This window comes from Ascidiella aspersa, chromosome 1 (genome assembly GCF_963924565.1).
Source record: "Ascidiella aspersa chromosome 1, kaAscAspe10.2, whole genome shotgun sequence".
Classification (NCBI taxonomy): Eukaryota; Metazoa; Chordata; class Ascidiacea; order Phlebobranchia; family Ascidiidae; genus Ascidiella; species Ascidiella aspersa.
Genome location: NC_139447.1, coordinates 33102210 through 33222090, shown reverse-complemented (window position 1 = coordinate 33222090; position 119881 = coordinate 33102210). Strand labels below are relative to the sequence as shown.

Sequence of the window (119881 nt, the reverse complement as noted above, 5' to 3'; positions counted from 1 at the left end):
GGAATTGTTCAATAGGGTTTTAGCTTAGCGATTGTTCAAAAGTGTTTTTGCATTCCGAAATTGCTCTAACAACTTAAATTTTCTGCATTTGTGAACATTGTTACCGGGTTTTTTTTGTCACGAAGACTTTGCATTTTTCGTGATTGTTTGTACTGCTGAGTAATGGCGTATCCTATCAAAACAGTGTTTGTCGCTTGACAATAAATTGCAAAGCCAAAAAGTTCGAGTGGATCGACATTATCTTGATTATTAGGACGTTTCGATACGAGCTTGTATAATCTTCACTTAACGACATTAAATTAAGATGATGTCGATCCACTCGACCTTTTTGGCTTTGCAGTTTATTAACAAGCTATAACATATCCGTGCATAGTGTACCCAAATGTTTGTCGCATTCTGTCAAAACAGAGTTGGATAAGAATAATCGGCTTAGCGTTCTGGCTTTGCGTGCTTGGGCGTGGCGAAAAAATGTTGATTTCAGCCAGACAAACTTGAACGTAATATTGTGCTGTGGATGTCAGTTTTACTTCGTGTTTTGCAGTAGCAGGTTATGTAGGCCTACCATATGTCCTCTTTTAGGAGGATTTGTCCTCTTTTTTCAAGAAAAGTAAATGATCCTCCGAGGACGCTCAAAAATGCCCAAATGTCCTCTTTTTTCGCATTTCGAGTTTGTTGCTTATACTTTTAACAAGACGTTTAGGCTAGACGTTGTTTTTTTTTCAAAAAATACTGTAGCCATGAAACATGATGAATTGCTGGTTGAAAAAAATTTTTCTTACAAATTGCCTTACCTTCTGATTGTTGTTGCAAACATTGCGCCAGAAAAGTGCAACCGAACCTTACATTTGAAAAGGCCCATTAATAAAGCAAAGGTGGTGATTATTCACTTTAAAACGTAGGATTTTAAATCGTCACTTATAACTCATTTCGTCGCCGTCAACAGCAAGACCATCGCGCGCGTTTCAAGTAAATCAATATCTGGCTAGAGTCGGTCAGCAACACCAAATTTCCTATCAAAACTTAATCTGAGAATCCTATAACAACCCAACGTCCCGAAAATCAGCATATAACATCAGTAAACTCAAACGTACCAATTCTACTTTCGTTTTACTTGCCGGCAAAAAAATGTCCTCTTTTTAGGTGCTGAAAATATGGTAGCCCAAATTATGGTTTGATAAAAATATTGTAAGTGGAATTCTATTATGCCAATAATAACACCTCTTGTTTGGTGTTAGTTAATAGCGCTCATCTATAACATACAACCCAAAATATTCTGAATTCGTACAAATTTATGGTAATTAATTTTTCTAAGGACAGAATAGGATTTATTTACTCGAATGTTGAACTCAATACATAAAGAATAGTTGGGAAAATGAAATAAGTAAAAATGCTTGGGTCAGTGAAATATATGGGAGGGAAGCGTCAGTACTAATATAAATACGTGTTATAAAAAAAATAATATGACTAAATAAACGACTTCCCGTACTTAAACGAGAAAACGACCTTTTTACCGAAACGAGAAACGATCTTTTCCGCTTCTAAAATGCATTATGTTATTACGCCTTTCAAAAATAGTCTCTACCGTCAGGCAATAAGTGACGAATCTAGCAAGCATTCATGTGTTGTAATCATTGTGTGGCGCTTTTTTGTAGACACTTCAAGGTAGAGGTTTTAAAATCTAAACCCAAACGAGATTTCTGTAAGAGACAGTACTTTTGTGCTGTATTATCACGAGTGTTTGTATTAAGGTCGCAAAAACACTTTTTTGGGCGGTTTAATATTTTATTACAGAAAGTGACATCCTAGGCGCTTTCATATTATGTTGTTTCACTGTGACTTTAAGCTAAACTAAAGTACTGTTCAGCTGTTAGGACAATGCTCTTACAACTCGTTTGAAATTATCTTAAAGTTTTGCCCAAACATTCTATTATTTCGAGCATATGGCTAACCTTTCTCCCACTGGGTCATGGACCTCCTAAATCAGTAAACCGAAATGTACGCAACCATACAATGTAACCGGAAAATACTGTTTACCTTGTGCTTTTGAGAGGTAGAAGAATTGATTTTAATGCATCAGGGTGCAGCTGTAACTAGATTGTATACAATAATAGCAATATAAACCAAATAAAGCACATATCAGTGAGGGCTGAAATTTGCCTACATATTAATTTTGAAGCAATTTTTGAGCAGAGCTGACCTCAAAACCTAAACAATATAAATGTTTGGCAAAAAAGACAAAACCTATGACAGAAAGGATCGTTATTATTCATCACAGTGCGCTACTACACAATGCACTGATACCATCCATGCATATTCTTTTCTTTAAAATGTCATTTAGCAGGTTGATTATAAATAATTAAGTACTAAAATCTAGCGACTTGCAATTTTAAAGAGGCTTTTCTGTCTTTTATATTGACATTTTTATATGTATATTTACAGTTGCTGTTTTTCCTAAAGGGGGAATTGAGTTTGATTAACGGTTTAAGTTGTCCACGCGATAAAAAGCATGCAGCTCTTTCGTTCATGTTGTATTTCGTATTGCTTCTAGATCAGGGGTTCTTAACCAGGGGTGCGTGTACCCCTTGGGGGTACGAAGAACCATAGCAGGGGGTACGGCATGCAGTGTGAAATTATGCGCTTATTAGGCATATTTGTGAAGAATACGTAATTTACGAAAAGCAACAACAAAAAATCCATTAGTGAATTCAGTGATGGTTTATGTGTTGTAAATATTGTTGAACTTACAAGACTGTTTTTAATGCATGCATTCAACACGTAATTTATAAATAAACTGAGTTTTATTCCTATTATGACAATTTTATTTACTTCCGTCGACCATCGTAGAAAGTGGGGTACGAGAAATTTTCATGAAAGCTCAAAGGGTACGAGCGCTTAAAAGGTTAAAAAACACTGTTCTGGATTGTAAGGCAACTTCGGTTAACTTGACGCCAATTTACTTAGTCACTGCATTTTGAAAGCCTGCCTCTGAAGAATAATATTAGGTCTACTAATATCGGAAGCTCTTCAGTCAACAGCTGGATTGCGTTGCATTTCGTTTAACAAAGCCCCCATTGTTAGTAACAAATGGCGTTTGTCTAATTATCGCGAAACATTTTTGTTTACTTTAAGTTCAGTTAGACTCGTTTAAAACTCTGCTTAAATAGGCAACAAAATGTAAGCTTAGTCATTACCAACACGTTTTAAAAAGTCTCGTTTTTAAACTCCTTGCCCCGTTGGTATCAGACGAGGCTGTGGCACAGTTAAAATAAATTGATCTTCGTAAGAAGGGACATCTGAAACCTATTTTTAAGCAAGGAGGGCAGGTATCTGTTGGGAACATGTGAAATTTTAAAAAATTCATAAGGGCTGCGCTTAACATTCTTTTCATGTTTGGGTCCAGCCTTATACAGTACGTTTGTAAGCCTGTATTTTCCACCCGGAAAAAACGTTAAATGAAAGCGCCGATTAGTTATGACTGACACAGTCTACAGCAGTGGTTCTCAACCTTTTTTAGAGCCAGAGCCGCATTTCAAACCTAAGGTTTGCAAGGAGCCGCATAAAAACAACAGTAGGCATATAATTAAAAAAACATTAAAATAGCAACAAGAAAACAACAAATATACATCACGCTAGCCTAGGCTAACTAATTAACAGTGTTTGCCATAGCTTTGCCTATTGCCATAGCTTGTCAATCAGGACTAAATATATTGTGACGTAACAAACCACAAAATTATTTTAAAGAGCCGGACCGAAGTACCCGATAACATTAGTACTTCGTATTCGGGATTCTTGCTGATCAAATTCATTAATTCTTGATTCCTCTTACTTCCTTTGTTGCAGTTCTGCTGCTGCTAACTAATTTTTACTCCATTAGTGAGAGCCGCAACATGTACAGTTGAGAGCCGCATGCGGCTCTGAGAGCCGCGGTTGAGAATCACTGGTCTACAGGAAACGAATTGCTTAGATTGACAACAACGGAAAACAAACCGGATTTGAAGGCGAATGCTTAAGACAAGGATAGTCAAAAGTTTTGCTAAGTACTGCAACACACATGAGAGTATAGTGTCTTTTAAATTTTCCATTTTTTAAGTTGGTGCGTAACTTAAAATAAATCAGGTTGAGCAAAGATACAGTGTCTCTATATGTAAAACTGCGTTTTTTATAGTGATTTATTCCCATGTGTAAGGTGTGGCTCTTTGCGTTTACCAAAGCAAAATGTGGCCCTTGGTCGCTCACTGGTTGGCCAGTCCTGTTCTACTGTAAATAATTCTTTATTCGTTTTCAACTGCTATACTACGTAAAGTAAATACAGCATATTTAAATACAGCAACCTTAGGTATAGGGCAGTGGTATACTTAACCGAAGCTGTTATGCTCACTGTGATAAAAAACACGTGATGCGTGGACTACTTATGACGCATGGGCTGGCAAAGACTGTCTGTTCATATAGGTATACATTGGCTAGTACAGACTACGCTTCTTAACCGTTGCGCCATAGAAGTTTGCCAGGTGCGCCGCGGGCAAATGAGGAAAAAATAATATAAAAACATATCTTTTTTGCTTTTCTATAAGCTTATAGCTCATTAATTCCACAGTACTTTCAAGGGAAAAACACAATAAGACCTACAAAGCCACAATATCTTAATCAGAATAATCTACTATAATAGTATTAAGACCACCGACATTATCGTTCGAATAAGGTAAAGTTAGGTGTACCGGGATTAGTAAAAGTTTATATGAAGGCCTTATTCTGTCCAATTGGGTCTTATTCCGATTAAGAAGTTATAACACGGCAATTGATTTATATTCCAAACTGTGTTTTATTTCGTCGTTGATGTCGTTCTACATTCAGTCTTGAGGGAGTTCCTTTTAAGATATATAACTAAGAAGTCTATGTAATCAAAAAATTGCAAGCAATTTGAGAGAAGTATATTCAAATGTTTTTGCGATCGCTTAACTCGCCAGGTGCGCCGCCACGTTTCTCAAAAATGTCTCTATAGGTGTGGCCTAAGTAAAGAATGTTAAGAAACAGTTGCCACGCTGTAGTAGCCCAAAGTGCGCAATGCAGCACAGTTAAAGAATGCCAACCTTTTTTTCACTATCGCTTTCGACATGCTTTAAATTTAGTTAGTGGAAAATTACTGGCAACGTTTTTGAAGCGTCTCTAAGTGATGAAGGAGTTACTTAGTTTCGAAACTAAGCGGCTGGCTTAGGGGTAAAATCTTACACGCCTAATTGTTCAGTTTTCTGAAATCTACCATTTGTTTGTTCACACCGTTTACTACCGCTGTTTTAAAAGTTTGAATTGTATTACAAATTAATGCCGATTTGTATTAAATTCTTTATGTAGCTTTTAATACACTTTTTAACAACAAAGAGGTTATTTTTGTTTAGTTTTGGTAGACTTTGGAAAAAGAAATATATCTTTAGGTAGTAAAAAAAATATATTTAAGTAAATTGCGCTGTACATTCACCAATAAAATGTCCGTTTGGGGCGCTACGGTTAACAGGTTTACGTTTATACAACGGGTTAGGAAGAGGCAGAGAAATCGTTGCACGGTTTTGTCGAGTGAAAATATTAATATTATGGCTTTTGTATTGGTTTGAGGCGGTAGCTAGAACTCCAATTGGAATTCTGCTTTTGTGATTTTGTATTTTTTTCATTCAAAGATGTTCTAAGCAAAAAACGCCCTACGTCATTTATTTAAACCGTTAATAATTACGACATTAGTAAAAACAAACAGACTTGAATTGTTTGGCTGCGGTTTGAAGTCTTGCAACAACTGATTTAGCGCATGTAAATCGTAAGGTTTTTTTATCGCATAGTGTTAAAAAATAGTTTTCCATTTGTCCGCGGCATTAGATTGAAATTAGGTAAAATCTTGCAACTTACGTAGTTATGTGTTTTGTACTATATACACGGTCAGGCCTAAGTCATCACAGCTATGCAGTGTTTCGTGGTAGAATGCATATACGACAGTAAGCTATTATTATGTTATACAGCCTTGTAATTTTATTTTAACTTGGAGCCAACGAAGCTATAAAAAGAAGATGATCGCCTCACCAAACAGGTACACCAAGTTCGTTATTTTTTTTAATTTAAAAAAAAATTGAAATTTTTTTTTTTAATATGGCTTGCTAAAAAGCAAACACTTTCGGACATTCTTAAAAACAATTTTGCTGTTTACCGAATTCACTATACTCACATTTATCGATCGGTATGCAAGCATGAAAGGTTGCACACCCTATAAAGAAGTGTTTTTCGAACGTTTATGCGTCGAATAAGGCTCACTATATAAAACATGTAGGCTATTCGTTTCCCTCGTATCACATTTTCCCCAAGTGGTTTACTATACTATCAAAATAAACCGAAAAAACTGCGAGCAATGTGCAAAAACATTCTTGATTTTTTCCATTTTAATCCTACACAAAAAAATTAACAGGGAGCTTAATAAAAAGCAAAGAATGAACCACTGACCTATAGTATTTCAACGTGTCATTTCGGGAAAATTCTAACTTTTCTTTTCTAAATTTCTTATTCATTAAACATTAAGAATCTAATCAACATGTAAAGGCGTTGAAGAAGCGTTTTTTGTAACTTTTTTCATAACGTCGCAGCCATGTATCCCACCCATTTACGTAACTAACATATAGGGTAAGCAATATACATACAGAAATCAACTTATATAGTGGTGTCGTTAACTCATTCACCTACAATTAAACTTTACGATAATCTTACTCGACACTACCGCTTGGCAGTTTTGTAAACAAGTCATTTTAAAATGACTTATGTCCCAGTCAAGTTAGTCCAAGTCAAGTCTTTTCTAATAATTAACAAGTCAGGTCCCAGTCCAAGTCATCGGTTGCCCAAGTCAAATCCCAGTCAAGTCATATTAGGAGCAAATCAACTTCAAGTCATCTCCTTGTCATAAAAATAAAACGTTAAGCTATTAGAATTTTTAACAATAACTGAACTAAAAAATAAGGAAAACGGAACATATAGCAAGCAATTTGTTTTTTGTGCAAAAATTTGGACAAATAGCTCAATTTAAAAAAAATACTTGAAGAAATGCTTTATTTCAACCCAAGTCATTTGTTCAAAAGCTTAAGTCAAGTCATTTGTCCGAAAGACTTACGTCAAGTCAAGTCATTTAAAAACAGTGACTTAAGTGCACTTAAGTCAAGTCATTGACTTAAGTCATTACAACACTCTTGGCATGGGGTATTGGCCACGGTCTAATAATATCGAACGTCTCCATTTAATAGTGTTAATCAGTCTTACAACTTCACTCGCTGTTTACAGAGTTAAGTGGGATCGTCCAGTGGAGTCACTCTTTGCTCAACTCGGTTACGTGGTCGGACTCGGAAATCTGTGGCGCTTTCCCTACTTGTGCCAGAAGAATGGAGGAGGTAGGAACAGAATTTTATCTTTAAGGCTTTTCGGGACAGCTGCAATTTTGGACGAAATTTTTCACTCTTATTGGTAGCAAGTGTAATTGCGACATAAAGTGTATATTTTAGAATTTGATCAATTACATTAATTCATTTAAATTACATTAAATTAGCATAAAAACTGTAATTAATTACATCAGTTACAATTTTGCATTGAAAATTCAATCTTCTCAAACTTAATGTATTAAGCCAAAATTTTAGCAAATTGTAATTACAATTAGAATTAAACAGAATGAAAATGCCTCAATTACATTACAATTACAATTACATTAAGACCTTTAATTATTTACATCAAATACTATGACAAATTACACTTGATCCAACTCTGATATATTTTAACTTGGACATTGACCACCGTACTATACATCTTCATTAAATCGAAACTGAGCAAACATTTCAAATTGCTTATTATCAGCCTGCGACGTTTTTTTTACACATGACAAATCTAACATAACTGCGCTGTAAAGTATACAGCTCACAGCGCAAGGTATTGAAATATTATAGCCAGTTGCGGAAGAGAGCCAAGATGGCGTTCCAGTAAAATAATTTTTAGCTATTTCGTATCAGTAAATAAGAAAAACACTTGGTTTCAACCAAGTCATTTGCCCAAAAGATTTTAGTCAAGTCATTTGTCCACTTTAAACGACTTAAGCCCAGTCAATTCATTTTTCCCAAAAAGCTCAAGTCGAGTACGGGTAGTTTAAGGACAGTTAGTCAAGTCATTGAGTTATATCAAACCAACACGGTCGATTACCAACAAAAAATAATAAAGTAGTACGCTTTTGATACTTTAATATTCTTTAATAGTGACTTGGACTGGGACTTGACCTGTCATTTTTTAAATACTTAAAAAGCCTTAATCCCAATGAATTACTATAACAGTCTCACACAGCTAATTCTTCCTTATAGGTGTATTCATCATACCTTACATCATCGCCTTGATGGTATTTTCCGTCCCACTTTATCTTTTCGAAGTCAGTCTGGGACAAATGACCAGCAGGGGGCGTATTGGGGCATGGAGCCGTCTCCCGTTAATGAAGGTAAATTTAAAATGTTGAAACAATTTCGCATGTGTTTTTCTATTTCGAACATGTTGCAAAGTTTTGGAAAGAAGTAACTGCTTGGATTTCATCAAAACTTTTTATATCCCTACAAACGATTCCAGTACCGGTAACTGTTCTGATTGGTACTGTAAAGAAGAATGTTTTTCTAAACTGTTTACTGGTTTGTGCTCGCTTTGTGATTTATCGATGTAAATACGCCAGAACTTTACCTAGTTCAATAATGTTGAAGAACATGCTAAAAACAGTGAAAAAATCAGAATCGGTACCACATTGCGCTAGGAAATAAGAATCTTGCTGCTTTTCGAGTTAAATGGGCCAGTCTATAAACCTATACCTGTTGCTTCTTAGTGCTATCCATCTTTTATCTCTCGTGCGTCTTTTTCTTCCGCCGTGTTACTTATTATCGCGTGAAAAAAGGTAAATTTGAAAAAAATAGAGGCAAATATCTAGGAAATAAACTAGATTTTGAAAGACTGGCGAAGTCGCTTCTTACTATACAAGCATAATACATTTATGTTCGTTTTACACTTGCTTGACTTATTAGTAACTGTAAGATTTATTGTTTAAACAACGTTTTTTTCTTCTTTTTTTATCGATTTTTTTATCTGTACCTTTTTATCTGTACTACTAACTAACATGTTTACCGAAGAGTGGTTGCTTTAAAAAAAAAAGGATACATTTTAAACAACAGAGTAAAACAATTGATGCAAATTTAAAGAAACGAAGTTTCTAATTATACTGACAAACCTAACTTTATAGAACCCCATATGTGATACATTTTTCCCTTACTTTTTCTTAGTTTTACGTAAAAGGCAAAAATAAAAATAGAAACTAATTCGGAATGACAGTAATTTTTAGTACAAAATGTTTATTATTATGTTTTTCATCTACATGTTTTTTTTCTTTTTAGGTTTAAGGTTATCATATTATGTTCAACAAAAAAACCTTTGTAAATAAGTGAAATGTTGAATTGTGTAAAACTAGTTACCCATAGAAGAAAAACTTATGAAAGGATCAATCATCAATATATGATATTTGACCACATTCAGTGTTTGAGCTTATGTGCAGAAATCACCATGTTTTAACCGATTTTGGGGATTCCGCATTAAAACTTAATTTTGAATATAAGCGCCTTTGTTGTAGCATATTCCTTTCGTGAATCATAAGCTGTCCCATAAAGTTTTCTTTTGTCTTTAAAGAGTTCCGCATCGCCAAAAACTAAAATGCCTTTTCTTATACCACGGTTTGTTGTGTAAGCCACGATTGTTGCAATTCGACCCTTTTTCAAACAAAAACATCAATCATTTTCGAAAACGTAGACTTGGAATGTTGCCTGACGCCAGGGCAGGGATGCCAACTATTTAAGAGGGATAGTTCTAGGGGTGAATATCGGCGAAAACAGATTATTTACACGTAAAACGAAACACTGGCATGGCGAACTTTGTTTAAGCTTGTCAAAATCCTCCATACAGTACATTTATCAATATATCATGTAATACTATTGTGCCAGGTATAAATTTCGACACAGTGTGCATAGTTTTTTCCTTATACTATCTTCTTTAATCATCCATTAAATACCCAAAGGCGCACACTGTAAAAACACCACATGACAAATCAAACTCTCATTATAATTATATCGAAGGGTGTATCTTTATGGAATCCAAAACCATTGGCAGCAGGTTTCTGCTTGTCGATCACTGATACGCGTCAGTTTAAACTTTGAGTTTGTTGCTCATTATAATTGATGCACAGATCAATTTACAAATTTCTAGGACATTTTTTTTATTTTTTCTCGGGGGGAAATATAGACGATATTCGTATAGTTTTATACCCAACTATACGCCATGCACTCACTTCTAAAAAATTACTTGGGTCGTATGTTCTTTACAGAAAGCAAAGTGGCCATCAGATAGAAGGGGAACAAATACAAATTTACCAATGGGGAAGTTTCTTTAATGGACCTACTACGGCCCGACAAACAACATAATACATCCGCGGCTTATGTTTAATAAAACTTTTTAGGCAAAAATAGGCCGTAAGATTTTTTTTATTATTTTAGAATATTTTATTGAATACATTACTTTTGTAAACGTCTCACCTATTCCTACTCCTACCAGCTGGTCAAGGCAAGGATATTTTAAGATGCTTTTTGTTGTGTTTTCAATCACGTTTGCGCCTTGCTTCTTTACAGAGTCCAAATAAGCACAGTTTGTTGTAACTTAGGTTGTATTCAGTCGAAATCAGTAAAATGGAATGGTAACGTAGTAGTAAGTGAACAGCCTTTTATAGGCTCACGAAGTAATTACAAACACACCAATTACATTCCTGCAGTAGGCACAAATCAAGCGCGTACACACAAACAAAGCATAGCAATGAAAATAACACAAGAATGCCTCGAGCCGCGTGCTCGGGAATGGCGCGGTTGCGTTCCACAACACTTTTAAAGGGTATCTCACGTTGTTTTATGTGTAATCTAGATCCCCTTTTTGACACGGCCCTCCAAGACCTTTCGGCCTGATGCCAAAAATTATTGTCCACAACTGCTTTAACGCCTTTGAAAACGAATGTTGTACGTGAAAAGACAGCTTTTCATGTTTTCTACTTTTTGCAGGGCATCGGTTACACCGGTCTGGTGTTGTCTATTGTCAGCATGGTTCCTTACATGTTGATCATGGCCTGGGGTATTCTCTATTTCGGCCATTCCTTAACTACTGGACCTCTTCTGTGGACTACATGCGGTAACTAGTCTGTTCTATACATTTTTGTAAAGAAAACAAGTCTAACTTGATATTGAATGTAGATAGGTCAAGGAAATCGACATCATTTTTCACTTTGACTTAAATAAAGGGATGTTCGATACTCGACATTTTAAATCGATGCCTGATATTTTTTACTAAAAGTATCGCGATCTGATCCGATACCCAATGACGTCATTATAACACTAAGCAAAATATATCAAATTAAAACGTTCGAAGGTAACCAATATTTCAATTTGGCCTTCACGGACCCCCTAAAACTAGTTCAAGAACCCCTAAGGGGTCTATGGACCCCAGTTTAAGAACCCGTGGTTTAGAAGCATTGCTGCAGTGTTAGAGGTGTGATCAATTTCGTGAAATTTTGCCGCAGATAACTTATGGAACACCAATTCCTGCGTCACGCTTGAGCACTTCGTCAACCGTTCCACGTCAGTGCCCGTGGGCAGCGGAGCGTTTAACCTTTCCAACTCGACAGCAGACCCAAGTGTACACAGCAAGGATTCGCTGGCACAAATACAGTTTTGGAGGTAAACTGTGCTATTTTTTTCTGGATGTAAGCCTATATGTTGGCCCATTCAAATGATTAGTTATGCGTTGAAACGAGGCTTGCTAAATTCTATTTGATTTTTATAGCAGCTTGAAAACAAAGACTGCTTCGCCTCCAGAGCTTTCACAAACTGCCTTTAATATAGTTTTGCTTGATGCGCTGGTTATTACTTATTTTTGATACTGCATGGCGGAACTCTTTTTTTTTCTTAAAACATAGCGAAGGCTATTGAGATGAACACTTGTGGTTTGCTTTTCTTTGTGTGGTTTATTTCAAGACAAATTTTTGTTTTAGCTATTATTATATTAATGTTGTACACAAATCATTTTAAAATAACCTAGGTCTCAGTCAACTTTTTTAAAAGTAAGTTCAATCACCAGTTGTCCATGTCAAGTCATAGTTGGAGTCTATTCCAAGTCAAGTCCCTGCCATGAAAATTAAACTTTAAACTATTACTATTATTTATTTATTTTTTGATTCGCCCGATTAAATAAAAATAACGTAACTAACAAATTACATTAACGCAACCTATAGAAAGTAAATTGTTTAATGTGCAAAAATTAAGATAAATACCACTAGTTAATAAAAAAAATAAGTATATTTAAACACTACGTTTGAACCCAGGTCATTTTTTCCGATTTAATTACAGGTGAGAAATTCGTCCGAAAGACTTGGGTCAAATCAAGTCATTTAACAAAACTTAAATCAAGTCAAGTCATTTAAATAGCAGTGACTTAAGTTCACTTAAGTCAATAGTCATTATAACACTGCTTTACAAATCAAATTAAAAAACAGGTGGTTTTAGTGGTATTTTTTGATTGCTCTTTTATGTTTATTTTAAGTGATATGTTTTTATTTATTTTTTTTTTTTTTATTATTATTTTCCACTGCTTTTTATTTGTATTTCATATTATTATCCTGTTATTTTTTCGATTATTTTAGGGTCTATTAAATTTCCATTGGGAAAGCGTTTAACCATTTATGTGTTTTGCCGTTTTCTTTCTTGTATAGCTGCAAGTCGTCGCGGTGAGGTTTACGCCTGATCTGCTGCGATTCTTCAAAGTCCAGCTTCATGCAGTGTAATTGTGATTTTGTTATCAGTAACCAACTCACATACATATGCCTATATTTCAATACTAACCACAGTAAAACTTTAGTCAGCCTGCCACGAAAATTCAGTGGAAATCCGTCCGTAAGATATGTGTATACTTGCACTTTAAGTTGTTGCAATGTAAACTAGCCTAAAAGACATTTCTCACAAATCAAACACGACGAAATTGTGAATTAAACTGAAAATTTTCAATTTTAAATTGGACAACTATTTAAAAATCAAAGAATGTTTTAAATTTTTATTATGCGGTTATTTTTGGTTAGGACTAAACCTTCAAGTTGTAATTCCTTGATACAGTTTCAACTACTCATGTATTGGAGCATAATGGTTGGAGGTTGTAGTAAGACGTAATAAGAATATCAAAGCCCATACTAAAGCAGGTAGCATTTTGAACGTTTCGAATAACTCTTTATTCATTTTCAACATAGAGAGAAGTCACTGATGGTAAGTGTATATATAGTGCTAAGACAGACATCAGAAAGAAGGAAACGTGGATAGATACATAAACTCAAGTATTAGTTTGACTTAACCAAAATTAATACTTTCTAGATAAGTTGTAATACTTTCTAGTTTTCTAGTAACATGTTTTGTATTTCACACGTTTCTATTTGCGTATAATACTTATTTATTTCCAAACCGGCCTAGAATAAACGTATGGGGCCAAACAATTGAGAAACTCATTACGAGAATTCAGAAAAATAGCTATCGCACTGCAGAATACCATTTAGAAGCACCGTGAAGTATCTTTGACTAATCATTAGAACGCACAAAATACGTCATATCGTCAAATGAAATCGTTTCAAGACCTACCCGTTAATAAAATAATAACTCAGTTAATATGTATGCAACGTTACCCACACTTTTGTAATTGCATGTTGACTGCGCAAGACAGATAAGGGATGTCCGATAATATAGGATCGGATCCGATACCCGATACCAAGTGGAAGTAGCAGTACGTCCGATACTATAGGGTGGTATCGGTACCAATCCGATAGCAAAATTATGCAGGAATTTCAAACATTATTTGAGATCCAATGCAGCGATTTAGTTTTAAAACGTGAACTTATTAAAAAAAAGTACGTTCACAACTAACTGAACCGAAGTAAATTTGGAAAAAATACCGATTTCTGTTTCAATTAAAAAAAATACCTATTTCTGTTTTCAAAATCTATATTTTTTTATAACGCCATTCGGTATCTCTATCGGATCGCGATAGCTTTTGTTAAAGAAGTAGGCAACAATGTCGTAATGAACTGTAACTATCGGACATCCGTAAGCCAGATTTAGCCCGATTGGCAGCTTTGATGAAATAGAAAACTATTTGCCTAACCTAACGTGTGCTTTGAACGTGTGTTTAGAAATTACGTCCTAAGGATTCCCAACCAAGAAAACGGTCTCGACGGTCAGTTTAACTGGCCGGTGCTCTGTGGTCTCGTAGCAGCCTTCGTAACGGTCTTTTTCGTCACCATTAAGGGAGTTAAGACGAGCGGAAAGGTTTGGACAAATTTGTTTTGGTGTATTGTGGCTTTATCCAGTGAGGAAAGTATAAGCTGGGACGACAATTAATAGCTGTTGGCACGAATATCCGGTAAACGGATCTTTGCTTCTTTTTTCAACATGCCATATTGCAGTCTCGAATGTTATCAAACCAAGATTTCAATTTAATAGAACGATAATTTAAGGTTTACTAACGTCACTTGTATTAGACGTCCACTTTTGACGTAACTTTGTTACGTCATCTTTTAAAGTTTTCAAGCGTTTCGTTAAAAAACTTATTCTATTTTTACCCTGTGTTTTGTCTATTTATTAAGGATAAATTGCACAGCTATAACATAAAAAGATCACTATGAAAATTAATTTCACTTAATCTTTTTTTTAAAGTAAATATTTTTTTAAAGTTGTAAGAAGACCATGTAAGATCTGTTAGACGGCAGTGCTGCCATGCATTACGTAAACGACTTGACTTAGACTTAAGTCACGGTTTTAAAGTAACTTGGTTTGACTTAAGGTATTTGAACAAATGACTTGACCTGACTTAGGTCATTTGGACAAACGACTAGAGCTGAAATAGTTGTTTTCATTTTTAATACATAAATTGGTTTTTTGGTCTAATTTTTGCACTCAAAACAATTTTTGTCCTATATGTTACCTTTTGGTTATTTTTTAGTTCAGTCTTGCTCATAATTGGACGATTTTACTACTTTTAATAGTTTAACATTTTATTTTTATGTCAATGACTTGACATGAAATTGACGTGCTCTATAATTATGAATTGAACTGGGCAACTGATGACTTGGACTGATATTTGACTTAAGATTGCTTTAAAACTAATTTACTCGAACTTAAGTCATTTCAAAATAACTTGTTTACCACAAACGAGCTGCTGCCGTCCACCCTGTTAAACACCACTTTTGCCATTTTACAACGGTTCATTAATAGCGCTGCTCGTAAGCCTTAGGTCCTTTGCCTAACTGCCTCGACTAATGTCGCTCGTCTCAGGTCGTCTACGTCACTGCCACTTTTCCTTACGTCATGCTTGTCGCTTTCCTTATAAGAGGCGCGACACTGGAGGGTGCCCAAGTTGGGATAACTGCCTATCTTCTCCCCGACATTTCCAAACTGGCCGCACCGCAAGTAAGTAGACATGGTTTTGACTTTGGACTGGGGATGTGCGGTAAATTGAATTTCAACAAATGTCTTATAAACTTGCTTGCATAATTAATCGACAAATTTGACAAGTCTGCTCGCCAAGATTCTTATGGAGCAATATCTCCGAAAGTTTTGGCGTTACAGAGTTGTAATTTTCACACAGTCCTACATTGGCTACACCTTTCCAGCACACACGCCTAGCAAACTATTCATAAATATGAATAATAATATTCAGCGATATTGACCCTTAACTGTCGAGTCAACAAGTTCAAGCTTTTACGATATAAACTAGGAGGCACCATCTTCAAAAAAGTCATACATCATGTTCAAATTCATTCGGAAGGGGTGTTTAATGTTCCTAAGAAAATCTAAACTTGCTTAATGTCAAAAAAATCCCTTCGCAATTAAAGTAAGCAAAAAGCAATTAATAGTCAGGTTTATGCAAATGTGAATGTTTTACACAGTCCTTGTTTTAGCCACACTTGCTTCCGGTGTACTATGATACGTAAGGGTTATCGTTGGTCAAAAAGCAGAAGGGCTAGATTACTTTTGTTGTACACGCATATGTGTGCACTGTGCATCTTTCATTTAATATCCTATAACTTATGTTATGTTAGTTTTCATTAGATAGTTTAGGGCAAGATTGGGCAACTATTTGTGATTGGGACCGCATGGGAAACAGAATTTATTTTAAAAGCGCGCTTGAATTCAGGCTACAATTTTTATCAAAAATTTTTTTTTTCCATTTTTTTTGCTTTCCTGGTTTCAGTTCGACTTTATATAAAATAATCCTTTTTGAAATTGCTTTTTCGTTTGTTCAGGTCTGGATTGAGGCAATGTCGCAAGCAATTTATACTTTTGGACTTGGCTTCTCGGTTGTCACCACCTTTGGCTGCTACAACAAATACAACTACAATATTTACAAGTCAGTTGCGTTAATAACATTTAAATCAACATGCATTAAGACTAGGGGTGTCCAATACTTGAATATATACACGGTATTGTGGACAAATAGTTTAGCGATTTGATCAGATACCAAATTACGTCATTTCTCAACAAACAACAAAATAGATCAAATTAAACAATCAAAGGCATTTTATCCCTGGAGGTTTTTGGACAATTTAACTTCGGTTGTTAATTTATAGTTTTTAATTTTTTCTTTTAGTTTAGAAATCGCTGCTTTGGCTCACAATTCATAGTTGACATTTCTATATTAATTTTGTATCGAATCGGCAGCGGTACCATCCTAGATCGGGCGAGTACCGATACTTCCACTTCGCACGGCGTATTGGCTCCGATCCGATATTATCGGACAATCTTAAGTCCCTAACCAATACTTAGTTTGAAGATGTAATTGCGCTTAATACACACAGGTTTTGGCTTTGGCGTTTTAGTTTAAACTTTTTACCAACGAGCAAAATAAAAAGTGCAATAGTTGGTTAGGCAAAGATTTGCTATAGCAAAAATATATTTGATTACCACCGTGTGTATTAATAAATTTGTCTTTCAAGGTAGAGTGGCTATTTTAAAAAGCGTATATTGGTTGAAATTTATTAATTTATTGTCTGAGTGGCACCTATACCATCTTATTTCGGACTAGTGCCGATAGTATCATTGAAAGCGTGTATCGCCTTAGATCCGCTATCATTGGACATCCGTGATTACGAGCATACCTAAACGTGCTTTTGTCTTCTTGCAGGTTTTCTTTTGTGGTGGTCGGCATTGGCGCAGTTTCTTCATTCGCAATGGGATTCGCAACCTTCAGTATTCTTGGTCATTTGGCACATATCCAGGGAGTCGATATTGCTGACGTAATGCAATCAGGTCAGACTCAGACAACTAGTTTTATTTTTATTAGATTGGAATTAAAATGATCAATTTCTGAAAAAACTAAAAAAATTTTTTGAAATTTTTTTGTCAAAATTTTTTTGAAATCAATTTAGTTCGATTTGCGTTATTCGAAGTGAATGGTAAATATTTGTGTGCTGATTCCTGTACAGAATATGTTTGTAGCCAACCTATGTTTAATTGCGATCGACTGAAATCTTTCATAGAGCCTCTCGATCGACTGGTTCGGTAAGAAAGTAACAAGAGCACTTACTAAACATTTTGAGCGCTAATTGCATCCAAAAGCAAGCGATAGAGGTTAATTTGTTACGTTAAATACGCTTTACTCTTGTCCAGACAACAATTGGTCATTTTTATGTTCCGCGTGTGTATGACAGCTACTGTAATGACGTCAAACATATTCCGCGTGATCGACCAGGTAAAATGTGGCGATCGACCGGTCGATCGCGATTGACGTGTTGGCTACCCTGGGTATATAGCATATATATTATTTTTAGGCTGTAAAACCCCATTCGTCGTTCCAACTAAAGAGTTTTAACTTTTAACAATTTTTTGTATCGACTCTGAGGCTAAAAATGCCCCTAAAATTTTAACCACTCTTCCTCCCCAATTTCTCCCCGCAACAAATTTCCCCCCCAAAATTAACAATTCCTCCCCAAGGAAGCCAAGTAGCTCCCTTTCACAAACGCTGATCTAAACCGAGCATTTTTGTTAAGTATAGTTATTTGATGTTTGCTTTCAGGTCCAGGTCTGGTCTTTCAGGTGTTCCCGATCGGCCTGTCTTTATTGCCGGCCCCCCAAGTCTGGTCGGCCATGTTTTTCCTCATGATTTATTTCATCGCAGTGGATACTTCGGTAAGTTCTAACAATACCTTAAAAGTATTTTTTTGGCAATCCGAGACGTTACAAAAGCGAAACTTTTTTGAGTGTGATCCTAATTTGTGTTTTGTTAGGATTAAGGCCTATAGCGACCGAAGGCAAGGAAAAGTGGTATGAAATGTGTTGGTTGTTGAAGTGAATTTATTCAATTATTGGCAAACAGAGTCAAAATGGTTTGATCGCGTGTTACTCCACTGAACCAACTCATACACGATTTTTTTTTAAATGACTTAAATATCGCCAGAATGCCTATAATGCAATAATTCAGTTCAATAAGACGACACCAAAGAAATGCGTTTCATTCAATAATTTATTCTGGGATGGGTTGGAACTATATAAAGAAAACAGTTTATTTGAAAGTTTACAACATTCCTATTTGTTAGAGCTTTTAATCGTACTTGCGCGATCCCTTGTTTTACTTTTTGCGACCTATGTTTGATTACCACTATGGCTTAAAACGTGCCGCTGTTTGGTAATCTATCGTTAGCTCTAGCTACTATTACTGCAATGACTTTAGGCTGTTTTAGTCTGCGGTTCACTTAAAATAAACGAAAATTAGGGACACCTTCTACAAAACAAATCTGCTTTAAGAAAAAAGATCTTAAACAGTTTAAAGGCGCTTTATCGCTTTGCACGAATCGATAAAATTGTAATGTATCTTTTTGTATTACAAGTTTTGTAATGTCCGTAACCTTAAACGTAATAATTAAATAACTGTGTGGTGTTCTAGGTAGCTTTGCGACATCTCGTCTAACACAAGTATATGCCCTCCCCCTCTAAAGAGAAATCCTGGTTCAGCTCCAGGTTTCACCTGATTTTGTCTGAACCCAAGAATGTAAGCCCGGCAAAACGATCTATTAGGTATAAGTCACCTATTTTTTTCTCTATAGTTTTCCGAGTTCGAAGGGGTCTTGGCAGCGATCGGAGATATTTTTCCGTCTATTAATTCAACGTCGAAAAGACGAACTTGTTCTTTCTCGAGCAATATTTGGATTTGGATATTTCCTGCTCAGCCTTATACAACTGCCTGGTGTAAGTTCTAAAACCGATCAAATTTATCGCTTGAATCTCTTTTCTATACGTTAACAAAATGCTGCCTACCTTTTGTATGTACTTTGGTATTCGTGTTACGTCTAACTACAACATCAAGCCTTTATCTTAAGATTTATTCGAAACGTTCACCAAATGCTATACCTTTTTCTATATGAGCATTGATATTCATTCTCCGCCTTTATAATTTATTCAAGTCATGATACTGCTGAAAATGCATTCGTTCAAGGATTTTTCGGTATACTTTAGCACAAAAGTAAAATGGCAACATCGAAATGGAATCTTCGTACGGTAAAAGCAAATTTATCGACAGAACGGGATCTACATTTTCGAGTTGATGTACTACTGCGGCGCATCGGGTATCTGCTTGCTCTGGGTACCATTTTGGGAGTCTCTCACGGTTGGCTTGCTTTGGGACGTGGAACGATTCAGGCGTGACATTCGTGATATGACGGGAAGTTACCCCAGCGTCTACTTCAAGTACATCTACAAGTTCGCCACTCCCACTCTATCGCTGGTAAAGGGTTCTGTTCTGTAGATTTCATGTGTTCCAACAAGATATGCAATATTTAGGAGTGGATTTTTTAACTTAACTATAATGAAACGCTGTTTGAAATACCGTCTGAGTGCATTCCCAAAGTTCATTAAATCAAGGTGATATCGAATTATCCATTTTTGCCATAAAAAAGTACGATGTTTAAATGGGAAATAAACCCAGTACAGCATTGTGCTTCTCTATCAGATGTCATTGTTTTTATTGCTAAACATTCTGATGCAGTTTTTCGTATAGTTACTCCTAGGCAATTTTTTTCTTTCTTAATTAGGGTAAAAAATTGAATATTCTTAATGATCCATTCGAAACAACGGGCTTTGTTTAGGGCATAAATCCTCACAAGTCACTAATAATATTTTTTTTCTACTGTTTCGCAAAACTGTTATACCTTACTTACCATCAATGTTGCCACAACAAAATGCAGTTATTCAGTCATTTTAAAATGACTAAGTGTAAGGCATGTCTTACAAAAAAATGTAAAGTCATAATTAACGCAAGTTCAAGTCAAGTCATTGACGTAAAGGTATAACGCTAAACTATTAAAATTGATTAACTCTTCCGATTATAAGCAAAATCTCAACTAAAAATAACAAAAAAAAACGCAACATACAGCATGTAAATTGTTTTACTTACTAAAATTAAGACAAACAACCCAATTTTTTCAAAATATTTAGTAAAGGTATTTGACAAAATGAAGTCAAAGTCAGGTAATTTGTTCAAAAGATTAAGCTGAAGCCGTTTTGGTTAAAGAACTTAAGTAAGTCAAATCATTTAAAACAGTGACTTTAGCACACTTAAGTCAAGTCATTGACTCAAGTCACTACAACGTTAGTATATATATATCCCATTGTTTTATTCATTCGTTCCGCAATTTACCACTGAATATAGCGAAAGATTCTGTTCCAGGGTGTCCTGCTCTTCTATATCATTAAGTGGGAGCCTTTGTCTGTTGGAGATTTCGTCTACCCTCATTGGGCCAACCTTGTCGGCTGGTTCTTGTCTCTTGCTTCCATCCTTTGCATTCCGACCGGGATAATCTACGTAATGTGGAAAGGAGATGGGACTTTGAAGGAGGTATGAAAAAATACGCGTTTATGGATAAGTTGGCAGCAGTGCTGTCAAAGAAAGTTCAAGTCAAGTAACTTTTTTAACAAACAACAACTAAATTTCCAGTTGAAGTCATTAGTTATTGCCAAAACAAATTAATTTCAAGTCAGGTCTTTGGCAACAAAAATAAATGTTAATCTATTAAATTTAATAAATTCGTCCTTTACAAACAATATTTCGTATAGCCAACACCAAAAACGAAACAAATACAAAAAAATTAATTAAAACACCAAAATATTATTAAAGTCGTTTGCTTAATTGACTTGCGTCCAAGTCAAGTCATTTGTCCGAATGACTTGGGTCAATTGTGCCATTTGATCACACTTTATAAGCAATGTGCATCGGGGAATTAAATATATAATTTAAATATTAGTGTTACAATGACTGAAGTCAACGACTCGATTTTAGTGCGCTTAAGTGAATGTTTTTAAATACTGGACTTGACTTGTGACTTTAGTAATTGTGCTAAACAAATTTGGTTATATGCTGTTCATACACGCACGAGTTTACCAAATTTAATGATTTAACGTTTTATTGCGTTATCAATGACTTGACTTGGAGTTGACTTGCACCAAACTTGACTCGACTGAGACTTGACTTGCAACTGATGACTTATACTGGGACATGACTTGTTATCGTTTGCAAAAGACTTGGAATTAAGTGTATTTACATAATTCACTGGGACTTAATTTTTTTCTCAATGACTAGTTCACAACACTGTTAAATAAAAAAATATATATATTTTATCGATAATAAATTTTTTGTAAAATTAATGTGGTTCTATTCTAGTTGTCAGACCTTATGAAGGGTTACGATCCCCAGTTTGGAAAGGCTTGATATAGAACCACATTGATATGCGCTACAAGACTAAACGTGCGATTTTACCAACCCTTTGTTTTGACAGCGATACCGGCGCGGTTTGCAACCGGAAGACTCATTAGAAAAGCTGGATTCGCCCAAGGCTGGAATGACCGCCATGGTGCTTTCACTGCCAGAGCTGTAGGCTCAGTACAGCACTTCTCAGCTTTACACGTAACACAAAGACTCTTTCGGAATTTATTGCTCTCTGTGAATCGCTCGGAAATGGATCTTGGATAAACAGAGCCCAGACGAAATGTATAAATATGTAGGACGGTTATGCTTATATTATATGCAGCGATCTAAGTAATCGCGAAATGGCAAAAAACTTCCGTAAGAATAAAGTAAGAAAACCTAAAATTGAAGATATCTGCGCTATAAGTTTTTTTCGCAATACCTTTCCTTTACAAAGGGCTATTATTTTTTTTGCAGGTCTTTGCATGACGAGAAAGTCTTGTAGAATAGTCGGTTCGTTTGTTTTAACGAACAACCAAAATAACGATAGTACCCGGGCACAGTAATTAGTGTTTGCTAAAAATAGTTCGATTGTCATCTAAATACATATAGTTTTCAAAGCCTTTATTGTATGCAGAAAGGAAATTTTTACATATCATCGTTTTTATTTAGTATAATGATGGTAGGTATGTTTATGGATATGTTAGGTAATATCAAAGCCCATATAAGATAATGTAACATTTTCGTACGTTTGGTATAACTCTTTATTAACATTTAGGACTGTGCCGAAAAATGTTGGAAATGCATTAAAAGTATTTAAAAACTTACAAATAATATTACCTAAACTTCTACATGCACTTTGATATTTATTTCACGTCTAATTAACTGTGATAACATAGTTTATGGATCTGTAATGTAGCTTGGTTACGAAACTCAAATTCAAAATATCGAGTAAATGAAATGTCTATAACTGCTGATGATACAAAATAGCCTCCTTATCAAATGGTCTTTATAAATATGATGTCGATTTACTCGACTTTTTAGCTTTGACATTCATTTTCAAACTACATTACAGATTTGTAAATAGTGTACCTCAGCATAGTTTTACAGTTTTAAATTAGCGCATTACACAGAATACCTTTGCTTTTCCATTACACAGAATTTAGTTAAGCATGGCTCTTATTGCTTTAGATTTAGATTTATTGAAAGGTGATTTTGTTTGGTACTTGCAAAAGGTGTGCTGTTGCTTGCAAACGCGCCAAAAATATGCTACTTTAATCTTTGCTTCTTAAAGTAAATCTATCGCAGAAAATAATTCTCCTTTTTGTGCGATTGTGTTAGTTTGCTTGATTCATAAGCAACAAGTCATCTTTGGTTTAGCTTTTCTGAAAGTCATCTTTGGTTTTAGCTTTTATTCAATTCTGAGTCCAGATATTTTGGACAAAACATACCGAAATCCACTCCGATGTCAAATGATGTCATTACTATGCTCAAACAAGCAAAAGATAAAATTTTAGCGTTTAACGATCATGTTTTCCCGGTAATTATGCCAAATTCATGTTTAGTGTGATGACGTTTAGTTGTCGTCAGTTATTAACCTAATCTGATACACAACACACGGGTTTCTTTGTAATTTCAAACGAATACTAAAATCATAATACTCGATAGAATTGATATTTTGTTGTTCACAACCGTTTTCGACAATAGCTCGGTTTGACAATACCCCATGCCATCATCAGTGTAAAATTTAAAGGTAAAATGAAAGCGATAAAACACACAGCAAAAAGGTACCAAAAAATTGGCAGTGTATAGGTCAGCTACCACTGAGTGGAAAACGACACAAAAGTACCGAGGGGTGTGTTGTTAAATCATCAGAGACTAGAATTTTCACACTAATGTTACTCTGTTTTGATAAAACTATTTCAAGGTAGAATAGCTGAGTCAGATCGCAAATCGTGGCTGAATTATTTGGGTAACGACTCGGCACCGATTCCAACCTAGTATCGTACAACTACCGATACCATTGTAGTTTTTGGACAAGTACCGATACCAATCCTTGAAATCGGGCATAGGCTCCTATCCGACATTATCGGACAATCCACGACATTAACAAATGTTCGCAAGACACGAATCATAAGTCACATTGGTTAACATCTCAAAAAAAGTATTTGAACACATGTTGGAATTTTTTTAGACAAGCTCAAGTTTTGTTGTTAAAACATTGTTCAGATTAAATGAAGTGTGGCGTACGTTTACCGATGGTTACTAAAGGCCTATTTGAGGTACTCGTAAAATGTAACGATCTATATGTGGAATGATATGTACATCAGCTTAAAATATAAATTTCTGCTTCTTTTCATGAAATCCTAGTCAGATTTTTTTATTTTGTTTTTAGTGCATTCACAGATCCTAATTGCATTTATTGCACAGTAAAGCCGCGGCCACAAAACATATTACGCCAATCTCTGTTTAATTTAGCTTACAAATTGTATTAATGTGAGTTTCTGAAAACAGTGATAGCCAGGTTGTTTCAGGTTTGGCTTAGAAGGGCGTTAAGAAATTTTGGGGTAGGCTACTATTTTCATTATCTCCATTATAAGTAGAAAAGTGGCATATATTTTGAGGTTCAGTTTGAGAAATTTCAGAGACCATTTCGGTCGATAAAAACACCATGACGAAACACAGGCCACAGCCACGACAAAATGTCACACATAAATCACTTAGTTCTCTGGAAATATTAAAAAATATCTTTACTAAGAATACCAAAACCCATATAGAAGTAGGTAACAGTTGAATGGTCTACAAAAAAATGTTGAAAACGAATAAAGAGATGGTCGAAACGTTTACAATGCTACCTATAGTACTTCTATCTGGGCTTGGATACTCCTACTACGTCTAACTAAGACCTCAAACCAATATGCAGCGTAATCGTTACTAATTTAAGAAAAAGGGCAATACGTACTCCTTTACTGTGGCTTGGCGTTTCTCAGGCAGGTAGACACAACATCGAAAAATTTGCGGTTATGTGCAAGTTAAGGTAGGCTAAACCATTCCAGCTATATACAAGGAAATTTCGAACACGGCACCGTTTAGGAACAAGCGTACATCAAATAGTGGGCTTGTAGTTGAGGTTTTGTCTACACCGAGACCAGACTAAAAGCAATGCTCAGGAAAAAGTTGACGGTGATTTTTTTTGTTGACTTTCAGCGGCTTGCACTGCTTGCATACATGTCAGGTTGGCGTGATTTTGACCGGTGCCAGTAAAGGCGTAAGGGAAAACGACAGTCTGAATGTAATATCCTGAATGTATAAATCTCAATATCAAAGATCAAACCGATTATAAATAGCCGTTCGCCAGAGAATAAAGTGTGTCCCAGTAACAGCACCACACCAATGCTCAAAAGAGTTTGGCGGCCACGATTTCCAAATGCTAACGCCAGGACTGTGCTATATGTGCCAGTTTAATCTCAATTTCTACAGAAGAGTCAGCCAGTAACGTGACTAGCTTGAAGATGCGTTAAAAATGTGATAAATTGCTTGTCTGCAATTTAATGTAGCCTATACGCTTAATATAACCTAAATTTTAACTACAAGGCCTAGAAAACCGAAATCAATTGATGTGCTAGCAGAATTGTTTGTTTTTCGCCATCAGGATTAAGGCAGACTATTTTATTCGAAAGACAGGTCCTGATCCAGTACGCTTTATATCTTAGAATATAGTAACGCACTCTTGCGGGCTTTATCTGGATTATTAAATATAGTTCTGGTAGAGTTTGTTCAGTGAAATCTGCCAAACCTACCAATTAGCCTATGCCCACGATCGTGGATGCTTTTTGTTTAACCCGCTGTTTGTCGCTGTTTAAATACTAAAATAAAAATAAAATTGGTAAAATAGAAAAAAAAATAATTGAAGGTGCTAATTATTACATTCCAAATTAAACACTCCGAATGATAAAAAATACGTTCCACCGTTCATAAGTGAGGTTTGTTTGTAGGTTTAGGCAAAAATGAATGAATTTCGATTCATTCATTAGAGTTAAGAGGCTGATAATACCTTATTGTGGCGAAATAGATTTCTCTCTTAAATGACTAGAACGTATATATGACTGACTTTGACCAAGCCAGGAAAGTCTAAAGAATATTTGCTCCATTTAAAGTCATTGTCGTCATTTACGTGTAAGAGCGGGGAGATATCTTCATAATTTACGCATTCAGTTTGCCATTTCAGAGAGGAGATTCTTTTCCAGTCTGGCGTTATCTGTTAATCCGCCTCGCTGCACCTCATTAGGGCATTGACAGGTTGTTTTGCATTGGATCGGATTACTGATCGTGGGCACTTCTCAACCTATGGGCCGCGACCAAAAATTGGGTCAGCGTTTGATTTGGTTGGGTCTCCGACTGTAGTAGTTTAAATGGTTCGATATATTGAAATAACTTCAAAGCGATGTGGCTTAACATTTTGAAAAAAAATGCGCCAATATAGGAAGACACGGCTAATTTTATTTGAACTCGTACACTTTTGTAATATTTGTTTGTATCTTTGAGCTTATAAAAGTTTAGTTAACATAATTCGGACCAAAAGCTTTGCTGGTATATTTGTGCTTATGATTTGGGTGCCAGCGAAACAAGGTTCAGTTGTACTTTTTCGGAAACCGATGATCGAAAATGGTTTTAATCTTCTCAACTCAGTAGCCGCGACCAAAACTTAAGTTGAAGTTTGATTTGGTTGTAATAAATAATGTAGAGACATGTTCATAAAAAATGTGTAGACATGTTCATTTCAATTAAATTTAAAATTATTTGCAAACGTCTTGTGTTGTATTCGCTGGGAAAAAGTTCAAGATTGGGTCCAAACCGTGTTGTTATACTTACGCTTCGTATTGGGGTCGCAGCTAAAAAGGTCGGGAATAAAACGCTGGTTGGAAAAAAGGTGTTAATTATTGCTAAAGACCATATTATACTTCTTAGTACAGATTAAATGAAGCTCTTTCGCCTATTGGAATCACTGCAAATTAATGTTTACTGCAAAAAAATAAAAATAAAACATACGGCAATCCCATCGAGTTTTTTTTGTTACAGGCTATGTGTGCCACATTCTGTAGTAATCTTTTTGTTTTCATTTAGGATATCTGCATAGTTTTCACTAAACGTTTTTTTGGTAATAATTCAACTTTTTTGTGCTGTCAAGATGGGAAAAGAGAAAGCGGAAAGGTAAAATATGATTGAAGTTTCTACGCTTCCAGTCTAAATAAATTACTTTTATTTGGTTTAAATTGTATAAACTTGTCATTTTAAATGATACGGACGCATTAGGCACATTAAAGAGATTCGCACATTGCTCGAATTATAGCCTACAGTCGAAGAGTTTATGATGTGTGGCACCTTGGGCCTAATTGATTTCCTTAAAATCTGCAAAACATAGGAAAACTAAATAAATAAAAATTCTTTTGGATTAAAAGATCTACATATACATATAGCGTTCGATGTTATTCACCCTAACGAAGTCGAGTTAATTGTATAGGTCGCTGAAATGTTAAAAAACAATTATAGCTCGCCGAGGAGCTATATTTGATTGATATGATGCCTGGTAGGAACAACTTATATACATTGCAAAAGCTGGACAAAATTGTAGTTGAGCACAGACCCGCTGAGCAATTGCTCCAATGCCCACTGGATCCACTCCTGTGTGTAATCCAAAGTTTTGCACACATTAATTTGGTTACTACGACAAACTGAACAGTTGTCATTAGAACTCTTTCTCACTCGTCACATAAATTTAGCAACGATTTTTATAAGTCCATGTTACGAAAAATACTCGAAGTTCTAGTAAAATTAACTTACTCGCGTATACCCTCGATATGTCTCTCGCGTACTCAAGATTGGGCATCCCTGGACTATTTGACAAATATTCAATCAACTTAGCCTTTTTAAAAGGTATATATATTTAGGAAAAGCCCAACGACTCCCAATATGACCACAAAGAGCTTTTGAATTCATTTGCCATGAATGTTTTCTTTACCTTGTCGCTTGTTACCATTCACTATGTTGATATTTTGCCCATAAACTCTGCAGGTGTTGTAATTTCATACTATAAAAAGCACCTACAAGTCATACAGACCAGAAAGTAATAATTAAAATTCTTTGTTCGACGCAGAGACTAAAAAAGCCGTTGGGCAAAGTAGGATTTGTGTGTAATATCAAAATTAGATTATAACTAGAATTCGCCGCATTTTCGCTTCAATTCATTAATTTAGAAAACTTTTCTATAGTGGTCCTAGTCTGGTTATACGCGAAAATAAGATCAAAGTACACTTATTTTGAACACACCCCTATAATGCTCCACTCTCTAACGAACACAGTGGGTGGCAAATGCGGTTAAGCCTAACACCTAGAATACACGTTTTGTACCCGGATGATAACGAGCATTTGCAAGGCGAACTCTGTTTGCGGCGTTTGTGGTTATCCCTTACACTTGACACAGCTGGTATTAGCTGCTGCTGCTGGTGCGTACAAATAATTGGAATGTGGGTAAACATGCTTTGTTCGTGGTTGCTGCAGAGCCAAATGGGACCGACCTGTCGAGTCGCTCTTCACGCAGATCGGATACTTGGTCGGACTCGGAAATCTCTGGCGCTTTCCCTACCTCTGCCAGAAGAATGGTGGAGGTATGTTCGTAGTTTTCAGTGTTGCAGGGAATTAAGATTTTGAGTTAATTAGGTCTTTCCAAAAGACTTGGGTTAAGTCTTTTATTTTTTGGAATCTGGAGTCAATTAAGGACCTGACTTAAGTCTTGGCCTAATAACCTCTACAAAATACTTGGAACGTTCTAACTACTATGTTGCTAGGTTGAGATTAAAATGTTTTGGTACCGGATAGTTTTTTTGATTTTTTTTATGTGGAAAAAAAATTACGTCACCCACTAGGGATGGCCGATACTTGACGTTTTATCCTGATACTGATATTCGATTTTTTAGCAAAAACTATTAATAGATTTATTTACCACGGCGTATTGGCCTACTATGTTTTTATATTTTACCTTCCAAGATAGAATGGTTATTATGCATAACAAATCATGGCTAACATTTCTATATTATATTGGTATCAGGTCGATACCAATGCCACCGTAGTTTATGGTGACTGCCAATACTACAACTTGACATCGGGTGTCGTGTGCGATTCGATATTATCAGACATCCTTACCACATGATAAAAAATGCAACGAAAATCTTCTACTATACTTTTTACAAGTCCAGCGTCACTGACCGATCTTTTTACCTTATTAAAGGTGTCCCAATTACTCTGTTACAGGTGTGTTCCTTATTCCTTACGCGATATCGTTGTGTCTTGTTTCTCTTCCCCTTTACACATTCGAGCTCGGCGTTGGTCAGTTTACAAACAGGGGACGACTCGGCTGCTGGAACCGGCTTCCTCTTATGAAGGCGAGTATAGCGCATTTGTATATTTTAACAGTGTAAGGGCTGGTTCATACTAGACGCGTCTGACGTTAACGTAAAACGTTTTATTGAAAAAACGCCTTTGGTTGGGGAAAGTTGAAATATTATAACTTTGAAGGTTTCGGTTAGAAGCAAGGCATTTGTCGTTAACACTGGCAACGCGGTATGTGTGATGCAGATTAAGAATTTAGCTCTTTACGCAAGGCGCTAAAAAATGCGTCTAGTGTAAACCATCCTTTAACACTGGCCATACAGTACTGTATGCCTCCTCTAAATCGAAACTGAACGAACTATCACGGCTTTGCAAAGTCCATATTGTCAGGCTGCAAGTTCGAAAAATCCGTTTAACTGCGCTTTCAATAAACATAGTTCACAGCACATCACAACGAGTCTGGTAAGTTAGGGAAGGAACAGTTGAGTTTTTTTACCGGTCTCGCAGTAGAAGGTAAAGCACACAAGCGAATGACTGAGTTAGGAATTAACTTATCAGTTGTCCAGCCAGGAAAAATGAAGCACACTTCAACATCAACCGAATCAGTCAAACTGAGTTTGCCGATGCACATTAAACTTGATTACAACTTTCACGATAACGTTTTTGGTAGTGTTGAAAGCCATAAGTGTTACTTGTGTAGTCTAAAGTTTAGAGAAAACTACAGATGCCAAAGTCTATTTTTGTGAGGTCAAAGAAAGTAATTTGTTGTTTTGCTATGTAGCTTAAGAAAACAGCTGGTTTCCGTTTAAATACGTTTGAGTTTAAAATGTCAATTTTTTATAATTGTGATGTATCAATGTGTATAAGATAATTGTATATATCTATACATAAGTACGCCTACGCCGTTTGGCAGACAGGTTTTTCAACAATTCAAACTCGCATTCTCAAACGTCGCTAAACTTGTCGTGATTTTCAACAGAATCTTCAATGGGGTACCTGTTAAGAAGCGATGTGAATTTTGGGGTAAGGGTCCGACCAAAGAGTTGTGGATAGCATGTGTCCGACTTTAGCAGTTGGTCCGTTTTATTTAATAGTCTAAAAGAGGAATTCGGGAATGTATCTTTAATTCAGCCAATACTCAGAAATCGTAACAATGAACAATATTACATTTTTGTATGTACAAAATTCCTGTATGTGCCATGCGTGATATATATACCTACTGAGACAATAGGATCGTGTGTTCTAAGTCCCGACAACGTTTCTTGTTCCAGGGGGTCGGGTACGCTTCTTTTTTCATCACTTTCCTCTGCATGATCCCATACATGCTCATCATGGCCTGGGGTTTGCTTTTTCTTGGTCATTCGTTCACAACTGGACCACTACCCTGGACCACTTGCGGTAAGATAACAACCCAATCTCTGGCAAAAATGGTAATTTCTGGTATAAGAAAAGAAAAACTTTTGAAGCCAACCCTAACATCTTTGATGAAGCTACAAGCCTATATTACGTAACGATGTTACGTTTTCTTGCTTCTTATTATAGTGCTTTTAAATAACAATAATGCTTTAGAAAAATTTAAAAATATCTTTAATTGTAAGTTAGCTTGTGCCGGTATATTTAGAAAATGATTTAATGAAACGTTTTAAATATATTTAGTTTTTTTTACTTTGGGGCGCAGCCACAATGGAATAATATTTAGTGCAAATCAACAAACGACAAACAGTACTTACAGCAGGTAATTACCTCCGTGTAACGTACGCAATCTGGACTCCAGAAGTGAACAGTATGCAAGACTGCTGGCTTTTGGTATAATATGAAATCACTTATATACAGCATTCCAGCTGGCGGTAATTAAATATCGTGACAACATGCTTCAACACGAATAATGAAAAACAGGAAATTTTGGACAATTGTCCAAACGCTTCCAGCAATCTGCTGACAGTTTGTATAACACGCACAGGCAGGCGTTGGTTGACGTCACACGTCACGGCCAGCCTGCTTCATCTGAATGGCCGGGTTTCGACTCGGTAACAATATGGAGCAAGATGCTACATTACTCTCAACGTTTTAGCAACGTTATATTATTTTCACATCCAAACGTTTTCCTTGCTAAATATGCTATTTATGTAACATAAAAAAGTTAGCTCACTCTATGGTGTTTTAGGAGTATTTCAAGCTTTTTAACCCTTTATGTGGTTGTGGCAAAAAATATTTTTGCCTTCGAATCTTTTTTTTGGCTTACCGGTACTTAATCCATTTGTTGTACAACGCCCAGCGCTCAATTCTTCTGACATATTTAAAATTTCCCAGTTATTTTCCATTCGCCGGCTCTCGAAGTTTCTCCATTAATCCTGAGACATTTTCGGAAAATATCTATATTGAGAAAGGAGTAAATAGTCAACTAGAGATTACTCGGAAAGCGTTTGGCGATGTGAATTTGTCAAGTTCAATACGGTTTCTCAAGCGGCACAATTATTCCAACAGCTAAACAAAAGTGTAAACCATTTCAGACTTTTTGTCCACTATAGTGGTTACGAACGAGCCGGAGAAACTCGCATATAGTGCTCTTCAGTGCTGTTAACAAGACCTTTTTACCTGACTTAAGTTCAAGTCATGTCTTTTGAAAAAATAACAAGTCAACACCCAGTTCAAGTCATCATGAGAGCAAGTTAATTTAAGTCTTGTCATTGAATTAACAGTAAACTGTTAAACTGTCAAATTTGGTAAACTAGTCCGAATATTATAAGATATAGATATATTTTAATGAAAAACACTTAACTTAATCCCAAGTTGTTTGACAAAACCACGTAAGTCCAAGTCAAGAGATTTGTCCAAAATACTTAAGTCAAAGCACTTAAGTCAAGTCAATGACTTACAGCACTCGTGCTTTTCCTTGCCGGCATCCCCTGCACAACTTCAGACTTGCAATTGTTGTTATTTAAATGTAAACATCAGACAATCCCTGGAACACCAAGTCTTGTATCACAATGGAGCAGGCCAGCAATCGATCGAAAGCCTTGCTAATGGGAGACAACACGACTGTTAACTCAAACATCACCGCTTACACCAAGAATTCTCTGCCTCAAGTACAGTTCTGGAGGTAAATTAAAATCTTTTTTGTATTTGTATGAGTTGAACGGTTTTAAACACCACTGGTAGAAAAAAACACAGTTTAATAAACCAAAGATAATAATACAACCGTTTAGGCAAGACGCTTTGTACACAAACGTGCCTTAATGACTATATTTTAACACCCAGCCAGTGAGTGAACATGGCATTAGTAGAAAAAAATTATTAAATCAAGTTATTTCCTACAAAAGCTAGCAACTGGTACGCTTTTCCTGAGGGTTGGATATTGATGAGGCCAAAGTAGTGGTTCTCAACCGGGGTGCCACAGCGCCCTGAAGTGCCAATTCTAATGCTCAAGGGTACCAAAAGATATTTGAGAAGTTTTAAGAATCTGATTTGCTCAATTGATAAGCCTCTTATATAACTATGTTTGCACTATTATAAACCATCATATAAAATGACATTTTTCCACATGTTTTAATTCAGTGTGCTGTTTCAGTTCCATTTATAGTGACATTTCAGTAAAATACTCGACTTTTCAGTCTGGGTGCCAAAAACCTAATTACTATTTTTGAGGGGTGCCGTAATCCATAAAAGGTTGAGAATCACTGGGCTAAAGTCTTAACCAACTGGCCCTTATTAGAAACTACGTCCTGCGAATCCCGAACCCCGAAAATGGAATCGACGGTGAGTTCAACTGGCCAGTAATGCTCGGGCTGATGGGAGCTTTCGTATCCGTGTTTTTCGTGACGTTTCGAGGAATAAAGTCGAGCGGAAAGGTGGGAAATTTCAAGTTTGTGTATTTTGAAGATTAAACTACTAACTTGATAATGAATGTCAAAGCCGAGTAAATCGACATCAACTTTGTAAAGACGTTTCGATACGCACTTGCAGTGTTTTTTAAGGTGTTTTTCTCCAGCGGTTTCCCAAATTTTGGACTTGCAACTTTTGGCATTTAAATGAAACACTTGCGGTTTCTTAAAACTACTTAGCGGTCACCCAAACCAAACCTTAAAAGAAACCCTGCGCACTTGTATCATCATCAGTTAATGTCGTTTAGACCTTTTTGACTTTGACATTTATTATATCACGCTACATTACAGATACGTGCATACTGCATAGTGTACCTAACTGTTTTAATAAAATAAATGTTTGTTTTAATTAGCCTTGTTATCGTATTAAAAAAATATTTCGGCGTGTCACTTAAAATCCCTAATCGTCCTTGTTTAAAAATTGTTCAAAATGCTATGGGCTTTATTATTCTTACTAAATATTTTTCACTCACCCTTGCCATTTGCGGATTCGCCTTTCTTTCTTAACGCGGGCCATACAGAAAAACACGACACCAACAGTTGTGTTTACGTTTTTGTTCTTAATTTTAACACGGCAGCCTTTTGCCACGCAGGTCGTCTATTTTACAGCCACCTTCCCCTACGTAATGCTTATCGCTCTACTGATCAGAGGGGCTACATTGCCGGGAGCCACTGAAGGTATCAAAGCTTACTTGCTGCCCGATTTGTCCCAGCTGGCCAAACCTCAGGTAGAATTTATTTTTGTCTATTACGTAGTGATTTTCTTTTTCTAAAATTAGTTTTTGCTTGAATTATCTTAGATAATTGTAGTAATTTTAAATGTTTTCGAAACCAGTTGAATTTTGATTGTAAAGTAGGGCATCTTTGTCTGGCAAGAAAGGTAACAGGCAAAAAACCGATTACTTTGATGTCTGACATTGATGATTGTGGTGCATTCTGGTCAATTACAAACTTAGAAAAAGCAAAAAAAGGAGTTTTCATCAAAATATTTTGTCAATTTTCTTATGGAAAATACTCGTTAAGTGGTAGTGCGACCATTTTATATTTTCTTAGCGGATCAGATAACCATGCAAAATTTCTAATCACGTTTTTTTAACCAGGTTTGGATCGAAGCTATTTCGCAAACGGTTTACTCTTTTGGCATTTGCTTTACGGCTGTGACTGCCTTTGGAAGCTACAATCGCTACAACCACAACTTTTACAGGTAAATAGGCCTATAGCTAATACAGTGTTCCTCAACCTTTTTCGTCGCCACGCAAACACTAAGAGTAAGTAGCTTATAACAGCGAAGCTTTCACGATTTAATTTTATCAACTGAACTTTCTGTAAGCTTAAAGTGAAAAAAAAAAAAACATTAATGCATTCACATTTAATTAAGATGAGCCATATTTTCGTATTGCCTATGCAATTTTCTTCAATTCTGAACTTTTTTTTCCCTAAACCATTTTCATGAATGCAAGTATGTTAAAATATCTGCAGTCGAACTAATCAAATAAACGGGACCAATGGGTTGAGAAAACAGACCAATGGGTTGAGAAACACTGTTTAATTATATTTGGAAACAAGCACACAGCTTACCAGCATTGCCTTATGTCAGTGCTTCTTAACCTTTTTTCGCGGCGACCCAAATATTAAACGTAAGTATGACAACTAAGCTTTGGCGACCCAATTTTTTTTTGTAAGCAAAATAAAAACTAACTTCTTGTAAGCGAACAAAAAATAGGCATTAGCATGAGCATAAAGAATTTTGAATTTTGATAATTATTATAAGACAGAATTTTAATAATTACAAAAAATATTTGTATTGCTTCCTTAATTTTCTTGATTGAGAAATTTTGCTCAAAACTTATCTCAAATAATATAAACAAGTGACTACTGCGATCGGCGACCCAACCAAATCAAACAGCGACCCAATTTTGAGTCGCGACCCATAGGTTGAGATGCACTGCCTTATGTGGTTTGCACTTCGTTGACGCGTCGTTCCAAGTTTTGAATTTGGCACTTCGTATACAAATTAAACAATTTGGTAATCTTGTTTTGAAACAAAGTCTTTTGTAATTAATAGTTTAGGATTAAAAACATTATTCATTATATAATTTTGCTGAATCTATATGCAATGTTTAAAATGATAAAGCGAAAACATGGCGAACACTTGGGACTTGGGTGGGACTTGGGTACATCCAAAAAAACATTAAAGTCAGTAGTAATAAATTTGTATACCCTAGTGAAAGGTATTAATTTAGAAACGGTCACCGACTACTGCAAAAATAAGAGTCCTCGCAGATGCCTTTTCGCCACTTTGAAGTAAAAACCGGGCCAATATTGTTTCAGTCGGTCTTTGTTGTTTGTTTTTTTTTTGTTTTTTTGGATGTAGATATTTCTAGGATACTGTGTTTACTGTTTATATATCTGGAAATCAGGTGACACAGCTTAACGGTGAATTGTCTAAGAATATTTACTAGCTTTGGCAATGAAGCTTGGTTGCGCGTAAGCTTGTCAAGATTAAGACTGCCACCTGATTTCCGGATTTCGAATTAGACAAATACTTGACCACCATTATCCCATAAGAAGGCGGTTCCGCCACTTGTAAGGAGGGCCAGAGTTGAACTGCGCATTGGCAGAATGTTAACGTTTTTACCTTTTTGTTAATGGTGTAAGTGTTAATGTCAGTGTAAATAGTAGTAATAATAATAGTATTTTACTGTCAAAAAAAACGGTGTTACCCTTTTATATAACATCCCTGCATTTCTGTTTTAGATCGTCTCTGTGGATTGTGCCTTGTGGCGCCTTCAGTTCGCTAGCGATGGGTTTCGTTACATTCAGTGTACTGGGGCATCTTTCACACGTGCAGGGGGTCAACATTAGCGAGGTCATACAGTCGGGTAAGTGCCATTTTAATTTCACAGACACGCATAAACACGAGCTTCTCAAAGAATAATCAACGTATAAACGCCTGAGTTTCCGACTACATGCGTTTGCAAATGATTTAACGCGTAGTCAAGTATATGATGTTGTGCAGTTTCTGGTTAAGGGATGCTAAGTGGTAAAATCGCTACTCGTCTGAAACTAGGGTGATGTCGGTCCTAATCTGATACTAATTATTATATAAATTTTAGCATTACTTGGGATCCCATGCAGCTAACCTACCTTAAAAGGTAAATCAAATTTGTTTTATGTGCAAACATTAAAATAAATAACACAATTTTACAAAAAAGCTTAAAGAAATCACTTCATTTTTGAACCCAAGTAATTTGTCCGACCTAAGTCAAGTCAAGTCATTTTGTCCAAAATACCCAATATTAAGTCTAGTAATTCAAAAACAATGACTTAAGTGCATTCAGGTCAAAACACCTTAAGTGCACTCAAGTCAACTCATTACAACACTGCTTTATACACATTCCCAACAGGTCCTGGCCTGGTCTTTCAAGTGTTCCCGGTAGGAGTTTCGCTGATGCCAGCCCCGCAAGTCTGGTCCATCATGTTCTTTATCATGATTTTCTTCGTGGCCGTCGACTCGTCGGTGAGATTGAAACTTTTAATGCGAAAAGAAATTGTGTCTCGACGTTTGTTTAAAATATAAATCAAAAACAGCTCCTCTGGTAATTGTAATTGTTAACCAACACTGAACACTCAGTGTCATTCACCCTGACGAAGGCGGCTTGTATAGGTTGCCGAAACGTTGGTTAACAATTACAATTACCAGAGGAGCTGTTTTTGATTTATATTACCATGCCTGGTAGCAACAGTTTATAGATTGTTTAAAATCTTGTCCAAATTTAACATATAGAGTTCGAAACATGTGTTGAGGTCCTAAATCAGTATTTCAATGATTCATACTTAACATTAGGGAAGTCCGTAATAACGGATCGAATCCGATGCCAATAGTGGTAGTATCGGTACTCGTCCGATAATAGGGTGGCATCAGTGCCGTTTCGATACCAAATTAATATAAAGGTTTCAGCCGTGATTTGATCCAATGTAATGATTTCTACCTTTAAATCCGAGTAATGATTTCTACCTTTAAATTTGGTAGTAGGAAACAACGTAAGGTTACCTAACTTCCTAACCCTAGAGAAATTTGGCCTAATAACCAAGAAAATTTGAGTTTGAAACTATATTTACTTCGTCTATTTTGCTTAATTATGTTTAAAAATGACAAACCTGTGGCATTTGTGGCCTATACGCTTTAAACCACGGTCCTGACAGTCACTTTGTCGCGTCTATAGTTTTCAGAATTCGAAGGTTTGATGACGATCATTGGCGACGCTTTTCCTCAACTTATTTCAACGGCTAGGAGGAGAGCTTGGTCCAACACAGGACTCGGCATTACCTTCTTCCTTCTCAGCCTTATGCAGCTACATGGGGTAAGTTACTGTTGGGCGTATAAAGCGGGTCTGTAAAGTAAAGGTTAAATTATAATTGTGAAATTCATCGCGCCTTTTCTAGGGTGAACTAAGCTTCTTGAAAGGTGATTTGAATAATATAAAAATGGTATTTATTGATAAATTGTGTTTTTGCAGTGTTGCAAACAAGTCTTTTTTAATGACCTGAGGCCAAGTGACGTCATTTGTGAAATAACTCCAAGTCAAGTATTTTCAATAAATTGCAAGTCAAGTTCTAGTCCAATTCATCAGTTGCGCAAGTCGAGTCCCAGTGAAGTCATTAATAGAACAAGTCAACTCTGAGTTAAATCACTGATATAAAATAAAAAAGTCATTTGTCCAAAAGACTAAGTCAAGTCAAGGCATTTTACCGAAACCTAGTAGGCTAAGTCAAGTCATTTAAAAACAACTGAGTTCCCATTTCATATTAATACCCCGACTTCTGCTTTTTAATATTCGTAACGGGAACATTATTAACAAAACTAAAAATATTTAAACGAGTTCAAAATAGGCTTGTGTGCTCCGATCGCCCACTTATGAATAAACAAGCAACTTATTTCAATTATAATTGCTCTTCCGTTAGAAAAAGGGCAATTTTACAATTTACCGGAAGAGCAATTTTACAATTGAAACAATGCCTGGCAGCAACAGCATTTTCAAGCAACCTATCTCGTAGTACGGAATCTATATCTTCGAGTTGATGAACTACTACGGAGCTTCAGGTATCTGCCTTCTCTGGGCAGCCTTCTTCGAATCGGTCGCGGTTGGCTGGCTCTGGGACGCAAAGCAGTTCAAGCGTGACGTGAAGGAGATGACCGGAAGTAACCTCGCCGTCTACTACAAGTACTGCTACATGTTCTGCATTCCGCTCATTACCTCGGTGAGAACTAAACACTGATATTTTTTATCATGGCTACAGAATGACTTCCCGACCAAACTTTTGGGAAAAAAACATCTAAATCCGTTTTAGTATTTTTACAGTTACCTCTTAGAAAGAGTTTTCAATATTATATTTAAACATCCTAAAAAAATTGTTTTCTCAATGAGAAACGCATATCTTTGTTTTACATTAAGCTCGTCTAAAATCGTTTGCAATACATTAAACTCTTACCTTAAAGAGTGTATATATATACAGACAATCTTTTAATATTACAACCGCAGTTTAAAATATTCTGGTACGATAAGGAAAATCGGTTTATTTCCATAATACTGTGAACATTATGTATCTTCTTCCGACTTTTTCCCCGCATTTAACTCTTCGCCGTTTTTCATTTTTGTGATGCTAAGACGATTTTCCTGATCGATTTTACCTAAACCTTTTAGAAATTGGTTATAATTTGTAATAAACATTCTCAATTTTTAACTTATATCGTTCTGTTTATGATCGAAAGCCAGCTGACGCTTACTCACATTTTTACTAGCAAGATCAAAAAATAGTAAATCGAATCTTTCGACAAGATTATAGGTTCAAAACACCGAGATTTTTATGCAAGTGTTTGTTTGCTTTTTAGGCTGTTCTGATGTTCTATATCATCAAATGGGAGCCCCTCAGAGTCGGCGACTTTGTTTATCCCACGTGGGCGAATGTGATTGGTTGGTTCCTGTCACTTTCCTCGATCCTATGCATACCTATTGTAGCGGTGTCCGTCATGTGGAACGGTGAAGGCACACTGAGAGAGGTTAGTAGTTATCAATGTGGTAAAGAAGTCAATGAAAGATACACACACATATGTGTTTAACAACTGTCATCTAGCCCCTTTAAAGCTGCATTTTGAGTAGCGATAACCACTTACGTATCAACACTACACCGAAAGCCATAATGTTAAAGCTGCTTTTGACGGTATGGCGGAGGTCGTTGGTTCGTACCTCACTGCATACTAGTTGTTCTTCTAGCCTGATTTGCTTGCATCATTGAGCGACAGATTTGGTTGGTCTGCGATGGTATTCGGGTGAAACAAGCCGTTTTTAAATGATTTATGTCTCAGTCAAGTTATTTTTGTTTAAATTCAGTATCAGTCGAATCTGCCATTCCAAGTCATTACTAGAACTAGTCATTTCCAAGTCAAATCAATAATAATAATAAACCGAAAAACCATTAACTCGCCCCCCCCCCAAAAAAAAAAAATATATATGTAACAATGTAATGCTTCTACGAGAAAAACTAAGGATAACTAGCTCAATTTTATAATATGTTATATAAAAACAATCAATTGCAACCCAAATCATTTAACTCAAATTAAGTCTAATTAAGTCAGTTGTCCTAAATACTGTACTTAAGTCTAGTCAAGTCAAGTCGTCTAAGCAAAACCACAATAATTAGACAAGTCAAGTTATTTAAAACAGTGACTTACGAACACATAAGTCAAGTCGCTGCCTGAAGTCATTACAACACTGGTAATTATGACTTAAGTAAAACCAAAAAACGGTGATTTGCTAGAATAAAGATCGACAAACTGTATAAGTCAGTAATTCTTCAATACATAAGTTGAATTTACGAAAACCTTTTCGTTTAACTCCAATTTTCCTAATAGTTATCCGTAACCTTTAGAATTGTAAGATGTTTTTTATAAGGCTGGGAAAAACATATAGTCGAAGGTTGAAGCGTCATTTACCCTGCCGACTGCATTCTGGTGTGTTTTCGCGCCACCTAAAAAGACGAATAACGTATCACACGTATATATGTTCAAATAAATCATTTTTTAGCTAGGGTGACTTCTGTATGGCTTAAAAAGTGGTAAGCTTCAAAAAACACCCTTCACAATTTAGGCCTACATAGTTTACTGTAAAACTGAAATCGAGTCCATTTATTCTGCAGAGATTCCAAAACGGCTTGAAAAGCAAGTTGAAACCGAGGCCAGTGAGTTCAGCAGAAGAGAAAATGATGAACGACCATGATCATGAAGAGGTTAAGATGTGAAGGAAAGCTCCCACGCGACTGCTGGACCCCCCTTCCTGTTTGGCGCATTTAAATCGCTAGAGCTGTATTTTTACATGCGCAAGCGGATCGTATGCGCGATCCGATGTCAGACCGAACAGTATTTTTTTTTATTTAATTGCCTATTATAACATTCAGAAAAAATCCTAACATTCCTTAAGAATTATTGTCTGCGCAAGATACTTACACACAAGAGTGTTTACTTTCAACCATTATACCAACCACAAAAATATTTGTAAAATCGGACAATAAAATAAGTTAAGCTGTTACAAAAGAAGTTTGACCCATTTTGAAATGCTATGTAAATAGTTTAGATTTGTTTAGCAAACATAGCCTACTGAATTTGTTTCAAGCTGGTTTGTTTTGTTGCTTCACCAACGTATTTTTAGTGTTTTTCCTATTACCTTCATATATGAACTACATTCGCAGTGTTTTCTTGTATCTCCGGTGCTTTTTCTGCCTTTAATATCTTGTTAATTTTCCGCTGGTAATAACACACAACAATCGCAAATGTCGTTAATAACCCTTTCTAAAAATATAGAAGCAATGAAATACAGGCAGCTATATAGGCTATATAGTATATATGTTTGGAAAAGTTACTAAAGTCGGCATTGGAATAAACTGTCTTGAGTAATTCAGAAAGCTAGTAGCAGTATGTGAGACAACAAAAAATTGCGCAAAGCGCCTTATATTGACACATAGCGCCCTTACATATACCCGTTGTGATGCTTCATTGCATCGCCGAAATATCACAATCTATACAAAAAACACGACTAACCTCAGCTAAAGTCTTAGTAGTTCAATCTTGGGTACGCTTCGACAGAATTTGTTCTGTACTTCGAGACAAACCGGAAACACTTTAAAGATATTAGGCTGGAAAGCCAAGGCTAGAAAGCCCAAGCTAAGGTTGTAACTTACGGCCTAGGCTAAACCTGTTTGATTAACTAACCGTAAGATATTCCTGTATTTGCCACTGATGGCCATAGATGTTATCAGGCTTGGAAAATAAGACAACAGTTTTAGTATATAAAGACTGTAAGACGAAAGATAATAACCATGTATATGTTGCTCTAGTCTCGTTCTACTCCATGACAATATTCCCACCAACACGAAAAAATAAAACAATTTAATCTAATTTAAATAAACAAAAGAGTTAAAAGAAGTATGTTCTCAAGTTTTCGCTTTGTTATAGTCAGTGACGTGCGGTGAGGTTCTTAATTTTTTTCGTGACGATTTTCTTTAACAACCAAAAAACGGTATCGTAATAATAAAAATAAAAATGAAGTTTGAACTCTTTTTGTTTAGCTTTTGCCATTGTATGAACTGCGTATCGAACACAAATAAATATGCTGGCAAAGCGTTTCGAGCAGCAACTGAATGAGATTTAGCGCAATACTCAAAAATTATTCAGAGAGCAAAAACAAAATCCTCAAAAAGTACAGTAGTAAAACCACATTAATATAGCAAACGCAATAATGACTACATCTTTCATGACCTAACAGTGCATGACATTTGATGACGTGGCATGCCTGTGATGGACTTGTGGTAGTGCTCACGAAAGCTACAAAACAAATTATTATTAAGAGTACACTATTTATACAATTTGGGGGTGGACATGGCCACCATGGCTACGCCTGTGACAGCCACACGTGACACATCCACTCCTTTTTTTACCAATCTCTTTGAAAGTGGCGTGTTATTTTGTTTTTGTCCAGTCGCCTGATGCAAAACTTATAAATTTGCAATAGGTGTGCCTTTATTTATGACTTCAACTTTAGAGCTTTACACTACAAGTAGTCAATGTACACGCACTATGCCGGCATTTAAGCTGGACAAAGAAAGGTTTCATAGCGTTGACGTCATAATTGAAGCATGCCTCAAATCATAGCTAAATCGTTCATCATGTTTTCCGAGAATTAGCGAAAGAAAAAGGCACGCATAATGCAGTGTATTGAAGTTTTGTGATCTGAAGAGAGGCACGTCTTGGCACTGCCTCACTTTGCGTATTCAACGATTTTTACCGCGTGTACGTTTGATATTAATAACGCAGCAGAATTAGAAGAAAAAATAAAGCACGCTTTAGGCATAGAAACGTAAAATTTTCGGTAGAGATCAACTAATATAACTTTTGCTCTGCCAGACTGCCTCACCTGCCTCCCCTGACTGAACGTCCCTGGTTATAGTTGGGTTGACAAAAAGTTTAATGTAGTCACCTTTAGCATCTTTAGTTCGCGACACGCAATTTGTTTGCTCACATAATACAATTCAAGCTGCAAAAAAAAGGGAATTAAATGGCGTCCAATTTTCGTCTGCAGCAAATGGTCCTTATATAATAGAATACTAATTAAAATTTTGTCTTGCTAAGAAATTTACAATTTTGCCGTTTATTTGGGCAAAGCAAGACACCCTATTGTATAATGACAATAACGTCGAGTGACATTATTGCTTAACGACTGTTATTTTACAACTTTTTTCGGTTTTTTTTCGCGACTCACTTTTATTGCCATTAATTGTGCGACCTACAATGAGATTGTAGCGACACGTCATAACATTGTAATTTATCACAGAGATTTTTTGTTTTATCGCTGTATCACCGTTTAATGTTTTGTCATGGAAAGTTTTCGGTAAAAATCCATTGCCGAAATTTCTAGCAAGATTTGCACAGTAAGCCTTCTAACACAAATTTCCACTGAGTCATGCTATGCGTTTCTGACGTACATCCGTTTAATGTAAACGCATGTTTTGAAATTCGCCTTATTGTCAACAATTCGGGTTTGGTCCGTTACACGTGGCTATGTCATTCGAAGGGCTTTTGTTTAGGCCATATTGGGACAAAAATATTATTTCCGTGTATAAGAGAGTCGAGAGAAAAAGCTTAGCTGGAACCGCCCTTTGGCACGTGATCCCTGCGTATTATATTGAAACAAATAACTATTTTAGTGCGTATGTACGTCTTGCTTTCTTTATACAGATCTCTTCTAAACCCCTGTATAAGTTTGAGTTATAAGATTCTTTATCTTTATGAATTATGATTATTCAATTCATTATTATGAAGATCAGTATCGAATAAAGTCTTGTCTGTTACTCAAGGAACCATTGGAGTGCTCGTATGTTAGAACAGTGGTTCTCAACCTTTTTCATCTTACGGACCGGTAAAATTTCAAAACAAATGTTGCGGACCGGTGGACCTTCAAAAATCAAAATCAACCCAAAATGCAAATATGACAGAAGTATGCAACTTAAAAGCAAAGAATGGAAACTTAAATTCAATGAGCAATTTGCTGCTGTCTCTTTGATATCATACGTGTTATACATGGTTCTATTAAAGTTTTTCACATACAACTGGTCCTAAAATTTAAGACTTAACGATCTGCAGCCTACTATTAAACAGTTGGGCACTACACTTGCATTGTGTCTTACGATAAAGTCCAAAGTAGACAATTAACTCTATGTTACGTCACAATGTTGCAAATTACGAAGCTGGCGAAGTTCTAAATTTGATGGACAAGCCTTCAGCATCTTGCATTTTGTAGTTGAGATTTAAGATAGTAATATATTTGGCGGACCGGCAGGAAAGTTGACGCGGACCGGCGGTTGAGAACCACTGTGTTAGAAGCAGTCGACAATGAACAATTCAATTTGAATGCAGTATCTACCTTGTAGTCGTGAGGTTGATAGACCGAGGCACAACAGACAATTAATTGAGAGAGACTCATTATCACCCACCTCTACAAGATACTAAAATGTTACAAGAGAAACAAAGTATTTAATTTATTAATAATGCAAAACTTGTATAGGGGTATTATAAGCGATACAACTCATCTTTTTTTGTCGTAGGCCTATCGTTTTTTAGTCAATTTAATGAAAACTATAGCATTTAGAAATTCGTCACTGCACAATAGTTGGGTGGCACTGACCATGGAGTTTAATTTCTTAGTTAGCACTAAAGTTTTAATCACTTAGCTCACTGATTTTTCGTGTCGTTGTAAAATGACACGAAAACCAAGTGACGCGACCACTAAACGACGTTGTTTCGCGCCGATGTCATTTCGTAGTGTTGTCATTACGCATCATCAATACACTTCCGAGAATAGGCCATAAAACTTTTCAAGATGTGCCTTTGTAACCTTATTTGATAGACCAACTGCTATTCAAACAACAAGACAAGGCTATGGTCGTTAGGTACGGCAGTTAAACAAAATGTCACGCAGCATTTTGACGATTTTTCCGTATTTTACGCGCTGCTGGGAATCACAAAGCGTGGCGGCGTGAGTTTTTTAAGCAAGCAACTGTAATAGCCCTGAGGGTTCGTACAACTTTGCTTGGCGTTCTTTAACTAACTTTCCTGGTCGCAAAAATGCGCGTATCAGGTTTCGTCGAAGGGTTCTTGGTGAGAAACAGTGTGTAAACAGTTTATAGGCAGGATTTAGGTTTATCTTAGATTATACGTAATTCTGGATTTTCTTGGACATTTCACATTTGTATTTTCGGAGAACGTTTGTAGGTGTGAGCCTTTTAGGTTTGTCGAGAGTAGAGACTAAAATGCTTGGCGGAGGCAATTGAATATGACTATATAATTATCATATAGAAGCATAATGATTGCGACTTTAGCCTTTTGTGCTTACTTTTATGTTTGCATATCTACATGAACAAGTAACAATAGCAACTATTAAAATTTACAAGCTTTAAGGAATAGGATTTATGATATTCGAATAATAGCTGAAATGGTTGGCAATGTAGCAAATGGTTACCAGTAACGGTGGAAATTACTGTCAGTGTACCCGTATGCTTTTTTAATAAGGCAAACCTGCAGCCAAGAAATCGTCATTGGTGTGCAATCCCACCACATTTTTGTCAGGGGCTTTAAATTGCTAACGTTATTTGGGTCAGGCATTGGGTGTGTCAATTGTTATTATTGTATTTATTCTCCCATATTTATTTCTTCTTGCAATTTAAATTTCGACTACCTGTTTCGTTGCTGTTAAAGATTATACGCTCACTAAAAAATCAATTAGGCACCAGTTTTTCCATTGCAACACTTCACTTTTTAGTCAATCTTGTTTTTTCGGTTTTGCATCCATGAGATTTATTGAGATCTGCCATGCTGTACAATCTGATTTAGCAGAGTGTACAAACAAAAGTATTTATATGGCCTTTATTTATTGACCTTTTTCACCTTATTAAAGTTTGTTTTTGTATTTTTTAAAGTAATATTTCACATGGGTTAAAAGCAAAAATGTTGTCTAGGGGCCTTAAGCTGCTGCTTATTTATATCATCCTATTGTACTTGACTACATTAGAAGCAGAATCGGCACAAATTCAACCTGCTGAATCAACAACACAAGCCACTCGGCAAAATAAAACTGTGGAAAAAAATCAAAATGATCTAATGGTGTACAACTCTTCGTTTGAACAAGACGCGGCAGCTAACTTGAATCCAAGTCTGAAGGTAAACTACGTACTGAATGATGTTTCTTTATCCTTCAAGTCTAATAAAACAATATTCCAAGGCGTTGCAAAGTTTAATGCACTTTTACGAATCACTCATAATGGTGAAAATAATACAGATGTTCTCGTTGAAAATTTTACCATCTATGGAAACACGTTTTCCAAAACATTTCAGAACCTTCATTCAGGTGTGACATACAGCATTGTAATTTTTGCGTATGACTCAAACGAAGAACAAATATTTAAATTGAGGAAATCATTTGGTGGTCCAGAAGTTCCACAGAAGCCTGCAATCGGTTGGGTTGATGCCCAATCAAAATACGTTAAGATTACTTACACGAAAGGGAAAAGCGGCAGCAGCCCTATATCCAATTGCACTTCTTTGTTGTTTATGCACAACAAATCTATAACTTACCCGTGTTTGATAGGGCCACCGTGCAGCTCCATTATATCCGAAAATCAGTTTCAGATTGGGCTTGATGCATTTAACAGATACACCCTTAAGATATTTTGCACAAATTCAGTGGGACCATCGGCAAATAGTAGAAATGTTACATTCACAGTTCAAAATGACAAGTCTCCAAGGATACATGCTAGACCCCAAAATGTTACCGCTACAGAGGTGAATAGCACGGCCCTTAATGTTTCTTGGATATTCAGTGAAGACCCTGTAGATTCAAAGGCAACCTACTTTATAATCTGTATTACTACGGCAGACAAATCAATGCTCAGTTGTAGAAACACAACAAACAGAAATCACCTGTTAGTATCAAACATACAACAAGGCAAGATATACTCCATTCATGTGGCAGCAGCTAATGAAGGAGGGAGCGGCGTTTATTCTGATGCCCTTGAATACCGAACCTCTGGAGACCCTATCATCGCTACAACATTCGAAAACACAAGTTCAAAAAATCCTCAAGAAAATACACAAGTTAGAGGCATACTTGTTGCCTGTGGAATTGCAATTTTATTGGTTTTGATTGTGGTTTTAGTTGTCTACCGCAAGAGAAGGTATAGACGGAAAAAGGAAAGTTCGTTCCCCCTGGACAGTGGCTTTGAAACGGACGGGACCTTAAATAATTACACAAGTATGGAGATTAGACCTTCAGCTTCCGTTATTAAAAGGCTGGAAGAAAAACTTGATGAAGGGGGTGTTTTAATTAAGCCGGGCAGAATCAAACAAACCAAAATCCTTGGTGAAGGTGAATTCGGTTTCGTATTTAAAGGAAAACTGAAAACGGTCAATGAGGATAATACAGAAAAAATTATCGATGTTGCATTGAAGTCGATTAAATTTGAGGATCGTACAGTGCAGGAAAAAGAACAATTCATAAATGAAGGACTCCGAATGCAGCATCTCAAACACCCAAATGTAATGCACTTGATTGGAATATGCCTGACAAATTCAAACCAGCAACAAACCGATTCGGTTAACTTATCCCCAATAGTTGTTCTGCCATTCATGAAACATGGCGACCTTAAAAACCATCTTTTTCTTGTCCGAAGCTCTGGGCGAATGAAAAACTACAACCTAATGGACTTGCTTCGATTTGGCTTCCACATTGCAAAAGGAATGGAATATCTTTCGACAAGGAACTTCATACACCGTGACCTAGCTGCAAGAAATTGTATGCTGGACAATGATTTAAATGTACTAGTGTCTGATTTTGGTCTTTCCAGGAATATGTACTCGCAGACCTATTACAGACAAACTCACATCTCAAAAATGCCGGTGAAATGGATGGCGATTGAGAGCTTGTCGGACAACATTTTCACAACTTCGACGGACGTTTGGTCTTTCGGCGTCACAATGTGGGAGATCTTGACGTTCTGCCAGGCGCCTTACCCAGGGGTAAACAACAACGAGATGTACGAACTTCTCCGGAGTGGTGTTCGCTTAAATAAACCCCCGACTTGTCTGGCAGAAGTCTGGTGCAAAGTAGTCTATCCTTGCTGGACTGCACAGACAGCTGAAAGAATCACGTTCTCCCAACTAGTAGACCAACTACAGTCGCTAATTGATAGACCACCAGAGGGTGCACTCGAACCTATTGAGGTTAAATTGCCGGTAACGCCTTCCTCTGGTTACGAGGAGGTGACCTCATTTGGGGTGACTACTGGCTATGAAATGGCTGCAGAAAGCTCCAAGGGAAATGGATACTTAGTAGCTACTACTCCATTGCTGAAACCTAGTGCTGATAAGCCTGGAACTTCATCAGCAATAAACGACTCGCTCTATTTGTAAAAAAAATTTCCGTTCTGAAAGTGACGTATCATGATGCATTCGAAGTTGCTAAAATTAAGTGTTTTTTACTTTTAGTATTTTGTTCTACAAGTATTGCAAAGCTATGCTGCCAATGCTTTTTTTCAGTAAAAATATAGCTCTTGAGTTTTGTTCGCCAAAAGACACACATCATGATACATTTTTATTTACTGAAGTTAGGTTTTTTGTTTTTTACTTTTGTTATGTTTTTTTTTGATTTTGATATCTAAGTATTTGTAAAGCTTTGTTACCAAATTGTTCTTTTTCATTGGTTATGCAATGTATCAGTTAAGCAGTTGTTTTTTTTGATTTTCAGTGCCAAGTGATGTATTAGTAGTCATATGTTACTAGTTATCGGTGAAGTTCTGATACCAAATTAATATGAGAATTTTAGCTTGGTTTTTGATTGAACTGTGTTGGCTTCTAACTTAACAGATAAAATTATGTAAATATATTTTTTGCAAGCAATTTGAGTTATGAAACATTTTAACACTAAAATGAATTGTAGACTTTAACCTGAAAAAAACACTTCAATAATTCAAATTCATAGTAGATTCTGTCGTTGGTGTGGAATCAGATGGCGGTACTTTTTGTCCAAAATATTGGGTATTGCTGTCAGAATGAAATGTTATATTATCACAACATCTTGGTTACTAAAGTTAAGGTTTTTTAGTTTTAGGTTTGATATTTTTTCTTGAATAAATATTTACAAAGTTATGTTGCTATTTTGCCCTACCACTTCCATTGTTTATGCAGTTTATCTAAAGTAGCAGTAAAATTTATTGTATATATTATTTCTGTTCGTCTGTGTTTATTGCAATTTATTTACTCAATAAAATTACTGAATAAATTGCAGTTGCAAATCATTTTTATAACTTGCTTATAATATTGCCAAAACCGAAATTTAAGTGTATTATTTTAAATGTCTCTACTATTTGTACGATGTTTATTAAATGTATTTATGTGTAGCTTTAAAATATTGCTTTTAACTTGTTTTCACCCTGACATGGTCAATATTGCACTTCTCTTTGTAATATACATTTTGTTTTGACTTGTTCATAACTTCATATATGACCAGTATTGTGCCTAACATGTTGTCACTAACAGTTCAAAATGCATTGTTGTACACAATAAAGTATTGCTTTTAAATCTGCTTTTGATTATTTTAAAATAATATCCCAGTTCGAATCTTAAGAAAAATACACCGAAAGCCTACAAGCAAGACAGGCTAGAAAAACAACTAGCTGGCTCCTAGCTGTGAGGTTCGAACTCACGACCTCGGCCACACCGGGACCGTCGCTCTATCAACTGCATCTTGTTGGTACAAACAACCTTATATTAAAGGGGATCTACAGTAACTTCTGTTGAATAACACAGATTACAAATTACTGAAAGCAAATAAATTGAAACATTGTTTTGAACAAAATAAGCCAAAAGTACAGTAATACTTGGCATTAGTGAATTAGGCCACGGAGTTAAGTGGATGAGTTAGCTATGACTTTATTTTAATAGATTTCGCTTTGCGAAATGAAAGCGTTTAAAACAAACAATTGAAAAAATGATTGTTACTCCTGCACAACAAAAATGTATTTAATTTCGTGAATAATTTACAAATGAATTCACAAACTGGTTAATTAACTCGAAGAAAGGAGTAATTAAAAATGTTAGAAAATGACTGCAAAAAGTTTGAGGTCCGATGGAAACACAGAAACGGCGATATTTTGTAGCAGAAAGATTAAAGGAAATAAATGTACGTACATAAAGCCACACGTAGAGTTTATTGTAGCTAAACTTAAATTTATTACTTTATAAACTTTGTAGAAACCAAATCGTAGTTTTTACATGATTTACGAAATATTGGCTTTCAGGTTTCATTGGGTAGCCAAGTCGAGGTACAACACCCTTGCATAATTTTAAAAAGTCAAATCGAAAGGACGTTTTTTTTGTGTTTGCGGCCACAGTTATGAAGTAAAGTAAAACTAGAATGTTTATTAAAACCAAAATTATAATCAGTCATCACCGGCTGCCGAAGATTTTGATTCCATTAAAAACTAAGATAGTTAACTTTAAACTGTTCAAAGCCCGTATAGAAAAAACAGAAAAATAGCTTTAAGGTCTGATGTCAATAGTTCTTCATTTCACCAAAACATACACCCCTGATAACACACCAAAGCCAGAATCTGAGTAAAGAAATAACACTATTTAAAATCCGAGCCCTAATACTGTAGATAGAGTAACAAAAAACACTTATTGCATTTACAACACTTAAACACACAAAAACCGACTGTCAAGTTCGTATATTGCTTAGTGTAATATTGCGCTTGAAATAGAAAATGTGGGCAACTTTTGATCATTTTTAATTAAACTGTTAAAGAATCGAGTACAGATGAGGTTCAAACTTCCAAATCCTATAGCCAAATGTTCCAAATTTCACCAAAATGTAAACACCCGTTATTGTAACGTAGAAACGAAAAGCAAGAAAATCCGAGTTAGATTACACAAATAGGCCTACATAAAGCCGAACTACAGTAACCAAGTACACTTTAAAGACATAAAAAACAAGCACAAAAAACGCACAGTCAGTCAAAAATCAAAGGTCGCTGTCAGGAGAAACGCCAGTTTCGACTTCGAGGCTGACTTTCTGCGGGGAAAGAAGTCGTGTAGCCCCTGGGGCTGGGGCCCTGCGCTTGTAGAGTAAGTAGTACACGAGACCCGCGATCAGGGTTACACCCAGTAGGGATCCGATGACCGCCCCCGCAACCAACCCAGCATCGGGTCCGCTCGGGTTACCCTTTGTCTCTAAAAGGGTTAAATATGGATAGAGCGAATAATATTTTGGAGCATTGGTTAAAGAGGTTGTAGTAGGACGTGATAAGGATATCAAATCCCATATATCAGTAGGCAGCATTTTAAACGTTTCTAATAACTCTAATCATTGATCACAAATCAGTGCATTCTCACTGTGTTGAAAATATATCAAAATATATTCGAAAAGTTAACAAAATGATACCTACTTCTGTATAGGCTTTAATATCCTTACTACAAATATAAATTTCTTTCGCCATACAAAAGAAAATTTCGACTTATTTAATACAAATCACCACCATCACACTTTTCAATTAAATTATTTTTGCTTGTTAGGCATAGTAATGTAGGCATCATTTTGAACGTTTCGAATATATCTCTTTTTTGAATTTCAACCGTAAATAATACGCTTCACGCTTTTTACCTGTTATATAATGACTTAGTCAAAATTGACTTAATTGCACCAATAAAGCAGAGATTTGCAAACTGTGCGCTGCGATAATTTTTTTGTTTTTGTCTTACCGTTAACATCAGAGCTAGTTGTCGGTGCAGTGCTGGTGGTAATGACCACTCCAGGGGTAGTAGTCGTTGCTCCAGGCACGGTCGTGGTCACTACGGCAGGTGTCGTCGTCCCTTCTGCTTGGGTGGTCGTACTCGCCTGCTCAGTTGTACTCGCCTGAGTTGTACTCCGTTTGGTCGTACTCGCCTTTGTAGTGGAAGCAGTTGTTGTAATCGCTTGAGTAGTTGAAGCTTGGGTCGTTGTAGTCGTATCGTCCTCTTTAAACGTGAAAATAAAACAGTTTAAGTCGACTTATAATCAGAATTTTTTTTCGAATGACATCTCCTGCCTGAATCTGAATTGGTGAAAAATCATTCTGGTTGCACATCAATAATAAAGATTAAACGAAGTGCGGAACCGTCGTAAACCGAAAAGCAGTTTGTTTGGATGTCATACGATAAATATATTTCGCTACTAAAAGCATTATCAGTATATTGATTCGAATGAAACTCAGTAGCGAAATATATTTATCATATACCATCGAAAAACTAAATTAAACAACGCATTCCGTTAGACGGCAACCGTTAGAAAATAATTTTAACCTATTATCTAATTTGGCCGATTTTCGCGTACAAAAAATTTAGGGGATAAAACCAAAAGGCTACCTTGAGTTGAATATAAACCGGTCACAAAAATAAAAAAGGTTTAAGAATCTATAGGTAAAATGCTACCTGAATGTACTTTGGGTATATTTTTGATTTACAATATACAATCCAACCAGCAGTTTAATTTCAACTTAACACACGGGAGATAGATAAGTTAAAAAAAGCAAACTAATACAAATTTATTACCGAGGAATTACGCACCATTTCTGCAATAGTGCTTTTTTCAGGAACGCATTAAATAAATCTCAACCCGACCCTATTAGGCTCGTTCCGGATACGATTAACGCAAATATTGAAATTAATAACTTCCGAACAGCGATGCACAAAATCCCTACAACATGTTGACCTCAAACATATCTCAGAAAAACAATTTACTGATATGAACAAGGTTTATTAAATTTTGCAACCAATAGTTTTTGTAATATGTAAAAAAAATCCAACCATTTAGGTTTGTTTCTAAAGTTTGGCTCTGGTAGACGCAAAAAAGTTTAAGAAAAGTATGTAACGTTCCGTGATGTTTTAATCCAAAACGTGAACAGCGTCCACAAATCGTTGAGAGCTTGTAGAAGTGTGCCAAAACACACAAGCAACTGCTTTAGTCTGATAACTGAGGTTATTTGCTTTAAAAAATATTTTACCATATCTTTTCGTTTAAATCGTTTGTTTAAACGTCATTTTGGTTTGAAAGTGAATATTTTGTGAAAACGTTGGTGCGATTTGACAGCCGTTTAAGGCCCCTAAAAAGCACTGTACGCATTAATACCTAATTCTTTATAGGTATAGCTTTACTAATTTATTCAAAACACTTTTGCCGTGGACTTTACTCAATTATGCTAAGAAGAACCTTGTACGGTACTTCGAAAAAAGCTATTCCGGCATTTTTTTATCCGAGGATGTATTTATAAGGGAATGCAACAACATCAGGCAATGTAAAAGTAATCGTTTTACTTTGCGAGATGTTGAGCATGTTGTTGTTGTTCCCTGATGAAAGCAATCCTACATGTAGGTAGCCGGAAGTTGGATAAATAGTAAAATACCGGAATAGCTTATTTTTAGTATATACCAGTGTTTCGCAACCTTTTTAGGTTGTGGCACCCTACAGAAATTATAAATAGTTCGCGGTAGTATTTTTTAGTATTTTTGCTGAGTGGTTATTCTGTATACAATAAACGGGAAAACAGCACATTAACTGTGAAACAAGTTTGACAAATCGTACACAAAAAATTGTATTATAATTCACTAATAAAGAAAACATTGGAATCCTAATTAATTAAAAATATCTCTCGGCACCCATGGGCGTTCAAAATGGCACCCTAGAGTGACGCGGCACCCCGGTTGAGAACCACTGGTATAAACTATGGCTGATATGAACAGCATATCTATTACTTACGTATGAGGGAAATTTTGATATCGTCCAGAGCCACGTCACCGGCTGGTAAAAGGTTAGGCGTCGATTTCGTCCTGAGTTCGAATATAAGTGCCCAGTCTTGGTTCGGTTCCAGGGTGAGGTCCAAGTAATTCCAGTCGAGTCCGTTTGATCCCGCCACCTGGTATAGGACCACCTCGGCCTGGCCGGTTTCTTGCAAAATAACAAATTGTATAAGACACAGTAAAATAAATTTACAAAAAAAAATACAAAAAATGAAAACCTGCCATTAAGGTGTACCTAAGGTGTACCTTAATGTTGTGTTTTCCTTGAAAATATTTCCAGGCGGATATCAAGTTGTAATATCAAATTAGAATCAACAGTTAAAACTAAATCACACACTAATAAGGAAACAGAGAAAACTTATTTTTATATTTTTTCAAATTGGCTTTGTTTCAATAAGAGAAGCCGTATGGCCGCCTAATTTTAGTGAAAGCCTTTCAATTTAGTTTTTGTTATATCCCAGATAATTGAAAAATTTAAATCAGTCAAAAAACAGTTTGCTGTCTTTATTTGCCATCAGTTTTATATCGGAAACTTTGTATGCTAAACTATGATTAAAATCCCAAGTCTTTAATGTTGCTTTGACAAGCGCTGTAATAACAAAATTTGTATTTTGGTCTTAAAAGTTAAATTTTATTGATCATCTGCCAGACTTGTTTTAAAAGGTTTTATATCGGACGGGATCGAAAACGTCAGCTATCGGTATCGGAATAAAACGCAGATCCGATACCGATACCTGACATTTTTATATATCGGGGCTTATCACCACTAACCTTCCATGTACAATGTAAACGTGCCGACGGCCTGGCCAAACATATGGTAGTAGAACTCCAGGCGGTATTTCCTTCCAAATTGCGCCACGCTAAACAACCGGGATCGAACCCTGTACAAGTCGTTGGTGCCCGGCAGGTCGTTTAAGCTCACCGTCGCGATAATGTACGATCCGTTCAAGACTGAAGACAAAAAATATAAGATATTTTGTCTAGGGCAGGGTTTCTCAACCGTGGCCCTTGGTACCCCTAGGGGGCCACGGAGCAGTCATTGGGGGGGGGGGGGGTCACCGGCATAACTCTTCAGCTAGATATTGCGAAAACCAAAGTGTTACTATTTTCAAAATTTGCCAGTTACGTTAATTTTGTGATATTTTTATCGCCCAGCTCAGTACAAAACAAAGGGAAATATAAAAAATACCTTGGAGGCGTCGAAGAACAAAATTTGTAATGACTAACTAAGTTAGTTTAAATTAAAATGACTTATTTGTTAAATTTTTAGAAAGTAAGTGCATTTATTCGTTGATTAATGGCTATATTGGTTATTAACGTGAAGAAGTAAAATAAATAAAAAGACTTTAAACACAATGCTTGGTATTTTTATAAGCAGGGGGGCCACGAGGGTCGAGAGTCTTTCAAAAGGGGGCCACGAAGCATAAAAGTTTGAGAACCACTGGCCTAGGGCAGTAGTCGGCAAACTTCATTTTGGTCGTGGGCTAAAATACTTTTTTCCGAGGTATTTGAGGCCCACTACGTAAACAGGAAAGAATCTAGGATTTTTGAGTCAAACAGAAGAAAGTTCGCGCGGAGCGCAATAAAATTTGGATTTCCGGTGTTGAATTTAACTAGTTAAACGGTGTTCCGGTAAAAGAATTGCAGAACGGCGTAGCGATGATATCGGTAATTTTATTTAATCTAATTTTGAAAAGTAAGCCTAACTGTTTAACCTCGGTTTTTAGGAGATTGGTCACTGGGTAATTTACTCAAATACAAAGAATAAATAATAAAAGTCAAGCCAAATAATTCGACTAGATTGGCATCATCTTAGTAAAGACGCTTCAATACACATTTGTATCATCATTAGTTGATGTTCTTATAACTAGAATATATAAGTGAGGGTTGTTTTTATCCAGTCACATTTACTTTTGATCTACTCGGCTTATTTGGCATTAGGATTCATTAAGAAGCTACATTACAACTCCCTGCATATTGTACCAACGAAAGAACAAACTTGTAGTAATCAAAGACGTTTTTCGAAGGATTTTACACAGGTTAAATTTTAAATATGAAAAACTAAATTCAAAAGCCACAACTTTTGAGCTATACACCGTAAAGAAAGTTGCATGAAATTGCTGTCCGAGTAGAAAACTTACACGGTTCATTGGTATGGTCACTTCTGGGGCCAGATAAGGGCCATAAGGGTCCGACACCGGTGCGATGGTCCCAATCATAATCACCCTTAGGGTCCGGTCCCCAACCACACAAATCAACTTCGAAGTCGCAGCTGGATGGCACTGGAGAACAAAATACAATCATAAAGGGGGCTAGGAAATGTTGTCAACGACGAAAGAGTTTTTATTGAAGTTTGAGTGGGTTTTTCATAATGTTATACGATAATTACTATGGACATCGTGGAAAACTACGGACGTCGTAAAAAGCAGTATACTATCATTTTTTTAAATAAACATCGTAAAGTAAAAATAAAATAAATTATTGTATTATGGTTCTTTATTTGTTTTTCTGATATGTAAGTAGAATATCAAAGGATTGACTAATTTGTAGTCGAGCTATTAAAGTTGCATAATCGCTAAAATGGATTTTACCAGCAAGTTTACACTCATCGTTAAAATTCGCGAAAAATACCCAAGTGAAACATTTTCGCCTTTAGGGTTTTAGTTTTCCTCAAATTAGATGAAAACAGATGAAACGAAAACCAATGTTTCCTAAGAAGACAAACTTTCGCTTTTTATCGCTAAAGTCGCGGTCAAAATGATTCTTAAAATTAAATTTTGCATAAAAAAGCTAACATAAAAAATATAGCGCAATTCAAACGAACATTAAACACATATTCCGAAAAAATCATATGGCTGTGATTGAAAAGCGTGTTTTCTAGTTTAAATAATTGAAATGTCGTCTTGTTGGTCCGACAGTTATTGGTGAATATGGCTGAATGTTATTATTAAAGTTTATTAATTATAATATTTCATTACTGTTTTCGCTACAAAGTGTGAATGTTACATAGCTGAAACAAACACAAGGTGTTTGTGAAAATTCTAGCTTTTCAAAATAACAAAAAAAAAACACTTACACTTGTCGCAAAGGTCTCCAAAGAATGGTTCCACGCACTGACACACGAATCCATTCACCCGGTCACTGCAGGCAGCTCCGTTTTGGCACGGTGACGATGCGCAGTCATCCGTGTCCACCTCGCAACGTTTGCCCTGGTAACCCTCGGCGCATGCGCAGTTGAAGTCGTCGTTAACCGTTGTGCACGTGGCGCCGTTAATGCATGGGACGCTAGCGCAGTGGTCAACTATGAAATAAATCAATAAAAAATAACCTAAAATCTTACCTAGCCGTTTATATCACTATTATAACCTACATCAGTGTTCGGCAAACTGTGCGTCGCGACCCATGTGGGCCATGGAGTAATTTTTCTAGGCCGCGGCTGTTTTTTAATGTTTCAGTTTTGTCATATAGTTGTACATCCACTGTGCTGCATTTTTAAAAATGGTGTGGATAAGAGCAATGTTTTACATTTGCTTATTGCAACATCGTAGGCCTACCGTGCTATGCACCCCCTAAAAATATACTATATACTTTATTAAATCGTTTAAGCCCCAAAACGTTATGTATACTATGGTGTGTTGCGCCATGTGACGTACAAACGTTATAAAGGTATTTTTTTTATTAAATGAGACTATAAACTTTTCGCACTACACGCACGATTTTTTAAGCTTAAGTGTTTTATGACGACGTTATTTGTGACGTCATTCGTTTTACGTGGTGGGCCTTCAATAGCTTTCGAAAGATCATTGTGGGCAGCGACAAAAAAGTTTAATCCTCGAATTTATTTTATGTTCAGCTTAAGGTATGTGTTTTTAAAATTGCCGTTAAAACAATTAGTTAAGAAAATACTTTTAATTGTGTTGACCATGGGATTTATACTGTTTTCGTGTTTGCATTATATATATAACATATCAAAAAAAATCCGTGGGATTTAATTTCATGTCTTTAAAAACCCAAACATGTTCCCTGAAAACATGTCTTTTTTCATAAAATAGTCTAAGAATCCTGCCGTACAAAAATGCAGGCAGGTTACTGTAAAATTCGTGCCACAATTACCTAAGTTGCAAGTGTCTCCCATCCATCCCTCGGTACACAAGCACTCGAAATTTCCATCTCCCCCAATAACACAAACCCCCGAGTGAAGGCAAGGGCTCGGGTCGCACTGCTTGTAGTTCTCGCAGTTCGGCCCGTCGTAATTGTCGTGGCAAATACACCTGGAGAAAAACGGACAAAAAACGTTTTTTGGGGGGCAGTTTAAAGTGTTTGAAAACGGCAATATGAGGTGAACAAACACAAATAGTCTATAGATGCAAGAAAACGGATTTTAGGAGTAGAATTAATTTTGCAGTAAAGGATGTTAATAAATACTAAAAAATGCAGTATAAGGTAAAAACAGATTCAGATAATATTAGTTAATACAATAGATGCAAGAAAAAGTATTTAAGATGTAGAATTAATTTTGTAGTAAAGGATGTCAAGAACTACTGTTTAAAAACTGCAGTATAAGGTGAAAACAAATTCAGATAATATTAGTTAATATAATAGATGCAAAAGAAAGGATTTAAGGGGTAGAATCAATTTTGCAGTAAAAGATGTTAACAACTACTGTTTAAAAACTGCAGTATAAGGTGAAAACAATAAGCCCAAATAATTATGTTCAATATTGAGGTCTCGGCAAAATCCAGCAAATTACAATTTAAACCTCTTATCACATCGTAACTTAATTTTTTATACACAGGCGTGTATACCATAATTAACCAAATCATAATAAATAACCCTAGCCCCTAGCCCAACTGAAATTCAAAAAACACCCTAACTGGGATTACTTCTAACTTTGCTTAGGTTTTTCTGTCAGGACATCAATATTTTTTCACTTTAAGACAGCATTTTAAAGCTATAAAATTTTTGTTAAACGTATATGGCGAGCGATTGTATTAACGAAATCAGTTGGTCTGGTTAGGATTTTCATGCAAGCAAAGTCAGGCTAGAGATACCACTAGCTTGCGGTAAGGTTCGAACTAACGACTTAGGCCTACGACCAAACCGGGACTCTCTACAAACAGAGCTACACATGCTCATGGGGGAGCAAGTCGAGAAACTACAACGACACAATTGCACGCTGTATCCCGCAAACCGCTAGCATGCGGTGAGGTTCGAACTCCTCCGACCAAATCGGGGCCGTCATTTTCCAAAAACTACACTAGCCTACACATGCTCAGGGGGAAGCAAGCCAAGAAACAAACATAGCACCGCTGCTTGCTGCATTCTGTACATTTTGGGAATAATATGTTGGTTATAGTAGTTGCACATACAACATTCTTGCCGCTTGTCGCATTTGTTTGAACGGCGCATGCACTGTACTTTGCCCCTCGCCCTGTTCAAATGCTGCTTGTTTACCGTTAAGCGGCCGATTATTTGTACTTACTTGTAGACAAACTCCCCTTCGGCAACGCATGTCCCGTTGTGCTGACAGGGCTTGGTAAAACACGAGTCGTATCCTGGTAAAATAACAACCAAACAATGAACTTTCAATAAACAGAAAGGCGATTAAGGGTGACCGTAGATTGGAGTATTTAGGAAATCCGAATCTGCGTCCTTGTAATGTAAGAAAAACGAAATGTTCAACCAACGTTTCACATATAGCGGTGCTTCTCAATCTAACACGAGTCGTAACCTGGGAAGTCGTATTCCGGTATTTTTAACAACTGCAATTTACGCCTAAAGTTAATTTGTCTTTAAAGAATGTAGCCAAAAATTTGCCAACAGATTGGATGATTTACACGCATAATGTAAAATTGTAAATCTGTTATACCTGACTCCTATATAGTCTACGAAAAAATCGATACAGAAAAACAGATTTAACTTTTTTTGTATTGGTTAATGGTTTTGTTTGGTGTTCATTCTGTTTTTTTTGACGTTCTTTGCTTCTAAGTTAAATAACACAATTGTAGTTAAGTAACCGAAGAAATAGTTTATGATTTGGCATTTTGCGAGCTTTGTTACTTGTTTTTGAATAGTTTCTTTGTTTTTGGACTATAATTGATGCATTGCATGAGGCATTTACCAAAGGGGCGCGGTTGCAGGAAGGTTAAGAACCACTGCACCCTAAAAGCACGGCCTGACGTACCACAATTTCCACTTGGAATCATCTCTACGTCATCAATTGCGATGTCACCGCGATTATCGTCGTCGATCAACGATTTTGGTTTCGTCACCACTTCGAAGACCACCTTGAAATTTGCCGGAACGCTGCAAGCAAATGTTTTACGGGATTGGGAGGAAATTGCGACGTTTATTACGAAACGTAAAGGTTGTTTGAGAAGTTTTTACGCAAATATTTTGTTGTTTTTATAACGTATAGAGGCGCCTTTCTGTGCAACACTAAAATGGTCTTTTCTGGTTTTGTTTAAGTGCAGAAGTTCAAACACCAAAAACATTTTTAGAATAAATCACAAAACAATCCTAAAAACTGTCTCTTCTAATAGGAGGCAAACTATAAAAAGGAATACCTACCGCTTATTTGTCAAAATATTATAATTTTCCTTTAAATGTCACACTTTAGTTCTAAAATTCCCCATGTAGAAAAATGAACAGACTAGAGGCAAACCAGTTATTACCAAGCAGATGTTTCGGTCAGATTTAGTTGTTTATTAACTTACCTAATGTTGAGCTTCTGATTGTTCCACTGCCTTCTGCTCCTTCCCTGGTCGCTCCACAGAGGGGTGCTAGAGAGCGGCTCGTCACCGAACTTTAGATACAAGGCGAGTTCGCCAACCGATGCACCGTACATAAAGTACCTTGGTAGAATTAACACATAGTCAGATTGCTTATTTATCAAATGACATATATTATATAAACTGTTGCTACCAGGCATAGTAATATAAATCAAAAAACAGCTCCTCTGGTAATTTTAATTCCTTTATCTTGGAACATCCATAAGAAGGGTAACACCATGAAAATCCATAAGAAGGGTAACAACGATGAATAACAGACGTGATGGTCTCGGCATGCTACAAGCACTTGCTGAAGGATTAGGCTAGAGGCAAAACGCGGCCTGTATTGGTTGCCAAAACGTTGGTAAAGAAATTAAAATGACCAGAGGAGCTGTTTTTTTGATTTATCTATATTATACATAATTATCTGTGAGTGATGATTGCTAAGCGCACCGGCGCATTTATTTTATTTAGTCGGTTTACAATTTTTGTCCTACAGCGTAAAAATATCGAAACCTCAAATACCCAGCGTAAATGTTATGTAAATGGCAAAAACTAATCTTTTCTGCCTATAAAGTTGCTATAAAATGCCTATTTTTGTTTTTTTAACAACATAAATTCAGGGTTTTCTTGTGTCCTGTTAAGCCAAACATTTTTTTCTTAAAAAAAATAAATTTAGAAATAGTTCGTCTATCCTCTCCTATCCCAAAATAGAACAGCGGAGTTAATATTACAATTATAATGAAAGGACGAAACATTTCTCCCTAAATAAAATAAAATAGTACAATTGTAATATCGTCAAGGTTCGTAGTATCCCATGCGGCAGAGTCGTTTATTGTGAAAATGTAAAGGCGTTCTTACCAGAAACTGACTTCAGTACAAGAGTTTCCACTGCCCGGGATTTCTGGGCTGATAATTCTGGCTCTTTCGCCGCCCAATTTATCCGTGGCCTCAGCGTACACGTAGTAGCCGTCTCCCCCGTTTGTAGTGTGGTCTCCATCCGGACCAGTAGCGGCGGACGGCGTGAGCCCAGTGTAACGGATCCACGAGAAATCTCCTGCAAGAGAAAACACTGGATTGGACAAAAGTATACAGGTCTACATCCTTACCTTATAGACTGTGGTGTTTTAAAGCGATTTGTTTGCAATTTAATACCTAGTTGACCGTGGCCTTTACTGATCATTGCAGGAAGTACCCCATATTAGTTCAGGTATTTTAGGCAGTAAAAATTGCACATTTATTTATAGTTTTATTATTAGGCTACTTGCACCAACATTAAGGCCAAAATGTTAACCATATGTCGATGGCGGCACCAACTCATTAAGGGTGACTGGTTGTCCAAGGACTGGCTCCGAACAAATACTGACATTTCAGTAATTCCCGGCCTACTTTTTGGCCAGTGAGAAGAGTACAGCTAAGACACCTTTACCACTCAACTAACTTTTGCCCCATTTTAGTTAAAATCGCTTATACAATCTTGCAGAAAAAAAGAAAAAAAAAGACGAAATAACGATTTAGTTCAACATTTTTTTGTATCTTAGGCAATATAGAATAGATGTCCGATAATGTCAAGTGGTAGCATCGGTACTCGTTCGATACTATAGATTGGCACCGCTGCCGAAATGATCCCAAATTTATAAAGGAATTTTAGGTATAATTTGCGATGTAGCGCAGAGTTTTCTATCAGAAAGGAAATCTCATGAAAAAATAACAGGATAACAACTTGAGGTAATAAACTTCCTAACACTGAAGCAAATCTGGGCAAAATACTCTAAAATGTTATCTTGAACGTTTCAATTACTTTTGTTTTGCTTGATATCGGATAAGCCGCGATACTTGTTTTCTATAATGTCGGAAATTAATATTGAGATATATGTCCCTGTTAGTCTTTTCGTATTTTCTTTCGCAATATAACACTAAACAGGGTTACCCACACAATTTTATGAAAAAATTCAAAGATTTTCTGGGGTTTTTAAATCCTTTTAATGCGTAAAAAAATTTTCAGAGACAGTCAAGACTTTAAAGATTTTAAGACTAGTGACAGGCCCGACTATCGCATGGTTGTTTACGAGTTTATTATAATGGAAAACTAAGGAATGGAAAAATTAAGTTTAAAATTAAAATTAAATTAAATTTTTCACAACATTTGCCAATCAAAAATTATGCTTCAAAATTGTGTTTCTATTATGTTTTTATAAAAGTTAAAAACAAATACCTGTAACATCGTCGATGTAACCGCATCTCGGCTGCTGTTCATCTTCAAAGTCGCACGAACCCCGGAAGTACTCGCAATACCTTCCCACGAAGTCGGCTGTACAGTCGCAAGTGTAAGACTGGAAACCGTCGTTGCAGGTTCCGCCATTCTGGCAAGGGTTGCTCAGGCACTGGTCCACGTCTAAGCGGAATATGGGATTATTTTTAGAAGATTTAGGAGGATAGGTCGCTTATGTTTTTTTAATTTTAGGTCGCCAAAACACGGTCCACATCTGAGCAAAATATTGTTGCAATGAAAATGTTATACTAGAAATCAACAAAAACTAAATGCTTGTTTTGTTGTTGTTTTTTTCAAAAAGAATAATAATAAAAAACAATTTTAGAACTGATGTAGACCATATTCGATGCCAGTCTTTAAAGATTAATGATGTCATTATTGATTAAATGAATATTATTTTCAAATTATCAATTTTAAAAATCACTGATTGCGGTCTAAAGATTGTATTTGTTTCCATGAAGCCATGATAACTCATAAACGTTTAAAAATTACGCCACAGCAACATTCATACACAAGTCTGTACAACTGAAACATCTCTGAGCCTGGTGTAGCTCAGCTGATGGGGCGACGGTCCAAGTTTGCCTGGAGGTCGTGAGTTCGAACCTCACCACAAGCTATAGTTGTTTATCTAGCCTCACACGAAATCCTTAATTGATCAACTGAATATGGTAAACCCCTCTAAACGCTGCCGGTGTACCCCACATAATTTATCGCCTACCATCTTCGCACGTCGGTCCAGCCCACTGGTCGGTGCAAAGGCAAGTGAATGTTCCATCAGCTTCGTCGACACAAGTTCCTCCGTTTCTGCACGGGTTGCTGAAACACTCCTTGTAAACTGGAAGCGTATATAATAAGCTATTTTATGCTGTTAGTGTTGTAGTTACTTCAGTCAATGACTGTATTACAGCCATTCAATTGAAGTCACTGATTTTAAATGACTTGACTTAACTGAAGTCTTTGGCTGAAAGTACATGACATGACTCATGTCGGTGTATAAAATTTTTTTACTTGCATAAAGTGTTTGCGTAAAATTCCTTGATTTAATTCTTCGTTAAAAAGCAACTTGACTTTATTCATGACTTTTGTTTAAAATGACTTAAGTCATTTGTGTAAAAGTATTTTCGTGTTTTTTGGATTAAAAAAATGTTGTGTACTTTACTTAATGACGTCACCACTTACCGCACGTTCCTGGCGAAACGCTGACGTCATCAATTGCGATGTCACCGCGATACGTCAGTCCAGGACCGATCACCGCTTCAAATATCACCTGACAAAAATAAGGTATTTATATTTTCAGTTTGTTTGATTTTATCTAGGAGCAGGCATTGACATAAAGAAGCGGGTGATTTAGGTTTATTACCTTTCGTAAAAGTTGACTAAACTAATTGGCAAACGGCCATCTTAACCGATATCAATGATTTGTTTCCATGGTGCGAACATTGATAAAGTAAAACGTATAAGGTTATTAGGTAAAAAAAAATCCATTTTAAATGAATTTATAACTTTAAAAATAAGATTCTTTTGAACCGTTATTTTTAACGAAAAATAGTGTAAACAAGGCTTTGTGGCTCTAATTACCAAGGCTAAACATCACCCAAGTATCGTCCAAGGATAGCAAAAATATAGTTGGATAACTTACAGAGTAGACGCTTGGCGAACTGATGTCGACCGTCGCCTCAAGCCAGCCATCTCCCTGGTTGTCTGAAATCGACCAAATCGGTGTGGCATCCAGGTTAGGGATTCCAGTGCCACTCACGAACACGTTAAGGGTGCCTACGGTGTCGCCGTTCATGTGGTACCTTAACATAAACGAATGTTACAAAGTGCAACTGAACCAATTGTGCCATGGTTGTTTCTTGCCGTGCTCCCTTCTGAGCCTGTGCAGTGTGTGTAGCTCAGTTGGTAGAGCAATAGTCCTGGTGTGAGCGGAGGTCTTAAGTACTAACCTCACCGCAGGCTAATTGTTTTTCTAGCCTGGTATTAGTTGTAACTCTAGGCTATAATCATAATTATGCTGGCTGATTTCGGTACGCATCTTACGTGCCATTACAAAGTAGTTTCTAACCTATAGGTGCTGTATGTGCGAAAACCTTTACATTCGGCAGTGGAGCGTAGATTGAAATCCATATATTGTCCCCTAAGTTTACATATAGGCTAATGAAAGAAACAGGTCTTACAGAAGCAATTAGCGTATCATTTAAGTTTTAAATAGCTCTTTATTAATTCAGCTACGTTTGTTTTTTCTATTACTTTTTCATATTAATAAATCTTACATTTTTAAACCAATACTGCAATTGACTTTTATAAAAAATAATTTTGTTGTTGAGTTGTATAGATAGCCCTTCGCGCTAAAAAAAAAGCAAAACCAATTATGAAGCAAGCGACTTTCGAGTTACGACAAATGCGACAAAATTTCCTAGCAAGCGACAGGGTTACGCCATAAGCGATAAGCGTCGACCTACCAGAACTTCAACGTCGAGCAGGTTCCGGCTGAGAAGGCGGGAAATTGTGGCGAATAGAGGAACGCCACGTCACCGTTGCTTTCACCTAGTCCGTTAGCAAGCATGTACACTCCTACAATTAATGGAGAGTTACAATTTTGAGGTGTATTTAAGGTGAAACAATATTTTTTTAGTACTCTAACTTGTGCTTTGTACGCGTTTACAAAAAAATATTTTTACAAAAATATTTCTTCGAAGAGAGTTGGGTCGCCAAAGCTTTGCTTACACTTATATTATTAGCCGCGAAAAAGTGGAAAGACTGGCATAAGTGTCACAGATTTTTTTCTAATATAGTCAAATTGCTTAACATAACAATATTCCATCCACTCTTTAACACAATTTTAAATATTATTTGTTAAGCACTCTATATAGTCCCGAAAATACACAATTATACACATTTATTTTTAACAAAATATATTAGCAATAGCAATCTAACATTATTCCAAAATAACCACACTAAAGAGAAATTTGTTTTAAACATATAAGCTGTGTATACTACTAAGAATTTTAGTGTTTGTCGTGGTAGGATATTTATTTAACTGGTACGGACTTTGCAGTAACGTATTATTTTTTTTACATATTTGCTGAACAACCGCGCAACCTTGACGTTTTTCGCAAACATGTGTAACATGGTAAACAAAAAAACCAAAAATATTTTGCGGGTTTCTGTACTTGTCTTATGTGTGCATAAGTCACTAATTTAATTGACTTTTGTTTAAATTAAATTTATTTTTGTGAAAGTTGGTGGTATTTACTTTTACTCGTCAAACAGTAGTTTATTTTTGTGATTTCTATGTGAAATTATGTTACAGATGTAATCAGTCTGGTATATTTAAAAAAAAATGCATGGCAATTTCTATATTTTCCTATGGCTAAACTTTGACTGGGACATGACCTGTTATTAATTGAAAAATACTTGACTTGGACTTAAATTGTTTTGCAAACGACTTGACTGGGACTTTGACAGACAAGTCGTTAAAAAATGCATTTACAACACCCTGTCTTATATGTCAGGGGTCGGCAACCTTTTTTGCACTGCGGACCGGTTTTACAACTTAAATTTGTCAACAGATGTTTAGTAAAGGAAATTTATTACAGTTTTTTTTTCAATGAACTAATACAAAAAGAGAGGAGATGTGGGCTAGTTGGTCAGTTTAGACATTTTAGGACCTGCAGGTTTTATTTGCCTCGTAAAATGGTATTTAAAAGTCTTAACATGAACTTTAATCTATAATCATTCAACATACCACAACATTTAACTCAAAATATAAGCAGAAAAAAGTTGTTTATTTTGCATGCACAAAATGCTACTCAAGTTAACCATTCGTTAATGGGTTGGCGACCATTGGTTTATATTTTACAACAACAAGAAAAACTCAAGCACCGTCCAATAAAATTGCAATTTTTGTCTGCATTATTTGCTAATTATCTTTATTACTTATACATGGACTTGCAGTTTAATATATATTTCTATCAACAAAAGTATATTGGGAAATTACTATGTCCCTTTATTATTATAGAGTTAACAATTGCATGGTGGTCTGTTAATACGTTTAAGGCTACCACAAACTTTAAAGTTAAGAGATCCGTGGAAAAGATGTTAACAAATTTGCATGCCTCTGTGATTTGTTTACTCGGTAGACGAACAATACTAATGAATCAGTTAACTACCGGTCCCCATGGCGGCCATTGGCACTTGGCCTGAGTTCAAACTTAGACTAGCTTTTCAGGTGTACTATTTGCCATCACAACTAAAACGCAATAATATTTTTTCCTATTAAACAACGTTTCCAAAAGCATTTGCTTTAGTACAAAATACAATTCTTCAAGAATTGAAAATTTTACTTTTTTGACTCAAAAATCGTTTTACTGTCTCAAATCTTACACAAGTTTCCGTCTTGTTTAAAACCTCGTAGACAAAGATGGCGTTGCATCTAGATACCACATCCAAAATGCAATTTTGGATGTTGTGAACGTGCTATGTAGACCTAACTCTTAAAATGTGATTTTCTATCATACCAATCGACCATGCATGAGGTATATCTAAATTCTAAACGAAAGTTATTGTGATTTGAATATAAAAATACATTGAATAGTTGTTGACTTTTTGTTGTTTTTTACGAACTGTTCGGGTTTAAATCTAAGTTTTAATCTGGCAACCCTGCTACGGACCGGTAACGAACTCCTCACGAACCGGTACCGGTCCGCGGACCGGCGGTTGCCGACCACTGTTATATGTCATGTATATCCAGCGAATGCATTATGGTTTGCCGCAAATGCAGCTCATATGTCGTTGCATATCTATTTGCAAACGGCCCATTGGCGTATGTTTGTCGTCGAAAGATTGCAACACACTTGTACGGTATTGCAAGCAACGCACTGCAAACACAACGCAATATTGCCAAACATTGTTGTTATGCGCAATGCACACATAAAAGTGGCGCAGCAAAATTGTTGAACAGCACAAACATATCTGTCGTTCGGGCCCGTATCGAACAACCGGTAATAAAACATAAATGCACTTACCATATATAGACGCGTATTTGTATGCTGAAATATGGCCCCAATAAAGTCGTACCCATTGGCGATGCCGGTAATATTGATTGGCCCAACGGCGCAACGCCAAGTGAATACGCTAGTTGCTGATTAAAAAAGTGCGCAAACACTCAGCTGGGAAATCCTTTTTGCCTCCCAAAGTGTTTTCTTTCGTGTAGTTTTACGTCGCTTTAAGTCATAAAATTAGCCGATAATAGTTAAATGAAATTGAAGCTTCACAAGGGAATCCATCTCACTAACTTCGCTATTGTTAAGGTACTGAAATTTAATGATATGTGAGATTTGCTAAAAGCTCGCAAACAACCCGAAGATAAAGCCTTTCAAACTGAAATATATCACGAAATAATATTTGAAAATATAACTTCAAAGATTTATATTGTCAAATTACCAATTTGAAGTTACAACTTCGTAACAACTATCGTTTTGTTTGTGTAATTTTAATTACAGGGGAAAGTAAATCATTGACATGTTGCAAGTGGTGTGCGGCGTATTTTGTTTAAGTTTGAAAACCATTGCAATCTACATTGCTTCTGTTCAAACAATACTACCCAAACCATACGCTATACCAGTGGTTCCCAAATTTTACAGCAGTTTCAGAGGATTCGCAATGAGAAAAAGTCTTTAATTTTTTGAACATTAGGCTTTAGCGAATGTTTTTAAACATTAGTCTATGTTTTAAACATTCTCCGTCATTATAATCTTTAGTAATGCTCTATTATTCGATCATATAGCGTGTTTTATGATTTCTCTTGTGACATCATAAAGCATCTACTATGCTGTACAAGTGGCTATCAGCGAATCGTTCGCATTATGGTTAGAAGGTTGTTACATTAGAAAGAATCGTGAGTGCACTAGTGTACTACAAAAACATGTGTCAACTGCTGACCCTTGAATTTTTATATTGGGTCGCGAAATATCAAAATAATTGCAACGGGTCCACCAGGTAAAATTTTTAGAAAAGTTTGAGGAACCGCTTTGTATAGGTGGCGGGTATATCGTCTCCGATCCGATATTATCGGACAACTTTATACTGGGACGACCCACCTTGTCCTGTTGTGTGGTCGGCACTGGGCCCCGTTCCGAAGTTAGGGGAATCCCCGGTCACCTCTTCGAAGAAGTAATCTCCAGCCGGGTAAAGCTGGTATTTGCATTCGGCTATTCCAGTGTCGAAAGTACATCCGCCAGGTTGCAGCTCACAGCTGTGGCCGACCCATTCTAAATAGGAAGATTAAGTGGTGGTGAGAAGGTATGTAGTGGTTTTTACGTCCGCAGCTGTGTCCTATCAATTCTGTTTAAAATGAGTCGCTTAATTCTAAAATTGCAATCAGATTTCAAGTTTTTGGAATTAGGAGATTGATTCATTTTGCACAAATGACTCAAGCTGGGTTATTTCCGATACTGATAAAAGTTACGGACAAAAATGTACCGCGGTCTGTTCCGACACCAAATAACGATTACAATGCTCAAATAAGTTCAAGTAAAATACGTAAAATTACAAAGTTAAAGGTAACATTTCGAGGCTATTTGGTCATATATTGCTTTACCATGTATGGGTTTAATTAGGCTACAAACCTTCAGTTGTTAAGTTAATTTTCTTTTTAAATGAAATTTTGTTTAACCAATGAAATGTGTATCCGTTTAACGTAAACAGTGAGTAGTGCACGAGGCCAAGTTTCCTTGCTTAGTACGTCATATTCCAACCTATAATTCCTAGACTTTTCGGCTGAAAATATCCCACCCCCCCCAATCAACAAATCTGGATAGAAAAATAAAATAAACTGAAAGCATAAATACCTCCTTGACACTGACACAGGTAACCGTTCAAAATATCCGTACAGACACCTCCGTTTTGGCATGGTGCGGGCAGGCAGTCGTCGATGTCGTTACCGCAAGTCTCTCCGTCGTAGCCCGGCAAACAGGTGCAGTTGAACTCGGAGTTGTCGGGAACACACGTACCGCCGTTCTCGCATATTTGAAGCTCGTTGTCGAAGCACCGATCCACTTTGGTTAATGAGACATTGCCAGTGTTGTAAACAAGTCATTTTAAAATCACGAGAAGTCAAGTGTTTTTGAATAACAAGTCAAGTCCCAGTAATCAGTTGGCCAAGCCAAGTCCCAGTCAAGTCATGAATTGAGCAAGTGAACTTCAAGTCACGTCCCTGGTATGACTAAGAAACGTTAATCTATTACAATTGTTACATTCGTACGATTATAAGCAATAATTAAACTAAAAAATAAGAAAACCGTAACATATTGCAAGCAAACTATTTTATGGGCAAAAATTAGGATAAATAGGTCAATTTTATAAAAAAGATGCTTTAGAAAAACGCTTTGTTTCAATCCAAGTCATTTTTTGAAAAGACTCACGCCAAATAAGAAAATGTGGACAAAGGCCTACCTTTATTTTTAGGAGACATTTCGAGGTAAATTCCACAACGTTTTGGCTAGCTTAGTATTTAACTACAAAAAAGAAACAAAAAGTAGAACTGGGTAAAAAAGGACTTTTAACGAAAATGATGTGTAAAAAGTTATTTACCCCAAAAATTAAGCTTTTGGAGACACACTCCGTCTATTGAATGCATGTCAATATATTAATCGAATTTTAAATTTTTACAAAAAATGGTGGGTTTCGAATAGGAGAGATGAAACGCTGCCCAAATTAACGACAATGCATGTAACAATTGAAAAAGTTCCCCCCCCCAAAAAAAAACCCGTAGTTCGCCCAGGTCTGCTAAGTTGACAGCTTACCGTGTTCGCAGTTAACGCCATGAAAACCCAGATTGCAGATGCACTGGTACGAGTCGACTCCGTGAGTACAGTTGCCGTGAATGCACGGGTTCGAGTCGCACTCGTCCACGTCCAACTCGCAGTGAGTTCCGTACCAACCGGGTAGGCACTCGCACGTGTACTCGAGAGTCGAGTTCACCTCTTCGACGCTGCACGTAGCACCGTTCTTACACCAACTCGGATCCGCGCATAACTCGTAATCTACAGAGTTGGGAGTTAAATTATTTTAAGTCCAATTTTGATCCGAAAGGAATAGTCTAAATTAACGTATTTTCCCCATTTTTAAAAAATGTTGAAGGCTATAAATAGCAGCTTAGTTGTTTTTTAATGTATTTTTTTCACTTTTAACTTTTATTAATTTTTTCAAGTAGAGTCAAGTTTTTTGATAAATTCCGCGCATAACTCGTAATCTACAGAGTTGGGAGTTGAATTATTTTTAGTCGATAATTTCGGTCAAAAAGGAATAGTCGAAATTAACGTATTTTACCTATTTTTAAAAATATTAAAGGCTATAATAATTAGTAGGTTAATTTTTTGTAAATGTAGCGTTTTACCACTTTTAATTTTTTGAATCAACTGTGTAACGCTTAGTTTTTGCACCGTACTGTAAACCTTGTCCATTTTGGTGTTAGTGCTTTATGACTTATTTCATCGTGTTAAGCATTTGTTTACTTGCGGCCAAACGGTCAAAGGTCACTGATAAGCACATGGAGCCTTGACATTGAAAAGTTTGGTGTTACTATTTTGTTGTGGTGGACTCACTTCGAAATCGTGTTATAGTTGTTTTTAATTGTTTGACAATAATGTTTAACTTTTACTGAAGCTAGTTCTGTTCTAACGCAGCATTGTTCTGTAAATATTTACATTCATTCGAATTAAGATATGAATCCACTTGAGTAAGACATTGTGTTATAAATCAACATTGATAAAGACTTCAGTATCGGACCCAAACCATAGGGTTTCATGATTCCAGGTATTTTTACAAAAGTGGTTTTAAGAATGTAGTTAACGTATACATATACGTGGCCGTTAGAATCCCCAAAACCAGAAAGCTTATTTAAGCCCAAGCACATTGTCAGTAATTATTTTCTAGGCTTCAATGATCTGTAAAGTTTAATATTTCAAACAATCCTTACACAAGGGGTTCTTCTCCTCAATTAAATACCTAGTTTGTGTGGACTAAGGTCGACATGAGATTTTTCACAGATTGCGTAATATAATAAGTGGAAATAACTGTAATCAAATTCTCACCGCAACTCCCGGCCACCACTGTGATGTCATCAAGAGCAATGTCCCCCTCATTGTCGAACACCCCTCGCTGAGCCACCCCCTCAAATGCGACCTGGAGAACACACACGACACTCACAAAGTAGAACGATCGCAATTTTGATCTACCCCTTATAGCAGTGTTTCTTAACCTTTTTTACTTGGGGGCGCACCTAGAGACGTATGAAAATGTGGCGGCGCACCTTACGAGCGAAGCGAGCGCGAAAATTTTGAGGTGTACCGATTTTAAATTGCCAGCATTTTTTATTATATGGGTTTATAGTTACATATCAAGGGACTTCCAGCCTTTGAGACTAAAAACGTTATTTTGTCCATTAAAGTCTTATTCCGATTAATTTTGAACTTATTTCGACATGGTTTTTCCTTTTGCTTGCGGCGCACCTAGCAGCCTTCCACGGCGCACCGGTTGAGAAACGCTGCCTTATAGTATCAGACAATCACAAATGCGAATAAGCGTTTCTCAACCTATTTTCAGGGCAGCCTAATTACTGAGCGCAAGTTTGACAGCAAAGCGTTGGCGACCCAACTCTATTCACTTAACTTTTTTGTAAGTGAACAAAACATAAGACATTATCATTAACAAGATTAAATTTAGTTAATATAGGCCATGTCCACGTATTGCTACGACAACTTTTTTTAAATTTTTGACAAAATTTGCTTAGAACTAATTTCATTACATCTAACTAACTACTGCAGTCGGCGACATAACCAAATCAAACGGTGGCCCAATTTTGGGCCAAAATCTATAGGTTGAGAAACCCTTGCTATATCACAAGAATGCCAATCACATTCTTTTAAAAATGCAAGATATATTTAGAATTTAAATACAAGATGAAGATTAGAAGTAAAGGAATTAGCACTTTGCTTTATTGAAATTTAAAAGCATGAATTATTGCCCCAGCGGCCAAACATTTAACTCTATTTTTTTCAACCATTAAAGAAATAGAAACTTCTTTGAAAATCATAAAATACAATTATGCCTATATCTTGACAAGTTTCCGCCGGCCTTACATAACAGGTATCAGTGTTGTAATGACTTAAGTCAACGACTTAATAGCATTTAAGGCACTGTTTTTAAATGAATTGACTTAACTATTAGTCTTTCGGCTTGGGTTGAAATGCGTTTTCATTAAGGATTTTTTTCAATTTACCTCAATTTTTTATGTAAAACAATTTGCTTGCTATATTTACGTTTTTGTTATTTCTTAATTGAGTTATTTCTCATAATCGGACGAGTTTACCAATTTTCATAGTTAATGTTTCATTTTTTGACAAAGACTTGATCTGCTTTATGAGTTGGCTGGACATGGCAACTGATGACTTTGGACTACTTGTTATAGTCATTAAAAAAAACTTTACCTGGACTTGGCTTATTTTACAAATGACTTGACTGGGACTTGAATAATTTCAAAATGACTTGATTACAACACACGACAACGCAACACTGTACCTGGTAGTCAATTGGAAAGCTGACGTTGAAATATGCTTGAATCCACTGTTTTCCCTGTTCGCCGCTCAGCTGCCAGACTGGGTTATCATAAGAGGTCTGGGGCCTGGACACAAGATACACAGCCAAGGAGCCAATGTCGTCACCGTACATGTAATAGTAGAAGCTGACGGTCGAACAAATGCCGCCGGTACCACTGATGGTTGGTGTGTAAGTTATACCTCGGTCTCCGTTGCCAGCCCCCGTAGAGTCCATCCACCAGTAAGTGCCTGTGATTAAACGGGATATTTGTTGGTTGCTGTGACCAGGGCTGCGATCGGGTAAAAATAACCTGCGTCCGACTCCCGAGTAACGAATCCGACTCCGGCCAAATGTGCGATTCCCGAGTCCGGCCCTAACTTTACAGCCTGTAGTCCGCCAATTTATGTAACTATATATGGTGGATATTCAGCAATCCGCTTATAGAGAGAACATATATATAACTCATTCACTCACAAGAAATGGTTGGAAATGTACCACCTTATGTTATCTGCCTTTACAATTTACAGTTGCCGGCCATATCCGTTTCAATTAGGGACTCGGGTAGTTTTACGTGGTCTTACGCGAGTCTCGAGTCTGATTCTACCAAAACAAACCGACTCCGTCGAGTCCCGAGTCTGACTCCGCAGTCTGTCTGTGACTATAGGAATGCCCAGTTATCGACCCTTTATTCCGATGCCGATATCTAGGACAAAAAGCATTGCGATCCGATATCAAATGACGTCACTAGGCTACTGTGCGTAAACCAGCCAAATAAATGGCATAATAGATGAATTTAGGGTTAACTTACCCTTTGAGTTGAAAATGTTAATACTATAAAATCTATCGATATATTTTAGACTTTTCTAGGATCTTTTTTATTTTATTAATGTTTATACCTTCTGAGTGTCTCAAGTGCTTTGGTTGTCTAAAGTGACCATATTGCCATTTCTTTTTTTATTTTGCTAATGTCCGGATATCGAATGTCCAACCCGCCCACCACTTTAGGCCCACCACTTATTCTCACTTTCAGTAGCCTTTATTTAAAACATTTGTTTCGACTATCATCAAAACATGTAGAACGCATAGTATTTGATGTAGGCTAAATCTTATATTTTTTCTGAGACTATAGCGAGACTAATGTCGCATTTCAACATCCATCGAACCCATCATTGTTAAGCAAGATGTGTGTTTTTCTAAAAGTTTATCAATTTTAATGGTTTAACATTTATTTTTTTTCAAAAAAGGACTTGACTTGAAATTAACTAGGTCTAATTATGACTTGATTGGGACTTGACTTGGTATTTGCGCAAAAATACTTGACTTAGACTCGGGCTATTTTACAAATGACTGGGGCTTAAGAGAATACAAAACAAATTGCTCACAACGCCGATGGTTTGTGTGCTTTTTAAATGCCGATTTACCTGATCCGTCTTGAAGGGTATGGTCTCCCTCAGGGCCAGTGTCAGCAACCCCAGAAGTGTCTCCCTTGCCTGATTTCCATAGTATTTGCGAAGCGTCGGCATCGTTGCTTAAGTAACACCCGTCCTCGAAATCACAGCCGTACGGAAGACTTTGCTGCGATAGTGAAGGAGCGAGCACTAAAATAAAGGAAATAGGATTATTAGGTATAAACTTTCAGGCTATTATAGTTTTAATTTTTTTATTATTAAAATGCCTCACCCACCATGATTTGATTTATTTGTAAAATGGACAAATTTCTACAGACACTATTGCTAACCTGGGTAAGGTTCAAAGTTATTTTTTTCTGATTATCAGACCCAAATCTCCGTTAGCGTTAAGCAGTCATAGTTACCTGCAGATTTTAAATTACTGTAATTGTGAAATTACATTTAAATAAAGAGTCGCTTCGGTGCTTTGCAAATCATGAATAAAATTGATATATCAATAAACCTTATAGTATCGGACGAGCACCGATACTACCATTTGGTATCGGGTATCGGATCCGACATCCCAAAAAACAACTATACTTTATCAGAAGTAATGCTTATTAAAGGCAAGCCAACCAATGTATTTGAAAGGAGAGCTTCACGGAGTTAGAATTCGGTCGTATGTCTACGTTATAAATCCCCTCTTTAAATTTTAAATGTTTTTAAACAGATACTAATTACGATGCGCCACTAAATGATAGAGGGCACGCCTAATTAGCACTTTGTACATTGCAAACTTTTATTCCAAATTGATTTAGTTTTGATATGGTTATCATATTATAGCTTCTTTTATGGTATGCTTGCCCAAAAGGTTCTGCTTTCGTTCTACCACCCCTTTTATGCTATAGCTTTTGTATATTTATTCCATAAACGGGTGTCGTTTATGTATACCTATATCTAATAGTTTATTGCTTTTAACTGACCTGATAATAAAATCAGCGCAAGTACGTTAATCGAAGCAGCGAACTCCATGGTAAGCAACCTTTCTGATCCACAACTGCAACAGAGGGGCCCTCAAGTCCCTCACAAACGCACAAGTAAATCCCAATCAGCCAAGCGCAAAGGTCCCATGCCCGCCCGGCGTTAATATTCAACCTTGTATGCTGGTTTTTATATTTGCGTAAACAGCTCACCCATATGCGGTCGTGTTTAGTAAGCGTGCGCAACGGTCTACACAGCTAATGCTTGATTGGGGTTTGGACATTTGGACAAAGCCCGTATGAACCAATCACATGTTAGTATTTTGGGCGGCGCAGTCACATTAGGTTGTTCATGTCCGGAGCGGTCTCTATTCGAATAAGTTCTATGCTTAAGCTAAGGGCTAAATACCTTAAAGCAGCTGAATTATGTCAATTAAACTGGATTAGTTCATCAATTTATAAAACAAAATTGTTATTCTTTAAATAGATAGAAGTTGGCTACCCTATTATCCTTAAACCATGAGTTTTTCATAACCTATGGGTCGCGGCGCAAAACTGGGTGGCCGTTTGATTGAGTTGGGTCGCCGGATGCAGCAGTTCACATGATAAAATTTGTTGGGAGTGGATCTGAGCAAGATGTATCTCTAAAATGTGAGAATACCTCAAAAGAAACACGAAGACATGTATTTGAATTTAAATGAATTGATGCTAATTATTTTATACTGTGTTCACTTACAAAAAGTTTAGTTTGAAAAAATGGTCGCCAAAGCTTCGCTGTTGTTCTTACGCATTATATTTGATAGCCGCAAAACAAGGTTGACAAACACTGCCTTAAACCAATGATATAATTGAAATTTTTATATTAAACTTTTAGGCGAAAAAATTACTCCTTTTTAAACTCTTTCTACAAGCTGAAAGAGCCTTTTGCGTAGCTTTGGTTGCAAAAATGTTCCTATTTTTATACCATAAGAAAACACCACTTAAACCACTTAGCAATAAAATAACTAATTTACAACCGAGTTCAGCTGATTATGAATAGCCGTACTACAGAACAGAAACAACACAACATTGGTTTATCAAAAAATGTTTATAAACCCCCCTGTGATTTCAATTATGTTTTAATCGTGCATGGCGTAGCCGTAGACTCATAACTCTTATAGGCGCAAAACAGCAATTCATATCATAAAACAAACGCAGCCAAGGTGACATTAGGACAGTGTTTCTGAACCTTTTTTTCGCGGCGACACAAATACAAAGGGTAGTATAACAGCAAAGTATGTAAATCTCACCATATAAAATAATTGCAGTCGGCGACCCAACCAAATTAAACGGCCCCACAATTTTTGGTAGCGGACCCATAGGTTGAGAAACACGTACTGCATTAGGATCATAAAATAGAATTGTAGGTACAGTGTGTTTCTCGTTCTTTCCATTTGCGATGACGCATAGCGAATGTTTGCCCGAGATTTTCAGGTTATTCCGAGTTTTGAAATATTAACCAGGACAAAGCGGGCCATCGCATAAGCACACACATGCATTGCGTTTGATCGATTTGCGCGAAACACTGCTGCACTTACTAGAAATGACCAAACCTATATGGACTTAACGTCTGCAAAGCCACATTACTTGGTGATGAAATACTGTACAGCACGCCACCAGGTAACTATATCTATCATTATAACGACCCCTATATGACGTTGGAATGAAAGACAATGCTTTGTTTTTTTATTCTCGAATGAAATGTTTGTAAATGTATTGACAGGATTGTTTCACTTTAATCCAGGAGTTCTTAAAACTATTTTGAACGCAGACTAACTAAAAATGTTTTGGTTCATGTAGACCAGCGTCGGCATGACTATTTTAGGGATGTCAACATAAATTGATGCTATAAAAACCAGTAGACTTAAGAAACACGCTATTTACAGTCAAACAAATGTAAATTTTATAAGCAAGTCTGAATACATTTAACAATAAGTCGCCAGAGCGTTGAATTTTTCTTTTAACTCCGCCTTTTTGTAAAATGATTTCCTATTTTTAAATATAGGCTACACCGAGATTTTGATAGGCCTTCGTGGACCCGCAAAACTAGTTCACGTTCCCCCAGGGGGCTGACGGATCTCAGTTTAAGAACACCTGCTTCAAGCAAGTCGATTATTTTATGCCAAGATATTTCAATAAAATATTTAAGTTTCATAGATATATAAACAGTTGGGTTTATAAAGACCACAAGCGACGTAGACATATGAAGAACAACAAAAATACCACATTAAAACTAATCACATAAACAGGCGGAGGGCAGGTAAACTAAAAAAATAACTATTGAACCTCAAAGAAAAACTTTAGCACACTTAACATGTTAATGTGGATAAATACGTTTTTTTAGGGGTGACTGAATCCCAAGTTAAAAGGTAAAATGACAAAGTATACAACCAGGACGGTAAATTTCTGTTTATTCCCTAAATGTAATTGTGAATAGACAATTTTTAACACAGCAGCAGACAATGTCATACCACCGAAGTATAGGTTAACTGGCAAGTACACATCTGAAATTAAAAATGTTTCTAAGCTCATAGCGTGTTCCTTGTTCGTTTTAACTGCCTACTTTTGGTGCTACCGTCTATAGTTCTAATGGAACATCAGAATTAATTAATCACACGATCAACGTTTATACCGTGAGTATAATAGGCGAAAATATTCCAACACGATTAACGATATCATAGAACATTTTACACTTTTAAAGCTCGTTGCAAATAAAAAGCGGTGCATTTTCGTACAGAAGGTTAAGAACAAGTCTAATTTAAGTGTAGTGCTTTTACTAGCTTTAAGGCAGTGGTTGTCGAACTTTATCACCCGAATAACCCTATTTAGCTTTCGTGACATAATTAGAGACGTCTATTTTTTAAAGAAGACAGTTAACGGCTGGAGGTAGTAGTAAGACGTAGAATGAATACCAAAGCCTATATAGAAGTATAGTAGCATTTTGAAGGTTACGTTTTCGAATATTTTATTTCTTTTACATTTCTGTTACTTAATAAAACCTCCAGTCAATATCCTAAGATTTTTTTTTGAAACGTTCACAATATGCTTTCTACTTGTTGTGTGTCAGGGCTTTAATACATTGTACTAATAACCTTTTGAATCTTGTACCCCAAATCAGTACTTAGTTTGGCAACGGGCCTTTTAAAACTTCCTCACGAAACCCAGTTTGAAAACCACTGGCTTGTGTTGATGTGCTATACAACGAGAAAAAATTGGTCACAATATGCAAAAAACCAGCCTACAAAATATGCAAAACAAAGAGAAAAGCGAGTATATGCGAATAAACTAAGGTTATATGTTGTTACATAGGGCTAAGTGGTTAGCGGATATATAGTGGGGTTTGGTGTTAGTTAGTAAGACAAACGTGCCAAGTGAAAGCATAATACTGCACTGACGGCACGGCAATGACGATTTTTTTGTTACAAACAACGAAAAATGACTATTTTATTGATTTTTGTTTAATTTTCGGCAAACCTTGTGGATTGCCATGCAGGCGAATTTAAAAAAAAATATTTAAAACGTACGGGCATTAGCGGTAATATGTAGCAAATTCGGAAGTTTAGAAGTAAGATTGGCGCATTATATTTACAGACATGCAATTTTCGGTCAAATCCACGATTTTTGTTTGAGTGTGGAGCTTTAAAAAACTCTTACGACATTAAAACACCATTTCGGAACATGATTTTCATTACAACGGTATTACGCATATAGACGTCTTCGCCACTATATTTTGATTTATAAAAAAGCGTTGGTTATCGCATTTACGAACACACGTCTGTAACTTAATAAAGATAAACGAAAAATGAGCAATTTTACATATTCGCGTCAGTAACAGTTAGCAGCTGTTGGGCTATATAATGTTAAATGTAAAAACGTAAAAAGAAACGGTCATATAAGTGATATAGGCATTCTGTGTACAATTTATGAGTAAAATCCCTTGTATTACGGACTTATTTCATTTGGAAAAAGGCCCCATTTTTGGAATTTTACCAGCATAATGTTGTGATAGCGACAAAACCGGACATAAAATCTTTTAAAATGTCTGCAAACTATCCTTTCCGTTTTTATTTTTAGAGAATAGTACACTTTTTGGCAACGATACCTGGGTAACACACAAGGTAGCTAGCAATTTATGAAACTTATTCGGTCATTGAGGAGCACTACAACAATGTTAGGCTAAATATCGCGTAGAAATCAACAAATTCGAAATTTAACAGAAAACGCAAAGCAATAGAAAATAACGGTTTGGACAGTTTAACATATACAGTTAGCAGCGGAGATTATTACATTTCTAGAAAAGTTTTAAACCATAAAGTTATTCATTTAACTGATTTGCTAAGCAGTCGATTTAAAAACAATTAATATAGTTAACCAAGTTTGTTAGTGGCACAATATCCAACGATATGGTAAAACATGAAAATGCCAAAAAAGGTGTTTCATGTTGGAATACAGCAAAGTTGCTAATTACATTAAATATCGTGTATAACTCAATAAATTCGAAAATAACTATAACGCGAATAGCTCTGTCGATTATAAGATAAGACGTCGACACTGGACAGAATAACGATTATAGCATTGCCAGAAAAGTTGAGAAAAAACATAAGTTTCCATAGTTTCGCTAAGCCTGACTTTATTTTTTTTATTTGGGAGCTAAGGTGTTCCGCGATGTAGAAGCTGCTTAGTAACTGCAAACCGTCGCAATACTTTGGGCATAAGTAAGGGTTAGTTTGGTAAGGTGAAATAAGCTACTTTTTGGAGTGAAGAGGCTTGCGACTTATTTTCTTGTTACGATCGGTGCTTTTTGGTGGAGGTTCCGGGTCTGCATTCACGTGACGACCGTACAGGCTGCAACGAAAAAGTACGGCGTTTATGGAAGTCAAATGCAAAAATAGATACACGTACGTGTACATTGTCAAAGCACTGTGATCCAGCCCTTCAGAAGTCGTTTTAGGTCAACGATAACGGCTTGCGTATCATCATAGTACACCGGAAGCCATCGACAAACTAGCCGAATTAGTCGATCAGAATGAAAGCAAGACAGGTTAGAAACCCGTGCCCGGTATGGCCGAGTTCGTGAGTTTAAAACTCACCACTTTGCGAAATTGCAAAAAAACGACAGAAGTACGTCGTATGAGGAATCATTGATGCAATAATATTTTTCATATTGTCGGACAAAAGCCGTTTGTGAGTAGATTGTTTTCTTATATTTCGAGAACCGAAATTGGGCCATAAAGGTTAAAATTAATCGGGAAACTAAAAAGGCAATTGCCAAGAAGGTATCAACGGTGTGGTATTAATAAACATATATATATTTATACAGAAGTATTTTTTTTCAGTTTTATCATTCTTTGTACTAAAACAAATACCTCCAAAATGAAAAACAAAAAAAAGTAAAAATCGTGGCATCAAAAAAAAGCGACACTCACTATTTGTAGGTGTCCGATCTGATGTAGTCGAACACGTGTGTGTTGCCAAGTTCAAATTGTTCCTGTATTGGATGAACCCAGGGATTACGATCAGCCTTAAAAACACCTTTGGCGCCGGCCGTCAAATCAACGTTGCCTGAAAAAAGGTCATACCTGTTTAAATTTTCGATATTTAATAGCGTTAAAAAACAGAAACATCTTACTGTCATTCGTTTATGATTGGTTTTCATAGTTCTTTCCTGATCATTCTTTTCTTGCTTGGCTACATTTTAAACTGTCACTTTCCATTTTTCCTCAACATTGCAAAACTAGAATAAGCAATGCATGGTACTGAACCTGATAAGACAACGTTAATCGGGCTGTAAATCAGGCTCTACAAAAAATATCATATTCATCCAGCCCAATTGCCTTAAAAAAATTTGCTTCTCAAAAACTTGCCGATCCCTTCTATAAATAGTTCTTTCATACACGTTGAGGAGAAGCTTTGCGCCATTTCCTGTCCTATTGAACTGTCATTAAAGAGTTGTATTGACAAACATGCTTAGGAAACTAATCTGACATAATATTATAGCTTCTGGATAATATAACAAGTAATGCTTTGGCTAATTTCAACAACCATACTGACTCACACTGGCTCAAATATTTTAAATAAAGCTTTTCCAGCACATTTTTAAAATTACTCTTTATTACTAATGATAATATATTTTTTTTTATTGGACAATGTTTGAATCTGTAGCTCTAACTTCTAATAGACCCTCTATTTAATAGGAGGATTTTAATGCCCAATTTAGGAACATTTTTTTATCTTAACATATTTACTCAATTCAAATGGCGATCACATGCAAACCTTGTCAGTTTAATAAAACTGACAATCAATAGTAGCAACAATTGATATCAACATCGAGTTTTCAAATTTGTATAATTTCCTGGTTTATATCTTAGCCTTTCAACTAAACCTACTTTTTCTAAACATGGAAATCCAACTACATTTTGTTTAGTTTAATCATTTAAATCTTTTTAAAATACTTTGTAACTTCATCACATAAAATGTAGAAACTTTAGAGAACTTACCTAACTCTGGTGGCAATACTGTGAGTCTGTTTCCCTGAATATGAAGCTCCTTCAATTTTCGAAGTTCACCAACTTCTTTGGGCAGTGATATGAGGTCATTGTCTCTAAATGAAAGCTAAAAAGCAACACAATTTTAATTACTGTCATTCAAAGTGGTTAAAGATAATATGTTTAGGAAATTGAATGTAGCATTGATAAATTTTCATGACAAATATGCAAAAATTCTGTATAGAAAAATGTATATTGGTATGGGAAAATGCATCTTAGTAATATTCATGTTATTCAATCTAAGTTAACGTTTGTTTACTATATTAAATTATTAGCAAGGACGTTTGCTTTTACAACAAATATATATATACTATAATGTTTGATATTACCACAGATATATAAGTACATTTTATAATATATATATATAACAAAAACTTACCACTTGTAATTCTTTTAGTTTAGAAATGTCAGATGGAAAGGTTTCAAAATCATTGTCAGACAAATAGAGTGTTCTTATTGTATCTGCAAGTAAGAGAGCATTACTACATATCGATTTATGATTTTAAGAATGACAAACATTCTATTGATTCAAATCCCTCAATTTTTGTTTCAAAAAATCTTATTGGTAAATAATGATCAAGGCTTCATACATGCATTATATATATATATATATATATATATAAACTTTTTTACAAAGAGTAGAAGTCAATCAATATTTATTGGAATATCTGATCAACCATTAGGCCATGGTTCTGTCACATCAAAAAACTAATAGTGACAACAAAACTCTTCGAAACACTCATCATGAACGGAAATAAGTGTCATTGTCCAATTATTGTAATTAATTTGAGCACCACCGGCTACATTATATTTTACTTACTAACAAAGAAGAAGTTTGCAGGCAGTGATTGTTCACTGAGATTGTTGTACGACAAGTCAAGCATTTCAAGTGCAGGAAAGGATCCAAAACCTCTGGGAAGGTGACTCAGTCGGTTCATACTAAGCAAAGAAATAAAAATGTGTATGACGATTTAGGGGTGAACATTATAGCTCATCCAACGATAAATGGACTAACAAACGCACTTCTAAAAAAAATTTTAAGATAAAATTTATACTACACATCAAAATTCGGGGATAAATCACTAATATCAGTTGGCCATTGGTTAAGACACAATTTCAAGTCTCAAGATTAAACATCACACATGTTATGCAAATCTGATACATATTTTATTCCCCTTACAACACAAATTTGGGTGATTATAAAAATATATACATAAGTACTGTAAAGTAGATAAAGTATACTACAAACAAAATTCCTAACAATAAGCAGCAAATTCCTAAGAAATGTGATGCATCAATAGAAATGGATGGATGCTTTCAACACTTTGGCATAAATAACACAAGTAGGTAATTTGGGCAGTAAACATAATAGAAAAGGTCCCAGTCTGTAGTTAAGCTATGCAAAGCTGGCAGTGTTTTATAACAGACCAAGAGATTAAACTATTTCCATTTAATTATTTAATAATAAAACTACATATCTAACAGCATCTTGTATATTTCTATTCACCAAACAAGTAAAGCTACTATTTACCCCAAATTTAAAATCTTTAACTTCTGCATTCCACTGAGTGAAGTGGGCAGCTCTTCTATTATGTTGTTGAAGAGGTTGAGAAGTTGTAGGTTGACAAGCTCACCAATGCTCGGAGGTACAGCGGCCAGTTTGTTGTGGCTCATTGTCAAATGGGTAAGGTGCTCCAGCATCACTATAAAGTTGCAATGTAATGGTTAGGTTTTTAACGCAAAACAAAAGTAATATGATGCATTTTAATTCAATATTTCATTAATTAAAAAAATGGGTGAAACAAAACATCTGTAACATCATATGGAAAGTAAAGTATGGCAACTGAAGCTGCTTTCAAAACACTGAACCTGAACCCCCCCCCAAAAATAATGAATATGCATGTGATTTTCCCATTTGTTATAGAAGTGAGGTGCAATTTTGGCCTTAGTTGCACCTGGTCTTCTCTATTTAATCAGCTGTGAACCTGCAAAATCTTGTCGATATCTGTGGCCATCCTTTCCAGAATGGTCCATAACAAACATTGTTAGAAATAAGCCAGATTGGTTACTATGGATAAATTGGATATTGCGAGTGAGTAACTATTTTTCTCAAGAAAAAGCAGATAGGTAAAAAGGGCAACCAAAGAGAAAAAAACAAAAATCCTTTTGACAAAAAAGGTTCAGGAGGACATATGTAAAGTCAATAGTGTAATGGTAACGTTGGTAATTTGTGTTAACACAAATCAATGGAATAATGTTTACATTAACAACAAAGCATCTTACTTAATCCTGGAACTTCATTGATGTTTTGAATTCCTCTATCGCTCAAATCTATCTGTTTGGTTTTATGTTCCCGAGATTCGTCGACGATACGCTTAAGTTTTGACATGTTTGCGTACGATTTGAGTTAAAAAAGGCACAAAAACTGCCTATGGCGAATTTAATCCTTTAGCTTGTTGTGAATAACGTTTTATAGGTGTCCCTGATATCTAAAATACCTTCACAAATTTTAGTAAACCACAAATTACTATGTATGGGTAACTCCCTTGATATGGGTCAAAGGGCACGGGCGATATGATTTTAAAGCAGTTTATGTAAAAAAACGAGTACAGTTGTTTGTTATTATTATGAGATACCGATTTCTAGATTTTGAATTGGCTTTAACAAAATTTTAATTATGACTAGGTAATTTATATTTTAAGCGTCACAGGATTTAGCAAAGTTGAGTTTTAAGAGAACCAGAAACGAAATATTAGTGGTAGTGTACTTTCCGGAAACTTTAGTCCTAAATGCTAATTAGAATATTAGGTAATTAAAAATGTTTAAAAAAATGTAAATTAGTATCAACTGAATGCTTATGTCAATTTTTTTTTAGTTAACCTTCGTCACCTAAACCAACGTAGAAACAGAAAGCTTGGTGTCATTCAAACGCCTTCTACACTGTCCGAGTATTGCTTACGTTTTAAAAATCTGCTATTTTGATTGAAAATTTCCAAGAAGCAAAGTGTTTTTCCACTTGTGACGCTGATTTAACCGCATTTAAGTTCGTCATTTTAACGATTTATTGTTGTTTACTATTTAGATAATAATATAATTAGCTTTGAATAATAAGTGGTTAATTTGAATGTACAAAAATGACGGAAAATGATAGGTGAGTTTTTCATAATGTTAATAGACTTAGTAGTGAAATTATGTGTTTAATATGTTGGCGCGCTTTAGTCTGGAATATTAATGACATAATTTAATTTGTCAGGGTGAGAAAGCGGGATGAAATCTACAAAGGTCCACGTACTGTAACAATTGTTAAAACTGAAACAGGATTTGGATTTAATGTCAGAGGTCAAGTCAGCGAAGGAGGTAAGTTGAGCTGATTAGTGATTACGCTTAAAAATCACTTCACTTTTTTGGTTTAGGATGTACTAAGACTGCATCGCATAACTTTTCACTGAAAAGTTTCATTATAAATTGCTTATCCTCCAATTCTGTGACTACAATCCCGCAAAATACACATTAAAAACAACTTGTTAAGCCAATTTGATAAAAGGGCTCCATTTCACGTAGTCATTTGTGCTTCTTGTTTTAATAAATTTTGCCTGATAAATCAACTGCGCAGTTGCTGCACACTTAGTCACACTCGGAGTCATTAATTGAAAATTGCCGTAAAATTTGTTTTGTTGTGAAAAGTTTAATAAATACAAAACAACAGTTTTCAGTAGAGTTTAATTTACATCAGTGTTTCTTAACCCTTTTTCCTGACACCCAAATACTCATCATAAGTTCAACAATTGAGCTTGGGTCATACTAAATACTTTAAAATGAGGTAATATGAATCATGACTTTTCAAATAATTGCCTTCTCAAAATCCTCAAATTTTATAGAAATTTCCAATCTCCAAAAATGTAAGGAAAGTTTCCGCATTATTGCAAATGTTGACCAAACCAAAAATAACGGCCACCCGATTTTATGTTGCGATACTTAAAATTTTCTATCTTAGGTGAACCCTCAAAATATATGTGTCAAAATGCAATGGGTTTAGCCATAAAAAATGTGAAAATAATTGATTTGTTTCAAGTTCACCCAATTATGTAGTTTGGGTTGGTTCAAATGATACTGGTATCAGGCTTCAGAAATTAGTTTTTTTACGATTTTTTAATGCAGAACATCTTGCACCCCTTTACAACAAATGATATGCAATATACACTTATGTTACACAGTTTCAAATACTGTAGAATGAAATGTGAAAAATACCAGTGTCCTAATTTAAACAGATGTAATCGTTGTAGGAAAGTTAATGATTTCGATTTCTAGGCCAACTGAAAAGTATAAATGGTGTGCTTTATGCCCCGCTACAACATGTCAGTGCAATATTGGAAAATGGATCAGCAGAGACCGCAGGAGTCAGGCCTGGTGACCGCATTCTGGAAGTGTGAGTTTGTTTGGCTAAATATTTGTTGATGTTTTGTGATATTTGGTTGACAAATTCAATTGAAATAAACCCTAATTTAAATTTTTACTGTTTAATACATTGCTTGAATTAGAGGTACACAATCTGAAGCAAAAACAAAGTCTAAGCTGAATTTAATGCGATAAACCAGGCCTGTGGTTAATTATGCCGGCTTGCTTATACCATTCCTCTAATGAACACTGCGTATGCCATAATATTCCTCGAATAAACATAAGACATATTTTTTAAGGTATTTTAAAACTTATTTTGATAAAATAATAGACTGAATGATAATTTAAAATAATTGACTGCAGATTTGTTAATGTTGTAAACAATGTTTGTGCCTTTTATAAACGATTTTGACCTAAAAATGTAATTTTTGGCAAAATTTTGACTTTTTTCTACAATTTAAAAAACAATCACCTTATTCATTACTATTAGCTATTGGGTCCTGTAAACATTCTGCACTACGTCTATGATTATATTTTAACTAGAAAACATTACATTTCACAACAACAACACATTAAAACATCCTTGATTTTCAACAGAAACGGTGAAAATGTGCAAGGGGCGACCCACAAGCAGGTGGTTGAGTTGATAAAGGCCGGGGGAGACTCACTGACCATGACAGTAATATCGGTGCCGGCCAAGGATGCCCAGAGACTCGACCCGGATGATGAGTTTTTCTATGACTACACCGATGTGAAAACCATCGACGTCACTGTACCAAAATATTTACAAGTCGATGACAACGGTAGCAAATATGTAGTAAGTGTGTGTGATTGATTTTTTTTTTGTGATTTTTTTTTCTTTAATTAGTTTTCATGCTTTTTGGGGGGGGTGGGGGATGGGTTACCATCGGAAACCGAAAACTTACTTATTGCGTGTCTAAATTTAATAATTGGATATGGTATATGCATTGTTTTTTTCCCCAACAATTTAGGCATTTTTATTTATTTAAGTAAAATTAAACATGTTCATACCAGTGGTCAACCTTTTTTATTGTTGTATGAGAAAGTACAGTATTGGTATCTAAATAATCACTTTAATGCCTAACTAAACTGCAGGCATAGCATGTTTTGGTTTTCAAAAGAAATCCAGTGTTGTCACTATGTCTTTACTTAAAAAAAAATTGTTAAATTACAGAAAAACAAAATTCCACTGAAGTCAAGGTTTAATAAATTGGTTTTATTGTGATTTTACATATTTAATTACATTTTTCAATAACTTAACAAACATGAATCCTAAAATCATTTTATATTTTACCAAACTTTGGTCTTTTAAAATTTAATATGTTATTTTAATTCTCAAGTTTTTAAATGAATAGATTGTTCCCAAAAATTCTATTATTGAATTAAATTATTAACCACTGAAAAAACACTATCATTGTTTCAGAGAAAAAATTAGCCAGTGACTTTAATTTTGTGTCAATTTAACATGCATAATTCCAACACATGCATAATTCCAATCGCCTATTGTGTATTCAGTAAATTAATCCAGCATTTTTTATCTTCCTAGGTGTACGAAATTTATATGAATGGCAAATTTGTGGCCAAACGTCGATACAGCGAATTTCTGACGCTTTACGAGGAACTGATGAAAGTTTTTCAGGAAATGGATTACCCACGTTTTCCCAAGAAGTGGCCATTCAGCCTCTCTGCAGTGCAGCTTGAAAAACGTAGAGCTTCTTTGGAAAAGTTCATTCAAGATAGTATGTTACTTTGTGTTTAAAGATCTAAACATATATATTTCATTAAACTGCATCATCAGGCCCTTAAAGTTGTAGGGCAGGGACCGGGACTGTTTTTAGCTAAGGGAGCTATAAAAGCCAAATATTCTTTGTTGTATTTTCATGAAAGCCATTTAATACTTTTTTAACATCCAGTTATAGGTTGGAAAAAATAGTAAATTGAGCAGGGGAGTTCAATTTGTTTTCATTTAAAGGACAGAACATACTATGCTCAATTAAAACTATAGAGCCTTTTGGATAATTAGAGATTCCCTCAAACGGGATAACAATCTTGAAAAGAAATAGGATTCATGAAAAGCGCCAAAATTTTTCTACTATATGTGTAATAAAAACGAAATTAAAATTTAGGAAAGCGGCCGTGGCTGCGTGTAGTTTCATTCAGATCATGATGAGAAATGATAACTTAGATTTTTCTACCAGCAAGATTCTTTCATTAAAAGAGCCAATGGCGTCACAAAAAAAAAAGCCATAGGTTCCCCGACACCTGTTTTAGTGCATTACATACTACTATCTTTGTCTTTGACCAAGTTGCTTCTGCTTTACTTCTAAACTAAAAATTTATTAAAAGTTGTTTAATTTACAAATGCTATTATCATATTCTTATAGCCTTTAAAGTGCGAGTTATATTCGAATACGAACAAGTTCAAGACTTCCTGAACATTGACTCGCTCGATCCTGTTCACGATAAAGATGAACCAGAACTTCATGCCTACAATGCAGATGAAGATCTGGGACAAGGTCTGTAATATGTTTTAGTTTTGAAGTTTTTGTGCTAAATATAAAATGCAAAACAAAACTTTTATTGTGCAAATATTGTGTTCAAAACTGCAGCCCATACATGGGTTATAATTTTGTGTGTTCTATCTAAAACTATCTAAAAAACATTTTATTTGTAAGAAGATAAAACATTAAACAAAACTAAAGTTATTGTGGTAGATAGTTTTATTTCCAACGCTTTAAATTCCGGGACAGGTTACCTTATTATTGCTGGTATGCACATATGATTTAATTTATATATGTTGGCTGCTGCTTTTATTTTTGTCAATTATTTTTTATATTTTTCCCAACCTATGGTACTGACATTAGGGTTGGATCTTATAAACTATTCAAAAATCCATGTTTTTTATAACTTCGTCCGGGTCTCATAAGCTAGTCTCTTATCTGTTGCACAAATATGTTTCAGATGTACCTCAAGAAGGCCAGCAAAACGGTAAAGTTGGCAAACCGCAGAAAGACAAAAAGTCTGAACCCCGGGAAAACGGCATTGTGGAGAAGAAATCACCGAAGGAGCCAGCCAACGAAATCCGCATATTTCTACCTAACCAAACCGTTGTGACGATACCAAGAGATGCAAAGGCAGACGCTGGCGAAATATGCAAGGTAGAATTATTCTTAATACCTTGTACTTCAGGCTTAACATAAACCCCTCATAAAATTGGATTTACATTTTGGCTAGTCACATGTTAAAGCTCTTCTTTTAAATAGGTATAGGTTGTTGCCTGTTGTTATATTAAAATGTGTTATTGCCTATTTGAAAAGCAAATCAAAATTCTGTTAAGTTTTTGACGAATTTTTACTTTCTACATGCTATTTTTAAAATTTCACGAATTTGATGAATTTGTTTAACCTAAAAGCTACATTTTGTTGCCAATGACTTAATGTAGTATATATTTTAATGACTTTCACTTTATTTTATCATAGGATTTATGTGAAAGACTGGAACTAGAAGAACGGCTCCACCCCCTTTACTCTTTGTTTGTGAGGCGAGAAAAGAATTTCTGTAAGTTTTATTAGTTATTTGAAAACAAATAATTATTGTTTTACAGTTTAACTTTGGCTCATTTAAGGTCTTAAACGCTTTTCCATTCTTCAAGTATTGTGCTTGTTTTATGGATTGCACTTACAATATTCATAGGTGTCCAACCCTGTTATTAAATTCTTGAAAAAATTTACTTTCAATATTTATAGGTATTCAACCATGTTATTAAAATTCTTGCCTTTTAAAAGTGTTTTTCTGAACTATGTTTTGTGTGCAAACCACAACATACCAGCATATTAGTTTTCCAACTGTACAAAATTTAAATATAATAAAACAAAAAACAATTTAAAGCTTAGACCAAGGGTGAGCAACCTATAGCCAGCGGCTAAATCTGGCCCTCAATAAATACCATACAGTCTGCTACCTCTTTTATGAAATATGTAAGAGGCCATTTTTCTTTTTTGAGCTATTGTGACTATGTAAATGCGAAACTTTTTTAGCCTAAAGGCGTAATGTCTACTCTGGATTGGAAATACCAACAATGTAAGTTTCGCCAACACATTGTATCTCAATGCATAATTGTCAGTTACAATTTGTTATGGCCCGCAGAGACCTTTCTGAGGTTGGTTTTGGCCAGCGACTAGGGAACGGTTGCCCATCTCTGGCTTAGACTATATCATTTTATAGAATAACCCAAGACAAATATCAAGTTGGGGTTAATATTTTTCTCTTTTTAGTTACAGATTGCCAGTTAGCTCACACTATTAGTATACGATTTTAATTGTGTTGTTCCGGTTCCATTTATAGTGACATTGCAGTAAAAAATACTCAGCGAAAATTCTAGTCGGGTGCCGAAATCTGTTTATTATTTTTTAGGGGTTCCGTAAGCCATAAAAGATTGAGAATTACTGGATTATTACTAATTTCTACTTTTATTTTCCTTTAAAGATTGTCGGTTAGCTCCTGACGAACGTCCAAGTACCCTCGCTTCCCTCGCTACATCCAACAGAAAAAGGTCGGAGTTTGCGCTCAGGAAGTGGATTTTTAATTCTCGACAGGAACAATTCCTCCTCGGAAACTCAAAGAAAACTGTTGCTCTGCTATTCGGTCAAGTAAATATTGTTAAATGTAAATGGTAAACATATAGGATGGATGGTTTCTAACATGTTGGCATCTACTCTATTGCCTAATAGTTGTACTTTGAATCTTTAAAAAATCATTTTTTTCTATATTGACAAGATTCAATAAATGTTGTTTTTTGACAATTTTCATATTTCTGAAATGTGTAGCTTTTTCTAAAAGATTTAAACCCAAAAATATTGGAAATGTTTGTTAAATAATATAGGTTAAGAATGTTTCTAATATAACATAATAATATTATAATTTTGTAAGCAAATTTTATGTAAATACCACATTTCCCTTGAAACTATGTGATCCATCCCTTGTGAAGTCACACCGAATAATGATTACAGCCACAGCCTCATTAAGCTGACTAATTTGGTTTGTTGTTGTATTGAAAACAACAGTTTTTTTTTTCAAAAAAACACTAGGTTCCTTCAGAATATGAACTACTCTTTAAAGGGCATTATGTTTTCCTGAATGATATTTTAATGTTTTTTTTTTAATATTTGTTCAACAGGCAATAGATGACATTAAAGAAGGCAGACTGACCGTGTCTTCACGACATGCTTCGCAACTGAAAATGCTGGCTACGCAAAACAAACAAAGTGATGTAAGTGTCAAATGTCTCATACCATACATCTGTACTTAAATGTATTTTGCAAACAATAAGCTAGTGCTACAAAAAATGTAAACACGAAGGAGATTTGAAGATTATTATTAAAATCCTTAATTTGGTTTATATTTCAAAATAATTTATTCAGCCACCTTATGTCACGAAATCAAGTTTTGACATTACTTATTATTAATTCTTCGTCAGCTGACACAGTAAAAACTATGATTTGCAAATTAAGCCCATATCAGCTAGATTAAGTCATCACTCGTAGACAGATATTTAAAAAAATGTTTTATAAAATAATTCGTAAAGACAACTTCCACCACTGATGATGTAAATGAATGCAAAAATAATAAAATAACATATACATATAGTTTGTTTTTGGCTTATGCCCTGTGTACTGTAACTTTTTTGTATTTTTGTTAATGGGGATTAGGATTGTTAGGTTTGACGAAATAGGATCTAATGCACACCCGCAATATTTCAAGATTTATCTTTATTTTTTTAGCGGTGTGCCTTCTGAACCATCTCTTGGAAGCACAGCACCCGAGAATTAGATTAAGTTAAACAATTGCTGAATTAACAAATGCATTAGATTTTTGACAGTCATTAAAAATCGACTGTATGATACATTACAAGCAATAATGAAGACGTTGTGCCCGGATATTATACTCTTCATTTACTGATAATTAATTAATCTCATGTATTTTGTGTTCAGTACATCGACCTCGCTTGTAAGTCGCCGAGCTATGGCAGCGTGACCTTTCCTCATTGTTCGTGTGATTCACGGAAGAGGGGACACGTTATCGTAAATATTATCAACGAAGCATTCAAACTATTCGCTTGCACTGAGGAAGGAGAACTAGAGGTAGTATATTTAGTCTTTCAACATGGCTTCCGGTCAACTTTGTCCTTTTTCTGTCATCTTAAATTAATTTTAATTTCAATGGCTTTGTTAAATTGAGAAATATTACTCATTCAATTTCATTGTTGTACTGTGTGGTTCATTTTTTCTGTGAAAATGTCTTGTGCTAAATTTTCCAAGTACTAGGTGACCAAAACTGAAATGGATTGCTATGCAGCTATTACTAGCACTAACTTGACTAGTTAAGCCATAAATATTTCCACACATTTAGAAGGCAAGAAATCATTACTGTATATCAGTTTTGGTATAACGGTATAATTGATGCAATTTTTCGCCAAATATATAAACTGTTGATACCGTGCGTAATATAAATCATAAAATAGTTCCCCTGGTAATTATATTTGTTCTACAACGTTTTAATGACCTATTCAAGTCGCCTTCTTGAGGGTGAATGCGAACATATATGATGACCAGAGGAGCTATATGTTTATTAAATTCATAAAAGTATTGTGAACATAACCAAATAATTGCTAACGTAATAGCGAGGCTTGACTTGGACAATAAGATTTATTTAATCTTTTCAAAATTAGATTAGAAACAAAATTAGAGCATTTTAGTTTTTCAAAATTAGATTAGGAACAGAATTAGATCGTTTAGAGTTTCTCAAATTAAATTTGAATTAGAATTACTGAATTCCTAAAATTTCAACTAGAATTTGAACTAGAATTACGTTTAATTATTCACAATCAATTTAATTTAAATCGAAAAAATTATATAACGTGGTAAATATGTGTATGCTAATTATTTTGCTTTTTAGACTGTCAAAATTACATACCATCGTTCCAACTAAAGAGTTTTAATTGAAATTCTTTGTTTTAACTAGAGGCTACTAAAAATGCCTTTGGACAAAGTTAAATTTTTGGTAAAATCCTTATTACCTGTAGATTAGAACTACAATTAGAGCACACAAGCAATTCACAAATTAGATTAGAATTAGATGCATTTTGCCCTAATTCATTGAATTAGAAAACTAGAATTATCTAGTTGTCCAAGTTTGCTTGTAAGCCTGTATGTGACACTTTACCTATAATCCTGTTATTTGCTATTTCGCTCACAGAGCCAGGTGATTGAGTTTGAATGGTCTGAGATGCAGAACTGGGAAGTTAAGCATGACGAAGAGGCAGAAGACGAAGAAAAAGCCATTTCGTTTTGCTTCCAATACCAGCGCGGATCAAAGAAACCAAGATGGGTTAAGGTGTTTTCGAAATATGTAAGTTGGAACAGGCTTGATCGCAATAATATGGGGTGGTAAAATATTTTTCTATGTTACTGTAAAGACTATAATACTTTTGCTATATTTTGTTTTAAATTTGTTTTCCAAACACAGCTAGGTTTGATTTTATCGCTATAAAACCTACAAATTTTGTTGAAAAGTCTCACAATTGGTAGCAAATGAGTAGAAATTTGCTTTTAAATGTCTGCTGGTTCAGTGAGTTTTAGTGGCAATACCGCCCGGTCTAAGACTTAAATTTTGAATATTATTAGGTTTAAGTCTTTTGAAACTGATTTCTGCTGTACGTATTTTTCACAAATACTTTCCTTTTACCTACTTAAATTCTGCTTTAACTAACTGTCTAAATTTTGTGTCAAATCAATATATCCAATTTTGACTTGTTACATTGCTAAAGATGTGAGCGTTTTTGTATGACGGGTGAGCTTTTTTATGCACTGGTGATATTTAAATCCCAGGCTGGCAGAATCTTGCCAGCCCTCTGGTGATCGTCAAATTAATGTATTAACCTTGCCATGTTAAGGCGATAAACAAGATTATTAAGAAGTAAACGAATTAGAATACAGTTGCGCCGAAGGCTCAAAATTTTTTGTGATACAAAGAAATACATATAGGGTATGCTGAAGTACCTGGGGATGCACATGCCTGCTTTTCTTGCTCTAACACTGTTACATGGATAAGCTGTTTTGGGGCGAACTCATGCAGCTCTAAATCAGATTTAAAAGCGAGAAAATTTTTTTTTTCTGTTAACGTAATTAAAGCAGCCAAAATATAGTTTAACCTTAGATGGAACAGCATTGCCCAGTGCATCCTCGTTATGCCCATGCGAAATGTCATACCTGTCTTGCTCAAGTAATACTGCATATACACAACAGTTCTATCGAAATTTAGTACTTTTTAAACTAATAAACAATCTATATGCCAAAGACTGTTTTTTCCCTGCTAAATAACGTACTTTATACTTTTTTCAGAATGGCACAAAAAAAATATTTCATGCCAATTTTAGTGCAAAATGTTCTTACATATTTAGCATTTTAAAGTTATATTGGATTAAATAGGTGTAGAACAAGCACACGTTTTTCGGAAAATCTTATCCTTTTTTTTGGAAAATCTATCCATTAATTTTTTTGTACAAAATTTTTTTTGACCAATTTCTTCGGTTTTCTGTCTGATTCTTCGGTCGACATAGTCGCCAGCTTTCTGCCATACTGTTTAAATACTAACAAAATTCCTAAAGAAAATTTTTAAAACATCATAAAAAATGTTTTGCCTGTTTGTTGATAATTTCATGATAGGTGTGTTTTGCTTCCAGGCGGTTTACATGAACGATTGCTTTAGTCGTGTTATGGCCGAAATCAACTGGGAGGAAGAACTAAAGAACGGATCGGAATTGTCTGAAGTAAGTTCTATTCATATTTTTTAACAATTTAAGCCTTTAACTAACAACTGAAATGCTCAACTAGTGGTGGACCTCAGTAAATACCAAGTTTACTGACAAAAATATGCTCGGATATGATAACAAGGTAACATTTTGATCAACTGAAAAAACACAAGTTGACGGGTGAAACAATAAATTTCTCAAAACTCTATATTTTGTAATATTTTACCTGGTTGACCGTTCCTGAACAAAATATGGTCTTTTGTTTCTGTACCTTGGCTCAAACTAGTTCAGTAACTCCTTCCTACGCTACCAGAGGAACATAGCAATGTAGCCAACAGTGGTTTAAAATACAATTGCGAACTTATGTGTAAAATATCAAGACATCTCCCCGGACGTAAATTATGACAATGACTTCAAATAGGAGCAAATATTTTATATAGACCTTCTTGTCAAAGTCAGCCATTACTAACTTCTAGTCATTTAAAAGAGAAATAAATTTCGCCATAAAATAAGGCATCATTAGTTTCTTAATTCGAATGAACGATTCATTTCCATGTATATTTTTCTCTTTTAAATGACTAGAACTTATTGATGACTAAGTTGACTTCAGAATATTTGGTTAAAATTCTGCTAGAAACTTTGGAAACTAGTCATTTAACCATTTATTAACACAAATACTTACCCCCCCCCCCTCAGGGCAACATTTTCTCCTCTGAAGCCCTCCCACCACCTACTAATCCAAGTGACGAAGAACCTACAGAAGATCAAGATGCAGAAGGACTTTGATAATAAAAATCCAGGAGTTACTACTACACTCCAAAATTACACCCTTCCGAAGATTTGAGTAATTGTCGTATTTGATTATCTCAATTTTTGCCGAAACATGTGTTTTTTGTTGCATATATCTAACCACAATCGCAATATATAGTGGTTAACTCTTTCTTTCACCGTCACCAACAAAAAATTGTTGATTTTTGGCAACAGTTATATTAACAACTCTTCTGTAAAACTATAACGCCAAATTTAAATGTTTGAAGTAGATATTTGACAAAATGTCCTGATAAAAGGTCTAGCAATGGCCCTTTTCCCCATTGCATTAACCCGGTGCCATTTCTTTAAGTTTTCTCTTCGTGCGAACTGATGTTTATATTTCACACCTGTAAATACTTGCGTTACCATATATTAATATATTTGTTAATTTAGCTTTTCTCTCCGAAGTAAATCTGAAGGAAAGAGCATTTTTAAGCCCTCAATGCTTAGTATGATATCTCAAACAGTAATCTTTCTACATTTTATTTGCCTGTTTATTATGTTCCATGCCCGTTATCTGTATTAATCTTTTGTGTGCATTCTAATTGAGAACGGCAATTTAACAAACGATTCCTAACCGCTACTCCCAAAAAGTAGAATGCAGTTTACAATGTTTATTATTAAAAACGGTTGCAGGTGTTTTCATGTTTTCGTTTCACACCATTTCTACATATTTCACCGATATTTGTATAAAAATACAATTGTACCAAATAATATGAGCAAACGAAATAAATCCTGCAATGTAAAAAACCTATTTGTTTGTTGATATGGCACTATGTTCTACTTTGCATTCTTATGCTTTTCATGTGCAATGAGGTTTTATTTCAATAAAAGAAACAATCGTAGAATTCAGTGAATCTTTAGAATTAGCTTAACTAATTCAGCATTGCTCAAAATATCTTCTTGTAAGAACTTGGTGATTTTTAAGAAGTGTATGAGAATTATTTGGATATAGTTTTTCAATTTCATCACAAAACAACTCATTGCCTTTTCTTGAAAGAGAAACATTTACAAAAGCATTTTCTAAAAGATTGTGAAACAAAACAATTAAACCATATTTACACATCCATAGTGCTTCGTGATTAGGCCCATGTAGTCGAAATAAATCATTACAAAAGTTTACTGTTTCCGTCCAGAATGAAGAAATGTCCTCAATGGAGATTTCAGTCTGACCTGATTTCGGCAGTTTTGACTTGTTTTTACAACAAGAACATACTTTATCATTCTGTAGTAATCCTACAATTGTGATAAGCCTAAGAATTTGTTGGCAGTATGAAATGCCAGAATGGTCCGACACATTTAATTCAATCCAGTTTCTTGAATGTTGAAGTTCGCTCATCAAAAAACTAATTGATTCAGTTTGGAGTTCTAAAGGCGTTTGAGTTAACACAGTGGGTAAAATATAGGTGTTTATCACCCAAGACCTATGACTCCAAGCATTATAGTTGGATGCATGACAATTGGCTATATTTTCACAAACTTTCATTTCATTTCTTATAAGTTCCAAATCAAAACTTGCAAAATTATCAGAAACAGGTGTATAACTAATCAGCAGCTTTTTACATGTTTCACACTTTTTCTTCGTCCCAAAATATGAGTGTACAACATGTGGATCCCTGTAGGAAATTCTTAAGAGTGTCCATCTCCTATGGGCAAAGGATTCTGTACTTTTTGGGTGTCTCTTTAGGCAGAGTTTGGCAAGATGTAATTCTGCTTTGAGTGTGTCTTTACTACAACAAGTTGCCAACACTTGTTTTCGCATGTTCCATGCAGTTGTACAATCGCTACAAAGAAGTAAAATGCACCTAAAAACAAAATAATGTTTTATATTGTTTTAAAACTGTAAAATTTAAGCGTTAAATATCTTAAACAAAACTATTCACCTGGTATATCTCATAACATATTCCGGTTTCTCAATTTCGTTTTGTTTAACATGTTCTAATAAACGGGTGTATGCATGGAGAAAGAGTGGCTTAATACACCACATTTGCAGGCCTATGCATTTTCCCTCCAATTGTATTGGACTTTGGTTGACTTCTTCTTTTTCGTTTAAAATTGTTCCAACCTCATCTCTGTTATAATAAATAAAATTTTAAATAAACAGTTTTTAGCAAAAAAATGAAAAAATCATACGTACACTTGCGTTAACGAATCATAAATTCTGTTAAAATCCTCAAAAATTCGGTGGCCAACGTCCATTTTTTTCTACAGTAAACCAAAGGTAAAATGTTGTGACTTGTGACACATCGTAGTTCTTGTTTACGGGGATTTTCTGCAATAATACGCCGAATCAAAAAAGTTATTGATGCGCTTAAACTATTTCAAACGACTTTGTGTAAATGCAAGCACAAAGTTTTATGTTTAAAACAGCAAAAATCATTTACTTGAGATTCCTATTTTTTTGTAACGAGGTTTTTTAAATGATTTTGCAATTATGTCTGGCAAGGCAATGCTAAACCATTCAAGCGTGCAACTAATATTGTAAATACAACTCCACTTTTGGAATTTATTGTTGTCGGAAAGACCACCACTTGATTTTTATTGGTTAGTACGGTATTACAGATTTGTTTCGTTAAAATTTTAGCTTATAAATTAAGGTTTATTTAAATAGCGACATTGCTTGAAGTGTACTTTATTGCAGCTGCAAACAAAAAATTGCAGGCGGCATGCTACAATCAATCATTACATAAAATTGTAATGTGTTTTTAACGAATCGATAACTTTTGACAACTAAACTCTAAGGGCTCACAAAGCGTAAAAATTCATATGCAATTTTTAAGATTATAATTTGTGTAAAACTCAAACATTTAACTTGACATATGTGTGTATCACACAATATTACCCAAAAAATGAAGGAATTCAACACTGGATATATTTTGACCAGTTTTCATTGAAAACTTATTCTAATTCAAAACTTAAAAAAAAGTTAAAACTTGTTACAAAATTTATTCTTCTACATACACCAGGTTGGAAAATAAGGCCTGCGCGGGATTTAATATTCCCCACGCAGTTTCCTGCTCCACCGAGGTCATAGCTGCGCATTTCTTGTATAATTTACCTAAAATGCTGTCAGCACCGAAAAATTGCTCAAACGCGCAAAACTTTTGTCGCGATAACGGTTTTCAGCCGTGCTCTTTTTTTCAGCATTTTCAATATTACAACCAAGGTTATTACAACCGCGACAATTTTGGCGGAAATGTTTTTAAAGCCCCCCAATTTCAAGTTGCAAATTCGTCTCCACTATGTAAAATCCAAAGTTTCCAATCTGGTACATACATGTGCAAATTGTAATTAAGGCTGTTTTTCAACCATGTACCTAGGCCTTCCTGGGGAGACACAGATATTTTGGGGCCACAAGCATATATTATTTTAATTATTACCCTGTTAATCTACATAAACATTTATGAATTTAAGATACTATTTGAGCATGTTATCAAATGTATTTTCTTTTACTAGGATCTTATTCTATAATAAGTTACTGTCATGAAGTATGTTGCACTTATTCTTTTTTGTAATCTATTTTTGGCAAGTGCTCTAGACATTGATTTGGAGAATGGAACGATACAGCCATACAATGGAACTAATTTAATTTCCAAGCCGTCTACTGAGGTTTGTTTTTTTATGCATTTTATTCCTAATGTATAAATCAAATTAAAGCTTTTTTAATCAAAATGAGTACCTAAAACAAAAAACGTTTGTTGGATATAGACATAGAGTGATAAGTAAATTTGGGCTGATATATTTTTGCTGATATTTTGTTATGAAAAGATTTTGCTATAAAACAAATGAATTTCTTATTTTTAGAAAAAAAAAGATTCGTTCAGCATCATGCAAAGTTAATATACAAAATAAGATATAGGTAGGCTAGAACTGAAATGTGATTTTGATTTTATTTTCTATCAACTTAATTTATTATGATATTCGAGATATATAAAAATATCGGTATCAGGTATCTGTGAGCAAAATCTGGTATTGGTATTGGTCTGATAAATAACAATGGATCTCTAGTTAGTTATGTAGCGAAAATAAATGTCTGAAATGTTATTTTAAAGTTTAGGAATGTCAGAAATCAAGTTTAGAATAAAACAATTTTATTTTTGAAAAATATAAGATGAAAAACATCCAGATTTTTTTTGTTTTTTTACATTTAAGATTTTGAATGTCAATGCATCTTTTTCAGTGCCGGGATTACCACAAACTTCACAACTCTTCAGAATGGTGCAAGTTTATTAACGAAACGGAAAATTGCCAAATGGACGAGGGATTTGTTGATTACATTTCCACGGCATTTTGCAAATTTAATAACAAGTACCTTCCTGCCATTGCAACTATTTATGTAAGTTATGTTTTCAAGTTTTTTTTTATTTTGTTTTATATATATACCCTTGCATTCCATGTAAGTTGTAATAATTTTTAACTTACTAAACCAAAAAAATCAATATCTTTTACTGACTTTAAACAAATTTATTCCATATTACGTTAAGAATATTAATTTGTCAATGAAAAAGTTTTATTTATCAACAATTGACAGGTAGATTTATCAACAAATTAACAGGTTTTCTGTTTTCAATTTTGTTGTGCACTTGTTTTATACAAATATTGCTTAATTGTTTTTGAAAAGACAAACTTTTTATTTTAGGCAATTTGGTTGATCTTTCTTTTTGTTGGACTTGGAACCTCTGCAGAAGGATTGTAAGATTTAAAACAACATTTTGTTTTTTCAAGTATATTGATAATGTTTTAACATATGACTTTCCTCTCGCGTAAATAAAATCAAACGAACCAACTCTTTTAAATTAGCAACATTGTCGATTGAATAGTAACCTAATATTGTTTAAATAATTTTGTCGTACAGCCAGGTCTTGTAAAATTTTGCATTTTGTTACCAGTAGGGTTAATCAAACAAGTAAATGTACACATTTCTACTGAGAACTGTTTGTGTAATATTACATTAGTTAGCCATACAATTTTTGTTATGTAAACAAATATTGTGTGTAATGAATTTCATAACATCTGTTTAATTTAATGATTAATTATCCTGAATTTAACGATTTGCATTTTGATTGCTGTTTGCCTGTGAAAACTTATTATCACTGTTGGAATGACCTAAGTCACTGACTTGCCATAATTGACTTAAGTGACTGTTATCAAATGACTTGCTTGAATTTAAGTGACTTTTAAGTAACATATTAAAATGACAAAAGTGACTTTTAAGTGAATGTTTTTGAATGACTTACTTCACTTAAGTGACTTTTAGGTAACTGTTTTCAAATGACTTACTTAACTTAAGTGACTTTTAAGTAATTGTTTTCAACTTACATGAATCTTAACTTAAGTGACTTTTGAGTAAATGTTTTCAAATGACTTACTTGACTTAAGTGACTTTTAAGTAATTGTTTTCAACTTACATACTTAACTTGAGTGACTTTTGAGTAAATGTTTTCAAATGACTTACTTGACTTAAGTGACTTTTAAGTAATTGTTTTCAACTTACATACTTAACTTAAGTGACTTTTGAGTAAATGTTTTCAAATGACTTAAGTGACTTTTAAGTAATTGATTTCAACTTACATACTTAACTTCAGTGACTTTTGAGTAGTTGTTTTCAAATGACTTACTTGACTTAAAAGTCTGTTGGACAAACAAACTTACTTAGCCTTATTTTAAGTAAAAAAAGGTCCTATAATTGAATACAGTTTTAATAAAATTGTTTTGTTAGTCTCATATTTTTTTGTAATAAATGTAGTGTGTAGTTGTAACTCATTGTATACAGTTCGCATGCCATGTTACACAACAGATGCAATACCATGTTAATGATTTACTGATGGCCAGGCCTGCAACAGCCAGTGCCAACCACTTCCTAAGCTTTTATAGGCCTGTAACAATTCCCTAATGCATAACAATTACTCTGAATTATGTGTGATTAATCACCAATTCCTTCTTTCAAAAAAGCTGTTTCCTGTAGTAAGCCTTGGGATTGCTCATGCTACAAGGATCCAGTTGTTTACTACATATTTCTGTTTAGTTTTTGTCCTGCTCTTGAATACATCGCTCACAACCTTGGACTCAGCGAAAACATCGCAATATCCTTTTTCTTTTTATTTCAAATAATATTTTTTCTCTGACAGAACTTTCAGTATTCTAGTCATACAAAAATGGGTTAAATAGACCACCTTTAGGTAATGAATTGATAAATGAGTCAATTTTTATGTATGTTTGAAAAAATTAAGTAAGTCTTTCGTAATAAAAATTCTTATACAATCAAATTTCTTATAAAAAAAATTAAGAAATTATTATAAAAAACTTCTAAAATCATTCAGCATTGGTTTGGAACAACTAATAGACACACATTTATTTTCATATTTTTATTTGATGTTTCTCCTTGACCAATTGTTTGATTGCACGGCTTAACCATTGTTGCATTTGGAAATGGAGCCCCGGATTTGTTCAGTGCATTTGCAGCCTTTACCAACCCCAACCCCTCAGCAACAAGCGTAGCTGTTGGAGCATTGTTGGGTAAGTCATTGTAAACAGCAGACTAGCAGCAGTATTCATATAGTGCAATGTTGATATAATGTATAAATATGCTGTTGCTACCAGGCATAGTATATTTAAAACAGGTTCCTCTGGCAATATATGTTATATATATATATTTCCAGAGGAACCTGTTTTAAATATGTTGATATAATGTCTTAGTTTTTTTGCAAATGTGCGATTTGTGCAAGCTGTTTTAACTTATGTAAATATTTTTAACGATTTTAAAGCCAACTGAAATCAAGAACAAAATATTATAAATGACTGTATGTAGAAATGATCATTTGTTACAACTATCAGCATAAATGCATTCGGTTTAATGTTATGTTCAATTGACAAGAAACAAATAAAAATTACTGTAATGATTTTTACGTAATGCCAAAAAATTGAATTGTACATACTTTTGTTAGGTTTACGTTTGAGTTCATAAAGTTTTATCGTTGATTATCTGTTACTTCTGTGGTATTGGTCATACCAAAAGCCAAATTAATCTCGGTATTTAAACCATGGTATGGAACCAACATAGCACTTTCTACCTCGAAATGAATGTTTTTCAGAAATTGTCGGTAACCTTTCGAATGGCACTAAGACTCCTTCTGATAAAGCCTGAAAAACTTTATGTTTAGTAATTCTGCTTATTTAGTTATAGCAATGGCGTCATTTAATATTAAGTCGGACGGCCGAACTTTTTTCTCAAGGCTCCGAATAAAGTACAAAGTATCGGAAATCCCTAAATACAAATGCCTTTTAACCCTACACCCACATTAATACGCAACCAACACGTGTTTTGTTGCTGACAGGTGCGGCCATGTTGCTTACAACCGTGGTGGCCGGTCTGGTGGCCACTACACAGGAGTTCACCATTCCACAACGCCCCTTCCTACGCGACATGTCATTTTTTATCGCCTCCACATTCTGGGCCTTCTATTGCCTCTACTACAGCGAAATACCACTGCTAAGTTCTGTTGGTAAGTTACAATATTAGGTGTATTACAAGGTATAATAATTGGTTTTAAGAGGTATAATTAAAAAAAATGTATAATGGGTAACCTCTACTCCGCATTGTTATATGAAACAATCAATGAATGCAAGATATCCTGACAAACAAGGATTGATTAAAATATTTTTTTTAATTTGAAGTTGTCATAAAATTGTCATTTGCAGCTATTTTGCCGAAAAACGTTTATTTTTCATGGCTAAAAAGGCGGTGCAAGAGATATGTTAGGTTTCATAGACAAATATGAGCAATAAAATATGTCCGGCCCGAAATGTGTATATATATAAAATAACGTTTCTGAGTTTTTAAGCGTTCCTAAAAAGCTGTGCAAATCATTTTGAAATTACCAACCTATTTTGTAACTCCACAAAAAGGTCGTATTTTTAATGCAAATCGACTTTTTTCCAGGGTTCCTTGTTTTCTACGTGTTCTACGTGACTGTGGTGGCGATAGGTCGCTACATTAACCAGCGACAACGAGCCGCGAGACGAGCTTTGATGCAGGACGAGGTGAAAGAAGGAAGTGTTAACGAGGCTCCTGAAGTGAACGAGAACACAGGGCTACTATCCGCCACCAGGTTTGCCTTATCAAAAGATAATCCGCTTTTGCACAGTTTTATAACTTGGGCGATGTCATGAATTACCTCACCACATGCAAATTTTGCGAACAGAGTGCAGCAGACAAAGGTGCTGTTATTAATTCTCGATTTGATTCACCTCCGAGCCTACGGATAGCTATTATTGCAGACGGCCCCGGTATAATCGAGTTCGGGAGTTCAAATTTCACCGCAGTTCAGTTTTTCGTTTTAATGTCTTGCGTGACGAAAGTCCTTTATAGATCGACCGACGCCCGTTACCTTTTTCTAAGACTCCTTGAACTACTTGTAACCTTGGTTTTTTTCTATTATTGTCTCGCGTGCACGACTTTTTTGTCGATTGATTACGGTAATGGCCTTTCCGGCTTCTGGTGGTCTTAAACTACTGGCAACCAGTTTAAAAGCCGAGTTCTATTCGAACCGAAAATATTAAACGCGATTCCGACTTCCGAGTCATACAACTCTCAAATCACTTCGCCACACTCAAAGCCACACGATGATAAAATCAGTCTTGCTTTAGAAACGCAAACAACAACCACGCCGAGCAAGAACTTGCGTGGGAAGACGTCAAACTACGAACTAGCAGTTGGAACAGTGAGAAGAGAACCAGGTTTAGTGTTCCTGATGAGGAACAATCAAAGAAAGGTACGACCAGTCACCCTTAAGTCTTCTATTTTTGTGGACCTATCTAGAACTATATTTATTTTGCCGACCCCTTCGCTCCCTTGAAATCATAGTGAACCCTACTTAAACAGTCCACAAAAATAACGGTAACATTTACAATCACTGCTTGTTAGCAAGTCATTTTGAAATCGTTAAACTCCCAGTCAAGTAATTTGTGAAATAAAAAAGTACAAGTTTTTCGAATAAATAACAAGTCAAGTAGCGGTCCAAGTCATCGGTTGCCTAAGCCGAGTCCCAAGTCATAATTATACTTTAAACTATTGGAATTCGTAAAGTCGTTTAACGCAACATACGACGGGCAAATTTTTTTTGTGCAAAAAATGACCAAAAGACTTAAGTTAAGTAAAGTCATTGTCCAAAAGACTTCCGGTAAGTAAAGTCATTTTGCCTAAAAGATTTAAGTCCGCTACTACAGACTGCATTACGTCACTTTTTGCAATAATAAAAATAAAACATTGGGAATTTGTTTTAAATGTACTAAGATTTGCAAGTTTTGGAAATGAGAACGCAAGTTTAAAAGGTAACTTGGCAAGTTAGTTTCTCACTTTTGTTGTTTTGCGTCGCACTTTAAAATTCTTTCTCGTCTCATTACTGCCGACTTCTCGTTTTCTCCTGAGCGACTTAATTAACTACTTTATCCGGTTGGGAAACATGTCATTAAAGGAAGTACATATAGGCGTAGGCATAATATGCCTCCTAGCTGTATATTCGTTTGTGTACCAAAGTACATCTATTCTAGCAAGTTCCAGTACCATATTCTCGATTTCAAAAGGAAACGTTCCAAACGTACAGTGCTGCGAAGTTTTGTTGATTTAAATTGCCCTCAATTCAAATATTGGCCTATTAAAATATAGCTCCTGATAATGCAAACCGTGGTGCAGCGAACCTTTTTTTTACTAAGCAATATTGGTAATGTCGGTTAACATTATGATAACGGGTAGGATAAGATACAAAAAAAAGTTTTTTTGATTTTTGAACACAATATTTGACAATTCTTCGCTATAACTTAATAAAACCTATTTAATTTTATAAAGCCACTGATATGTCTGTGCTACGTTATACGAAGAAGCGACATCCACCTTAACCTGTTTATTAGGGTTGTGCAAAAAAACGCCTATTTGTCAAATTTGAGGCATCTAGACGAGTCTAACAGCAAATTTGCCACTAATAACTTTAACTATACAAATATAAAGACGTATTACTATTAAACGTGACAACGAAATAACATACGTAATGCGCTAAATAAATCTATATATATTATTATCAAAGCCCATACAGAAGTCGGACGATTTTTTTGAGTTATTCGAAAGCATTACCAAATGCTACTTCCGTATCGTGTTTTACGGCCATTATACATCCAACTACAACCTCCAGCCATTATCTTAAGATTTATTGAAACGTTTAAAATGCTAGTTACTACTGCATGGGTTTTGATATTCATTTTACGGCATATTCAAACCATATAACCTTCAAGCAATATGCTCCAAACCTAGATTTAGTAATCACGAGTAACTTTGATTTAGTATTCTTTCAATGAAAGAATTTTAACACAAGGAAAATAGTCATATTTGACGCAAGATATCCAATTTTTTCTCAAAACTACCGTTCGCAGACATTCCGAGTTCTTCCGGGGAAATACCTGGACTTGACGACATCTTGGAAGAGAAGGTTAACTTCGAGGGAAAATCGATCTGGTTTATCCTGTGGTTCGGTCTGAAGCCGTTTCGTGGTGGTCAATGGAAGAGAGCGGGTGTGGCAAGAAAAAGCGTCATGATTCTGCAGGTAAAGGCCAGGAAAGAGGCTTGCACCTTGACCTTATATCTGGAAGCGTTACGCTAGAATTAGGTTGTCGCAGGCGATCGGAAAAAGCTGGAGTGTGTTGTATTTTTTTTAAATACACCAAAGTTGTAAAAATAAGGATAAAAGTTTTTTAAATTGTTTTTGGGATCTGTATGCACGCCAGCTTCAGCGAAGTATTTTGACATTTTTTTGGAATTGATTTAGTATTTAATTTTTTTTTTTTGATTACATCAAGAGGAGAGGTTGGTAAGGAATAACATATTATTGGCCCATAAAAGGATTTGCGCTTTTTTTGGCATAAGCGCGATTTTTAGGAAGGCTCTTTTCCAAGATTCCGAGTCAATCATGTACGCCAGCTTTTTTGACTAATTAAATATAATATTTTGAAGAAAAGTAACTCTAAAGTGAAAAAAATAGGTTATAGCTCTATATTTTTCCATTGCCTGCAAGTCGTCATCAGTTTTTAATAGTTTGTTTAATATTCTTAAGACTTCAGGCCTATCCCCTTGCAAAATCGTACTAAGCAAAAGTACAATCAAATATCCTATTCATGACGTTTATTAGACCAACTAATGTCCATTGTGGTTATGGTGCTACGAGATACAGCTTACCTTTTTCAAATATTGCTTTTTTTAAATGCATTCATTGGTAACGTATGAGGAAAATCAGTGTTAGAAATTAAGGAAATTATTTGTTTTCCATAAATATAAAAATGCTAGACAAACATCAAAATTCTGACCCAATCGAAAAAATGTATAGATGTTTATATTTCGGTCCGTAACAATTAGAAGAACATTCAAAATCATTTAGTTTAGAATATTTTTGTACACCGTTCGACTAAAAGTCATCCTTAGTAATAAAAAACAGTAAAATTTAAATAACTCGAACGAAATCACTTTTCTGTCACCGGGTTTCTTCTATTACCAGATTCCGTGGAAGATTCTATGCAACGCTACAATCCCTTTGGTGGGATACGAAGAGCACAACGACAGATGGAACAGACCTCTGTATTGCCTCAGCCTACTATTGTCTCCAATGCTCTGCGTTTTCGCTACCAAAGGTGAAAAGCTGCCTTGTACATATATGTAATGTTGTGTATAGATTATTTTTTGCTTGATGTGTACGTTTTAGAAAATCTTGGTAACATTAGAAGCACGGCATTGGAACTATTCAACAAGAGTTTCTAGCACTGTTTAAAGGTTTCTTGTTTATAGTTTTCTAAAAATTATTTCAGACGTTGCTTTAACCACCATTCATTTATTTGGACAACTGTTTATTAGACAATAAATGTCTCATACCCGCTTGACAAATATTCAGTTAAAATAGAGTCTTATTTTGTGTAATATTACACTATTTAATAGCAAGCTATAGAAAAATCCTGCCCGCTCTCCTTTTTTTCGAATTTTAGCGATTCCTTTATTTTTATTTGTTATTTTATTTACGCCCTATTACAATTTAATTAAAACAGCTTTCAATTTAAATTCAGGGAATTTTTTAAAACAGCAGATTTTTAGTTTCAGCAAGTGCAATTACTCCGTTCCAATATTCCAAATATCAGAACTAGAAAGGTGTCGCTTTTCTTGGAAGCGTGACGTCATTGTTTTGTGTGATTCTTCGACAGGGGGCGACGTGACGTCATCATTTAGTTTTATTGTTTTGCAGGGGGTGACGTGACGATAGGGGGCGTGTTCCCGGTGTGGGCGTTGCTGCTTGTGATTAGTGCGATTTTTTCTGTCGTCGTTTGGTTCACGAGCTCCAATGAAAAGAAGCCGGTTTATCAATGGGTGAGTATTGCTGAATAAAGAAGATAAGTTATATTTTTACGTTTGTCTATATCTGTTTGAAGTCAGTATGTTGTTTAAATGTCAAACACCTATACTTTTTTTTAATGTCAACTTATAGGGATATTAAAACCAATAAATTGTGTATTAAATGCCAAGAGGCCACACACCAAATTTCGTTTTTTAACTTTTTGAATCTGACTTACTTATTAAACAACTTTGTGTATCACCCGGCACCTATTTTTAGGGCATTTCATCTTAAAATAGAATGCGAGTGTTGAGCTATAGGAAATCTCCTGGTAAACATGTTATCAAGTGTATAGTTGATATTGGCACGAGTGACCATGGAATTAAATATATATTTGTATATATTTTATCGAAATTAAAGAAACAGTCCAGCGTTTGTGTTTATGTGTGTTTATGCACGATAAAGTAACCCTTAATGACCCAAGATAAACCGCAGGCTTACCCAATTGTGTTGATGTTTACTTGCTTCAGGCATTCGCTTATTCCGATTTGTTTAGGTTAATTGCAAAGAACTTTCTGGAACATTTACGGTTCGAACATATTTTTTCTTAAGCAACTTTCCTTCTTCAGGTGTTCGCCTACATTGGCTTCGTGGCTGCTATCATCCTGACCTACACAATCGCAAACGAGATTGTAAACCTCATCCAGACCTTCGGGACAATGCTCAATGTCACTAACGTCATAATGGGCCTCACCTTCCTCGCCTGGGGCAACTCGATCGGTGACGTCATAGCTGACGTGTCGCTTGCCAAACGGGGGAATCCCCGAATGAGCATATCGGCGTGTTTCGGCGGACCTTTGTTCAGTATCCTTTTTGCTTTTTTTTGTTTTTTGTGATTCAAGAAATATCTTTAGGACAAGGTGAAACTCATTTTTTGGCAGAACTGGAAATTCAGTTTTCTTTATTGTTACGTTACCAAAAAAAACGACAAGTGTAGAGAAATAAGTGCAAGTATTATGATTTCCAGGTTATAAAGCCAAACATTTCCTTTTTCGTTAGAAAACATACCTATGATCGATAGTTCATTTACTCTTTTGAATTAAATGAATCTCTTATAGTTCAAAATGACGCCATGAAACACGTAGACTTGAGGTACATGCTGATTTCAGGACGAAGCCAGGTCTAAAGCGTTATTTTCTTAATTAATCTTTTTCTTTTTTTGAATAATAAGTCATTCCATTTTTTTTTAAATTACACAGATTATATTTAGGGCTTCATGAATTCATGCACCCCTAAGGGTTCGCGTACCCCAGTTAAAAAAAAGAAACTGTTTCTGAATAAGTGCAGAGTCGTAATGATCTTGATTTAGCTCAAAAGTCCTGTATCGTAAATTGATAGTTTAAAAATTAACTCAAGTGCAAGTATTTAGACAAATGTATTTGTATTACCTAAGTTTTCATATGTTTAGTTAGGTGCGTTTTATTGCCAAATAGCTATTAAAATCTATAGGTGCGTCAAATTTAATAGTTTACTATTTTATTTATAATGCAAATGACTCGATTTCCTATGTCAATCTATGATTTTATTCTGTTTCAACCGAATCTCCTACCTCTTTACCTAAACGTTGCTTTTAGAATAGTTCGAAGGTTTACGGCTTTTGCTATTTATATCCTTAACAACTATTAATCAGACCTTCTTATTGGTCTTGGTCTTCCATGCACCGTCGCCATTATACAGAACGGTGGAAGTCCAGTACAGGTAAAATAACAACCTGTTGTAAATATAACCAGTTAAAAACACAATTTTAGGGTAAAACATAATAATGCCTAATACGACAAAATAATACACCCATAATTTCTGTTTTTGTGGTTGTTTATTTAAAATTTAAAGATTGACCTAATTTATAGGGAAACTATTACTCTTTACATTGTCTGCAAGTAACCATACCTTAGTGTTGGGTAAAACCCACCGTTTTGACGCCATTTGTATTTACCGGTAGATGGAGGTAGATGTTAAATTCAATCGTTAGCAATTGAGCAATTTTCTTGCGTTACGACGCCCAGTTTTATTTTGCCCGTTCTAAATGTAGTAGTGACGACTGACGAACAATCATTACGCTCAGCAGTGGAATTTTTTTCATGATTTTTAGCATTGTAAACTTCATCAAAATAAAGCAATAAACCTGATTGGCGATATAGTAGATGCCAAAGCGACAATGGAAATTTGTTGTTTTTTTTAGAAGCTTTTGTGGCGGAATTTTAAAGGTTTATTTTTTATATCGTATTTTTTTTTATCTATGTATGAGATCTGATTGGATACCGATGACGTCAAGTGACTCATTGTTATGCCCAAAGTAGCCAAATAGATAAAATAAAGGTTCAAAAGGTATTTTTTTCACGTTGGCAGGCCCAAATTTTTTTAACATTCCTATAGTTAACAGATTTTACTTTTTTGAGCATAGTAATGACGTCATTTGGTATCGGATCGGATCTGATCGCGATACTTCTATTCCAAAATATCGGTTATTAGTATCGGATTAAACAGTCTAGTTTCGGACTTCCCTAAGTAAAAGTATCGAACACCTAAACTCTTTGTTTCTCCAGGTCGCATTCACCCACATTGAAGCCACCATCTGCGGTGGGCTGCTCACCAGTCTTTGTGTCTCATTCGTGGTAATTCCCCTGCGCCAGTTCCGCATAACCCCGGCTTATGGCTACATTCTAATCTCTCTCTACCTTGTCTTCCTCGTTCTGGCCATTCTGGCCGGCGTTGGCGTACTCTAAAGACCCGGATTTTTTGTGTTTATCTCGCTAACGCTTTTTTTTCTTGTTTTTCCTTCGTTTGTTTTCAGATTTAACCTCCAAACAGTTGATCGGGCGATTTTGCTTTACCGAATTAGTCGTTGAGGTCAAGGTACTGTTACCGTTTGTTTTTCTGTTTGTCATTTTTGCTCCTTAAATATCGTGATACCCCCACGACCAAGATTCTCCATTCGCCTTTTCTTTGTTTTTATTTAACTTTCTGTTCATGAAAGATGTCTGCTAAAAACTTTGAAAAATCTTCGGTAAAATGTGGCGCTTTCAAGATCCTTGCCTGGTTAGTTGTTACTTTCAAGACTGAAATTCGTCAATGTTTTTTTGCGTTACTGTTTTTTTTTAGGCTAAATTTTAAGCATCACCCGTTCGACTAAGACAGTCAAGTTTGAAGTTCAATTCTAGAGAACTTCACGCTATGAGCTGTTTTTCGTGTCTTTCTAAATTGTTCCTAATCTACCCGAAGAACAATTCTGCTGTGATATCTCAGGCCTAATTTTAGTTGGGGGTACTCTGATAACCCAGGTTTCGCTTTTTTCTCTTTTGACGTTATTGTTTCTTTTTTCCCTTAAGAGCTGTCATTCAAGCCTTACTAACCTTTTTGTCAAAAGACAAAACCCGGGATATGCTGTGTTATCTAACATCTTCATTTAAGAGGTTACTCTAACAATCTAGGTTTATTCTTGTTATTTTCGTTTTTTGTGTCCTTGATTAGCTTTTGTCCATAAATTTGCGAAATTTTCGCAAAATAGCCTATAGTTCGTTTCTCTGTGCTACCTGATGCAGTAACGTACGTTAGTGTCCCAAAACATTGGCGCAATTTACCTTTATTCTGAAAAAAAAACAGTTAACGTTCTAGCAAGCGCTTTGTTGCTGTTGGTTAAGCAACTTATCGTTAACCTGACTTCAAGCTAATTGTAAGTTAGTAGCTTAGCCTCTCTTTGAACCCATATCGCCTTGTATCTATTGGGTTAGTTTCAGCAACTATAGATTAACTTGAACTTATTTATGCATTTAATGTGAAGCAAATCTTTTCCGCCAACTTAATTTACTTTACATTACTTCCACCTACACTGCGTGTGACTTACAAATTTTGTCATGCTTTTTTATAAAAATAGAGCTTTCTTAAGTGAACTTGATTACTGGTATGATCCTAAGAACCAACACACCACCATAATATTCAGTATTTGTTTTTCTATTTATATGATTCAAATCCTTGCGTATCTGACAATCACAAATCTTATGTTTTGTTCTAATTTTTTATATCATTTTTATGTAATAAATTAATTTTTTCTAAAAAATAAATTGACCTAATTTTTACTTACAATACATTTTTGTCAAAGAAGCATAATTTAGCCAAAATATTACGCCATTTTTTGTAATTTGTAAAAAAGTTTCAATGTTTTTGTGTTGCTCCTCCTCATACATGTCTAAGATATTTATCTAACATTCGTTAGCAAGAGACAATTACGCCTTTCTTTATAAAAATATACCTAATCGCTTCATGTGCAATGAAATAGTAAAACGGTTTCGATTGCGTTTTCGTTTTTGCCTTTTCAAATCGATTTCTTAAACTTTTTTTTCGTTTTTCCTATTTATTTAGTTGTAGTGAAATATGCAAAAATCCTAAATTTATAAAGCCAACTGTTGGCTTGTTTCAAAATTGATCGCCTTCGTTTTGACATTTTCTTGAATATTTTAATTTCGTGCAATCCTTCCTTGTTTTTTGCCTCTAAGTTCCATATCTTTTCCAGTGTTTAAGTTATTTCTAAATGGTATAGTTCCTCAAAGACAACATATGGAGTCAAACAAATCTAACATTGGAGCATAATGGTTGCAGTTTGACGTAGTAAGAATATTAAAGCCCATACAGAAGTAGGTATCATTTTGAACGTTTTGAATAACTCTGTTCATTTCTAACACAATCTACGTTGAAAAATGAAACAAGAATTCGAAAAAACGTTCGAAATGATACCTACTTCTGTCTTCTGCATTTATATTAAAATGATTTCCTCAAGATAACGCATGTTTTTACCTGCAAGAGTTTAGTAGCAACAGAGCTAATGTCGTAAGACATCAGGACTTAATATACGCTTGTAGTAAATATTCAGAGGTTCTGCGTTTTTTTTTTCAAGTTGTTATAGTTGTACATTTTCGATTACAATCCACTTAAGTCGTATTGCAAGGTGCACCCATGTTTTTGTTGCTTATTTTCTATTACTCTTGTTTTTTCGCTTGCAAATAAACGTGAAGCATACTGCCCGTTGTGGTTCTATTTTATTTAATAAAGAAAACTATAGTTTTAAACAGATTGACAAGATACTGGTACAACACTAACTGTATAATTATCTATATATTCACACCCTCAAATCTGCTAGATTACTAGGGAAACAAGCTAACACATATTTTTTTTTTTTTTTTTTTTTTTTTTAATGCACCTTTATTTTAATTGGTTTTGGCACTAAAGATAAAAAAGAAGATGCTACCCTGATATACCTATCGACGGCATCTATATAGTGCATTAAAAGTGGTGTGTGCGGACGAATAGGCATTTGTGACTGAAAAGTTTTAGTCCACATTATAGTTCAATAGAATGCGAGTTAAGTTAATCAATTTCAATACATTTCGTTATATATTAGTAGGCTAATAGTTGATCTTTATTTATGGACGTCTTTTTATAGTTTTATTGCAAGGAACCAATAATGCAGCGTTTCTCAACCGTGGCCCTCGGCCCCCCAGGGGGGCCACGGAGCAGTCTTCAGGGGGCCACAAGCTTGTCTTAGTTTACTAATTAGCCTGTTAAACTATTTTTTTGGTTTGTGTTACGTCTTTAAAGACCTCTCTTATAATGTTATTTAAAGTGTTTCTCAAATTCGTGAGCAAGGGGGGTCACGGAGTGTTTAGTGCTAATGAAAGGGGGCCACGACTCATGAAAGGTTGAGAACCTCTGCAATAATGGTTACAAACAATAAAAGCCAGGTAAAGTTATTTAAAAGTTTACAAACGAAATGTACAATAATTTAGAAACCAATGGTTCTTTATGGAGAAAGCAAAACAAAGTTTTTCCAACACGATAAATCTGTAATAACAAAAAAATGTTTACCACCATTCACAGAAAGACAAAAAAAGGAATTGCAATTAATCGACAACAAACCTAAGGTATAAAACGAGCACAAAGTGTGCTTAAATCTCAGTTGTATCCTTTCCAAGCGTAGCTATTGACCACACCCATCCTGTAAATTCTGCCTTGGGCAACCCGCTTCGAATCGGTGACCTTTTCCGACGCGTTCTTGGTGAGTCGGCTCAGGGTTGTTTTGATTTGGGCGCGTGTGGCCTTATTATGGGACCACTCGTCCGGCCACCATTGCCTGAATAAAAAAACGGATTAGCGCCTTACAGGCCATTCTTTATTCATTTTTTTAGACCTTGGTCGTTACGGTTTACAAAGCAGTCTTCGGTGTCCTATAGGCATATAATATGTTATTATTCGTCTGTTAAACTAGAATTCGTGTTTGTTAATATGAGATTTCCTTATCACGTTTTGTCTCGCCTTTAGAAACCGCTTTAGTCACGTTCAACAAAGCATTTTTTTAAAACGTCTTAAGAAAGTCAAAGCCCATACAGATGTAGGTAGCATTTTGAACGTTCAGATGTAGAAAATAAATAAAGAATTATTTGAAACGTTCAAAATGCGACCTACTTTTGTATGGGCTTTGATATTTCTACTAAGTTTTACTACAAACGCCAAACAAACTTGTTTTCAGGTAAAACTATAGTTTATATAGTGGCAACATTGCAACGAATCGATAGGGAAATAACAAACAACAAAGCTAATAGCCTATTGTTGGGTCAGAGCCGGATCCGGGATTTTTGTTTGGGATTAGGCCGTGAAATTTTTAGGAATGACGTCACAAGGTTACGCCATGACGTGACGTCACAAAAATAATAATTAAAGAAAACCACTTCATTTTTAGCAAACTCCTGCGCAAATTATTGCAGCTAAATCCAGTATAACTCACTATAAAAAAAACAACATTTATTTGGTTCAAATTGGCAAAACTTTCAACTTAAAATAGAAAGTGGCGCACATTGGACACATAAAAGAGGTTCGCACATTGTTGGAAATAATAGCATGTATAGTAAAATTTAATAAAATGCACTTTATATAGTTTTTAAGTTCACATGGCTTAACATGCCATAATATTCAAGACGTCTTTGGGTTTAAAAGATCTCCTTTAAATGCCAAAAAGTCGTAAAAATAGATAGAAGTTTACACGAAGCACATTTACAAGATAAAAGTTGGAAAAAAATATTGTTGGGGGCCAGTGCTTAAATATTTTCTCGCGCCACAAGCTAAAATATTTTGAGAACCACTGATCCAACTTTACCCACTTACTTGACTTGACGAGGTCGATGAATGGACAGACGCTCAACTGACTGCTGGATTTCGAAGTTGGTCATCCTTTGGTGGCCCAGCGGAAAGTAGCAAGGACTTATGGTGCCCCATCGCGTTCCGGGAGCCATGTTTGCCAGCAACTACGGTACAACAACCAGTTCTTACAGCGCAATTTACATCAGCAAATGCAGTTTGCCTGAACGTGTGTTGTTTTAAGCTCTAGCCCGCCGAACAAAGGTGATTGTCTACGCGCGAGACTTTCAATTGTGACGAAATGGCTTTTGTGTTTAGGCTTGTGCTCTGCTAAAAACACTTGCTGAAAAGGCTGAGACCTATTGTAGAGACACTGAGACGATTCGACACAAAACACTACTTGAACCGAAGACAATTAGCGAGCTGTGTTTAGCAGACAAACTACTGTAGAGCAGAGATGGACAAACTACGACCCGCGAAGCAATTTAATCCGTCTCGCGGCTTACTTTTTATAAAAATTTTTTAATAGAAATATGCCTTTACGTTTTTTCTCGTAATTTTAAAATATTTTATTAAATAAATTATACATGCAAGGTATCCTCAATTATATCTATACCTTTACCAGCTTGTCAAAACTAAACTATTTATAGATATCTTTACAAAGAAATCACACCTTATGTGTATTTCGAATCCCCCTTTTAATTTGGCCCGCCAAGACATTTTTCGTCTCTCATGCGGCCCTTTGTAAAAAACAATTCATGACCCCCGATCATCCTACAGCCACTATATTTTTAGACATTGTTTTGTCCATCAATAGGCCTTATTTCTATGAACTTCGGACTTATTCCGACAGTTTTATGTATATTTTAGAGTTTATACCATTTTATGTTATTCTATTGTGGTTAAAAAACAATTGCAGTATATTGATACCCCTGTTATTGAGTTAGTTAAAAAACTGTTTTGAAATTCGACTTCCGGCTATTAACGTAACATAGGATTTAGTTTTAAATAATAAGGAAAATTTAAATGCCTGCCTTGATATAACATTTCTGATTAATTCTACTGTAAAAAGTACATTAAAAATCAGTTGCGGAGCACTGTACTAATAACTAGACCAGGGGTTCTTAAACTGGGGTCTATGGAAGGCCTAATGAAAATAGTAGTATACATTTAAAAAATAATAAATTTTTAAAATAACTTTAATAAAAATTAAAACGATTTGCACTGAATGTTGGCTCCATTACACTTTCACATTTTTTGTTCCAAAATCGGCAGATTTCTGAGGTCTATTTGCATTGTGACGTCAATTTATGACGTCACTATGGAAATTTCCCGCCTACCGTGGTCCACGCCAGGGAAAATAAAATTTTAGGGGTCCGCGGCAAAAAAAGTTTAAGAACCCCTGAACTAGACCGATAAATAAGATTCGCGAAGAACAATTCATTTAGGCCTATACGTGTAGCCTATAGTTAAAATAGCCCCGTGTCCAGTTTGTAGATGAGGTTGCGGGCTGAATGTATTAGGCCTATATTGTCAGGCCGTAGGTTGCCGATTTATGCTAATCATTGCGTAAATCTAAGAATATCAAATTTTTTGCATGATTAAGCCAATATTGGAGGTGGATATATTTAACACTTACTTTTGGCCAATGGGCCGCAATTTGGTGACTGCTACATTTAAAGCAATAATATATATAACTGGAAAACTGGATTACCGGTCGTTTACAATGCCTGGATTAAACTGAATATGAATAAACCACGCTTATAAATAATCCACGCTGTACATTTACATTAAGACATTGCAGTTTCCTAGAAAACAATTAAGTACATAATTGCCTTTCATTACGTAAGAGTTTTTAAAGTTCATTGCCATAGCAGGGCCCAATTATTCAGTTCTTGGACCGGCTGTTTCAAACCGCAAACTGATGTTTTAATATTTATGAGGTAACTGGCCATTTAGTAATTTTGTACACGTAACACGTGTTTTATACCGAAACGAAAAATAAATCGGGCAAGAGAGGCTAATAAGCAGGCTACAGCACACATTTCGACAATAAAATAACGGGATAACTAATATTACAGTCCGCTCAATTTCGAAACAGCACACGAAAATTGCCAAATTCCTTCGGGATAGAGTGTTCCACGACAGCTTTGTCCAATCTTTGAATATTTGCCACCGTAAGAAAAGGTTTCTACCAACGAGGATTTAAAACTATGATTTTGTTTGGCCTTTAGTCGTAAAGAGATACATTCTTGGGTATTTTACTGCACTAATGTCTTAAAACTGTTTTTCAAGGCTTAACACTATATTTACCATACGTATCATCGCAATTTGCCAAATATTTTTTGGAAGTTTTGAAATCTCCAAAAAGTGTACTACCTTGCGTAATAAAAAATCGGTTAAATCTTGTTCAGTATTTTACAGTTCCATTTATAAACTCATATTGTCGTCAAAATATTTCTCGTACACGAATTTACTGTAGTTTTTCACTCTTTCGGAACAGCATAATAGACTCAGTTAATTTCTGTTTTTAGTGTCGGTATAATTTAGGACCGTTTAGTAATTTTTATGACGTACAGTTTTCAAAAATTTGTCGATATGGAAATTTATCACAAAACCGGATAATTTGCAAACGGTTTCGATAAATATAAAAAGGTTAAACTTAAAACGATAACAAACATCGACATTTTGATTTTAAATTTTCCACCTATTTTATTTCCAACACTTTTTTTATTTCCTACACTTAACAGTTTACGTTGTTTACATACGGTTTAATATTAAAATGTTTAAGCGGTACGTAATTACCTTGAATTTAGAGAATTTTATGCGGATTATCTTTAACATTTTGCACGTACGTTTGACCTGAGAAAATTACATTGACATTTTCACAAGCTTCGGCACAAACTGAAATGAATCATTAATTTATCTTCGTCCTATCACGGCAAAATACGGATTTGTGATTCATACAAACAAATATTGTCCTTTCTGTCAGCGGATTTTAATCTTACAATCTTAAGTTTAATTAGACTCGGCTTAACAGGATTTAAAATTTTGCCGGTTTCGCTGCTTTTAACTTCTCACGCGCGTCAAAGAGTTCATTGCGGCTCCGCGGTATTTCCCAATTTACGTAGTCATGACGTAGACTACACGAGTGACGTCACACCGCACCTGCAATAACTTACCTTGTCTATATTGAATATACCAAACACCACACCAAGGTTTATTTTAAACAGACTTTTGGCATTTGGGCAAGGCTTAACCGCAGGTGTTAAGCGCGCAAAGTGATTCAATCGGCAGCTTTAGCGAAAGGGTAACATCGCCTAAAACGATGATCTTTATCATAGAGAAATACGCTGTGGTATTGTATACTATTGGGCCGTGTTGTCGTTTCTGGGATTTTTGCTTTAAAGTCGTAAAACTATTTGTTCTTTAGGGCCGGATAACTTTAAGGACTGAAAATGGCGGGCCAAATGTAAAAATATGTCTGTTGGGTTTCTTTAACTTGTTTTTTATTAAACGACGTAAACAAAAAAAAATATTTAACAAAAACGTATAGGCCTACGCTAGTTAGGTAAACTGTACACTGATCTGTAATGCTGCGTGAAAATAAATGTCTAAGTCAAGCGGTAGAATAAATCAACATTAGTACATATCGAACTAATGTCTTCAATAAAAAATAGCCTAGTGTCGATTTCTTCGGCTTCGACATTCATTTTCAGGCTTCATATATTGAAAGGCCTATGAAATTTGTCAAATTTAACGGGAGGGTGTTGAAACCTTATAGTTTAGCAACCGCTAAGTTTAGGCTTAAAAAGAAAACCTTAAAACTAACCAGTCGTTAGACTTTAAAACCATAACCAGTCTTAATGTCGCCCGCGAACAAGTGTTTATCGCGCAGATAAATACGCTGTGTCATTCCACCATTACAACGAACGTCCGAGCCGCTGGCAGTTCGAGCTCCTGCCGTGATAAGCTGCTAGAGGCGGCCCGATCTGAGCCGGACCTGGCAGCCGCCGCATATCCAGTAACATTTAATGGCGGTTCGTGTCCGATACGACCCTTGATCGGAATTGTCAGATCACAATCACGAAAGCCATACAGTCCCTGTGGCAGATGGGATCTCAATTGCATTATCTTCTAACACGAAAAAGTGTGCTTTTTTTGAGGGGCAGTTTCAGGTTTAAAA

General features: G+C 35.4%; 8 protein-coding genes and 1 pseudogene across 11 annotated transcripts; 5 read left to right on the top strand and 4 right to left on the bottom strand.

Annotated features, from left to right (window-relative positions):
• Window positions 1-6050: 6050 nt before the first annotated feature.
• Window positions 6051-22619, top strand: LOC146169872 (sodium- and chloride-dependent creatine transporter 1-like; annotated as a pseudogene). Its single transcript, XR_014494798.1, has 14 exons — window positions 6051-6070; window positions 7303-7409; window positions 8361-8491; window positions 11127-11253; window positions 11642-11798; window positions 14288-14423; window positions 15429-15563; window positions 16400-16503; window positions 17278-17402; window positions 18169-18281; window positions 19196-19337; window positions 19669-19872; window positions 20815-20982; window positions 21920-22619. The product of XR_014494798.1 is annotated as a sodium- and chloride-dependent creatine transporter 1-like (transcript).
• Window positions 22620-26588: 3969 nt separating this feature from the next.
• LOC146169871 (sodium- and chloride-dependent GABA transporter 3-like) lies at window positions 26589-40394 on the top strand. The gene is made up of 14 exons (XM_083387746.1): window positions 26589-27039; window positions 28387-28493; window positions 29137-29267; window positions 30486-30612; window positions 32170-32314; window positions 32927-33062; window positions 33689-33823; window positions 34196-34299; window positions 35853-35977; window positions 36503-36615; window positions 37322-37459; window positions 38154-38357; window positions 38989-39156; window positions 40293-40394. Exons 1-14 carry the CDS (start codon window positions 27017-27019, stop codon window positions 40392-40394), a joined length of 1758 nt encoding a protein of 585 aa, XP_083243872.1. The 5' UTR covers window positions 26589-27016.
• A 5236-nt stretch (window positions 40395-45630) lies between these two features.
• On the top strand, window positions 45631-48304 carry LOC146169870 (tyrosine-protein kinase Mer-like). Its single transcript, XM_083392346.1, has one exon. The coding sequence runs from the start codon at window positions 45649-45651 to the stop codon at window positions 48106-48108; it is 2460 nt and encodes an 819-aa protein (XP_083248472.1). The 5' UTR covers window positions 45631-45648; the 3' UTR covers window positions 48109-48304.
• A 2412-nt stretch (window positions 48305-50716) lies between these two features.
• On the bottom strand, window positions 50717-75752 carry LOC146169869 (MAM and LDL-receptor class A domain-containing protein 1-like). The gene is made up of 24 exons (XM_083387734.1): window positions 75749-75752; window positions 74589-74765; window positions 73150-73415; window positions 71647-71754; window positions 71540-71591; window positions 70374-70613; window positions 69420-69626; window positions 68670-68840; window positions 65031-65142; window positions 64208-64367; window positions 63748-63835; window positions 63287-63403; window positions 62512-62691; window positions 61158-61353; window positions 60243-60380; window positions 59711-59832; window positions 59009-59081; window positions 57640-57797; window positions 56603-56827; window positions 55668-55808; window positions 54298-54477; window positions 53486-53674; window positions 51608-51706; window positions 50717-50925 (listed from the first exon to the last, which is right to left on the bottom strand). The coding sequence occupies exons 1-24, from the start codon at window positions 75750-75752 to the stop codon at window positions 50717-50719; spliced, it is 3612 nt and encodes a 1203-aa protein (XP_083243860.1).
• A 2446-nt stretch (window positions 75753-78198) lies between these two features.
• LOC146169868 (ras suppressor protein 1-like) lies at window positions 78199-84626 on the bottom strand. The gene is made up of 7 exons (XM_083380559.1): window positions 84403-84626; window positions 83651-83822; window positions 82940-83058; window positions 82499-82581; window positions 82072-82186; window positions 81001-81136; window positions 78199-80419 (listed from the first exon to the last, which is right to left on the bottom strand). Exons 1-7 carry the CDS (start codon window positions 84506-84508, stop codon window positions 80320-80322), a joined length of 831 nt encoding a protein of 276 aa, XP_083236685.1. The 5' UTR covers window positions 84509-84626; the 3' UTR covers window positions 78199-80319.
• Window positions 84627-85181: 555 nt separating this feature from the next.
• LOC146169867 (sorting nexin-27-like) lies at window positions 85182-96331 on the top strand. Its single transcript, XM_083380529.1, has 14 exons — window positions 85182-85270; window positions 85373-85476; window positions 86428-86545; window positions 87112-87331; window positions 88082-88274; window positions 88920-89051; window positions 89497-89693; window positions 90015-90093; window positions 91021-91184; window positions 91712-91804; window positions 92526-92675; window positions 93790-93942; window positions 95276-95362; window positions 96041-96331. Exons 1-14 carry the CDS (start codon window positions 85254-85256, stop codon window positions 96128-96130), a joined length of 1797 nt encoding a protein of 598 aa, XP_083236655.1. The 5' UTR covers window positions 85182-85253; the 3' UTR covers window positions 96131-96331.
• A 428-nt stretch (window positions 96332-96759) lies between these two features.
• Window positions 96760-98381, bottom strand: LOC146169866 (protein prenyltransferase alpha subunit repeat-containing protein 1-like). Of its 2 annotated transcripts, XM_083380548.1 has the most exons (4): window positions 98292-98381; window positions 98038-98226; window positions 97729-97959; window positions 96760-97698 (listed from the first exon to the last, which is right to left on the bottom strand). In XM_083380548.1, the coding sequence occupies exons 1-4, from the start codon at window positions 98351-98353 to the stop codon at window positions 97035-97037; spliced, it is 1146 nt and encodes a 381-aa protein (XP_083236674.1). In that variant the 5' UTR covers window positions 98354-98381; the 3' UTR covers window positions 96760-97034. The 2 variants fall into 2 exon arrangements, with proteins under 2 accessions (XP_083236674.1, XP_083236666.1); XM_083380540.1 differs by having other exon boundaries at window positions 96760-97959.
• A 1256-nt stretch (window positions 98382-99637) lies between these two features.
• Window positions 99638-113580, top strand: LOC146169865 (mitochondrial sodium/calcium exchanger protein-like). Its single transcript, XM_083387724.1, has 14 exons — window positions 99638-99763; window positions 100335-100490; window positions 100794-100846; window positions 102180-102237; window positions 102559-102670; window positions 103489-103656; window positions 104094-104262; window positions 104801-104925; window positions 106577-106746; window positions 107692-107824; window positions 108427-108548; window positions 109143-109377; window positions 110204-110271; window positions 111117-113580. The coding sequence occupies exons 1-14, from the start codon at window positions 99638-99640 to the stop codon at window positions 111294-111296; spliced, it is 1875 nt and encodes a 624-aa protein (XP_083243850.1). The 3' UTR covers window positions 111297-113580.
• Window positions 113581-113756: 176 nt separating this feature from the next.
• On the bottom strand, window positions 113757-115966 carry LOC146169864 (uncharacterized). Of its 2 annotated transcripts, XM_083380578.1 has the most exons (3): window positions 115723-115966; window positions 114481-114694; window positions 113757-114405 (listed from the first exon to the last, which is right to left on the bottom strand). In XM_083380578.1, exons 1-2 carry the CDS (start codon window positions 115848-115850, stop codon window positions 114517-114519), a joined length of 306 nt encoding a protein of 101 aa, XP_083236704.1. In that variant the 5' UTR covers window positions 115851-115966; the 3' UTR covers window positions 113757-114405; window positions 114481-114516. The 2 variants fall into 2 exon arrangements, with proteins under 2 accessions (XP_083236704.1, XP_083236696.1); XM_083380570.1 differs by having other exon boundaries at window positions 113757-114694; window positions 115723-115965.
• Window positions 115967-119881: the final 3915 nt, after the last annotated feature.

Coding starts and splice junctions, on each gene's coding strand:
- LOC146169871 (XM_083387746.1), top strand. CDS start 27,017: ATGGGAAAAGAGAAAGCGGAAAG. Junction 28,494..29,136: donor CTGCCAGAAGAATGGTGGAG/GTATGTTCGTAG, acceptor ACTCTGTTACAG/GTGTGTTCCTTATTCCTTAC. Junction 33,824..34,195: donor CCCAGCTGGCCAAACCTCAG/GTAGAATTTATT, acceptor TTTTTTAACCAG/GTTTGGATCGAAGCTATTTC.
- LOC146169870 (XM_083392346.1), top strand. CDS start 45,649: ATGTTGTCTAGGGGCCTTAAGCTGCTGCTTATTTATATCATCCTATTG.
- LOC146169869 (XM_083387734.1), bottom strand. Junction 73,416..74,588: donor TACCCTTCAAGACGGATCAG/GTAAATCGGCAT, acceptor GTTTAATCACAG/GCACTTACTGGTGGATGGAC. Junction 69,627..70,373: donor TGGCGTTAACTGCGAACACG/GTAAGCTGTCAA, acceptor CATTAACCAAAG/TGGATCGGTGCTTCGACAAC.
- LOC146169868 (XM_083380559.1), bottom strand. CDS start 84,508: ATGTCAAAACTTAAGCGTATCGTCGACGAATCTCGGGAACATAAAACC. Junction 82,582..82,939: donor TGCAAACTTCTTCTTTGTTA/GTAAGTAAAATA, acceptor TCTTACTTGCAG/ATACAATAAGAACACTCTAT. Junction 80,420..81,000: donor AGATCGGACACCTACAAATA/GTGAGTGTCGCT, acceptor TTTTCGTTGCAG/CCTGTACGGTCGTCACGTGA.
- LOC146169867 (XM_083380529.1), top strand. Junction 92,676..93,789: donor CTGAGGAAGGAGAACTAGAG/GTAGTATATTTA, acceptor TTTCGCTCACAG/AGCCAGGTGATTGAGTTTGA. Junction 93,943..95,275: donor TTAAGGTGTTTTCGAAATAT/GTAAGTTGGAAC, acceptor TTTTGCTTCCAG/GCGGTTTACATGAACGATTG.
- LOC146169866 (XM_083380540.1), bottom strand. CDS start 98,353: ATGGACGTTGGCCACCGAATTTTTGAGGATTTTAACAGAATTTATGAT. Junction 98,227..98,291: donor TATGATTCGTTAACGCAAGT/GTACGTATGATT, acceptor TTATTATAACAG/AGATGAGGTTGGAACAATTT. Junction 97,960..98,037: donor TATGTTATGAGATATACCAG/GTGAATAGTTTT, acceptor TTTTGTTTTTAG/GTGCATTTTACTTCTTTGTA.
- LOC146169865 (XM_083387724.1), top strand. CDS start 99,638: ATGAAGTATGTTGCACTTATTCTTTTTTGTAATCTATTTTTGGCAAGT. Junction 104,263..104,800: donor GGGCTACTATCCGCCACCAG/GTTTGCCTTATC, acceptor GTCTTGCTTTAG/AAACGCAAACAACAACCACG. Junction 104,926..106,576: donor TGAGGAACAATCAAAGAAAG/GTACGACCAGTC, acceptor TACCGTTCGCAG/ACATTCCGAGTTCTTCCGGG.
- LOC146169864 (XM_083380578.1), bottom strand. CDS start 115,850: ATGGCTCCCGGAACGCGATGGGGCACCATAAGTCCTTGCTACTTTCCG. Junction 114,695..115,722: donor CATCGACCTCGTCAAGTCAA/GTAAGTGGGTAA, acceptor TTTTTTATTCAG/GCAATGGTGGCCGGACGAGT.